This window comes from Mobula birostris, chromosome 26 (assembly GCF_030028105.1).
Source record: "Mobula birostris isolate sMobBir1 chromosome 26, sMobBir1.hap1, whole genome shotgun sequence".
NCBI lineage: Eukaryota > Metazoa > Chordata > Chondrichthyes > Myliobatiformes > Myliobatidae > Mobula > Mobula birostris.
Window position 1 is genome coordinate 46,755,865 of NC_092395.1, and position 123,009 is coordinate 46,878,873.

General features: G+C 42.4%; 1 protein-coding gene across 3 annotated transcripts; it reads right to left on the reverse strand.

Annotated features, from left to right (window-relative positions):
• Positions 1-69,424: 69,424 nt before the first annotated feature.
• On the reverse strand, positions 69,425-110,111 carry sirt6 (sirtuin 6). Of its 3 annotated transcripts, none has more exons than XM_072244611.1 (8): positions 109,967-110,111; positions 103,879-104,006; positions 95,543-95,725; positions 87,409-87,468; positions 81,498-81,593; positions 77,693-77,773; positions 73,035-73,158; positions 69,425-70,402 (listed from the first exon to the last, which is right to left on the reverse strand). In XM_072244611.1, the coding sequence occupies exons 1-8, from the start codon at positions 110,030-110,032 to the stop codon at positions 70,049-70,051; spliced, it is 1,092 nt and encodes a 363-aa protein (XP_072100712.1). In that variant the 5' UTR covers positions 110,033-110,111; the 3' UTR covers positions 69,425-70,048. The 3 variants fall into 3 exon arrangements, with proteins under 3 accessions (XP_072100712.1, XP_072100713.1, XP_072100711.1); XM_072244610.1 differs by lacking the exon at positions 109,967-110,111 and adding an exon at positions 106,070-106,270 and having other exon boundaries at positions 69,426-70,402; XM_072244612.1 differs by lacking the exon at positions 103,879-104,006 and having other exon boundaries at positions 109,967-110,110.
• Positions 110,112-123,009: the final 12,898 nt, after the last annotated feature.

The window sequence follows — 123,009 nt, forward strand, 5'->3', positions numbered from 1 at the left end:
ACAGATGATTCATTGCCTGCTGTGGAAATTTGTCGCTCTGGATTTTGGTAAGATTAGTTTTGAATGAAGACAGTCCCTTTTCCACCAGGGGTGATGACCACTGAATGACTGAAATGAAGAATACAGTAACTGGCAGGACGTCAGTGAGCAGTGCCCACTGAAAGCTGGGCTAAACTTAATGCCATTTGATTATGATCACAGACACCTTCTTGTGAAGAATTATTTCTCATTCATTGTCATGCAGCAACAACTCAAAAGTACCCCCTGGACACTGAGCAGTGGTCTGTCACTGTAGTAATTTGTGGTTTCAAAATCAATAGTAAGATGTTAAATTTATAATCTATGTTGACATTTCCATATCCAGGGGCACTGTGTTGGCATACATGCTTTTCACTTGCCAGCATATTAATGTTAATTCACCAACTGATCTGTTCAAATAATGTGCTGATCTAAAAAATGGAATGCAACAATATCGCTCCTTTAGTCAATGGGATGAACTTTATTTTATAAAATTCCAACTTTGCAATCAAATCTCTCTATGACCTCAGCTCTCCATATTTCAATCTTCTTCCCCAACTCTCTATGCCTGTTGATTCTGGCCTTTTGCGCACAGTGCTTCTCTTTGTTCTACCATTGGCAGCCAGGCCATCAACCCTTGCACCTCCAATCAATGACATCCGTTATTCAAACCCTCTCCCCTCCTCTTTCCTCTTTGAAGAATTCTCTTTAAAACTTTCCCATTGTCCAAGATCCCTCAATCAGTTCTGCACAGCATTTGCTTTCACCTTAGACCTCTGTGATTAATGCTATAGCATGTTAGTACAGTTAAGGCTCAACATTGGGAGAAGATGTAACTGCAAAAATGCTACTGCATTTTAGAATACACTGGGTGATGAGTTGTTGATGGCCACCATGAACAGTAGGCAAATTCTACTGTTCTTTTTCTCTCTCCAGGAGGTTCCATGTCATAATTCAAAACCTTGCTGAACGTTGAGAAAACATACCTCTAAAGCTGACCAGACCATTTGAGAACAGGAATAAGAGTAGACCATTCAGTCCATCAAGCTTCTCTTGCTTTTAAATTTGATCATGGCTGATCTGCGTTCTCATTCATTTATCACACTTTCAGTTCTTTCCTGATCTCAGTGATGATATTTTCCAATTGGCTTCAGCTTCCCCAACTTTCTGGGGAGGGAGTTCTGAATTCTCACAATCTTTAACTGAAGAAATGCATCCTAAGTAACAGACAACCATAGACTCTAGACTCTCTCTATGATAAGGCAATAAAATGAACGAACTGGAGACCAAACTAAAAGTTCTATTTACATTTACAGCAGCTTATTATTGTGAACAGGATATAAATTAGATTGAAACTCTCTCATCCTTAGAGCCTTAGGGTCTGACTTTTGCTGGAGCACCAAAAAATGCCATATCACAATATAGCTGCTCCAACAACCTCTAACTGAACTTATTCCCAACTCTAGGCTTGCCAGTTCACTCTGTACAACCATTATGTGGTCTCCAACTGTGAACTGACAGCCTGTGAAAATTTGTCTTTGATAAACTGATTCAGTTTTCTGTATATGTTTTATGTTTTATTTTCATATAGTTCATTAAGAAAGCTTTTTTTATATACTGTATCTCAAATCTAGCTAATACAGAAACTTTTGCTCATACAAAATACTAATAGAGCCACCCTGGTGGCAATTCTAAATGCCACTGATGCCAAGTTTAAAAATACAACAGTCCACGGGAGTTGTTGTATCAGAGAATGCCAGAGTGGAGAGTTCCAACAAGTAATGTTTTGATTTAACTTCTGACATAAAAAACTGGCAACTAGGCTTCTGTTCTTTTCATTGTAGAATGAATGAATAAAATTTAACATATTGATAGTGAGAAATAGAACACAGACGATAGAGATCGAACACAGAATACAGCATAGGAACAGGCTTCTTGACCCACCATCTCTGTGCCAACCTTGATGTCGATTTGAACTGCAAATCTACCTGCACATGGTCAATGACCCTCTATTCCCTACCTGTACATATACCAGACTAAGGGTCTTTTAAACATTGCCACTATAGATCAAAACACAGGCCACTACTTTACCTGAAAGGGATGGTTAAATGAACTAACTCTCGCAATCCCGTAAAATTCAATCCATCCATTTTCCTTCAGACACTTTGTTTAAAGAATTCTGTGAAAAAGTTCTGCAATATATTCATGATGTATGAAATAAATCGAGCAAATAAAGAAAAGTAATATCTTTCTTTGACATTATTTTAGTTCATCACATGTTTGTTGATGTTTCTTGGGTATCTGTTAATAACTGCAGGCTCATGGTATTGATGTCTGTGCAGCCTCTTTCTTTACAGGCTATAGTGTTTGTGCAGTACTGCAATTTGTCTTAAGCTCTGGTTAACATACCATTTTCCATACTGCCAATTCATGCAAGAGGACACTGGTATGATTTCTATGTTTCCTATTCTCAGGGCTGTTCTACCTGCGGAACCAAAAGAAGAACAAATATCTGGTGGATTAAGTCATGAGCACCAGGTGTTGAATCAAACCTATGAGATCCTTTAGCATCCAAAGAGGTAACCATCCTGGGTTCCAAGTTACATCCCATAATTATCCTCTGAAGTGAACCTCTTTGCATCTCTAATTGACCATCAGGCAAAACCTGAACTCTGGTTACAAACTGCATTGCTGGAAAACTTTTCAATGAGTTCAGACTCTGCCCCTCTCATACAATCTGTTTCCTACATGTCTTATAATTGAATTTAGTATTGTGTACTACAACTACTCCTTGGTTGGTAAAGTGAGGAGTTTAATTGCAAGTGTGTTGAAACCAGAGTTATCCATTTTACAGCAACAAGCTCTCCATGTAATTGGCCCGAGTCTCATTCAAGTCACACTCAATTTTGAGACAAATGAGAAACATGTCGTGACAGCTTGTAAAACAATTGAACTTCTGAGGCAGAACTTACAATAGGATGTTGTTGAAGATCAAGTGAGTACCCAGCCAAAGGCAACCTCCAGGATAAGGTAATTTTAAAACAGCAATCCACAACGATGTTGTGGGGAAGGCCAGAAGTACATCTGATGGCTAATGGTTCCAACTTGCAAGTGGAGCAGTTACGGGAGAACCTCAGGTGCTGAAACGACTGCAATGAGGTCCAATAAGACTTCAACAAATTAATTCATTTAGTTGGGGATAGCAGCCATGTAGACAGAAAACTTACAGATCACTTACATATTGTTAATTCAGATGTATTTAATTGTTTTATGATTTTTTTATGTTCTCTATCTTTAAGTTTGATTCATTTTTAATAATTTTGAATACTTTTCAAAGCCTGACAATATTAACCTGGAGGTTTATTGTTTATCCTATACTAATTAAATGCAATTAGTTTAAAGCAAAGTATCTAATTTCTTCAAGCTACTGTTTTATAAACTTCAGTGCTTTGAGTTAGCGTTAAGGAGTATGCCAGTTTAGACCCATCATTCACTGGCTGACGCTCTTGGTTCCCAATATACACAGACCCAAGCTGTTGATTCACATGATAAAAGTCCCGTCCTGTGTGTGTTGTTTCATTGCAGGAGACTGTGCTGGGTTAAGTGGTGATGTGACTGGGAGGTCAGCGGATCCTGAGGGAGAAAAGTGTTTGAGATGGGCTCCCTTTAACTGACAAAGGAGCAGGTCAAACATGGAGTCATAGAGCACAACAACACAGAAACAGGCTCTTTGGCAAATTTAGGCTGTGCCTTGCCAACTGTTTTTCTGTCTCTTCTCATTTACCTGCACCCAGACCATAGCCTCTGTACCCTTCATGTCCACTTATGTATCCAAACTGTTCAATGTTATAATTCAAATCTGCATCCATCACTTCCGCTGACAGACTCTTCCACACTCGCAGCTCTCCCTGAGTGAAATAGTTTCTCCTTAGAGTCCCCTTAAGTATTTCACCTTTCACCCTTAACCTGTGACCTCTAGTTCGAGTCTCATCCAACCTGAGGAGAAAAAGCCTGCATACACCTACCTTATCTATACCCCTCATAATTTTGCAAAACCTCTATAAAAGCTCCCCTCATTCTCCTGCATCCAGGGGGAAAAGTACTGACCTATTCAGCACGTCCCTGTAACTCAGGTCTTCAAATCCCAGCGACATCCACGTAAATTTTTTCCATACTCTTACAAATTTATTGATATCTTTCCTGTAGGTAGGTGGCCAGAACTGCACACAATACTCTAAATTTGGCCTCACCAACATCTTATACAACTTCAACATAACATGCCAACTCCTGTACTCCAACAGGGTTGTTGTGGTGGGAGATTTTAATTTCCCAAGTATCAGTTGGCATCTCCTGAGAGCGAGGGGTTTAGGTGGGGTGGAGTTTGGTAGGTGGGTTCAGGAAGGTTCCTTGACACAATATGTAGATAAGCCTACAAGAGGAGAGGCTGTATTTGATCTGGTATTGGGAAATGAACCTGGTCAGGTGCCAGATCTTTCAGTGGGACAGCATTTTGGAGATAGCGATTACAATTCTATCTCCTTTACCATATCATTGGAGAGGGATAGGACCAGGCAAGTTAGGAAAGCATTTAATTAGAGGAAGGGGAAATATGAGGCTATCAGGCAGGAACTTGGAAGCATGAAGTGGAAAAAGATGTTCTCAGGGAAAATTACGGAAGAAATGTGGCAAATGTTCAGGGATACTTGCGTAGAGTTCTGCATAGGTACGTTCCAATGAGACAGGGAAAGGATGGTAAGGTACAGGAACCATGGTGTACAAAGGCTGTTGTAAATCTAGTCAAGAAGAAAAGAAGAGCTTATGAAAGGTTCAAAAAACTAGGTAATGATAGAAATCTGGAAGATTATAAGGCTAGCAGGAAGGAGCTTAAGAATGAAATTAGGAGAGCCAGAAGGGCCAAGAGAAGGCCTTGGTGGACAGGATTAAGGAAAACTCCAAGGCATTCTACAAGTATGTGAAGAGCAAGAGGATATGACATGAGAGAATAGGACCAATCAAGTGTGACAGTGGAAAAGTGGACTTATTTGTTTAATGTATTAGAGAAATTTGGCTTTGGTAATAATTTTAATAAGTGGATTCAAATGATCTATAAGAACCCTATCGCTACCATTATTACTAATAATCTTAGGTCTCCCTTTTTTTCACTTTCACGAGGTACTCGACAAGGGTGTCCATTAAGTCCTTTTTTATTTAATCTCACACTGGAGCCTTTGGCTAAAACAATTTGTGAAGCTAAAAACACTCATGGTATTTCTATAAATGGGACCATACATAAGATCCCTCTTTCTGCAGATGATCGTTTGGTTTATATTTCGGATCCTGAAGAATCTATTCCTAATCTTTTGGAATTATTAGATGATTTTGGAAAATTTTCAGGATACAAACATAATTTAAACAGAAGTGAATTGTTCCCTTTAAATGTTCCTGTTTTTATATATAATGATATTCCATTTAGAATTATGAATTCTTTTAAATATTTGGGTATTACCATTACAAAAAAATATAAAGATCTTTATAAAGCTAATGTAGTTCCTTTATTGGACTCTATGAAACAATTATTTTCTAGATGAAATCCTCTTACACTTTCTTTAATAGGTCGTATTCATGCTGTGAAAATGATGATTTTACCTAAATTTTTATATATTTTTCAAAATATACCTATTTTTCTAACTAAAATTTTATTTGATCAAATTGATTCTACTATTTTGTCCTTTATTTGGAACAATAAAAAACCAAGAGTTAATAAGTTTCATTTACAAAAATTCAAAAAAGATGGTGGACTTGCACTACCTAATTTAAGATTGTATTATTGGGCTATTAATATTCGACAACTATGTTTTTGGGTATATTGGCTCGATAAGAGCCAAAAACCAGCTTGGATTGATTGGAAATTAAAAGCTATTAAATAATTTCATTTAACTTCATTATTAGGAGCTCCATTGCCTTTACAGCTTGCTAAAATTCCCAATTTAAATCTCTACCCTGTTACTAAACAGTCCTTACAGATTTGGTTTCAGTTTTGCAACTCATTTCATTTTAAACAATTTAAATTGTTTAGCCCTGTATTTTGAAATTTGCTATTTAAACCTTCAATTACTGATCCCATTTTTCTTTTATGGAGAAATAAGGGGACCTGTTCATTTGCAGATTTATTTAGTGATGGTCGATTGATGACTTTTGAAGAGTTAATTAGCAAATATTCTCTCTTGCAATATTTTCAGGTTAGACGTTTTTTACAAAAAGTATGTTTCTACATTTCCATATATGCAAGAATCTTATTTGTTGGATACAATTTTGAATATGAGTCCTTTAGTGAGAGGTTCCATTGGTAGAATTTATAATTTATTTTTATTACAAAAAGATAACCTCTCACTGAAGATTAAACAAGATTGGGAGGGAGAACTTAATATGACTTTTGTTAATGAAGATTGGTTGCGAGTTCTGAAGATGGTTAATTCTTTTTCGATATGTGCCAATCATTGTTTAATTCAATTTAAAATTGTTCACCGTTATTATTTAACAAAGGAGAGGCTATCTAAAATATTTCCTAATATACACAATTATTGTGATAGGTATAAAAATGAAGTAGCTACTTTGTCACATATGTTCTGGTCATGTCCCTCATTGAGATCTTTTTGGAAATCTTTATTTTCTACAATTTCTAAAGGTTTGAAAATTAATTTACAACCTAATACATTGACTGTTCTACTTGGAATAGTTCCGCATCATATTCAGGGTATTTCATTTTCAAACCAACATGTAATTGCATTCGTTACATTGTTGGCAAGAAGGGCTATTTTATTGAAGTGGAAAGATACCTCTGCTCCTACACTAATTCAATGGTTTTCCCAAGTGATGTTATGTCTTAGTTTGGAAAAAATTAGAAGTAGAACTTTTGATCTCAGATTCGATTTTGAGAGAAGGTGGGGCTCTTTTGCCAAATATTATCATTTAATTTGAATTATTTTATATAGTTTCTTTCCAATTTTATGTTATATAAATGTGATTTGATGGTTGTTTTTTTCCCTCTCTTTTATATATATATATATAGATTATTGTAAGATTTATTGCTCCGGGAGTTGGTTCCTAATGGTTTTTTTTTGTAGTTAGTGGGTTTTTTTTAGTTAATTGAGGTTCTCTTTTTCCCTTCTTTTTCTTATATAATTTTTTTTCATTAGCATATACGTTTTTTCTTCAGCTTTATTAATTATATATATACTAATTTGTTGAACTTTTGTATTTTATAGCTGTAAAAGATTATATATCAATAAAAAAGTTTTAAAAATGAAAATGAAAAGTGTGTATGGAACCAGAGGAGATAACAAAGGTACTTAATGAATACCTTACTTCAGTATTCACTATGGAAAAGGATCTTGGTGATTGTAGTGATGACTTGCAGCAGACTGAAAAGCTTGAGCATGTAAATATTAAGAAAGAGAATGAGCTGGAGCTTTTGGAAAGCATCAAGTTGGATAAGTCACCAGGACCGGACGAGATGTACCCCAGGCTACTGTGGGAGGTGAGGGAGGAGATTGCTGAGACTCTGGCGATGATCTTTGCATCATCAATGGGAATGGGTGAGGTTTTGGAGGATTGGAGGGTTATGGATGTTGTTCCCTTATTCAATAAAGGGAGTAGAGATAGCCCAGGAAATTATAGACCAGTGAGTCTTACTTCAGTGGTTGGTAAGTTGATGGAGAAGATCCTGAGAGGCAGGACTTATGAACATTTGGAGAGGCATAATATGGTCAGGAATAGTCAGCATGGCTTTGTCAAAGGCAGGTCATGCCTTACGAACCTGATTGAATTTTCTGAGGATGTGACTAAACACATTGATGAAGGTGGAGCAGTAGATGTAGTTTATATGGATTTCAGCAAGGCATTTGATAAGGTACCCCATGTAAGGGTTATTGAGAAAGTAAGGAGGCATGGGATCCAAAGGGACATTGCTTTGTGGATCCAGAACTGGCTTGCCCACAGAAGGAAAAGTGTGGTTGTAGATGGGTCATATTCTGCATGGAGGTCGGTGACCAGTGGTGTGCCTCAGCGATCTGTTCTGGGACCCCTACTCTTCATGATTTTTATAAATGACCTGGATGAAGAAGTGGAGGGATGGGTTAGTAAGATTGCTGATGACACAAAGGTTGGGGGTGTTGTGGATAGTGTGGAGAACTGTCAGAGGTAACAGCGGGACATTGATAGGATGCAAAAACTGGGCTGAGAAGTGGCAGAAGGATTTCAACCAAGATAAGTGTGATATGGTTCATTTTGGTAGGTCAAATATGATGGTAGAATATAGTATTAATGGTAAGACTCTTGACAGCGTGGAGAATCAGAGAGATCTTGGGGTCTGAGTCCATAGGACACTCAAAGCTGCTGCGCTGGTTAACTGTGTGGTTAAGAAGGCATACAGTTCATTGGACTTCATCAATCGTGGGATTGAGTTTAGGAGCCGAGAGGTAATGTTGCAGCTATATAGGACCCTGGTCAGACCCCACTTGGAGTACTGTGCTCAGTTCTGGTCACCTCACCACAGGAAGGATGTGGAAACCATAGAAAAGGTGCAGAGGAGATTTACAAGGATGTTGCCTGAATTGGGGAGCATGCCTTATGAGAATAGGTTGAGTTGTGACAAGAATACACATAGATTAAGATGTTAGCTGTCCTGTTTGATCAGCAGTTGGTCTGCCACCTGTCTTCAGGCGAGACAGAGATAAGGAAAACAATGGAGCAGCATTTGGAGATGTGTAATGAAGGGACGGGAGAGAGAGTAACAGAAGGAGAGGGCTGTCAAGAGCGGCTCCCCCTTTGAACCCTGAACTGTTTGAAGTGATGGACAGGCGATACCCCAGCAGGAGGATAAAAAGGGACAGGTTTGCTAAGGCAGGACACACGACACCCGACGTAACAAGACCCTGGAAGCAGTGCGTCTATCACAAGTCGGTGGGAAGTACCGGGCCATAAACGCACAGGGTGGAAAGGTACGATCGGCAGGAACCTGGTGTGTGTCCACCCTTGCCTGGGTGCCAGGTTCAGCGCAGGGAAATGATCGTGTCTGGAAATGGAAGGGTCACGGTCGGTGACCTCAGATGACATCACAAAGGACTCGCCCGAAAGCTGACTGCGAAGGTCTGTGTGTGGAAGCCTTGAATATTCATTCGTTTTTGCTCTCTCTCCTTTCCCCCCCAATGTCCATCACCATGGCAGCGATTACTGCGAACTGAACTGAACTTTGTGTCACTTTGAAACTGGTCATTTACCCCTAGACAACGATAGAGCTTGATTGATCCTGTTATCTTAATTCTGTGTACATGTATGTTTATCATTGCTGAACTGTTGCATTCATTATCCTTTTGATTAGAGTACTGTGTTGCTTGTTTCTTTAATAAAACTTTCTTAGTTCGAGTAATCCAGAGTCCAACTGAGTGATCCATTTCTGCTGGTTTGGCAACCGAGTTACGGGGTACGTAACATAAGTGGGGTTCTCGTCCGCGATTTTGAACGCTAAATTTGGGACGGAGTTAATTGATTGGGTCAAAATTCCCAAAAGAAAGAAAAGACAAACAGCAGAAATGGAGGCTGAGGAATTTATAAAGGCGCCGACCTTGGAGACATTAGAGGATGCCAGGAAATCGGAATTGGTAGCTGTGACCAAACGGTTGAATCTTGCTAAGGGGAAGTCGACAATGAGGAGAGAGGAGATACACAGAGCTATCGTAGAGCACTATGTATCTAAAGGTGTGTTTCCCCAAGGGGAGCTGGAGGTGGTGTCTATTGAAAAACCTGCCGGAGACGTGGTACAGGTGCAGCTTGAAAAACTGAGACTCGAGCACGAGTTCCAGGTACGACAGTTGGAGCGAGAAGAGAAGGAGAGAGAGTTAGAAAGGCAAGAGAAAGAGAAACAGTTAGGAAGGCAGGAGAGAGAGAGAGAGAGACAGCTGGAGCGAGAGGAGAAACAGAGGGAAAGGGAATTTGAGCTGGAGAAGTTAAAGATAAGGGCCGAGCAGGGGCTCGTGCCGAACCAAGGTGGAGGGTTCCGGGCGACCCAGGAAGTTAGGCTGGTTCCCCCATTTGATGATACTGACATGGATCGGTACTTTCTCCATTTCGAAAAAGTGGCTATAAGTCAGGACTGGCCGAGGAATAAGTGGGCTGTTTTGCTTCAGAGTGCACTGAAAGGGAAAGCCCAACAAGCTTACTCAGCTTTGTCCGCGGAAGATGCCCAGAGGTATGAAGTGGTGAAAGAGGCCATCCTCAGGATTTATGAGTTGGTCCCGGAGGCATACCGGCAGAGGTTCCGGAATGCGAGGAAGCAGTGGGACCGCACGTATTTAGAGTTTGCTCGTGAGATGTAGACATATTGTGAGCATTGGTGCGCCTCGAAAGGGGTAGGTGGGGATTATGACAGACTGCTACAGCTGATCCTGATTGAGCAGTTTAAAGGTTGTGTCCCTGAGGGTATGAGACCCTACCTAGATGAGAAAGAGGCAGCCACATTAGCCGCAACTGCTAAGTTAGCGGATGAGTATGCGTTGACGCATAAAATGAAGTTTGCCCCGAGTAAAGGCTACCAGAAGGGTAGTCACGACGGCGGGGAGAGTCCGCCGGAAAAGTCAGAAAGTAAGCTGGGGATAAGGTAGACCGGGAGTAGTCTGGTAGGAAGTCTCCTGGGATCGTCTGCTATAATTGCGGGAAAGTCGGACACTTTGCGTCCAGGTGCTTTGCCCCAAAGAAGGAGACGGGAAAAGGGAAAACAGCAATTTTGACTGGCTGTATCGAGCTGGTAAACGAACCGCTAGGGAAGGACAGGTCTGTCAAAGTTCAGGAAGGGCGCAAGAGGTTTATCTCGGCCGGATTGGTGTCGGTGAAGGAGGGGTTAAAACCAGTTCCAGTGCGGATCTGGAGAGACACGGGAGCATGTCAGTCACTGATACTGAAGAGTGTATTAGAGTTTAGCTCAGAGACCCAGACTGGGGAGGTAGAGGTCAAAGGTGTTGGGGAAGGGACAGAGTCAGTCCCTTTGCACCAGGTACACTTACAAAGCAACCTGGTCTCTGGACTAGTCACGATCGGGGTGAGGTCCGAATTACCGATGAAAGGCGTGGAAGTCTTGCTCGGTAATGACGTCGCCCGGGGAATCATGTTCGAAGCAGTGAGATTGACAGGTCAGCCTGCCAGCATTGAGGCCCCGCCCATGGACTCACAGGTTCATCACGGGACTGCGGTAGTAAATTTAGCTGAGACGTTTCTGCCAGCCTTGTACGAGAAGGGGGTAGAAAGTGAAAAGAAGGAGTGTAGTGAGACAAGAGGTAGTGAGGGAGCTGGGACAGACGTAGCAGTAGCCAGGAAAGAATTTATGCAGACGCAGGAGCGAGACGAGGGGCTGATGGTTTTGGTGGAGGAGGAAGTGCTAAGGAAGAAAGGGAAACCAAGTACCGTACCCGTAGATGAGGAATGGGGGGTGGTGCAAAAGAGTTATGGGGATGAGGTTTTTTAACCTGGCCCACAAGGCACCCCCCGGTGGACATTTTGTGGTGCTGGAGGAAACAGTTGGTGGAATCATGAAAGAAGTTTACCGGCTGCTCAGGGGGGAGGATGTTATTGATTATGACCAACGCGAACTGAGACGGTCACAGGCTTTTGATATGCTAACAAACCTAGTTGGGGTTAGCGTGGAAATCAATGAAGCTAGGGTCCCCCCGATAAGAGAGAAAAACCATTTTGAAAAGATGAGTATGGTATCGACCAGATGGGAGAAGGTTATTGTTTTGGCCAGCTCTGCTGATAAGGTCTCTCCCTTAATCCCCGAACAAAGCGACTCTTGGAGAAGTAATTAAACGACTCGCACCTGTGTGTTTGATTGTCCCGAGGCGATGCAAAGAACTGGGACGTTGGGTGGTGTCAGCCTAGCGAACAACATTCATATAAAATGAGTAATTCAGTGACTAAAGGACTGACGAACACAGAGGTGTGTATTGGCAATGTAATACGGCTGTCTGAAGCCAGCTTGATAATGAACCTTGAAAAAAATGAGTTCGGCCATGCGAAGGTCACTTACCTGGGAATTGTGGTGACACAGGGGCGGCTGGCAACGATGCAAGCTGCAGTGCCGGCTATCGCTGACCTCCCAACCCCGACAGACAAGAGGGCCCTCAGAATGCTCTTGGAGATGGTGGGGTACTGTAGGAAGTTTTGCAATAATTCTGCGGTCACTACCCCTCCCCCTCCTACTAAGCCCTTGCGAGAGAAAACTAAGTCAGAATGGGACGACCTTTGTTATTGTGGTCCGGGACAAAACCAAATGAGAGGTTACATTGATCGCAATTCATCAGTGTTTTTGGCCACTATGAAGTTTGCTAAATTGGAGCCTGGTCTAAGGGATTATTAATAACATATAAAAGGAACAGAAAATGTGATGGCTGACTGTCTGTCAGGTGTTGACAACTTCAAACTCGCTGTATTAGCCAAATAGCTGATAAAGATGTATATTTGTGTGTGTATCAAATAATGTATTCATATTTGTAATTTTTACCCCCCGCCTCGGTCAAAATCCTTAAAGGGGGGAAGTGTGACAAGAATACACATAGATTAAGATGTTAGCTGTCCTGTGTGATCAGCAGTTGGTCTGCCACCATCTTCAGGCGAGACAGAGATAAGGAAAACAATGGAGCAGCATTTGGAGTTGTGTAATGAAGGGACGGGAGAGAGAGTAACAGAAGGAGGGGGCTGTCAAGAGCGGCTCTCCCTTTGAACCCTGAACTGTTTGAAGTGATGGACAGGCGATACTCCAACAGAGGGATAAAGAGGGACAGGTTTGCTAAGGCAGGACACACGACACCCGAGGTAACAAGACCCTGGAAGTACCGGGCCATAAACACACAGGGTGGAAAGGTACGATCGGCGGGAACCTGGTGTGTGTCCGCCCTTGCCTGGGTGCCAGGTTCAGCGCAGGGAAACGATCGTGTCTGGAAACGGAGGGGTCACGGTTGGTGACCTCAGATGACATCACAAAGGACTCGCCCGAAAGCTGACTGCGAAGGTCTGTGTGTGGAAGCCTTGAATATTCATCCGTTTTTGCTCTCTCTCCTTCCCCCCCCCCCCACTGTCCATCGCCACGGCAGCGATTACTGCGAACTGAACTGAACTTTGCGTTACTTTGAATCTGGTCATTTACCCCTAGACAACGACAGAGCTTGATTGATCCTGTTATCTTAATTCTGTGTACATGTATGTTTATCATTGCTGAACTGTTGCATTCATTATCCTTTTGATTAGAGTACTGTGTTGCTTGTTTCTTTAATAAAACTTTCTTAGTTCTAGTAATCCAGAATCCAACTGAGTGATCCATTTCTGCTGGTTTGGCAACCCAGTTGCGGGGTACGTAACAGAATGAACTCGGCCTTTTCTCCTTGGAGCGATGGAGGATGAGAGGTGACCTGATAGAGGTGTACAAATTGATGAGAGGCATTAATTCTGTGGATAGTCAGAGGCTTTTTCCCAGAGCTGAAATGGCTAACACAAGAGGGCACAGGTTTAAGGTGCTCGGAAGTCGGTACAGAGGAGATGTCAGGGGTAAGTTTTTTACACAGAGTGGTCTACAGGTGACGGTGGTGGAGGTGGATATGATAGGGTCTTTTAAGAGACTCTTGGACAGGTACATGGAGCTTAGAAAAATAGAGGGCTATGTGTAACCCTAGTAATTTCTAAGGGAGGATATGGTCGGCACAGCATTGTGGGCTGAAGGGCCTGTATTGTGCTGTAGGTTTTCTATGTTTCTTGCCATGTTTTATGAAGGCAAATGTGCTTACGGCTGCACATTCATATACTGTGAAATTCTGCTTTAGCTTAACCATGGATAGGGATGATGCAAATGCTATCTACATGTATATCATGCACATATTCTGATGGTCTATGCATTAGTCTGCCCAATTCATGAAGGTTCAGAAGGAAAGCTGCTTGGGGATCTAAGTAGTAATTCTACAAGTTACATTTACATAACTGCTGTATAACATTTGTGCTGGGTAGTGTAGTGCACATTGTTCTGCATGGTAGAATTTGTCAGACGCTGCTTTTCAATGACTGCGATACAGATCATGGTGGTGCGATTCCAGTGCAGCCCCTGCACTTTGAGTTCAGATCTTATCAAGGAGCACCGCTGAAAAGCATACATTAATGTCATTTTTCTAACCATTGCTGTAACTGGAATTGACTAAATCTACGGTTGGTTTTGTGCTAAATACCAGTTGCAGAATTTGAGAGTCTCAGAGGTATATAGCCTGGAAACAGGCCCTTCAGCCCATTGCGTCTATGCTATCTGTCTCTAAAAGTAGAATATGAACTCTCCACACAGACAGCATTGGGGTCAGGATTAAACCCGAATCACTGGATTGTGAAGCAGCGGTCTGTGTATCAGTTGAGCCATGGCACTCTTCACTTAGAGTGAGTGACAAATGTAGCAAGATTAGTTGTCACTCAGAGTGCATGACACAGAGTGCGATTTTTTGGACTTTAAATGAAATTCAGTGAGTTTTGCATTAGATTGAAGGAATAATGTAACCGTGTGGAGAATTGGCTGCAACCAAGGGCTAAAGGTAGCTTTGCCATTAAACACGAAGGTAAAACAAACAAAATATCTTCCAAACTTTGCATGCATGACCACCAAAGCAACCAAGCAACTCAAAGCTTGGCTTAAAAGTTTGATTACTGTTTTGATAACCCTAATACTAACTACACCTAGCGCTTTGTTGCACGGTGGAGAAGACATACACCTATTGCGGTGAAGTGACACGCAACCGAAATTCTGCTGCAGGAGGAAGAAGAAGAAAGTTGGGTTTATTATTATTACTGGTGTCCAATATCTGTGCCTCAATGTAGCCTCATTCCTACCTAATGTATGAAGCTCCTCATTCTAATGTTGTCCAAGTAAGTTCTTGATACTGTCTCTTATACCTTGTCACTGCTCATCACCGATGGAGAAATCCTACTCCTTGAGTTGGTTTGCAATGAATTTCTAATTTTGAAAGCCTTCAGTCTGAATGACCTGGCATATGTAATTATTAGGACAATAATTTTTCATCCTTGGCACCTACTTTCAAACCTGCCTCAGGTTTCTTTAACAGATGGATTTCATGTGGAGTAAGTTTGGGAGGCTTTTCATTGGCAGAACAGCGTCTACTGTTGTGTGCTCAGGAAAGAGAGGACCGCCCTTCAACGGCTGCAGTCACAAAGGCCATGTCCTGTGTTCCATTCCCCACATAGATAAAAAAACTTGATCTTCTTCATACAAAATGTATATGTGCTTAAAAGCATGTTTTTTTAAATCTAGTCGAATAATGCTAATGTTACTCTTGTGCCATTTGGGTAGAAGCGTTATCAGCTGTCCATTAAATGGAAGTTATCACAGAAATCCCTTGTATGATTTCTATTTATGCATCAGTATCTGTGCCAGCAAAAGTTAAATCTGCTGGCTGGGGCTTGAGTCACAAGGCCATAACTTATATGAATATTCAGTAGAATTGAACTTGTGTGACCCAAACACCATATAACCATATAAACATATAACAATTACAGCACAGAAATAGGCCATCTCGGCCCTTCTTGTCCGTGCCAAACTCTTACTCCCACCTAGTCCCACCGACCTGCACTCAGCCCATAACCCTCCATTTCTTTCCTGTCCATATAGCTACCCAATTTAACTTTAAATGACAACATCGAACCTGTCTCAACCACTTCTGCTGGAAGCTCGTTCCACACAGCTACCACTCTCTGAGTAAAAAAGTTCCCCCTCATGTTACCCCTAAACTTTTGCCCTTTAACTCTCAACTCATGTCCTCTTGTTTGAATCTCTCCCATTCTCAATGGTAAAAGCCTATCCACATCAACTCTATCTATCCCCCTCATAATTTTAAACAGCTCTGTTAAGTCCCCCCTCAACCTTACCCAGCAAGAGTCACATTACCAAAATAATTCTATAATTGATTTCCACTGTAAAACCAGGTGTGAATCACTGTTTCTGTGATTTGTGGAGTTCTGAGAAGCTTTGCATCATTTTAATAATAAAATTGTAATGAATTGTGTTGAAAAGGACTGGTTTATTGAGTCACAGCACATGCTATCAAGGCTTCAATGCTGCTTACTTGCATTAACTCTGAATTACGTGCAGTAGAAAATCTGATCACTTTCATCTATTGTAATGTTTGACTGTATTTATACAGAAACCAGTAGACTGTTGATTGGATCCATATTAGTGTCTGTTCATTGATTATTAATTATCAGTGCTATAATGGATGTCACCAGCAGTAACATACGAGTTGCATGCATATACTTTGTGAGCTTTGTACTGTAGAGAAAAGATGCTGTATGTCAACCTTTGTGATCATTGCTCCAGTACTGTCAAATAAATATTTATTCAGCTTTTCTCATGAATCACTTCAAGAGTATTTCTATGGTTTTGTTGATCTTTAAAATGCTTCCTACTCAGCATTTACATTTAATATTAACATAAAATATCGAAGCAGAAGTAGGCCATTCAGCTTCTGATACCCATTCCAGCTTTCAGTCAGGTGAAGGGTGCGCTTGTACAACAGTGTCACTTTTCTGCGCTAGTCTCTCCTCAGCACTCTGCTTACACTGACTCTCGTTGTATCCGGGATCCATTCGATCCCATCTCTGTAAGTCAGAGATAAATGGCAGTGAACATCAGCATCCTGGGTATGGGAACTCTGAAGGTGGAAGAACATCATGTGTGTGGATAACGTGGTTGTACCCGGAAATGTTACAGGGTTTTTCAGAGGAAGGTGTTAATGGATATTAACTGGGGACAGAAAGCATCTTATTATAAAAGGATTTATCAAGAGAATCTAAGTAAACTGAGTCTACAATTTAGCATATTAATCCGAGTAACTTTAACAAAAATAGCCAGAAAAAAGGTAGATTATTGAGCTCTTTAAAGAGCACATTTGACAGATTATCCTCAAATAATATTCTGTCACTTAAGTAAAGGCCCTAAATGAATTGTATTGAAAAAGCAACATTTCCAATCTAAGGCATCTCAAAGTATTCATATACAATGAATTAATGCAGCCCCTGTTCTCATTCAGGGAAATAACACAGCAGTATGCATGGACTAAAATTCCACTGAGGAGGCTTCCTCTGGGTGGTCTGGTTTCCTCTCACATCCCAAAGATGTGCAGGTTAGTAGATTAATTCACCTCTTTAGATTGCCCCTAGTGTGGACATGAGTGATAGGCCACAGGGCAGAGCTGTTGGGAACATGAGGTGAAGCGCTTACAAGGAGATGGTGTTAGTACAATGGGCTGGTATCATGTGCCAGCAGAGACTCAGTGGGCTGAATGACTTCCAATGTCAAAAAGAAATAAGGAGTTTTAGAGCAGATATATACTGTTGTGATAGCAACAAGAAATGATCATTTAAAAATTGGTTTACTATTGTGGCATTTATCGAGTTAGAGTGAAAAGCCTTGTTTTGCATGCTATTTATAGAAAATGTTTCATCACATCAGTATATTGAGGTTGTTCAAGGGAGAAGCAATAACACAATGCAGAATAAAGTGTTACTTTTACAGATAAATTGCACTGTGGGCAGATAGTAAGGTGTAAGACCATGATGAGGTAACCTGAGACATTGAGGGTCCACCTTACCTTAAAAAAGGACCATTCAATTGTCTTATCACAGCAGGAACAAAGCTGCCCTTGAGTCCTTGAGTCTAGAGGTACATACCTATAGGCCTTTGTATATTCTGTCTGATGGGAGGGGGAGAATATCTGGGGCAGGTAGGGTCAATGATTATATTGGCTGTTTGACTGAGGTAGTGAGAAGTGTAGACTGAGTCCATGGAAGGGAGGCTGGTTTCTATGATGTGATGAGCTGCGTGCTCAGTCCTCTGTATGAGGCAGCTTAACACTTCATCTGCAGCAGCCTGTCTTTGCTCCATTGCTTGACAATCTTTCACAGTCGCAGTGCAGTTTGACTTCTGGTTTCTTTGAGGATGAAGCCAAGCAAGTACACCTCTGGTATATTCAACACACAAGATAATAAAGTCTTTGCATTTGAATCTTGGCATCCTTTACCACCAATGAAATGATGATGGTATTGTATCCTAAAGTCCCAAGAGCAGCAGTGAAGTCATAGATTAAAGATTGGTATTATTTGTCACATGCACAGTGAAACATCGCAACAGTGAAACCTGTTGTTTGAGACAAGCAACACAGTCTGAGGACATGCTGGGGGCAGTCCACAAATATCACCATGCTTCTGGTGCCAACATAGCTTGTTTACAATTTACTAACCTAATCTGTACATCTTTGGAATGAAGGAGGAAACCAGAGCACCCAGCGGAAACCCACACAGTCACAGTGAAAATACACAAAGCCCTTACAGACAGCAGCGGGAACTGAACACTAATCATTGGAGGCTGTAAAGTGCTGCACTAACCACTATGCTACCATGCCATCCTAGCTCATCTGATGTTTATCCGAAGTCCAGGACACTTGTTCACTCTTCTGTGTTTAAGAATGAACGTGCTTCCCCTCCTGTGAAAGAGGCTACCTCCAACAGTGCACTGTTTGCTCGTGGAGGGACTGAACTCTATATTTTGTTCTTGTGGGAATTGAACTTGGAATTTTCTGTTGCCAAGGAGCACACACAAGGTGCTATCAGAATTTGGAACAGCCTTCCAGATGCTGTGGTTGGATGCTGCAACGATGGGGTCCAAGCCTTCAAGAGTCGAGTGCACAAACACCTATCATCTCTGGGAGGGAAGTCACATGCTTCTTCATAAGCTATCATGAAGGGGACCAGGATGGCAATGCTTGGTTGTTGGTAGGTAGGGTTAATACCTGACTTTCAAGAGCGCTTGTGAGTTATGTTCCAGCTGGACTTAGTCCTTAAGCTGCTGGAGAACAGTGCAGAAAGAACGGGTGCTGTTTTCTCCCGGTAGGGATTAGTGTTTAGTTTCAAGTGCTCCTGCCATGTTTTGTCACCCTGCAACCTTATCCTTCAATCTCTTTGAATTATGGAGGACAGCATGTGCATAAATGTCTCTCTCCAGCAGACTTCATCATGATCATCATGACTCCAGTGTTTCTACTATTTTTAAATGTTTCTTAATTGTACATATGATTTTTTGTGTTCTATCGCTGAGCCGCTGTGAACCTTCTGATTGGCCTATCAGAGTTCTCTTTGAGAACTAGTTGACTTGATCAGCATTTCTGATCTGGCTATTGTTCATGAGTGCACTTAATTAAAAAAAAAACTTTTTAACAAAGAGAGTTTATTTTAACTGATCTGTTTAATTGTGTAAATGTGAGTAGTTTAAATGTGATCAGTGTGATTAATTGGGTGGGTTTGATAGTCTGAGGAGTTTATCCTCCTGGCCCTGGATTTTTCACATTTGACTCCTTTAACTACAAATGGGATGGGATGAGTTGGAGCTGGAAGGGATTACTTACTTCTTGGTTTGATTGATCTTTTGGCTTTTATCTGACCATCTTCTGGAAGTACAGTCATTGTTAATTTGTTAGATAAATTTACATGTGAGCCAGTTTGTGAACCCAATCCCTCATAGAGCAATTAGAAAAAAAAACGATTCATCCACTTTTGTTCTGAGGCTTTGGTCTAGTATTTATCAGGAGTGTTGTGTACGCAGGTCCCTTAGCATTGTCAGTGATCCCTCCCATCCATCCATCCAATCTCTTTGATTCCCAATCATCGGGCCGGAGGTAATGTAGCATTAGTACAAAAGCTGTTAGGATGGGAAACAGTTTCTTCCCCCAGGATGTAAGACTACTGAACTCTCTGCCACCACTCAAGTCTCATCAATATGAAGTGCCAGTGGCATTATATATTCACTCTTGAACTTGTATCATATATGCACGTTATTGTTTGTTAATATATTTGTGGTAATATTATTTTATGTGCTGTGTGCGTGAGTTATACGTCTGCATTGTGCACCTTGGTCCAGAAGAACATTGTTTCGTTTGGTGGTATACATGTGTGTGGTTGACTGACAATAAATTGAACTCGAACTTGTTGGGCCATTAGGACTGGCCTTGCAACAACACCCACATCCCGTCAAAAGAAAAGAAAGGCAACCATGGAACAAGGGATCCATGCAAACACTGGGAGCAGGGGCATATATGTGCATGGTCCCAGGAATCTCAGATATATGTCTCCCTCAACAGCTCATGGACAGATGCAGAGCAGTTTTGCAATGCAAGCCTACTGTAAGGAAAGAGTCAACAAAAGGCAAGGGGTGGGGATGATTCCATGAGCGACAAAGATAAGAAAGGAACAAATTCCAGTGGCGATGAGGAGTACGTTCAGTCATACCTACATGTGCAAATGATTACTACTCTTTTCTTGCTTATTAATTGCTGTTTTAATTGGGATTTTTCTATAGGTGATCGAGAAACCTGTTAACTCTTGCAGGAGCATCACTGAAGTTTTCTAAATGGGTTCATGCACCCAGCTGTAGAATCTAGTGACAACGGGTCTCAGAGCATCTGCAACAGGCCCTCTGTTCAATGAGGCAAGGCAGGAAATGTTATTAGATGCACCTAACCGCGCCAGCCTCTAGGGTTTAGATGGTCTAAAGTATGGATAGCTGGTGTTGCCCTTTTAAAGTTTCAGGAGGGACTCACTAATTGGGTATCATGTTTTGGGCATGAACAATTGAGTAGTTAAAGATTACCTGAACAGAACCTCACTGCCCAATCGTACACCCAACTAGAGACATCGTCTAGCATTTTGTTCTATGCTCAGTTATTGTTCCAGTTTCATACCGTGTCTTGAGTCCGGCCTTGGATGCTCCAGCATTTGGGTCGTAACCATCCTTTGTCAAGGTCTCTCATCAGAGTACGACTGAGCCAAACTTGGATCCCGCAGGATATCAGAGTCCTTTATCCACTGTGACCAGCCACAGTGAGACGAATTCCAGAAAGAGCCTGGAGATAAATGACCTCCAGGTTGCCGTGTGTCAACTTTCATAAGAAGGAAGCCAGTTACTCTGTGGACCCAGTCCATCTTCCAGTCCTGGAAAGATTCAATAGTGACCTGGGTTCTTGCCATGGCTGCCTTACCCAATGCTCCAGCCGTCCCGGTTCCCTTCGGAATGCAGAAGGGTAGCCTTCGTTATCTCACTTCTGACTGGGAGAACCCTGGCCTGGGCCACTGCGCATTGGGAATGGAAGTCAGAAATCTGCTCAGATTCAGGGGAATTCATGACTGCCATGAGGAAAGTCTTCATTAGGACAAGGAGGAGACATGCATTCACTCCATTGGACCATCTAATGAAGATACGACAGGGCAGACAGTCAGCAGCCAACTATGCTTCCGAATTTCAAACCCTGGCCCAAGACAGTGGCTGGAATGGGGAGGCCTTGGCCACTCTGTACCGCCACGAACTCCGAGACGAACTGAACGATGCCCTCACCTTGGGAGAGCCAGCAGGGGACTTAGAGGTTCTGATTAACCAGTCCCAGTCATCTCAATGATCATCTGGCAGAGTGAAAGTGGGACTATATCAACAGCTTGAAAAGGGCTAACCTGAGCCCGGCCTTAATGCTTCGCAGTCCACTCCCTGACCTCGGACCATGACCAGCCCATCTCCTGCTCAGGATCTCGATGAGCCTGTGCAAATCGGCTGCACTAGACAATGAAAGGTCCTGGTATTGGAGTCAAGGATGCTGCTGGGGAGACAGGTCACCTGCGGGCCGAATGCCAAGACTGCAGCCATTGGGAGAAGTGCAAAGACCGTCCTGTGTCGGGTGGACTGTGGTGGTAGCAGCCACCACTCCCTTCCCTATTTTCTGGTAATTTTCTGGATTTCGGAACCGCCCATCAGCTCAACATACCACTGTGAGTGTTGAGCCTGACCATGCCCACACCTGCTTTGGACGGCTGCCCACCAGGTTCCAGCCAGATCTAGTAACGATCCTTGCAGATGAGAATAGAGGATCATGTGGAAGACGTTAGTTTCTAAATAGTTAACTCATACTCATATCTCGGGTAGCCTTGGCTGTCCCAGCATAACCCACCCGTGGACAGGAGGGAGGGGAGAATCATTGCTTAGTCTAGTCATTGGAAGAGGGTTTGTTTGCGATGTGGTGTTCTGACACCCAGACCCTCCTGAGACCAGTGATCAACAAGGGGGCAGCCTGCAGTGCAAGGTTACCTGAGGCCTTCTGGAGACCTAGTCCTGCACTCGAGGATGGTCAAGCTGATCCCAGCCAAGGGACTGTGCGAGTCCTGATACTGTCTAGTCATGACTGCATGGGAACTAGAGAGAGGGATTCTCTAGTTCAGGAGAAGACCAAGTAGGTGCCTGAGCAGTCTGGAGCTCTTGCAGCTAAGCCTAAGGGATACAGCCAGCAGGTCTTGAGGAAAGGAAAGTCTCCTATACGCAGTTTCTAGAAGCCCTTTTGTAGGGTGGGAACACAAGAACCATCTGTAATGCCTCACTACCACCGCCTGAGGATACAGATGGGGACTTGGACTCTGATTTTGCTACAGTTTCTACGAATGAGTTTTCCGAACCTAGGGAGGGGACTCCGAGGTCTGTCAAATCACCCCGCCACTGAAGAAACCTCAGGAGTCATCCTTGAAGGAAGGTCTGGAGGAGATTGCGCAACACTCAAACCAGGCAAAGTCCCTTCTGTCTACAAGGATTTGGAGGAAGTCTTCAGCAAGGGAAAGGCCTCGACTCTTCCACCACATTAACCCTACAACTGTAGGGTTAACTCTGCTTCCCGGTGCTTGTTCTCCCACAGGGTTGATTGCATCTGCTCTCAGGCCCAGAGAGAAGCACCATGGAAGAGTATAAAAAGGAAGCTATTGCTACGGGCCTCATTTGGACCTCCAACTCACCCACCGGCACGGGCTTCTTTTTTGTACAAGAGAAAGGTGGGAGCCTGTGACAATGCATTGATTATTGGGGGCTAAACTGCACAGCAGCCAAGAATCATTACCTACTTCCATTCATGAATACAGTCTTGGAGATTCTCCAAGGGGCAAGAGTATTCACAAAGCTAGACCTGTGCAGTGTGTACAATCTGGTCCACATACAGGAGGGAGATGAATAGAAGACTGCATTCAATTTACCGACAGGTACTACGAGAACCTGGTTATGCCCTTCATTCTGGTGGATGCTCCAGCCGTTTCTTGGGCGTTATAAATGACATGCTCTGGGATACTGTCCATAAGCATGCCTTTACCTACTTGGATGATATCCTAATCTTCTTGAAGTCCATGGAGGAGCATATCGCTCAAGTCAGGGACAATTTAAAGATGTTTCTAGACCATGGACTTTATGTCAAGCTGGAGAAGTCCGAATTTCACCTGATCACTGCATTTTTGGGTTTCTTCATCTCCAACGGCAATCTCAAGATGGATCCTACCAAGACCCAGGCAGTCAAAGGCAGGCCGCAACCACCCAGTGTCAAACAAGTCCAACGATTCCTGCAGTTTGCAAACTTCCACTGGAAGTTCATCAGGAACTTCAGCTCAGTGGCAGCTCCACTGACGGCGCGAACTAAGAAATCAACGGGCCCTTTTGTCTGGACTACTAAAGTGGAGGCTGCTTTCGCAGAGCTTCAACAGTGGTTTACTACAGCTCCCATTTTGGTTTCACCCAACCCAGACCCTCCCTTCATCGTGGAGGTGAATGTCTCAGGCATCAGAATGGGTGCTGTCTTGTCCCAACGACCACCTTCCGACAGTGAGCTGCACCCGTGTGCATCCTTCTCCTGGCAGCCAACCCTGACAGAATTGGGAGCTTCTTGTGGTTAAGTTAGCCTTGGAGGAATGACGTCACTGGCTTGAGGGGGCCAAGAACCCTTCTATCAGTTGGACAGACCACAATAGCCTGATTTATATTCAGAAGGTCCAGAGGCTGAATTCCAGGAAGTCCAGCTGGACTCTGTCCTTTAATTGCTTTAATTTCATCCTGACCTATTGACTAGGATCAAAAACCCAGTAATCCAATACCTTATCCATCAGTTTGATGAACCCGAATGAGAGGAGCAGCCTTCCATTGTTTTGCCCCAAGCCAGGTGGTAGCACCAATTAGTTGGGGAATCGACGCTCTTGCTTGCAAGGCCTAAGCACAAGGGGAAATTCCTGGGAATGGTCCTCTGGGCCAGCTGTTCACCCCAAGTTCTGTCCAGTCTCAGGTACACCAACAGGGACATTCATCGAGAATGACTGCTCACCCAGGGATTGTTAGAGCCCTCGAGTTTATCAAGAGGAGGTATTGGTGGCCCAGAATGACCAAAGAGGTTTGGCAGTAAGTGTAGGCACGGGAAGTGTGCGTCCAGAACAAGAAACCCTGTACCCAACCTCAAGGTCTCCTCCACCCCCTATGTGTTCCAGAAGGACAATGGCACTCATTTCCATGGACCTTGTCACAGGTCATCAGGACCATCATCATGGTAATTGTTGATTGGTTTCCAAAGGCCTGCAAGTTCATTGCCTTGGATAAGCTACCATCTGCAGTGGAGACGGCTAAGATTGTCCTGGACCAGGTCTTCAAGATTCACGGATTCCTGGTGGACATTGTCACAGATCATGGTCCACAATTTGCATCCCATTTCGGGATGGTGTTCTGTAAACTGATCAGTGCAACTGCAAGTCTTTCCTTTGGGTTTCACCTGCAGTCCAATGGCCAGGTGGAGTGGCCAGTCAAGATTTGGAACAAACCCTAAGGTGCCTGGCCTCAGAAAGACCTGATGAGTGGTGTGACCATTTGATGTGGGCCGAGGTGGCCCAGAACACCTTACAGCATTTGGTGCACAAGATGTCACCATTTGAGTGCCAGTTTGGTTATCCTTCGTCACTCTTCCCAGAACAGAGGTTCCTGTTGCCAAAGATCTCGTCCAATGCTCCAAGCAGAATTTGGTTAGAGCAAGGGAGATTTTGCTGGCCTCCACTCAGAGGGAGGAAACCTAGGCTAACCAAAAGAGAAGACAGGGACCCACTTTGCAGCCTGGGCAACAGGTCTAACTGTCCACTCAAGATTTGCCACTCCAGGTGGAGTCTAGAAAATTGGCCCCCAAATTCATTGGACCTTTCAAAATCCTGAGGAAATTAAACCTGGTGGCTTACACCTTGCTGCTCCACAAGGCCCTGAGAATCAATCCCACTATCGATGTTGTCGTTTAAAGTTAAGTTGGATAGATATATGGACAGGAAAGGAATGGAGTGTTATGGGCTGAGTGCAGGTCGGTGGGACTAAGTGAGAGTAAGAGTTCGGCACGGACTAGAGGTGCCGAGATGGCCCGTTTCTATGCTGTAATTGTTATATGGTTATATGTTCTTCACAATACCTTGTTGACTGGGAAGGATTTGGACCTGAGGAAATGTACTGGATGCCCGAAAAAGACATCTTGGATCCAGTTCTCATCCATAATTACCATCGCTATCTCTCTGAACAGCCAGGGCCATCAGCATTCGGCTGTAGAGTATGGAAAAATAGGAAAACAGATTATTAACGGATTTGGTAGCAAAAATAGGAAAACAGATTATTATCTGAATGGTGGCCGATTAGGAAAAGGGGAGGTGCAACGAGACCTGGGTGTCATTATACACCAGTCATTGAAACTGGGCATGCAGGTACAGCAGGCGGTGAAAAAGGCGAATGGTATGCTGGCACTTATAGCGAGAGGATTCGAGTACAGGAGCAGGGAGGTACTACTGCAGTTGTACAAGGCCTTGGTGAGACCACACCTGGAGTATTGTGTGCAGTTTTGGTCCCCTAATCTGAGGAAAGACATCCTTGCCATAGAGGGAGTACAAAGAAGGTTCACCAGATTGATTCACCAGATGGCCTACTCCTGCACCTATTTTCTATGTTTCTATGTTTCTATGGATAGTTGCCACAGGCCCTTTAAGGGTTCAGGACCGTCCTGCTAATAGGCAATCACACTTTGGGCACCAAGAGTTGAGTATTTAAAGATTACTTGAATGGAGCCGCAATGCGCAGTTGTAAGACCAACCAGAGATATCATCTAACAACACACATCAAAGTTGCTGGTGAACGCAGCAGGCCAGGCAGCATCTCTAGGAAGAGGTACAGTCGACGTTTCAGGCCGAGACCCTTCGTCAGGACTAACATCTAGTTATATAGTTATAGAAATATCATCTAGTTTTTGTTTTATGCTCAGTTCTTGGTCCAGTTTCATATCGGGTCTCGATCTTTGCCTAAGATACTCCAGCATTTGGGTCCAAACCATCCTTCGTCAAGGTCTCTTGTCACAGGAAAGGAAAGGAGGGTTGGGACTCCAAAATTTAGCATAGGACTCTTAAGAAGCAAGGAGCAAATCAAAACTGGAAAGTAACCATATGGGCTAGATGATTGTCTGTTGATGCCTGATTGTTATTTTTGTTATCTAACTCATCCCCCACATGCTCACTGATATTCAGTGTCTCTCTCTTTCCAATGATGCGTTCAAGGAAACATACTCATTCTTGACTTCAAGTCCTCCATGCCTTTCTTCTCTTTCTTGTCTGCAATTTCTTCAGCTCAAGGTATCAGCCCTCCTTTCCCTTTTCACTTTTAATTGTTCTACAATGGTGACTCACAAATACTGTCACTCCAAACTCTGGAAATCTGTCCCTACATGCGTCTCTTCTCCTGCCTCCTTCTCCTCTGTTAACTGAGTCACTGCAGGTCAATACACTTAAGTGGGTTGATGCCAATTTATTTTTGACTGTAGACCGATGAAGTGCCTTGGGAAATATCACAATAGCTGTTTAGATGCAAGGTGTTCTGCTGTTGTTTGTATAAACTAATTAATGTTTAATTGGGAAGCTAATGAAACAGCCTGGTTTCCTTGGCTGTGTCAGTCTAGGGAAGACACTCTGGATGCTGTGTAATTTGCTACCCTGTTACAGATTGGTGCCATGAAATAACAGACACTACACTGCACTGGAATTATATTTATGAATCTTAACGAAAGGGTTAGTAAAGAATAACAAAAAGAAAAGGTCCCATTCTAATTAAACAACCAAACATGCACAAGTTGGAGCTCATCTTGAACTCCTCCATCACTCACGCGCTGAGCCCTCGGTCAGCGTGAACACCCGCAGCACCTTCCGAACATCGCTCACAATCCATCTCAAACAGACGGGTCTCCCACTGGATCGTATGCTCTGATCGGTTCTCCCCAGCGTCTTCTCTCTTCATCTCCTCTTGAACAAAAAGCCCAAGCCCAACCTTAGTGCCCCCCACCAGAGAAACCTCCCCTTAATTCAACCATCTTAATTGGACGGCACACATTTCTCCTCATCTCTTATCTTCAACCACAACCCAAACAAACTGGAAATGGAGCAAGCTGGAAACAAGCTGCTCTTACAGAACTGCCAAACTGAAACACATACAGCATCACAGCAAAAATATGAACCAGGGCATTACACTTACAAACACTAAAGTACATCGAAACAAAGTTAGTAAGCCCTAACTTAGTATTTCCAATATCCTTTTCCCTTCTACTGCAGTTTGATTTAATATTGAATGTTATGTGAGCTTATGTGGTAGATTTAAACTTTTTTCTATAATAATCATTTCAAAACTATTAATTTATACGTTTTATTGCCTCTGGACTGCCAGCATTAATGACAGTTTTTGACAATAGACACATTTTTGTAAAGCAACTGTTTCTGGACTTTGTCAGTGTGGTCAATTTTTTAAGTCACTTCATAAATGATGACAGATAGCTCTCCTGCTTTTAGTTATCAGTAATTTGATGTGTGTACATCATTCATGTAGAATCCAGTAGGAATGGACTTCCAATGACTTAGTGTGAACAGACCGAATTCACTTACGTATTAACAATCCAGGCAAAATATCAATGGTCCAAAAATAAAAGCTATTATCCTTTCATGTAAAATTATGTTGCATGATACAGTCCCTCCACTGAAAAAGACAAAAGGACTTTGGTAATTAAACGCAGATATGAAAGGCAGCATTATAATTAATTTTCGCTCACTATACAAGAAAGCTAGAGATAAAAAGATCCATGTGTTCAGTATAACTGGAATTTAGACATTAACTCTCCTGTCATGTTGCGTGAAGCAATGGTTCCTTTTTAGACCCCACTTTCCTGGACTGAAATTGAGAAAACAAACCAATGTAGTAAATCAGTTCTTGAATTTCTCGTTACACAGTAACCTAATTATCTTTCCAATCCACTGTCACTAATGTGTGAGTGAAGAAGGAGAAAACATTTTGAAGAAAGAATTTGCTGCTCATTTTTAAAAGAACTTTATAGCTATTCCTGAACAAAGCCTAGTGAAGGTTTTTTTTCTGGTCTAACTGAGTGAAGAATTCGGTCTCTTACACTGTTAGATTTCACTGTCTTACCCATCACAATCTTTCTAAACAATACCATTAGTTTTGAAAGCAATTTTTCAGTGCTGGCTGCCTAGGAAATCATAGAAGTTTCCCCAAATATACTAGTCTGAGCTTTATTTTCTTTCAGCGTTCACAGTAGATAAAACAAACCCAATCGAAGCAATAAAAAAGCTGTACACGAACGAACAACCAATGATCGAAAGATGAGAAACTGCAATACAGGAAACTACTACTACGACAACAAATAAATAATATTGAGAACATTAGTTGTAAAATCTTTTAAAGTGAGTCCATAGGCTGTGGAATCAGTTGAGTGTTGAGATGAGTGAATGGTAGGGTACTAAAGAATGCAGTAGGTCAAAGGGGTCAGGGAAATCACATCCATAATTTATTGAAACTGGCGTCATGGGTTGAAAGCGCTGTAAAGAAAGCTTTTGGCATGTTGGCCTTCATAAATGAAAATACTGAGTACAGGAGATGGGATGTTATGTTGAAGTTGCATAAGACATTGGTGAGGCCTAATTTGGGGTATTGTGTGCAGTTTTGGTCACCTACCTAGAGGAAAGATGTAATTAAGGTTGAAAGAGTACAGAGAAAATTTACAAGGATGTTGCTGGGTCTGGAGGACCTGAGTTATAGGGAAAGATCAAATTGGTTAGGACTGTATTCTTTAGAATGTAGTAGATTGAGAGGAGATTTCATAGAGGTATACAAAATTATGAGGGGTGTAGATAGGGTAAATGCAAACAGGCTTTTTCTACTGAGGTTGGTGGCACTATAACTAGAGGTCATAGGTTATGGGTGAAAGTCAGAAGTTTAAGGGGAATATGAGATAAAACTTCTTCCTTCAGAGAGTGGTGAAAGTGTGGAATGAGCTGCCTCTGCTAGTGGTGCATGCAAGCTTCATTTCAAAGTTTTAGAGAAGTTTGGATAGGTACAATAATGGCAGGGTACGGAGGGCTGTGGTCCTGGTACAGGTCAATGGATTAGACAGTTTAAGTGGCTTGGTATGGACTAGATGGGCCGAAGGCTCTTTCTGTGCTCTACTTTTCTATGACTCGTTGACTCTGTTCACTCTGGTTCAGGAGCTTGATGGCTGAAGGGTAATAACTGTTTCAGCAAATATAATGCTCCATCAGAGCTATTCATTGTGGCTGGTGAAGGTTGAGCAGAGGTGACTGGAACCTCTCTTGCTGAAGATAGTCATTACCTGGCAATTGTGTGCTGTGAATGTTACTTGCCACTGGCTCAAGCCTGACCTGTATCCTTATCTTGCTGTGTGTTGGCATGGGAGGCTTCCTAATCTGAGAAGTGAAAATATATCTGAACCCCGGGCAATCATTAGCAAACATACTCAGTTCTGGAGGCATTGCTTCGCCGCTACAGTTTAGTTTCAGTTGGTGAGAACATTTACTGCAGAATCTTTATTGTCAAGCCTATGGTTAAGAGTACTGGACATGTGGAGAATGAAAACAGGAGGCAAACCTCTCAGGAAAATTGGAAAGAGCGATCTACCAGTTTCATCATCACTCCCATTATCCTGGAAACCACCTGAAACATCACTTGCACCAACCCCACATCCGTGGAAATTTGCAATAGTTTGTAAGAGATGTTCACCCCTCAAACAACAGCACACAGCAAAATCAACAATCGCTTCAGCAATGCCTGTACTGGGGCAAAATGTCCCAATGTGCTCTAATTCAAGTCAAGTTGTGTTTATTGTCATGTGCACAAATACAGTGAGGTACAGGTACAATGAAATACTTGTCATGTGCACAAATACAGCGAGGTACAGGTACAATGAAATACTTGTCATGTGCACAAGTACAGCGAGGTACAGGTACAATGAAACACTTGTCATGTGCACAAATACAGCGAGGTACAGGTACAATGAAACACTTGTCATGTGCACAAATACAGTGAGGTACAGGTACAATGAAATACTTGTCAGGTGAACAAATACAGCGAGGTACAGGTACAATGAAATACTTGTCATGTGCACAATACAGTGAGGTACAGGTACAGGGAAATACTTGTCATGTGCATATGTACAGTGAGGTACAGGTACAGTGAAATGCCTGTCATGTGCACAAATACAGCGAGGTACAGGTACAATGAAATACTTGTCATGTGCACAAATACAGCGAGGTACAGGTACAATGAAATACTTGTCATGTGCATATGTACAGCGAGGTACAGGTACAGTGAAATGCCTGTCATGTGCACAAGTACAGCGAGGTACAGGTACAATGAAATATTTGTCATATGCACAAATACAGTGAGGTACAGGTACAATGCTGGCCCCGACGCTAGCAAGCATGAACTTCAGATTGCGGCTGCTGCCATTGATCTCGCCGGCTCCAACACCTCAAGACATATTCAAAACCCAGATTCCAGCAACGACCATGGAGACATTCAAAGCGATTGTGCAATCACCAACCGTGACTCCAGGCCGGGTCTTTATGTGCTGCTATTGTGACTCCCATCTCCTCTTCCCCCACGACCACTCTGCAACCCCGTCTCCCTCAGATCCCACCGTCAGCTCCTGGGTCCTCAGAGGCTCCATCTTCCTTTCACCCCAACCCTCCCCTCTCCACTGACACCTCCAGCCTCCCCCCTCCCCCCTCTGATCCCAGCTCTCATCCGAGCCGGGTCTTTACCATCCCCTCCGACCTTCAACTGTCTGAGGCAGAACGCTCTGTCCTCAGTAAGGGTCCCCCTTTGCCCACACTTCAGCGAGTTCTGCATTCACCATGACGCTGAACTCTTCTTCCACCGGCTCCGTCTCCAAGCCTACTTCTTCGGCAAGGACTCTTCCACCCCCACCGATGACCCCTTCTCCCATCTTCAACCATCCTCCTCTTCATGGACACCCCGCTCTGGTCTTCTGCCTGCTCTGGATCTCTTTATTGCTAACTACTAACAGGACATCAACCGTCTCAACTTCACCACACCTTGTTCCCATTCCAACCTCACTCCTTCCGAACGCTCTGCTCTCCACTCCATCCGCACTAATCCTAACCTTACTATAAAACCCGCCGATAAGGGGGGTGCTGTTGTAGTCTGGCGTACTGACCTCTACCTTGCTGAGGCACAGCAACAGCTCGCGGATACCTCCTCTTATTTACCCCTCAATCGTGACCCCACTAAGGAACACCAGGCCATTGTCTCCCACACCATCACCGACTTTATCCGCTCAAGAGATCTCCCATCCACTGCTACCAACCTTATAGTTCACACACCCCGCACTTCCCATTTCTACCTCCTACCCAGGATCCACAAACCTGCCAGTCCTGGTAGACCTATTGTCTCAGCTTGCTCCTGCCCCACCGAGCACATTTCTGCATACCTCAACACTGTTTTATGCCCGCTTGTTCAATCTCTTCCTACCTATGTTCGTGACACTTCTCACACTCTGAAACTTTTTGATGATTTTAAGTTCCCTGGCCCCCACCGCTTTATTTTCACCATGGATGTCCAGTCGCTATATACTTCCATCCCCCATCAGGAAGGTCTCAAAGCTCTCCACTTCTTTTTGGATTCCAGGCCTAACCAGTTCCCCTCTACCACCACTCTGCTCCGTCTAGCAGAATTAGTCCTTACTCTTAATAATTTCTCCTTTGGCTCCTCCCACTTCCTCCAAACTAAAGGTGTAGCCATGGGCACCTGTATGGGTCCCAGCTATGCCTGCCTTTTTGTCGGCTTTGTGGAACAATCTATGTTCCAAACCTAAGCAGTACGCATAAAAGTTGCTGGTGAACGCAGCAGGCCAGGCAGCATCTCTAGGAAGAGGTACAGTCGACGTTTCAGGCCGAGACCCTTCGTCAGGACTAACTGAAGGAAGAGTGAGTAAGGGATTTGAAAGTTGGAGGGGGAGGGGGAGATCCAAAATGATAGGAGAAGACAGGAGGGGGAGGGATGGAGCCAAGAGCTGGACAGGTGATAGACAAAAGGGATACGAGAGGATCATGGGACAGGAGGTCTAGGAAGAAAGACGGGGAGGGGGAACCAGAGGATGGGCAAGGAGCATATTCAGAGGGACAGAGGGAGAAAAAGGAGAGTGAGAGAAAGAATGTGTATATAAAAATAAGTAACAGATGGGGTACGAGGAGGAGGTGGGGCGTTAGCGAAAGTTAGAGAAGTCGATGTTCATGCCATCAGGTTGGAGGCTACCCAGACGGAATATAAGGTGTTGTTCCTCCAACCTGAGTGTGGCTTCATCTTTACAGTAGAGGAGGCCGTGGATAGACATGTCAGAATGGGAATGGGATGTGGAATTAAAATGTGTGGCCACTGGGAGATCCTGCTTTCTCTGGTGGACAGAGCGTAGGTGTTCAGCAAAGTGGTCTCCCAGTCTGCGTCGGGTCTCGCCAATATATAAAAGGCCACACCGGACGCAGTATATCACCCCAGCCGACTCACAGGTGAAATGTTGCCTCACCTGGAAGGACTGTTTGGGGCCCTGAATGGTGGTAAGGGAGGAAGTGTAAAGGCATGTGTAGCACTTGTTCCGCTTACACGGATAAGTGTCAGGAGGGAGATCAGTGGGGAGGGATGGGGGGGGACGAATGGACAAGGGAGTTGTGTAGGGAGCGATCCCTGCGGAATGCAGGGGGGGGGAGGGAAAGATGTGCTTAGTGGTGGGATCCCGTTGGAGGTGGCGGAAGTTACGGAGAATATATGTTGGACCTGGAGGCTGGTGGGGTGGTAGGTAAGGACCAAGGGAACCCTATTCCTAGTGGGGTGGTGGGAGGATGGAGTGAGAGCAGATGTACGTGAAATGGGGGAGATGCGTTTAAGAGCAGAGTTGATAGTGGAGGAAGGAAAGCCCCTTTCTTTAAAAAAGGAAGACATCTCCCTCGTCTTAGAATGAAAAGCCTCATCCTGAGAGCAGATGCGGCGGAGACGGAGGAATTGCGAGAAGGGGATGGCGTTTTTGCAAGAGACAGGGTGAGAAGAGGAATAGTCCAGATAGCTGTGAGAGTCAGTAGGCTTATAGTAGACATCAGTGGATAAGCTGTCTCCAGAGACAGAGAAAGAAAGATCTAGAAAGGGGAGGGAGGTGTCGAAAATGGACCAGGTAAACTTGAGGGCAGGGTGAAAGTTGGAGGCAAAGTTAATAAAGTCAACGAGCTCTGCATGCGTGCAGGAAGCAGCGCCAATGCAGTCGTCGATGTAGCGAAGGAAAAGTGGCGGACAGATACCAGAATAGGCACGGAACATAGATTGTTCCACAAAGCCAACAAAAAGGCAGGCATAGCTGGGACCCATATGGGTGCCCATGGCTACACCTTTAGTTTGGAGGAAGTGGGAGGAGCCAAAGGAGAAATTATTAAGAGTAAGGACTAATTCCGCTAGACGGAGCAGAGTGGTGGTAGAGGGGAACTGATTAGGTCTGGAATCCAAAAAGAAGCGTAGAGCTTTGAGACCTTCCTGATGGGGGATGGAAGTATATAGGGACTGGACATCCATGGTGAAAATAAAGCGGTGGGGGCCAGGGAACTTAAAATCATCGAAAAGTTTAAGAGCGTGAGAAGTGTCACGAACATAGGTAGGAAGGGATTGAACAAGGGGGGATAAAACCGTGTCGAGGTATGCAGAAACGAGTTCAGTGGGGCAGGAACAAACTGAGACAATAAGTCTGCCAGGACAGGCAGGTTTGTGGATCTTGGGTAGGAGGTAGAGACTGGAAGTGCGAGGTGTGGGAACTATAAGGTTGGTAGCAGTGGATGGGAGATCCCCTGAGCGGATAAAGTCGGTGATGGTGTGGGAGACTGTGGCCTGGTGCTCCTTAGTGGGGTCACGATCGAGGGGTAAATAAGAGGAGGTATCTGCGAGTTGTCGCTGTGCCTCGGCAAGGTAGAGGTCAGTACGCCAGATTACAACAGCACCCCCCTTATCGGCGGGTTTAATAATAAGGTGAGGATTAGTGCGGAGGGAGTGGAGAGCAGAGCGTTCGGAAGGAGTGAGTTTGGAATGGGGACAAGGTGCAGTGAAGTCGAGACGGTTGATGTCCCGTCGGCAGTTAGCGATAAAGAGATCCAGAGCAGGCAGAAGACCAGAGCGGGGTGTCCATGAAGAAGAGGAGGGTTGAAGACGGGAGAAGGGGTCATTGGTGGGGGTGGAAGAGTCCTTGCCAAAGAAGTAGGCTCCCGATGTGGCCTTTTATATATTGGCAAGACCCGACGCAGACTGGGAGACCACTTTGCTGAACACCTACGCTCTGTCCGCCAGACAAAGCATGATCTCCCAGTGGCCACACATTTTAATTCCACATCCCATTCGCATTCTGATATGTCTATCCACGGCCTCCTCTACTGTAAAGATGAAGCCACACTCAGGTTGGAGGAACAACACCTTATTTTCTGTCTGGGTAGCCTCCAACCTGATAGCATGAACATCGACTTCTCTAACTTCCGTTAATGCCCCACCACCCCCTCCTACTCCATCTGTTACTTATTTTTATACACACATTCTTTCTCTCACTCTCCTTTTTCTCCCTCTGTCCCTCTGAATATACCCCTTGCCCATCCTCTGGGTCCCCCCCCCCACCTTGTCTTTCTTCCCGGACCTCCTGTCCCATGATCCTCTCGTATCCCTTTTGCCTATCACCTGTCCAGCTCTTGGCTCCATCCCTCCCCCTCCTGTCTTCTCCTATCATTTTGGATCTCCCCCTCCCCCTCCAACTTTCAAATCCCTTACTAGCTCTTCCTTCAGTTAGTCCTGATGAAGGGTCTCGGCCTGAAACGTCGACTGTACCTCTTCCTAGAGATGCTGCCTGGCCTGCTGCGTTCACCAGCAACTTTTATGCGTGTTGCTTGAATTTCCAGCATCTGCAGAATTCCTGTTGTTTATGATCCAAACCTATTCTGGTATCTGTCCCCCACCTTACCTTCACTACATCGACGACTGCATTGGCGCTGCTTCCTGCACGCATGCAGAGCTTGTTGACTTTATTAACTTTGCCTCAAACTTTCACCCTGCCCTCAAGTTTACCTGGTCCATTTCCGACACCTCCCTCCCCTTTCTAGATCGTTCTGTCTCAATCTCTGGAGACAGCTTATCCACTGATGTCTACTATAAGCCTACTGACTCTCACAGTTGTCTGGGCTATTCCTCTTCTCACCCTGTCTCTTGCAAAAATGCCATCCCCTTCTTGCAATTCCTCTGTCTCCGCCGCATCTGCTCTCAGGATGAGGCTTTTCATTCCAGGACGAGGGAGATGTCCTCCTTTTTTAAAGAAAGGGGCTTCCCTTCCTCCACCATCAACTCTGTTCTCAAATGCATCTCCCCCATTTCACGTACATCTGCTCTCACTCCATCCTCCCGCCACCCCACTAGGAATAGGGTTCCCCTGGTCCTCACCTACCACCCCACCAGCCTCCGGGTCCAACATATTATTCTCCATAACTTCTGCCACCTCCAACGGGATCCCACCACTAAGCACATCTTTCCCTCCCCCCCCCCCCGCTTTCAGCAGGGATCACTCCCTACGTGACTCCCTTGTCCATTCGTCCCCCCCATCCCTCCCCACCGATCTCCCTCCTGGCACTTATCCGTGTAAGCGGAACAAGTGCTACACATGCCCTTACACTTCCTCCCTTACCACCATTCAGGGCCCCAAACAGTCCTTCCAGGTGAGGCAACACTTCACCTGTGACTCGGCTGGGGTGATACACTGCGTCTGGTGCTCCCGATGTGGCCTTCTATATATTGGCGAGACCCGACGCAGACTGGGAGATCATTTCGCTGTACACCTACGCTCTGTCCACCAGAGAAAGCAGGATCTTCGAGTGGCCACACATTTTAATTCCACGTCCCATTCTCGTTCTGATATATCTATCCATGGCCTCCTCTACTGTCAAGATGAAGCCACACTCAGGTTGGAGGAACAACACCTTATATTCCGTCTGGGTAGCCTCCAACCTGACGGCATGAACATTGACTTCTCAAACTTCTGCTAATGCCCTGCCTCCGTCTCGTACCCCATCCGTTATTTATTTATATACACACATTCTTTCTCTCTCTCTCCTTTTTCTCCCTCTGTCCCTCTCACTGTACCCCTTGCCCATCCTCTGCGTTTCCCCCCCTCCCCCTTTTCCCTCTCCCTGGGCCTCCTGTCCCATGATCCTCTCGTATCCCTTTTGCCAATCACCTGTCCAGCTCTTGGCTCCATCCCTCCCCCTCCTGTCTTCTCCTATCATTTTGGATCTCCCCCTCTCCCTCCCACTTTCAAATCTTTTACTAGCTCTTCCTTCAGTTAGTCTTGACGAAGGGTCTCGGACCGAAACGTCGACTGTACCTCTTTCTAGAGATGCTGCCTGGCCTGCTGCGTTCACCAGCAACTTTTATGTGTGTTGCTTGAATTTCCAGCATCTGCAGATTTCCTCGTGTTTGCAATGAAATACTTTTCATGTGCACAAGTACAGTGAGGTACAGGTACAATGAAATACTCCTCACGTGCACAAGTACAGTGAGGTACAGGCACAATGAAATACTTGTCACGTGCACAAATACAGCGAAGTACAGGTACAATGAAACACTTGTCAGGTGCATAAATACAGCGAGGTACATGTACAATGAAATCCTTGTCATGTGCACAAATACAGCGAGGTACAGGTACAATGAAATACTTGTCATGTGCACAAATACAGCGAGGTACAGGTACAATGAAATACTTGTCATGTGCACAAATACAGCGAGGTACAGGTACAATGAAACACTTCTCAGGTGCACAAATACAGCGAGGTACAGGTACAATGAAATACTTGTCAGGTGCACAAATACAGCGAGGTACAGGTACAATGAAATACTTGTCAGGTGCACAAATACAGCGAGGTACAGGTACAATGAAATACTTGTCAGGTGCACAAATACAGCGAGGTACAGGTACAATGAAATACTTGTCAAGTGCACAAATACAGTGAGGTACAGGTACAATGAAATACTTGCTTGCAATGACAGCAGAAGCTCATGGTACAAACAAGTAAGAGAGAAAAAGACCAAACCAAAACAAGGTAGTGCAATACAAAAAATGAGACAAGTCTACTGTAGTGTAACAGGTGGTTAGTGGTGTTCTGCTGCTGAGGTAGGGTTAGTGTTGTGTAGGCTGTGGGGAAGTAGCTGCTTCTGACCTGCTGGTGTGGGACTTCAAGCGTTCTTTACCCCTGCCTGATGTTAGCAGCAAGAGGAAGGCAGGACTAGGATGGTGGCAATCCTTGATGTCAGATGCCTACTGAAAATGCTGTCAGTGGTTGGGAGAACTATATCTACTGCACTCTGCACCCTCCTGTGTTCCTGTGTACTGAAGTTGCTGTATCAGGCCTTTATACAGCCAGTCTGGGTACTTTCAAAAATAGGAACACCTTATAGGAAAGAAAGCTGACAAAAGTGGCTTGCTTAAGTGGCAATCAAACCGTGTGACCAAAATTTTAAAATTCCTAAAATCCCAACATGCCGCAAGACAGTATTGTGCAGGGGTTTCTGCAGCATGTCCTTCTGTTGTGTGGTGATGTGGAGTGGAAGATAATTTGTGTGAGTTCTGCTGCTGGGTTTTATATTCAATTTGTGTCAAAGCACAAGGAACTCATTTTTCAACAGTACCCTGTTCGTCAGAAACACACTCAGTCTCAATCCTCAAATGTCAGCTATTGTGTAAAAAAGTCAAAACTGCTCATTGCTAACCTTTTCACTTTGTGCTCCTTAGAAGTTCTATTTTTTAATCTCCCTCTAAAATCTACATTTATCTGGAATGGAATACTGATATACTGAGGGACTGGTAAGGAATAAAACCCAAGCAGAAAGAAAGTTTATTCCTTTATGTCATTCAGGGACGTCATGTAGAGGTTGGAATTGATCTTGACAGTTGTGATTATGCACACACAGAGGAAGCAAGTCTATAAAGCAGCAGCATCAATTCACAAACAGGACGAAGCTTGATCAAAGGCCTTAAATTGATCATGGTCACTTTATAACAGCTGCAAATACAACTAAAGAAGAGTTTGGCTTTTATTTCAAGTTCTTGATAAAAATCAAACTAAGAAATGGACATTCACAATTATCATTTATTTATCTATTGAGATACAGTGCAGAATAGGCCGTTCTGGCCCTGTGGGCCACACTGCACAGCAATATCCCGATTTAATCCTGGCCTAATCATGTCGCAAATTGTAATGATGAATTAACCTACCAACCAGTATGTCTTTGGACTGTGAGAGGAAACCAGAGTACCCAGAGAAACACCACACTGTTATGGGAGAATGTACAAACTCCTTACAGGCAGCTAGCAGGAGATGAACCTGGGTCACCTGTACTGTAAAGCACTGTGCTTTCGTGTCATCCATTTCTGAGCAGATTGATTCAACTGTAATACTAGAACAACACAGTTAATTGGTTGATTTAGATTGTTATAGTGTTCTAATCTGCAATATCTACATTTCTAGAAGAAGAATTTATGCTTTAGGAAAATATCAGCAATACTGGAGGCATAAAGCAAAAATTACCAGAAAAACTAACAATAGGACATCAGCCTTTCCTGGAAGATTGAACCTTCATGTCCTAAACCACCTGGTCAGCTTCTGCTCTAAAGACATCATGTGGGCTGATAGTTCAGGTTGCTAGTGAGGAAGGTGCTTCTTTTTGAAATTGAATTGAATATTGAAACCGGGTGAATGCATGATTGGTTAATATCGTGTGAATAGCAGCAGATTTTTCCTAGTGTATGGGCCGATACTAATCCTTTAGTCAAGAATATTATAACAAGTGATCAGGAATCTTATTGCTAATTGCTTGACTTTCCTGTGTACAAACTGATTGCTGCTTTTTTCTATACAATGTGATTATATTGTACCTTAAACATATTTTATTGACTCTGAAACAGTTAAAGTTATGGAATCTTCTTTCTCCCTTGGTTTACCTTTTCCATCCCTCGCTCATCCTCACCCATAACCAAGAGTCATTAACCTTCCCATCTGTTTCAATCTGCCCATCATCACTCACCTGGTTCCACCTATCAGTGCCAGCTCTGACTGCTGCCTTTCTCCACTGTCTTCCAATCCAGATGAAGGGTCTTGACCCAGAACATTGGCTCTCCATTTCCCTATACAGATGCTGCCCAAACCACCGAGTCCTCCAGCAGTATTTTGCACCAGATTCCAGCATTAACGGTCTCTTCTGTCTCCTCTTCATCATTAGCCAATATTATTAAAATGATGAAATAAAAATAGAAAATATTGGTTATACTCAGCAAGTGAAAGAGTGCAGCACAGAGAGGAAGACAGTTAACAATCAGAATCAGAATCTGGTTTAACATCACTGGATATGTCATGAAATTTGTTGTTTTGCAGCCAGAGTACATTGCAATACAAAATAATAAACAACTATAAATTACAATAAGAAATACATAAATGAAATAAGTGGTGCAAAAAGAGAGCAAAATAAAGAAAAGTTAGTGAGATAGTACACATTGCCTTTTGAGAAATCTGGTGCTGGAGGGGAAGAAGCTGTTCTTGAAATGTTGAGTGAGAGTCTTCAGGTTCTCTTACTGCCTCCTTGATGGTAGCAATGAGAAGGGGGCATGTCCTGGGTGATGGGGTCCTGAACGACGGATGCTGCCTTTTTGAAGATTCACCTTTAGAAGGTGTCCTCGATGCTGGGGAGGCGAGCACCCACGAATGAGCTGACTGAGTTTACAACTTTCTGCAGCTTTTTCCGATCCATACCAGATGGTGATGCAACCAGTTAGAATGCTCTCCAGGGTATATCAGTAGAAACTTGCAAGAGTCAATGAGAATCAATGACCTTTCACCATAGCTAGGAAACGTACAAAAGTGAAGACACTGTAAGTTGCAGAGAAGGCTGAGATGTTTCTGAGAGAGTACTGCTGGGGAGTAGACAGCTGTAGTTAAGAGGTATATAGTTACTAGAGTAAAGCATTGATAAGATCAAAAACCAGCCTTTATGTTACAACGTTTGGATACGGCCCAAGTGTGGAGAGAGAGATACTGAAGTGCATCAACAGTTAATGAGAACTGTTGCAGAATTTAATGAAAAACTAATGCTAGGCCAACAGGGCCATTAACTAAAACTCTCAAACTGAAAGTTAATATGAACACTGCGGCTGGAAGCAATAACTAATACTAAATGAATAATACTCCATGACAGCATCAGTCGAAACAGTAGCCCTCTTTCCTGAACAAGGACAAAGGCAAGCAGGGAGTATAAATGTTGCTGTGCTTTTGGTCAAGACTCAATAAGACTAGAATGAAAAGAAGGGAGTTCAATACCACCATCATGAACAATCCTTAACTGGGTTGCTGAACCTGTAGTGCAGCCTGCAGGCCAGGGGGCATAGGCTCTGCCGCAGAGTCTGTGCTTCTGAGAGACTACTTCCTGGGTGACACGGACCTGTGCACGCTCAAAGTCCCAGATAAGAAATTTGTCCAGGATGTTATCAGCCGGGATCCAAGAATGTTCCTCAGGGCCACACCCCTCCCAATCCATGAGGTACTAGACCTACACCTGGCGAGATGTTAGGAGGTGCCCCACAGTATAGACCAGGGAATTATCCACCAAGGCGGAAGAGGGGGAGGTGAGGTGACTGGAGCCAGGAGGGAGGTAGAAGCTGGCTGGAGCTGGGAAACATGGAACACTGGTGGACCTTCATTGATGATGGTAGGTGCAAACTGTACAAGACCTGGTTGATGGCCTTTTCCACTACGAATGGTCCCATGTGGCATGGGGCCAATTGGCGGTTCTTGACTTTCAGACAAATATCGCTCGATGGCAGCCAGACTCTCCCTACAGCCTTGAGGAGCCTCAACTGTCGGTGGAGCCAATCGGCCTGCCAGGCAGGTTGTTTCTGAGTGTTCACGTGAAAAGCCCTGGCCCATCTCCACGTGCATTTGTAGAGATGGATTAACCATTCAGCAGGAGGAAATCCCACATCAGTCTCTCAGTCAGGGAAGAGTGGGGGCTGGAATCCATTCTGACATTCAAAGGGAGACATAGCTGTAGAGGACAACTGGAGGCTATAGTAGGCAATCTCTGCCCAAACCAGCTGGGAGCTCCAGAACGTGGGCCTGGAAGAGGCAAGGCAGCAAAGGGTTGTCTCCTGATTCACCCTGTCAGTCAGGCCGTTAGACTGGGGGTGGAAGCCAGACAAGAGTCTGACCGTGGCTCCCACAAGGAGAACAGAAAGCCTTCCAAAAGCAGATTGTGAACTGTGGGCGTCGATCAGACACTATATCCTGAGGGAAGCCGTGCAGCCTGAACACGTGTTGAACCACGAGTTGGGGAGAGTCTTGGGGAGAGCAATGAAGTGGGCAGATTGGAGAGTCAATTCACAGTGACCAGAATGGTAGTGTTTCCATTGGATGGGGGAAGACCGGTGATAAAATCCACCAACAGGTGGGACCAGGGTGGTGGGGCACAGGCAGACCCACAGGGTGCTAGTATGACATCTTGTGTGACAGGCAGAGACAAAGGAACATAGATGGCCACCAAAACCATCTCTTGATAGACTCCTGGGTCTGTTGAATTCCCAGATGACCAACTAGGCTGGATGACTGACTCCATACAAACACTTTGGAGTGCACTGCAGCAGGGACAAACAGCCATTTGGGAAGACCCTGCCTGGGCCTGGATCAAGCTATTGGGCAGCCCTTACCTCTGCTTCTATTCCCCAAATCAACGGAGCAGCAATGCTTGAGCGAGAAAGGATGAACGCTTGACTGTTGTTGTCCTCAGACCTGTCAGACTGCTGGGACAGAGCACTGGCCTTGGTATTTTTGCTGCCAGGAAGATGAAATTAATCTGGCTGATGAAGAGAACCTAACGAGCTTGACGGGAATTGAGCCTCTTAGCATTCTGAATGTAGAAGCGGTTCTTGTGATCTGTCCAAAGCAAAAATGGATGTTTATTGCCCCTCCAGTCAGTGTTGCCATTCTTCCAGGGCCTTGTTGACAGCAAGAAGTTCTTGGTTACCGACATCATTGTTAATCTTGGCGGGAGATGTGGTGGGATAGAAAAGATCAAGGGTGCAGCCAGCTATCTGCAGAAGAGCGCTAAGAGGGTATAGCTCCAATGCCGACATCTGATGCATCCAGCTTGACAATGAATGGCCTGGATGTGTCTGGGTGTAGCAGCACTGGGGCAGTGGTGAAGCGTCGCTTTAGTTCCAAGAATGCCTGGTCTGCTTTGTTTGTCCAGTGGAATCCTGCAGAGGTCCTCCTGGTGACTACATTTATGGGGGCTGCTATAGTGCTGAAATTTCAAATGAAGTGGCGATAAAAGTTTGCAAAGCTCATGAAGCGCCACACCTGTTTGACTATAGATGGTTTGAGCCAGTCTGTGACCACCTGAACTTTACCCGGGTCCAGTTAACACCGTAAGGGGTAAGTATAAAGCCAAAAATCACACCTAGTCTTTATGGAACTCACACTTCTTTGGCTTGGCGTACAGGTTATTCTCGAGGTTCCAGCTGAGAATTCGCCAGATATGCTCGACGTATTCCTGGGGAGAAAGGGAATTGATCAGAATGTCACCCAAATACAGAAAAACAAACTGATTCAACGTGTCTCTGAGCACATCATTAACTAGGGCCTGCGAAACAGTAGGGGTGCTGGCCAGTCCAAAGGGCATCACAAGGTACTCATAGTGGCCAGCGGAGGTATTGAAACTTGTCTTCCTATCATCCCCTTCTCTGAGTGAACAAGACTATAGACATTGCACAGATTTATCTTGGACAATATGATTGCTTCCAGGACATGTTCAAACGCAGAGGCAAGCAGCGGAAGAACATAGCGGTTCTTCACTGTGATATTGTTTGGGAGCGAATAATCAATGCAGGAACGCATCCTGCCATCCTTCTTGCTCACAAAAAAGAAGCCCACCTCTGCTACTGAGGTTGATGGATGGATAAACTCCAAGGCCAATACCTCCTTGATATACTTTTCCATGGTTATTGCTTCTGGATGCGTGAGAGAAAAGAACCGGAACGAGGGAGGACTAGTACCAGTTAAGAGGTAAATGGTGCAGTTGTATAGCCAGTGTGGAGGCAGGGTGGTGGCCTTTTCACTGAAGACCTTAAGAAGATTGGCATATTCAGCCAGAATGCTGGACAGGTCCACATCAGTAGTTGACACAGGAGGGGATTCACAGGCTGGAGCTTGAGCAGGACCTAGACAAGTAGACAGGCCTGCTATTCCCCACTCTTGGATTCTTTAAGGGACTAATCAAACCATGGGTTATGTTGGGATAACACAGGGAGACTAAGTACGAGTGGCAGTTCAGACAAATCAACAAGGTAGACTGAGTATTGTTCCCTGTGGGTGTCTTCCTGCACAAATTTGGGGGGGAGGGCAGGGGTTCAATGAAAAGGTGGATCTGGCCAGAATCCAGAGGTCGACCATCTAAGGCCTTGACATCGATCTTTTCTCTCAATTGTTGAGTGGGAGCTCCCTGCCTTTGAGCCAGAGAGATGTTCATGAGGTTGCCAGAGTCGATAAGTGCCTGAAGTTTACGGCTTTGAGACCCCCATGACAAGGAAGCTGGGAGCATCAGTCAATTAGGGGAAGGCAATTGTAGGGAGAACCGACCTGGCAGGACTCTCCTCCTCTTTTACTGGTTGCTTGGGACATGACACCGGGAGAAGTCCTAGATCGCCACAATAGAGGCCGCTCTCGATCCTCCTGAGACAGGCGCATGCATCCCACTTGCACAGGCTCCTCCGTGGACTGGGTGCTGGGTGATGAGGGAGAGGATGAAGGCAGGTGATAATCCAAAGAGCAGGAAGCTTGAGATATTCTTTCCCTGTGCCACTCAGTTACTCGGTTGTCAACCCGAATAGCCAGATTAATCAGGTCATCACGGACAGCGATCTCATGCTGGACACCTGCATTCAGTCAGCGCTGGAAGACAGTGATGAGGGATCTCTTGTTCTATCCTGCCTCCACCGCAAGCATGTAGAATTTAACTGCAGAGCATCTCACCGTCCCTCTACTTTGGCACAGGTCCAGCAGCCAGTGGGTAGCCTCCTGACCCCATACTGAAGACAAAATCTCTCCCTAATGACAACAAAATGTTGAACTGTCTTGTCTGATGGGAAAACTTGCTCCCGTGGAGCGTTGAACGGGCTGCGTGGAGGTTCATCCAGGAGATTTACCACGTAAGCCAGTTTACCCACACCATCATCAAACCAACCAGACTGGGCTTGGAAAGTCAGCTCGCACAAGCTAATGAAATTCCTGCAGCTGACAGGGTCACCATAGTATCTGCCTGGTGGAGGAATATTCAGCTCTGGTCTGAACACAGGTGTTGGTTCTGGTCCGGACACAGGGAGTTTGTTCTGTGAGTTGGGGCATTAGTGACCGAAGCTGTTAGGACAACAGAAAAGGAGGATCTGCAAGTGAGACTGACCTGGCCAAAGGTTGCTGCATTGCATTTGCAAGAGTGCTAATGGCTGTCAGTTGTACGTTCACGGACTGTGGCTGCGAGAGCAGGATTGCTGCCACCTGATTCTGATTGTCTGCGGTGAGCTGCTGAGCTGTTGCTGCCTGGGGTGACACCTGTTCCTCCTGCTGAGACTGGATTGGTCAGACTGAGATTACACTGGACAACAAATATTTTGCTGCCTGAATATGCTTGGATGTATCTTATTTTGGACTGCTGACCAGGAATATCACCATGAAACTTCCCTATCACACACCATTTTTTTGAAATTACCTGTACTTGTTATTTCGATTCATAATTCAAGTCAATTAAAATGTTGCCCACAATTTAAGCTGAAAGGATTTCTGTCTTGACCAGGCATACTTAGGCAGGGTGGATGCTGTATGGCAGGACAGGTTTTAGGAAGGCTATAAAAGCATTGTGTACTCACATGCAACAACAGGAATTCTGCAGATGCTGGACATTCAAGCAACACACATCAAAGTTGCTGGTGAACGCAGCAGGCCAGTCAGCATCTCTAGGAAGAGGTGCAGTCGACGTTTCAGGCCGAGACCAGTTAGTCCTGACGAAGGGTCTCGGCCTGAAACATCGACTGTACCTCTTCCTAGAGATGCTGACTGGCCTGCTGCGTTCACCAGCAACTTTGATGTGTGTTCCATGTACTCGCATTGTGTTTACATGTTTGTCAGTTTGAGATCATGTTGATGTGCATGTTCTATGTATATATTGTGTGCACTCATTATAATAAAGCAATTGTATTTTTAGAAGTAGTTGTGATGGCAAAATGTCTCGCCAATGTTGCAACAGCTGTGATACTGTCTGTTATGCGGTGAGTAGATGTTTAAATCTCAAAGACAGAGCATGACTCTGCTTGTTAAGAAAGCCTATGAGCTCTAAATTGGGTGTAAAATTGGTGACCAAGACAAAGCCTGGGCTCCTCAATTTGTTGCAAAACATGCATTGTCGAGCTTTGAGCTTGGCTCAGAGGTACTCAGAAGTCTATGCTGTTCATTGTCCGACCAGTGTGACTGGCATCTCTGCTAAAAATGAGAAATTCATTGAACACCCCCAATCTCCCTTCAGCCACAAGACCTGTGCAACATAACAATAGCCCTCCAGACAAATGGAGCCTTGAGGAGGGAGACGAAGATACCATAATGCATGAGCCAGGAATGGAAAACAACACTAGATAGAGATTTTGAACCCCTTATGCCAAATGAGCCTCATCTGATAACTCAATCGGAGTTAAATGATCTGGCTTGCGTTTATCAAAGGCAAAAGCAGAATTACCGGGTTCAAGACTACAAGGATGGAATCTGCTGACACCGGGTTGAAACATTTCTATGAAGGATTCCGATATTTTGAGACAGATGTTTCCCAGAATAACTGATGCCAAGATTAAGCAAAGCATTGTTGTTGATCCACAAATCAAGCAGGCCGTCAAAGACAGGCAATTCGAAGAAAATCGCATGAAAGACATTCAAAGATGTTGTTGAAAAATTTCTTGCCAACAGCAGAGCACCAAACTAGGTGCAGTTGGCAGCTGGGACCCCTTTGTGGAAGTCAAATCTGGATAAAGTCACTCAGAGACCATATAAGTACAAACTCTTTATTCAAAGTACCCGGGGCTTACTCAGTTAGTTGCTCATACAGTCTGTGACTGTTCCTGCCCGATCCACCAACTAGCTCACAATTCCTCTTACGAATGGATATATTCATTCAGATACCCCCACACAAGACAGGCTGGAGCCAAAGTTATCTACTACATGACAGTCCAAAAAGACAAATACAGAATAGGCATAATGGCCTCACATACTCAAAACGGTCTGGAGCTGTCCTATACGCATGACTGCACAAGGAGATACGCATCCTAAAACCCTAGCTGACTACCTCCAAAAAAAAATATTGCTCAGCATTGCATAACAAAGTGAGCACATCTGTTGATCATCAGCGGTTTCTTTCAGAAAAATTGGCTGCTTATTGTTTAACGAAGTGTTAATTCTTTTACATACTTTATTACCTTCTCGTTGTGATTTTTATAAATGACCTGGATGAGGAAGTGAAGGGATGGGTTAGTAAATTTGCTGATGACACAAAGGTTGGAGGTGTTGTGGATAGTGTGGCGGGCTGTCAGAGGTTACAGCGGGACATTGATAGAATGCAAAACTGGGCTGAGAAGTGGCAGATGGAGTTCAACCCAGATAAGTGTGAGGTGGTTCATTTTGGTAGGTCAAATATGATGGCAAAATATAGTATTAATGGTAAGACTCTTGGCAATGTGGAGGATCAGATGGATCTTGGGGTCGCAGTCTGTCGGACACTCACAGCTGCTGCATAGGTTGACTGTGTGGTTAAGAAGGCATACGGTGCATTGGCCTTCATCAATCGTGGGATTGAGTTCGAGAGCCGAGAGGTAAAGTTACAATTGTATAGGACCCTGGTCAGACCCCACTTGGAGTACTGTGCTCAGTTCTGGTTACCTCACTGCAGGAAGGATGTGGAAACTATAGAAAGGGTGCAGAGGAGATTTACAAGGATGTTTCCCGGATTGGGGGAATGCCTTATGAGAATAGGTTGAGTGAACTTGGCCTTTTCTCCTTGGAGCGACGGAGGATGAGAGGTGACCTGATAGAGGTATATAAGATGATGAGAGGCATTGATTGTGTGGATAGTCAGAGTCTTTTTCCCAGGGCTGAAATGGCTAGCACAAGAATGCTTGGAAGTAGGTACAGAGGAAATGTCAGGGGTAAGTTTTTTACGCAGAGAGTGGTGAGTGTGCGGAATGGACTGCCGGCAATGGTGGTGGAGGCGGATACAATAGGGTCTTTTAAGATACTCTTAAATAGGTACATGGAGCTTAGAAAAAATAGAGGGTTATGGGTAACCCTAGGTAATTTCTAAAGTAAGTACATGTTCGGCACAGCATTTTGAGCTGAAGGGCCTATATTGTGCTGTAGGTTTTCTATGTTTCTAACAACATGCTTCAAGTATGAAAAACCATGAAGTGCAATGTGTCATTAAAGATTCATCTTCTGCATTCCCACTTAGATTTCTTCCTGTAAGTCTTGGTGTTGTCAGTGATGAGCATGGTGAAAGGTTTCACCAGGACATTGCAGTCATTGAGAACCGTACAAGGGCAACTGGAATCCATCAGTGCTGGCTGATCAGATCCACAGATCAGTTATACAAGTATTTGGACCACCAAGGGCTGATTAAGGATAGTCAGCATAGCTTTGTGCGTGGTAGATCGTGTTTAACAAATCTTGTAAAGTTTTTCGAGGAAGTTACCAAGAAAGTAGATGAAGTAGCTGTGGATGTTGTCTACATGGACTTTAGTAAGGCCTTTGACAAGGTCCCACATGGGAGGTTAGTTCAGAAGGTTCAGACACTAGGTATCCATGGAGAGGTTGTAAACTGGATCCGAAAGTGGCTGTGTGGGAGAAGACAGAGAGTGATAGTGGATGATTACTTCTCAGACTGGAGGCCTGGGACCAGTGGTGTGCCTCAGGGATCTGTGCTGGGATCATTGTTGTTTGTTGTCTATATCAATGATCTTGGTGATAATGTGGTAAATTGGGTCAGCAAGTTGCTGATGACACTAGGATTGGAGGCATTGTGGACAGCGAGGAAGGCTTTCAAAGCTTGCAGAGGGATCTGGACCAACTGGAAAAATTGGCCAGAAAATGGCAGATGGAATTTAATGCAGACAAGTGTGAAGTGTTGCATTTTGGAAGGACAAATCAAGGTAGGACATACATAGTAAATGGTAGGGCACTGAGGAGTGTAGAGAAACAAAAGGATCTGGGCGTTCAGATACATAATTCTCTGAAAGTGGCGTCACAGGTAGACAGGGTTGTAAAGAAGGCTTTTGGCACCCTGGCATTCATAAATCAAAGTATTGAATATAGGAGTTGGGATGTTATGGTGAGGTTGTATAAGACATTGGTGAGGCCAAACTGGGAGTATTGTGTGCAGTTCTGGTCACCTAGCTATTAGAAAGATATCAGTAAGATTGAAAGAGCGCAGAGAAGATTTACTAGGATGTTGCCGGGTCTTCAGGAGTTGAGTCACAGGGAAAGATTGAACAGGTTAGGACTTTATTCCTTGGAGTGTAGAAGAATGAGGGGAGATTTGATAGAAGTTTACAAAATTATGAGGAATATAGACATGGTAAATGCAAGTAGGCTCTTTCCACTTAGATTAGGAGAGATAAATATGAGAGGACATTGCTTTAGAGTGAAAGGGGAAAGGTTTAGGGGGAATTTCTTCACTTGGAGAGTGGTGGGAGTGTGGAACGAGCTGCCATCTGACGTGGTAAATGCAGGTTCAGTCTTAAGTTTTAAGAATAAATTGGATAGGTACATGGATGGGAGAGGTCTAGAGGATTATGGACTGGGTGCAGGTCAATGGGACTAGTGGAATAAAGTTTCGTCACAGACTAGAAGGGCCGAATGGCCTGTTTACTGTGCTGTAGTGTTCTATGGTTCTGTGGTTCTAACACTTTGCTGGAATAAGGTTAGAGAGGTAGGAAGGGACAATTCTGCCCAATCAGTCTGTTCCTCTGACATTCATCACATTGCATACTCAATGTCCAGCACACCACCACATTCCCTCCCTGCGGTCTACACTTACATCACAATCCACAGAGCTTCCAAGGTTGGTCTTGGTAACGACTGCCGGCAGGATGTTCTACTTTTGAAAGATGAGCTCTGAGCAGTCGTTCCTTCCTACAAAATATCTTTAAGGCAGTTGGAAAACCTGAAAGTTTAAAGGGAACGCAGTTCACAAAAGAATTAATCTGTGCATTTTCATTTCAGAGAGTTGTGCCTGCAGCAAAGCATTTGCACTGTCTATTCTGTTCCTTTATCTAGTGATGTCAGACTCGCCACTGCATTTTAGTATCACCCATTTAGAGCAGTTTCAGAGTATCTGTTGCCTCTGAAAAATAAAACTGATTATCAGAATAAGAATTGAAACTATTAAAAGGTAATTTAAAGAAAACAAAAGTTTACATGAGATTTAAATTGACAGAATTCCTGGCAATTTGCCATGTTAGGATACCTGATGCTGGAAGTGTCACGGTCCGGATCAGTTATTCCCTGGTTCCCTTTAAATTTCCTTTGTGTCACGATCAGGATTGTCGACTCCTTGTTTTCCATTAATTCATTGTTTCCCTGTGTTTCTTGGACTCTGTAATTAAAGACACTTGATTGTCAGCTGCGCCAGCAGTATATAGTGTCCGGCTTACAGCTACTCGGCCGTCACCTGATGTCACCTCATGTCACCGAAGCAAGTGTGAGCAAGTCACCTTGTCGGAGCAAGCCAAGTCTCCTCCCCGAAGCGAGTGCCAGTAAGTCGCCTCTCCTTGCCGGAGTGAGCCCGTCAAGTTACCGCGCCTGAGTGAGCCTGCTATGCTACCTCGCTGGAGCGGGCCCATCAAGTTAACCCACTGGAGTGAGTCAAGAGCTACTGTCCATAGTTCTGGGGCAGAGTCGAGAGCTCAGCGCTACTTGGAGCCACTTTGTGCCAAGATAAAGAACTGTCTATCGTTGTGTGGTTCTGTCTCTTCGTGTTCTCGCTTCTGCTGGGTAGGTCCGGCTGTTTGCTGCTACCCTGAGTTGTGAACTGTCTCTTCGTGTCCTCGTCTCTGCTAGGTAGGTCTGGCTGTTTGCCGCTACCCTGAGTTGGGAAATGTCTCTTCGTGTCCTCGTCTCCACTGGGCAGGTCCGGCCGTTTGCCATTACTCAGAGTTGGGGAATTCTGTCTCTTCTGATGTTCAAGTTCCAAGTCCAAATCCCAATCCAAGTCCAAGTCTGGGTCCCGACTCCCAGGCCAAGCCCAGGCCCTGAGTCCCAGTCTAAGTCCAGGGTCACATCCCAACTCCAGCCACGCATATTCCCGCTTCTGCTTCATTCACTCCTCGATGTCTTTTTGTACAATCCTTGCTTCCCTGCTTCCCTAGTAACTATTAATAAACTTTATTTTTGTTAACGCTACAAAACATGTTTGTGTCCTGCGTTTGGGTCCACCCGTGCTCCACACTTGTGACAGGAAGAATAGAATTGAAAGTGATCCCAGATGATTGAGGTTATCTGTGATTATCATGACTGCAGAAGCATATGTTGACAAAGAAATAAAATATAGATTAGTAACCTTGACATGACTTGGGAAGGATGCAGTCTGAGAAAGGAATGACTGACTGTTGATATATTTACCCATTGCCACAATCTTCAGGTGGTTTCAAACAGTTAACAGAAAATGTAGTAGTGTTATCATTTGATCTGTCAAACTTTCATGATATTCACTTTAATGTTCCCAATGTTCAAGACTTTAAATATGGAAATTGCATAGATGAATCCATATCTCCATAGCTTGAGCTGATTGTTATGCACCAAACTCCAGGTTCCCTTTTGGTAGCTATGTTGAAAGAATAATAATCTGCTTTCTGGGGACACCATCAAAGAACTTTGCCTTCTCCAAGTTTAATGAGATATTGAGAGACCTCTCATCCTTCTGTGTGTTTACAGCCCAAGGCTGGCCTCTGCTGCACTGTCACGAGCCCAATATGACAATGCTAGAAAGAGAGAAGGACTTGTGCTTTGAATCCAATACCCAATTTCCACATCAAATAAAGTTGAACCATAAACCACTCCTAATGGATCTAGTTCTTTAATACCAATAAAAAATTCTTGTTTGGAGCAATTAGGTCAATCAAGGACTACCTCCAAAAAGAGAATCAAACTGATTTATTTGACATGCAATATCATTACTTTGGTCAGACTTCCTCTATCCCTATTTTCATGTTCAAAACTGACCCGTATGCTAACCAGGGCAGCCAAATATTGTGGTGAGAAGAATGGGACAGAAAGTGTGCTGGAGTTCTCTTGACTTACCTGGGAATGTGCCGCTCTACTCATTCAGAAAGCTAGATTGTATCCAAGATGAAATAGTCTGCTTAGTGCAGAATCAATAGTACTTTTGAAAGGAAGAATGAATACTTGAAAGGAGACATTTTCAGGGCTATGAAGAAGGTGCATGTAAATGGTGCAAATTGGTTGGCTCTGCAGACTGGCAGCATTGTATAATTTTACGTACTGTTGGTAAGAACTGAGTGGTTATATGTGATTACTAAGGAGCATGTGGGAAAGAAGTAAAGGGCTGGAGGAGGGGAGGTTCTGAGAGGAGAGGACAGAGGCCATGGAAGAAAAGGAAGGGGAAGATGCACCAGGGAGAGGTGATGGACAGGTAAGGAGGTAAGGTTAGAGAGGGAAATGGGAATGGGGAATGGTGAAAGTGGGGGGTGGGGTGGAATTACCATAAGTTTGAGAAATCAATGTTCATGCCATCAGGTTAGAGGTTAGTGGAAATTCCTGGCAGCTAAACATTTTAATTTAGATTCCCATTCCCATTCTGACATGTTGGTTCATGACCTTCTGTTGTGCCACGATGAGGACAGCCTCAGGGTGGAGGATCAACACCTTATATTCTGTCTGGGTAGTCTCCAACCTGATGGCATGAATATCGATTTCTCCTTCCGGTGAATACAATTTTCCCTCCCCCTCCCCTCTTGTTCTATTATCCACTCTGGCCTCTTACCTCTTCTCACCTATCTATCACTTCCTACTATTGCCTCTCCTCCTTCCCTTTCTCTGATGGTCCACTCTCCTCTCCTATCAGATCCCTTCCTCTCCAGCCTTTTACCTTTCCTACCCACCTGGCCTCACCTATCACCCTCTAGCTATTCTCCTTCCCTCCCTGCACCTTTTTATTCAGGTATCTTCCTCCTTCTTTTTCAGTCTTAAAAGAAGCCTGAAATGTCAACTGTTAATTTCCATGGATGCTGCCTATGCTGCTGAGTTCCTCCAACATTTTCTGTATGTTGCTTTGGATTTCCAGCAACTGCAGAATCTCTTGCATTTAATATTTGTCATTGCCCAATCTTCTGCCACTACGGCTGTGACCTCCCCTACCTCCTCTGACTCCAGGCACACGTTTCTGCTTTTGTCCGTGATTAGCTCCCCTCTCAATCTAGTTATCCTCCTGTTCTTCACCTGTGTGTAGAATGCCTTGGGGATTTCCTTAATCCTACTGACCAAGGCCTTCTCATGTTCCCTTCTAGTTCTCCTAAATCCATTCTTAAGCTCCTTCCTGGCTGCCTGTGTCTCCAGGTTTGGCCGGCGGCATTAGTCTAGGGATTACAGTCTCTGGCCCCACCGAAAGTGTGAAATCTGAGGTGGAAAACCTCTTGTTTGTGTGGATGCAGCGTGATGTGTTCCCCTGATACAAGTCAGTACCATGAAATAAGAGACAATACACCATATGCAATGAAATGATTTAGCTTCATAGTTCTTAATTTGACAAGAGGGTTAGTAGGGAAAAACAAAAAGAAAAGGACCCATTTTAATGAGCTTCGCTTCTGTTTTGTCCTCTGTCAATTTCCCCCGGGCCCATTCCAAGTCCACTCCGTCCTGCAGTCTTCAACCTCTCCGTTCTGGCATCTTCTCTCTCCATTTTCCACCGAACTAAAGATCTTGAGCAACTCACTCTCAGGCACACAAGAAAAAACACTCCCTTCATTGGACGGCTCACATTCCAAAGCCCCCGTTATCTCTAGTCACTGCTGCTTCCAAACAACCATTACAGGGCATTACACTTGTAACACTCAAAAGTGACTGATCCTTGCTTTCTAAACCTTAAGTAAGTTTCTTTCTTCCTCTTGACTAGATGTTTCACATCTCTTGTCAAGCATGTACTGTTGAATGTGTCCTGACAGGTTGCATCATGGTTTGGTGTGGCAATTCAAATGTACAGGATCTTAAGAAGTTGCAAAGAACAGTTGACTCTCCCCAATATAGTTTAGCAACACTATAACCACTTTATTCCCTTTACAGTAAACTGAACTTGTTTGAATTCTGATCTTTCTTGTAAAGCCTAGTTAATTTGTGTTTTCCTTGTGAATGCTGTTTATACAAAGCTACATGCCTGTGATGCTGCTGCAAATAATATTTTCACTGAATCTGTGGATATTTCAACTTGTGCATATGTCAATAAACATGACTTTGATTTTGAGAAATGTGAGGTGAATGGATTCTAGGAAATTATTTAAGGAAGGATGGTAAGGGAGATTAATGGAGAAGTGAATGGAATAAAAGGTAGGGCAGCAGATCAGATTTACATTTCTTGGACAGGAGGAACCAAAGTCAGAGTGGAAATGTGATCTCTGTCACCATCCCACACCATGACAGAAGATACGCCTGGCAATCTGCTGGTGAAATTGGATTCAATGGACTTTCAAGAGGATTTAGCAGCTCTGTTGAAGACATTTCTGCTCTCCTCCATCCTGAATGATCAACCCCATATTTTGAGATGGTAATTCTGGTACTGGACATGTAAGACATTAACTTTGCATAAATTCCTTCAAGCCATGTATGGAACTCCAAAGTTTCTGTCTGTTCTTGCACTACCTTTAAAATTGTACCGTTTAGTCCTCAATATCCCTGTTCCTCCTTCTTATCTCACTTCACATTAAATTTCATCTCCTATTTTCAAAGTCTATGCAACCACAGTAGCAGTCTGCACGTTTGGATGAGATCACTCACATAGTACTCCTCTCTAGTTGCTGAACATCTTCTTACTTGACTGAGCATGAAAGCTCCGAAATGCAAGTGCCTGCCAGAACAAATATGTACAGTACTTTGATTTCACATCTTTCAGAGAAAGAAAGAAACAGATCCAATTAAGTGTAAACAAGCAGAACCAGACAAAAGGCAGTTTGGTATTTGGAATTTTCTTATTATCCATTCCATCTTTAGCAATCTAAGGTACAATACAAATCAGAACCAGGTTTATTATCACTGATATATGTTAGTGTCATTTGCTGCTTTGCGGCAGCAGTAGATTGCAAGTCATAAAGTTTACTTCTAAGTTACATACATACATACGAAAATAAATAAAGCAAAAGATAGATAACAAGGTAGTTTTTATAGGTCCGTGGACCATTCTGAAACCGAATGGCGGCAGGAAAGAGGTTGTTCTTAAAACTTTGAGTATGGCTTTTCAAGCTCCTGTACTTCTTCCCTAATGGTAGTAATGAGAACAGGGCATGAACGAGATAATGAAGGATCATAATGGTGGATGATGCGTCTTGAAACTCTCCTCAGTGATGGGGAGGGTTGTGCTGGCTGAGTCTACAGCCCTCTGCAGCCTTTTTTCAATCCTGTTATTTGGAGACTCCATACTAGATAGCGATGCAGCCAGTTAGAGTGTCCTCAACTGTACATCTGTAGAAATTTGCTCGTCTTTGGTGACATTTCAAATCTCAAACTCAAATGCAGTGGTGCAGCTAGCATATTTTCTCATTGATTGCATCGATACGTTGGGCCCAGGATAGATCCTCCAGGCTGCTGCTGCTCAGAAACTTGAAGCCCCTCATCCTTTCTGCTGCTGACCTCTCAATGAGGACTGGTGTGTGTCACCAGACCTCCCCTTTCTAAAGCCCATCATTTATTCCTTGGTCTTGCTGATGTTGTGTATAAGGTTGCTGATGCAACACCACTCAACCACTTAACTTATCTAATTCCTGTTTGCTATCTGAAATTCTGCCGACAGTGGTGTCATTGGTAAATCTGGCACTTTAGCTGTGCCTAGTCGCACAGTCATGTGTGTAGTGAGAGTAGAGCAGTGGGCTAAGTGTGCAAACTTGAGGTTCGCCTGTGGTCTATTCTGGTAAATCGGATCACTTGCCTGTCCTTCTGCTACTTGCATACAGGCAGAGGCCAAAGAGCAAAGCTCCAGAGATTAGGACAACAAAGAAGTGGTCGCAGGAGGCAGGGGAGCGACTACAGGATTGCTTTCAGTCAGTGGACTGGGCCGTGTTCCAGCACTCATCTAGGGATCTGAAAAAATACACCACAATTTTAATGGACTTTATTAAAATAGCTATGGATGAGTGTGTCCCCACTGAGTCATTCAGTCTTCCCCAATCAGAAGCCCTGGATGAACCATGAGATCCAAAATCTGATGAAAGCCAGATCAGAGGCAATCAAGTCTGGTGACCAAGAAAATTACAAGAGGTCCAGGTATGATCTCCAGAAAGCCATCTCATGAGTGAAGTGGAAATTCCAGACCAAACTTGAATCAATGAAGGATGCTCAACAGTTGTGGCAGGGCTTGAATGCTTTCACCTCTTATAAAGTGAAATTAACCAACATGGAAGATAGTAGAGCTTCACTTCCAGATGAGCTCAATGCCTTCTATGCTTGCTTTAACCGTTAACATGGAGGAACCATCACAAATTCCCACATCTCCCAATGATCCTATGATCTCAGTCTCTGAAGTTGATGTGTGAGCTACCTTCAGGAGGGTGAACCCACAAAAAAACATCTGTTTTGGATAGAATACCTGGGCACATACTAAAGACCTGTGCTGATCAACTGGCTGGTATGTTCAGTGAGATCTTTAACCTTTCTCTTTGGCAGTGTGTGTAACCGACCTGCTCCAAGCAGGCATCAATTATATCGGTCCCCAAGAAGAGTGTGGTGACCTGCCTCAATGACTATCACCCAGTAGCACTTACATCCACAGTGATGAAGTGATTTGAGAGGTTGGTGATGAAACAAATCAACTCCTGCCCGAGAAGCAACTTAAATCCATTCCAATTTGCCTACCAGAGCAACAGGTCCACAGCAGATGCCATCTCATTGGTTCTTCACTCAACCATGGAACATCTGGATAGCAAAGGTGCACAGATCAGGATGTTCAGCAGTCCAAAATCTTTGTTGTCCTGTGCAATTGGAGAGCATGATAAAAACTGGTATAAAGGCCCGAAGGGCCTGTACTGTGCTGTACTATTCTATGTTCTATGTTCTATGTTCTATGTTAAAAGTCAATAAATGTTTCAGAATGACACAAAGAGTAAAATGTTAACTTAGGAAAGAGGATGGCCTGCTGAAGACCAAAAACTAACCTCAGTGTTTGGGCAAATGGTTATAGATAAAATTGTTAATCAATACTTTGCCACTACCTTCATAAAATAGATTGGTGTGATGTTTTAAGACAGCATCATCTTGATGGAGTTAGAGGCATCTATTCGTACAAATGTATAACTTCATTATTTTTCCGAGTTACTTTGTGTGATGGGGTCCTGAATTACCTCTATGAACTGTGCTTTTAAAAGAGAGAGAGAGATGTTGTGGAACACAGACACCTTGTTAGAAAGAGAGAAAAAGAAAGAGAGAGAGAGGCGAAGACTGCTTTGAGGTGGTGTTATGGTTTTTCGGCAGCATGTTTACACTTTTGCAAGGACACTAGCAGCTTCCAAGTTCATACAGAGAGAGAAGGGAGGAGCTGCTTGATGGACAGTTGGTATTCAGCACGGTGAGATAAATAGAAGATCAGCTGTTAGACCTACAGACACATGGTTTTGTTGTGCCCACAGAAAAGGTGGGTTTTGGAGGATCGATCAGGCGGATCGATCAGTGGCTCTCCCAGTGTGAAAAGGGTGTGACCGGTGGGGAGTTATTCGTGTGCCCAACCCTCCCCTGGGTTGATAATTCCACCACAGAAAAACAGTCCCCTTTGTTGTGGTCACAGTTGGTGACTTCTAAAAGATGTTGGAGGACAACGGGAAGATCAATGGCGTCAGCTCACCTGAAGACTCAAATCTCTCCCTGTCTCTGTTTTCATCACTACTCAACTACATACCATGAACTGAACTGAATTTCACTCATCATCGTAAGACTATCTATTTACCCCTAGACTTGAAGAAGCTTGGTTTTCATATATTTCCACACTTACTCATATATATAATCATTGCTAACCTGTTGGATATATCTGCATTTATATATCTGTATTGCGTAGTTACTAATAAATATCATTGTTAATAGCAATACTGGACTCCAAAGTGTTTTCCATTTCTGTTGGTTCTTTACCCCATCACGGGGTATGTGACACTTTGCCCCACAAATGATTTTCATTAATACATTATTGATGATATTGAATATGGTTTTTGGGGTTCAATATAATAATACTGGAATAGCAGTGTCTTAAGAATTCCCTCGCCATTAGATTAGATTCCTTTTTAAGCTTACTGCCTGCAAATATGCATTTATTTTTTCTGTCCTCAATTTGAGTGAAGAAGGGAGTTGTCGCTTGAGCAGTCTGTCTGCAACTAGGATCACCTACTTTCAGCCTAGCTCTGTAGTTTCTGAGATGACCATCAAGACCAATATATGGACCTGTCATGAACTTCGGTAAAGCATAAATGATAGTCCAGAGTTTGGCCAATGAGTGCATTCACTTCGTGGGGTTAGGTTGACCTTGGTTCTTAAGCAAGCTTCAAAGTTCAAAATAAATTTTATTATCAAAGTACATATATGCCACCATATACAACCTTGAGATTCATTTTCTTATAGGCATACTAAAAAAAAATCTATATAATGGTAACTATTACAGAATCAATGATCAACCACCAAACTAGAGCTTTCAACTAGAGTGAAAAAGACAACAAACTATGCAAATCCAAAAGAAGAAACAATATCAGAAATAAATAAGCAATAAATGCCAAAAAATATGAGATGAAGTGTCTTTGAAAGTGCATCTATTGATTGTGGGAACATTTCAATGATGGGACGAGTGAAGTTATCCCCTTTGTTCAAGAGCCTGATGGTTGAGGGGTATTGACTACAGCTCAGCATTCAATACAATCATACCTTCAAACCTAATCAAAAAGCTCCTTGGGCTCAATACCTCCTTATACAATTGGATCCTGGATTTCCTCACTTGTAGACCCCAGTCAGTTCAGGTTGGCAACAACATCTCCTCTACGATCTCCATCAGCACAGGTGCACCACAAGGTTCTGTGCTTAGTTTTCTGCTCTACTTGCTTTACACCTGGACTGTGTGGCTAAGAATGCCATATTCAAGTTTGCTGATGACACCATGTTGTAGGCTGAATCAATCGGAGGGAGATTGAAAACTTGGTTGAGTGTTGTCATAACATCTTCTCACTTAGTGGCAGCAAGAACAAGGAACTGATTATAAACCAGAAGGAAACAAGAGGTCTATAAGCCTGGTCTCACTGGAGGATCAGAGGTGGAGAGAGTTAGCAACTTTACATTTCTAGGTGTTATTATATCAGAGAACCTGTCCTGGTCCAGGCAAGCAAGTGCAGTTATGAAGAAAGCACAGCAGTGTCTCTACTTCCAAAGAATTGCAGAGATTTGTTGTGACACCTATAACTTTGACAAACTTCTTTTGATGCGTAGTGGAGAATATATTGACTGGCTGCATCACAGCCTGGTATGGAAACACCAATGCCCTTGAATGAAAAATTCTGCAAAAAATAGTGGATACAGCCCAGTGCATCACAGGAAAAGCCCTCCCCAGCGTTACCACATCAACATGAAATTCTTTCGCAGGAAAGCAACATCCATCATCAGGTATCCAATGCTCTCTTCTCGCTGCTGCCATCAGGATGAAGGCACAACAGCCTTATGTCTTGCACCACCCGGTTTAGGAACAGTTATGGATTTTAGACTTCTGGTCATGAAAATCACCATGAAACTTACTTATCGCACACTATTTTTTTTTTGAAATTGCCTGAATTTATTATTTCAATTTATAATTCAAGTCAATTAAAAGGTTGCCCACAATGTAAGCTGAAGAGATTTCTATCTTGTTCAGGGATGCCTAGGCAGGGCAGTTGTTGCACGGCAGGACAGGTTTTAGAAAGGCTATAAAAGCATCACGCACACACTGTTCTTTGCATAGTGTTTACATGTATATCAGTTTGTGCTCAACTTGAGGCACATGCTCTACGCACACAGCATATTGTGTGTACTCATTATAATAAAGTAATTGTATTTACAGTATTTATGATAGCAAAACATCTCACCAATTTTGCAAAGGCTATGATTCTTAACTCTCAAAGACGGAGCATGACTCCTCTTGTTAAGAAAGCTTATGAGCTCTACTTTGGGTGTAAAATTGGTGACCAAGACGAAGGTTGGGCTCCTCACATCTGTTGTGCAACACGTGCTGTCGATCTTAGAGCTTGGCTTAGAGGCACTCAGAAGTAAATGCTGTTTGCTGTCCGGATTATATGATGAGAACAGAAGGATCATGTGACAGACTGTTATTTCTGTCTGACCAGTGTGAGTGGTTTCTCTGCTAAAAACAAGAAATTCATTAAATACTCCAATCTCCCTTCAGCCATATGACCTGTGTCACATGACGATTGTCTTCCCGTACCAAAGCCACTACAGACATGGAATCTAGAGGAGGGAGACAAAGGTGCCGTGACACATGAGCCAGGAATGGAAAACAATACTGATACTGACTTTGAACCCTTTGTGTCAAGTGAGCCTCATCTGATAACTGAGTCTGAGTTAAATTACCTGGTCAGAGACTTGGGATTGTCAAAGGCAAAAGCTGAATTACTGGGGAAAATTGCATGAAAGGCATTCAATGATGTTGTTCTAGGCAGCTGGTTGACAACATACTTCAAGCATACAAAATCATGAAGTGCACCATGTCACTGAAGATTCATTTTCTGTATTCCCATTTTGACTTCTTCCCTGCAAATCTTGGCACTGTCGGTGATGAGCACGGTGAAAGGTTTCACCGGGACATTGCAGTGATGGAGAAACAGTATCAGGGCAACCGAATCCATCAATGCTGGCTGATTATTGTTGGGCATAAAGCGAGAAGCCTCAGACACTGAATACAAATGAAAATCATCAACAAAATATTCTTAGTTCAGTTCAACTAAAGCGTCAGCACCATTATGCAATTAAACACATTATATTCAATAAAAGTTAATTTATTGTTTCCTCAAGTTCCTATGCAATACAAGTAGTCTGAAATTATATTCACATTCATCTTAAGCAGTCTATCATAAACACAAAAAACTCTGTGGAAGCAACACTTCTGTAGAATTTTGCAGGTCAGTGTTACCTAATTTTTAATTAATTTCATTTCACATAGCCCAAGCTCTAGGCCTTACACCATATTAAGTTCTCCCTGTACGAGTTAAGCATCTCTTACTTGTTTTCCAGGGCTTCTGCAATGTGGATTTGGCAGTCCCACTCCCTTTCTTTGTGGAATGTGAGAGTTCGGTTGCCTTTGGTGCCCCTGCACTAATCAGTTCCTTTGCTCATAGCTTATTTGAGCATTTGTTATGATGTCACCCAGACACTGAGTTTGAGGAGGATTTAAAACTCACAGCTTATATTTACTGTCAACACTAAGCTAACTACATGTGACCACAACTCTAGAATTCCAACACCACACATCAGAGATGAATATCTTCCTGCCCACTCTACAAACACTTAAATATCACTTCTTGGCTAACCAGAGATGAAAACCTTTGTTCAGTATTTGATCATAAGAAAACATTAAGTTGATTCAAGTAATCAGTCACATTCCCTTATGTGTCATTTGAATTCAGTAATAGCAATCACACTTTCTTTACTGACTGCTTGTGCTCACAAACCTTTTTACATCAACCAGCATTTATTTATTTATTTAGAGATGAAGAGTGGAACAGGCCCTTCTGATCCAACAAGCCACGTGGCCCAGCAACATCAATGGACTTGCAGTTGACAGGGCAAGTAGTTCCAAGTTCCTTGGTATACACATCACCGATGATCTCATCTGGACTCTAGACACCAGCTTTGTGACATAAAAGGCACAAGAGCTTATCTTCCACCTCAGGTGACTGAAGACGTTCAGCATGAGCCCCCAGATCCTCAAGATCTTCTACAGGGGCACCATTGACAGCATCCTGACTGGCTGTATCACTGCCTGGTACGGGAACAGCACCAACCTTGATCGCTGGACACTGCAGAGAGTGCATCGCATCTCTGGATGTGAACTTTCTTCCACTGAGGACACTTACAGCAGCAAGTGCATAAAGAAGGCCTGGAGGATCATCAGGGGCATCAGTCATCTCAACCATAAACTGTTTCAGCTGCTTCTGTCTGGAAAATGATACCTCAGCATTAAAGCCAGAACCAACAGGCTACAGAGCAGCTTCTTTCTACAAGCCATTAGACTTATAGATTCAGATGTCTGTACATTACAACGGAGTCATAACGCAAAGATTTTTACTCTCTCGTGTTGTGGGACGGATGTAAGATTTAAATAAATTCAAATTCAATCAATCTATTTAACCCTATCCTAGTCAAAAGACAATTTAAAATGACCAGTTAACCTACTAACCAGTATGTAGTGTATATGGATTTCAGCGAGGCATTTGATAAAGTACCCCATGCAAGGTTTATTGAGAAAGTAAGGAGGCATGGGATCCAAGGGGACATCGCTTTGTGGATCCAGACTGGCTTACCCACAGAAGCCAAAGAGTGGTTGTAGATGGGTCATATTCTGCATGGAGGTCGGTCACCAGTGCAGTGCCTCAGGGATCTGTTCTGGGACCCTTAATCTTCATGATTTTTATAGTCATAGTCATACTTTATTGATCCCGGGAGAAATTGGTTTTCGTTACAGTTGCACCATAAATAATAAGTAGTAATAGAACCATAAATAGTTAAATAGTAATATGTAAATTATGCCAGTAAATAATGAAATAAGTCCAGGACCAGCCTATTGGCTCAGGGTGTCTGACCCTTCAAGGGAGGAGTTGTAAAGTTTGATGGCCACAGGCAGGAATGACTTCCTATGATGCTCTGTGCAGCATCTCAGTGGAATGAGTCTCTGGCTGAATGTACTCCAGTGCCCAATCAGTTGATTATGTCGTGGATGGGAAACATTGACCAAGATGGCATGCAACTTAGACAGCATCCTCTTTTCAGACACCACCGTGAAAGAGTCCAGTTCCATCCCCACAACATCACTGGCCTTATGGATGAGTTTGTTGATTCTGTTGGTGACTGCTACCCTCAGCCTGCTGCCCCAGCACACAACAGCAAACATTGGATGAGGAGGTGGAGAGATGGGTTAGTAAGTTTGCTGATGACACAAAGATTGGAGGTGTTGTGGATAGTGTGGAGGACTGTCAGAGATTACAGTGGGATGTTGATAGGATGCAAAACTGAGCTGAGAAGTGGCAGATGGAGTTCAACCCAGATAAGTGTGAAGTGGTTCATTTTGGTAGATCAAATATGATGGCAGAATATAGTATTAATAGTAAGACTCTTGGTAGTGTGGAGGATCAGAAGGATTTTGGGATCCGAGTCCATAGGACGCTCAACGCAGCTGCGCAGGTTGACTCTGTGGTTAAGAAGACACACAGTGTATTGGCCTTTATCAATCGTGGAATTGAATTTAGGAGCCGAGAGGTAATGTTGCGGCTATATAGGACCCTGGTCAGACCCCACTTGGAGTACTGTGCTCAGTTCTGTTCACCTCACTACAGGAAGGATGTGGAAGCTATAGAAAGGGTGCAGAGGAGATTTACAAGGATGTTGCCTGGATTGGGGAGAATGCCTTATGATAATGGGTTGAGTGAACTCAGCCTTTTCTCCTTGGAGTGATGGAGGATTAGAGGTGACCTGATAGAGGTGTATAAGATGATGAGAGGCATTGATCGTGTGGATAGTCAGAGGCTTTTTCCCAGGGCTGAAATGGTTGCCACAAGAGGGCACAGGTTTAAGGTGCTGGGGAGTAAGTACAGAAGAGATGTCAGCTGTAAGTCTTTTTTACTCAGAGAGTGGTGAGTGCGCGGAATGGGCTGCCGGCAATGGTGGTGGAGGCGGATACAATAGGGTCTTTTAAGAGACTTTTGGATAGGTATATGGATCTTAGAAAAACAGAGGGTTATAGGTAAGCCTAGTAATTTCTAAGGTAGGGACATGTTCAGCACAACTTTGTGGGCCGAAGGGCCTGTATCGTGCTGTAGGTTTTCTATGTTTCTATGTCTCTGGACTGTGGGACAAAACTGGAGCCCTTTTCCATCACAGGTCAATTCCATAGTCTGGTCTTTTGGAACCTACAGGTCAATTACATATTTCTTACATATCTATATTTGTCTTGTTTGATATATTGTTATGGTAATCCATAGTGTAATTGTCATGGACCACAAGATCTGCTGCAATCTTTTATTTGTAGCATCAAGCCTGGTTGCTCAATTGTAGAAAATGGGTTCTGACTTGGTTTAAGAGGTCAGGTATAATTGTTCTGTTATGGGGTATTTTACACCAATTGTCACCTTTCTGAGTACCATAAAGCTATAACCACAGAGTGGGAACAATTTGGCCTCTCTGGGTCTGTGTCCAAACACAGGGGTAATTGTTTGTCCTTTACGTCTTTTTTATGATTGCAAGACACTGCTAGATATTAAGAACATCAAGTACTGCATGTCTACCCTATCAGCAAGTTGCTCAATAGTGGAGGAGCTGGACTTGTTATCACCTGTTTCAGGAAGTGTCAGAGTCGGTGCATAGTCTAACAAATGTCTTTGACGATTTTCTTGTGATTGCAAGACCCTGTCTGACATTGGTAATATAGAATACTGCACGTCTGGTTCACTGTTGAATCTGATTGGGAAGTGGAAGGAGGGGAGCTATTTGGCCTCGGTTGTAGAACACACCAGGTCCTAATGCCACAGTCACCTGTCGCAGCCTCCCCAGGGAGGAGATCCGGACGAGGTGTGGCACGCTGGGTGTCTGTGCTGAACTGGGGGCTAGAATCTCCCATCAGTGCTGCTCTCCAGTGTTCACTCTGTGAAAGGCAAGCTGCACTGTCTGTCTACAGCTGCACTAGCGTGCGATGATTGGATTGCTGTGGCCTTGGTCTTGCCGCAACATTCATGCACTGTCAGTCTTCAGGCCATGACACTCAGGGATTTTGGGCCATATTTTTTTTGTGTGATTGTATGTTTACTGTGATTTGTGCCTTGTGCTGAGTATGACTGTTGGTATGGTGTTTTACACCTTGGCTCTGAAGGAACACTGTACTTATACGTATTCATGAATGAATGACTGACAATTAAACTTGAAATGTCTCCTACCACATTGATGGGTTGTGATCCACGTTGATCCCTTCTCACTTTAGTGAACTTGGCCCTGCCCAACTTAGAACTCTATGTAAGGGTTTTTGCCCTACTGACCCCCCGTTGCCTAGGGTAAATAGCCGTCGACCCCGCCAAACAGTGCAATCACTTTGCTGCAGATAAGGTGTGAACTGCCCAATGAACAGCCACAACACAAATACGAAAACAATATGCCAAGTGCGAGTAAAGAATTATACTTTATAGCAAATCTGTGGTGATGGGTTAGTATAAATAACTACAAAAAACTAGGCACCACATAAGTAACTTATCAGTCTTGTGCACATAATATTTTAATATGTTGGAGCTCACGCCTCCGATTCCATCCACAACGTCCTTCCGAGACTCCAGCCACCATCCGAACCCCCGAGGTCCGGTATCCGCTGTCCATTCCTCACACGTCCGTCCTCTCCGCTTGCCTCCCGAAAAACCCGCGCTCCTCAACTCAGCACACATATGCGAGATAACAGGACATGACTACAATTTCCATATTCTCCCTGTATAACCCAAACATTGCAGTTACAGAGAACCCCTTGCTCAGCCGTTAACGTTACCAGAAGCCATTTTCGTAATAAGCGATCAACAGTTAACAGTCCACCTAGTATACTGAGAGCCCTCCACCTGACTTTTATTTAATCAATCAGACCTCATACAGTCAGGATGCACAATTACTCCCCCCTCCCCATCAACATGGGTTAACCCCTGGGCAATTACATTGTTAAGTTTGTCAATGACATTAACAGTGGTGGGCTCATCACCAACAATGAGACAGCCTACTGACAGGAGGTGGAACAGCTTGAGGCCTTTTACCAAAGCAAATAACCTTTTCCTCAATGTTAACAAGACCAAGGAGATAGTTTTTGACTTCAGGAAAACGCACACCACTGCACACCTCTTCACACTGGAAGCACAGCAGTGGATTTGCATTTGAGAAAAGGTTCCACTCCAGGGATGCATTAGCTTGGAGTTATTTAGCTCCCCAATCTGCACACCACTGAGAGATGGGAAGAAAGTGGAGCACCCAGGGAGAAACACACCTGTTCATAGGCAGGAAGTGTAAACTCTGCACAGACAGGATTGGACCCGGGTCACTAGAGCTGCGAAGCAGCAGCTTTTCTAGCTGCACCACTGTGCCACCAATTGACACTGCAGCAAAAAGCCATGTGATTTCACTTGTGGCTATGCTAACCAAGTTTTTAAATTATAGCACAAAATACTTCAATGCCTCTTATTGTAAACACTGTCCCATTGCTACCAGTTCTAAAATTGCTCTGACATCCTTCGGACCATCTTGTTAAGACAAACAGTATATGTTCAGTCATGAGTTCAACGTTATTATGCTTTACTTGCAGAACTAAACACATTGTGCTCTTCTCAACTGTGACTTAAAACAAAGAATAACTTTACATACTAACAAAATAACTAATCATTCATGGACCAAACCTATTTTCCTAGAACTCACATCTGACAGATCCGACTTGCAACATTTGGACCACTTTTGGCATCTCTGTCCATCCAGAACAACCTCACACACTCTTAGTGGGTGGTTGCAGCTGTATTTCACTGGGCCAGTACTTAGTACTGTTAGATAAACTCAGTATTGGATAATTACTACAAACCATGGAATTCATGGAAATTGGCAAAAAATAATTATCTAAATTTTGGATAATGAGTAGCTTCAGATGAGACTAGAAGACACCACGAAGATAAGGCCTGGCCAGTGAAGGACATCTTCCATGTCACCTGACAAGGACAACAGCAGAAGACGAGTGGGTGTTCAGCATCATCTGCCTGTGCTTGACCATTCTACCTCTTCTCTCGCTGCTGCTAGAGGAAGGTGCAGGAAACTTGGGTCTTAGGCAAGTTTGAAGAGCACAATTTGTGGATTGGCCTCTTTTTTTTAAAAGACTCTGCAATTCATGTTGTGCGTGTTTCTGGTTACTCCTTTTTTTCCCCAGTTGTTATTTTGCGTGATTTTGACCAGGCCACTAGCTCTGTGGCCTGCAGACCGAACGACACAGTGCTAAATTGAACCACATTTCCTAGACTGTTTCAAGGATTTTGCAGTTTGATATTTAATATTCTGTGTGTGATTCACTCATTTCTCGCCACTTGCATGATTTGTTGTTTTTTTGCATGGTGGGTGTTTCATGTTTTCTTTGAAGGGATTCCATTTTTGTTTTGTAGCTGCCTGTGGAAACATGCATCACTGGGCTGCACACAGCATATTTTGATAGTACTGAGCCTCTAATCACCACTGTGCACATAAGGTATCAATTATATACTTTAAACAGCACATAGTATTAAAGAAAATATACACCACAGGAAGCAAAACAATCTGTAACAATGGCATCATGTGATATTTCAGAAACCACTGCCTCAGACTGTACTACTAGCAATGAAAAATTGGAAAATGGAAGCAGCAAATGGTGTTACAGATGGGAGATCATGACAAAATGTTGAAAACATTGAGCTGTCAGAAGAACATCAAGGAAGTGAAGATGATGTTAATTTTCAAAGTTGATAAGCTTTATCAGAAGTTCATTGTAAATTCACATTTGCCTTGCGTGCAGCTATCAGTGGCCATGGCGCTGTTACTTAAAAACAATCTTTCAGCATAATGGGCAATGGTTGTACTACCATCAGGTTTAAGTCAAAGCATCAATAAACATTTCACCAAACTATGAGCACTGTATCCAATAATACCTTAACCTTCTTCAATAAGGGAATGCTTGATTCAAAGAAACAGCTTGCTCCACTCTCAGAACAGAATGTTTCCATTTGTGGTATAACCTTACCAGAAGCACAGACAGTTGGTGATGAGCCTAATGAGGAAGTAGAGGGAGAAAGAACATCCTTTACTCATAGGATGATACAATCAGAAGCATATTGTGATAGGAAATGCTTAAGGCAAAACGTTTTGATGCTTTCATAAGGAATCACACCGAATGACTGAGGTGAGGTAAATGGAGTGGCAGGAGTGTGGAACATGAATTCCAATTACTTGTGTTTTGAATACTCAATAAATCCAGTAGAATTTTTTAAGTGTAAAGATTTTATGTGAAACTTTTCGGGGTTTATGCTAAGCTTTGCTGTGATTTCTAAAGGAAAAAATATCTTTATAGATGACCTTTCATGGCCTTTGGAAGTCTGAAAGCATTTTACAGCCAATGAAGTACATGTAAATCTGAGTCATTTAGGTTTTCTTATCTTACCATATGCTCATAGCAAACTCCTACAAGCAGCAATGTGAAACTGGAGATAATTGGTATCCTTAGTAAGGAAGGCTAAGGGATAAAACACCAGCAAGAACCAAGGGAGACTTTCCCAGCTCTTCTTCAAAATACATTCAGCATAGAGGCTTAGATTAAAATCTAATTTTAAAGGGAACACATCCAGCAACTGCATTGTTTCAATGCTGCAATGAAATGCCAAGTAACTGCCCAAATGACTTTTCAACTTTCTATTTGTCTCTGTCTCTACCACATCCTCTAGTTCATTCCACATACCTTGTGTGGTAAAATCTACCCCTCAGATCTCTTTTAAATTTGTCCTCTCTTGTCTTAAACCTGTGCTGTCTAGTTCTAGATATCCTGGAAAAAAAAGCCTTTATCTATCCTACGCTACTCATAGTTTTATAAACCTACTGTATATATTGTCACCTCCCACCCCAGCCTGCTATGTTCCAGTGAGTTTAAACTTGGATGAAGAAAAAATGGAGGGCTATGTAGGAGGGAAGGGTTGATTGATCTTGGAATTAGTTAAAAGGTCAGCAAAACATCAAAGGACCTGTACCATGCTGTACTATAGAATGTGCCAGGTTCTAACCCATCTTATTCAGTCTTCATCCTGGTGAATCTGACTTGCATTCACTTTTCACATTGCTACCACATTTTCCATGTTCATGGCATGGACCTTGAAACAAATGGTATCTAATTCAGAGGTAATAATGCTGTGATTGGAACAAAATCACTAGCTCTTCTTTCAGTTTGTCCTGACGAAGGGTCTCAGTCCGAAATGTCGACTGTACCTCTTCCTAGAGATGCTGCCTGGCCTGCTGCATTCACCAGCAACTTTGATGTGTGTTGCAAAGATTCCATAGGTGTTGGTTAACATATCCTTATCACAACTTAAAAACAGTGATTACAAATAATTAAACCATAATGCAAACTAATAAGCTTCATTAGGTTGGTTTGGTCATTTAAGTTGCAAACATTAAAGTTTACTTACAATTCAATGCGTTAGCATTGCAATAGTTTTTTGACTAAGCAATCAGTGCTTGTTAAACTTTGCATGCACAATTATCATTGTAATCCAATGTGAGAAACCCTGCGACATTTTGAATTATTTGCTGCTACGTAAATGCAAACACAGCATTATTGTTAATCAATTATCATGGATTAACTGCTGAAACATATAATTACCAATTCAAGTTCCAGCTGTACTCTGCAGGACAACATCATCTTCAAGTTACACTTGATGGGGCGGGGGGGGGGAGGGGAATTACATCTGTAAGACCTCAGTGGACTTCATTGATTTACAGGCAACTACTTGAACACCTGAGGCACTGGAAATTAAAAAGGACACCAATACCCTCTGGGATCTTTATTTCCAGCAATGTTAACCTAACTAAACAAAACCGACAACTGTTAGAAACTAGCCTTGCCAGTATTCTGTGAATGAAGAAAAAAATGTTACAGAATCACAAAACTCCTCCAATCATCAATACATTATAAATTTATGAGACGCATTGCTTGAGACAGAGTAAAGCAAGAATTTTACTTAGAAAGGTATTAAACATGTACATGAAAATTCTAAATCCACCTGTTACATAGAATCATTTGAGCGCTATAGCACAGGCAAGGCCCTTTGGCAAACTCATCCTCTGTACAGTAAAACATAAAGGGAGAAAGATTTGTTCCTGTTGCTTTCAGTTTACATATATTGGATAGGTAGATGTCTCTAAAGTGTGGCTTTCTTCAAAGTTATTATTAAAAAGAATCTTTACAGGACCTTTGTAAAGAAAAACTGCGTCGTAGTGTAAATACATTTACACAAAGACAGACAGTTATTGCAGGCTGGGTTGAGGATCCAGTTTATAAAGAAATTAAAATACTTAAATATATAGTCACAATTGAGTGACAATGTTTCCCAGAAGTAAGTTGTCCCAAACTATTGCAGATAAGGAGACTTCACACCATGACCGGCTCAAGCTTGATGCGCTTAGTCTCAAAAGTATTGGAATCCACATCTTGGCAATCTTGTTTGAAGCAGCCATTGGACTTTGGGGAGATTGATGCCAGAGGTTCCAGGCCACTTGTCCCCTCTTCTTCAGTGTCTCTATTTTGCTGTTTGACCTCAACTTTGGGTTTACTGTCCAGATCTTCTTTCACTGGAAGGTGGTTTCCCATTTCCTGTTTGATTGAATTTGCTGTCTCCACCACTTGGGGTCCTTCCCATTCAGGGATTTCAATACCAAGGTGTTTCATTAATTTGCTGATAACTTCATCAACATAACCAAATATCCGGAGGTCTGAATATCTATCCTGGGGACACATGGAGGAATATATTAAAATAACACAGTTATGGAGCATGGATTGGTGTAGTGGAATATCCAATGTGGTTTCATAAGCACAGGAGTTATAACTATCACCTTACTGTTTACAGGGGTTGGGAGAGCGGGGGGGGGTTACAACTATCACCTTACTGTTTACAGGCGTGGGGGGAGCGGGGGGGGGTTACAACTATCACCTTACTGTTTACAGGCGTGGGGGAGCGGGGGGTTACACTTAAGGAGCAGTGGTCATATTATTATGTTTTAATTCAAACATGGAAGAGTCAGAATAGCTAACGAGTACTAATTGCAGTGGGTTGATAATGTATTTGGTTAACAGTAAGATGAAGCAAAGAAGGAAATTATGACAAGATGTCAGATTAATAGTATGGGCTGTATAGAAAGAAAAGAGGTTATTAAAAAAAGGGCTAAGGCAGGAGCTAATTTAAGAGGAACTCCACTCTTCTTTAGGTATATAAATAATTTCTAGATCATCAATTTTCTTGACATCTGTGAATCTACACAACACACCTCCTAGTGAGTTCACAGATGACAGAAACACTGGGAGTGTTATTGATAGCAAGGGTAGTCTTTGGCTATAGATAATCAGACAGACAAGTAACAATGGAATTTAGTGCTACAATTGTGGGGAGTTGGATTTTTGCAGGACCAATAGGGTTAAATAATCACAATGAATAGTAGGACCTTTAGACGTGCAGAGGAAATATGGTGTGATGTCCAGCACTGGTGGCATTGTGGATCCTGATCAACACCTAACCATCAGAATATAAAATCCCGTCAAAATCTCATTGCTGTTTTTGAGACTCACTTAAAATATTTCAAGCTACTGTATAGGTGCATACATCAATATGCTCTTTATTAACTATAGCTTGGCATCCAATACTATCATCCCCTCTAAACTAATCAATAAGCTTCGAGACCTTGATCTCAATAGCTCCTTATGCAATTGAATTCTCCATTTCCTTACTTGCAGATCCCAATCAGTTTGGACTGGCAGCACCTCTTCCATAATCTCCTTCAGCACAGGTGCACAAGACTGCTCTACACACTTATGATTGTGTGGCTAAGCACAGCTCCAAAGCCTTATTTAAGCTTGCTGACGACACTACTGTCATTGGCCAAATCAGCACATGGGAGGGAGACTGAAAATCTGGCCAAGTGGTGCCACAACAAACTCCTCTTACTCAATGTCAGCAAGACCAAGGAGCTAATTTTTGACTTCAGGAGGAGGAAGCCTGAGGTTCATGAGCCAATCCCCATCGTGGGATCAAATGTGGAGATGGTCAGCAATTTTAAATTCCTCGGTGTTATGATTTCAGAGGATGTGTCCTGTCCCAGCACCTAAGTGCAATTACGAAGGAAGCTTGGTAGTGCCTCTACTTCCCTAGGAGTTTGCAAAGATTTGGCATAACATCTAAAACTTTGACAAACTTCTAAAGGTATGTGGTGGAGAGTATATATACTGACTGCATCACAGCCTGGATTGGTAACACCAATGCCCCTGATGGAAAATCCTACAAAACGTAGTGGACACAGCCCAGTATATCATGGGTAAAAACCCTCCCACCACTGAGCACATCTACAGGGCGTATTATCACAGGAAAGCAACATCCATCATTAGGGACACCCACCGCCCAATGATGCTCTCTTTGCACCATTACACCAGGAACCTCAGGAGTCACATCACCTGGTTCAGGAACAGTTATTAACCCTCAGCCATCAAACTCTTGAACCAGAGGGGATAACTTCACTCACCCCAACACTGAACTGCTCCCATAACCTATGGACTCACTTTCAAGGACTCTTCACCTTGTGTTCTCAGTATTTATTGCTTTTTCATTTATTAATTATAATTTCTCTTTTTTTCTTTTTTATTTACAGTCTGTTATTTTTTTCCACACTGGTTGTCTGTCTTGGTGGTCTCTCATTGATTCTATTATGGTTATTGGATTTATTGAATATGCCTGAAAGAACATGAATCTCAGGGTTGTATATGGTGACATATTTATGCTCTGGTAATAAATTTACTTTGAACTTTTGAACTTGAACATTTAAGGGAGGCTGTTGGGATTAGCCATGCTGATTTGGGTAAGGACTTGGGGTTTCCTCTACAACCTATAGGTGAACAAAAACTAGACTAATAAAAGAAGTTCAAGTTCAAAAAGAACTTAAATTTTTCACTTTATTTGTCCCAGGGCTTGAATTTTTAAATTTTAACTATTTAAAAATACCAATTTGGAATTATTTTCTTAATAATGTCAAGTACAAAGAATTTATATTTTGCTTTCATTAATTTGCATACAACTTTTAAAACAAGTTTGCAGAGTACTGACTGATCCCTGTTATTTGCTGGGTGGGCTCATTAGTGCCTCATTGATATGAAAAGAGCCACAGTGTAAGTGCATGCATCTACATGAAAGGATAAAGATTTTTCTGAAGAAATAATGAAAAGAAATACCATAGTTATTACAGTGATCCAACAAGGCTATCTGTTGAAACTCAAAAGATCTACACAGTGCATGGAATCCAATTAGAGAAATCCAAGCACTAATGAACAATGAACCCTGCAACTGAATCAAAGCTCAGACTTTAGTCATACTTACTAGCTTGGTGGCTTGCAGATTAACAATAACCAGCTTTCCGCCTTTCTTTTTTGTATTAAAGGGCAGATTGCCGCTCGGTTTGATTTGAAGGGAGCTCCCCAACGTAATGGCCACATCAGACTTCCTGTGGGGATGGAGAAAGCTCAGTAAATTTGCTCTTCCAGGCAATTCCTCACAACCAGCACGTAACTAGAATATAAATGCTAGATGCTAAGACTAAAATAATAACTTAAAAATTACTGAAGATAACTGAGTATTCTCCAATCATTCACATTTGGTTTTCTTAATTTTACTGATTTCCTAGTAATTTTTATATCATGTAGACGCACACAGTATACATTCATTATTGCTTTAATAAAGTACCATGGGATGGGGTGAAGAGCAACAAGTAGCATTGACTGAGCTGCTGAAAGAGAGAGGATAGAGAGAAGAAGTGCAAGGAGGACGTGGGCTATGCTACTATAGGAAGGAAGTTAGTGTTGAGGGCAAGAAGACTAAGCAAAAGACGCTGATATGGTAAGCAAACCATAAACACAAGAGATCCTGCAGGTGCTGGGAAACCCAGAGTTACACACAGAAAATGCTGGTTGAACTCAGCAGCTTATTTCTATAAAACTGATTAACAAGTTGACATTTCGGGCCGAGACCCTTCATCAGGACAGGATATTAAAGGGGAAGATACTGGAATAAGGTGGGGAGGGTGAGAAGGGTAAGTTAGAAGGTGATAGGTGAAGCCAGCTGGGTGGAGGAGGGGATGAAGTAAGAAGCTGGGAAGTGATAAATGGAAAAGGCAAAGGGCTGAAGAAAAAATCTGAAAGGAAAGAAGTGTGGACCATGGGAGAAAGGAAAGGAGGAGGGGCATCAGGCAGAGGTGGTAGGCAGGTGAGAAGAGGTAAGAGGCCAGAGTGGGGAAATGAAGAGGAGGGAAGGGGGAGGGGAAATAAAAAATTACCAGAAGTTGCAGAAATTGATGTTCATGCCATCAGGTTGGAGGTAACTTAGACAGAATAAGAGATGTTGCTCCTCCAGCCTGAGAGTAGCCTTGTTGGGGCAGAAGAGGAGACCATGAACCGACATGTCGGAATGGGAATGGGGATAGGAAATGAAATGCTTGGCCATTTGGAAATTCCATTTTTTGTGGATGAAGCTATGGTGCCTGACCAAGTGACTCCCAAATCTATGCCGGATCTCTCCATATAGAGTCCACACTGAATAGAGTAAATGAAGTGCTGCCTCACCTGAAACGACTGTTTCGAGCCCTGAATGGAGGTGAGGAAGGAGGTGAATGAGCAGGCGTAGCACTTCTACTGTTGACAGGGATTAATTCCAGGAGGAAGATTAATGGGGAGGGACAAATGGACAAGGGAATTATGGAAGGAACAATACTGCGGAAAGTGGAGAGTTGTGGGAGGTGGGGTGGGAAGGTAAAGATGTGTTTAGTGGTAGGGTTCTGTGAAGGTAGTAGAAGTTGTGGAGAATGTGTTGGATGTGAAGGCTCATGGAGTGAGGACAAGAGCAACTCTATCTCTGTTAAGACAGAAGATAGATGGGGTGAGGACTGATGTCCGGGAAATGGGGGAGATACGGATGAGGCAACGAGGGCAGCAACAATGCTGGAGGAAGGAAAACCCTATACTTTGAACAAAGAGGACATCTCTGATGTCCTGGAAAGGAAAGCCTCATCTTGGGCAATCTATTTCCATCAATCAAAGGCTATGTGGAGAAAGCAGGAGACTGGGGTTGAGAAGGAAAATAGATCAGCCGTATTCGAATGGCAGAGCAGACTCAATGGGCTAAATGGCCTAATTCTGCTCCTATGTCCTAAGGCATTATCTATTTTATCATTTTACATTAGGAAGAATGTGAGAGGATTCAGAACAGATGTACAACAGCAAAACTCTTAACTCAGCATATTCAGGACTTAAGTTGCCAGACTAGCAGGTGTTATTTTATTAATGATTTTTTAAAAAATATTACACAGTGGAATAATAAATATTCCAGTGAGCCCTAAGCATCATGGGAAACAGAACCAGGGCAGTTTCAAGGGGGTACGGTCAGCAGAATGAGGTAAATTTGAAGATAGCTCCAGAACTGTGGTCCCAGTGAGTAGATGGGCAATATTGCAAACTTTGCCTGGGAACCATGGGTAATCAATGGTGCCTTTTAAACAAATGGTGCCTTTTAAACACATCAGATTGGCCAGCTGCACATACCCATTTGGCCTTATTCCTTGATGCCAAACCATCAGGGTTTCTGAATGGCCAGGTTGTGGATTATTGGACTTTTACTGTATGCAGAAGAATTTTAGATACAAGGTTACATACTGGAGCTGATCTACGTGGCTTTATGATTTACCCAATGTTTGAGATCATAGAAGATTAAGGTAAGGGGTAAACAAATTGTACCTTTAATGACTAATAAACAAGGATTTAAAATGGCATAAAATATGGGCTGGGGAGGAAATTCAAGGAAATTTGTTTTATAAAATGCGTAGTGTAGTTATCAACTGGAACAATGACAGGATGGAAGACAGAATCAATCCGGGCTTTCAAAGTGGAAGTAAACAGGCTCTTGACAGAAAATAATTTACAGAGCCCTGGAGAGGGGAAAGGGCAATGGAAGTGAATGGATTCATTCAAACAGAAGGTCATCCTGTACCACACAGCCTCCTGTGCCATAATGATTCCATCTTAAGTTGTGAGAAAGTGGGATATATTTTGTTTCAGGTGTGACGAGAATACACATAGATTAAGATGTTAGCTGTCCTGTGCTGGCACCAGTGGGATCAGCAGTTGGTCTGCCACCTGTCTTCAGGAGAAAGAGAGATAAGGAAAACAATGGAGCAGCATTGGAGATGTTAATGAAGGGATGGGAGAGTTTAACGGAAGGAGAGCTGTCAAGGTCGGCTCCCCCTTTGAACCCTGAACTGTTTGAAGTGATGGACAGGCGATACCCCAGCAGGGGGATAAAAAGGAACAGGTTCGCCAAGGCAAGACACACACAACACCCCGAGGTAACGACACCCTGGAAGCGGTGCGTCTCCCACAAGTCGGTGGGAAGTTTTGGAAGGCTGATCGCGGGACCAAGCCATAGATGCACAGGGTGGAAAGGCACGATCAGCCGGAACCTGGTGTGTCTCCGCCCTTGCCTGGGTGCCAGGTTCACCGCAGAGAAACGATCGTATCTGGAAACGGAGGGGTCACGGTCGGTGACCTCAGAAGACATCACAAAGGGCTCGCCCGAAAGCTGACTGCGAAGAATATCGAAGGTCTGTGTGGAAGCCGTTTGAATATTCATTCATTTTGCTCTCTCTCTCCTTCACCCCACTGTCCATCTCCCACGGCAGTGATTACTGCGAACTGAACTGAATTCAATTGAACTGAACTTTGCGTCACTTTGAAACTGGTCACTTACCCCTAGACGATGATAGAGATTGATTGATCCTGTTATCCTAATTCTGTGTACATGTGTGTTTATCATTGCTGAACTGTTGCATTTATTACCCTTTTGATTAGAGTACTGTGTTGCTTGTTTCTTTAATAAAACTTTCTTAGTTCTAGTAATCCAGACTCCAACTGAGTGATCCATTTCTGCTGGTTTGGCAACCCAGTTACGGGGTACGTAACACAGGTAAAGGATATTCCCAAGATTCAAGAGGAATAATATAGCTTTGTGTAGAGAATGGGAAAAAGCTGTTCCTGCATGACAGGATTAGAACCATGGATTTTTTGTGTGGTGTTTATTAACTTTAATTCAAGTACCAAAACAGAAACTCGCTAGCTTCTATTTTAACCTTTCTGGAATGGAATTGATTAGGTGGGTTTATGAGAAGGAATTCAATGTCGAGACATGGATTTCTCATATGTTACCTGTGTAAGTTAATGATGTAAATTCAAAACAACACAAAAGAAAACAATGAAATGAGACGCAAGTACATAGCATGAGTGAGGAACTAACTGGTTTCTCAAGACGGACAATAGTATGCAAAGTATCAAAGTAAATGCTAAACTCATTCAAATGCCCTCCAAGGATATATTTGACAGCTCAGGACCACTGCAGGAGGATCATCTGCCCATACTCACTGCAAGTCCTGTTAACTGCAGAATACCATCTCTGGTAGCAGATATCATCAATATCTGGATGGGAGGACTTCAAATCAGCACAGGAAAGCAAAGGTCTATACTGGGACGCATATACAGGATTAAGTCCGTGTCTGATGTCCTACACACAAGTGTTACAAATGGTTGATTCAAATGCCTGCGAATCATTCTGCTCTACCACCTCATACAGAAACCAAGGCTGGGCAATAAATAAGAGTCTTGTCAATGATAACCATATTTTTTTTAAATCAGTAAAGTCTGGGGTGCCATGGTAGAGTAGTGATTAACGCAATGCTATCATAGCTCAGGACACTGGAGTTCGGAGTTCAATTCTGATGCCAGCGTATCTCCAAATAAATAAATATAAATCCATTCAAAACAACTAGTAATTGGAAATGTGGGGAGAGAAAGGTAGGGTTAATGTAGATGAATGTTTTATGGTTAGCATGGACTCATGGGCCAAAGGACCTCTTTCCATTACGACTATGTTTGAAAACCAGGTTCTGAACATTAAAAAAAATAGAAAAGCACACATTCACTGATAGGTTTCAAATGTACCTGCAGGCTTCATCTGCCAAACTGAGGTCCCGTTCAGGTAATGAATCTTCCCAGTCCAAAATGGTATCTCGTAATTTTCCTCTAGATTTAACATTTTAAATTGTCACTTTACGCAGCATTCTGAAAATGTCATCCCACACACAATCTGATCTTTCCAACACTGATAATCAAGAAATGCAAATACATTGTAGTTGTTCTATAATAGAAACTGTCAGTCATGAGTTAAATAATACAATTCTGAAGCCACTGACAAAGCTTATATGACATTTGAATTTTGTACACTCATTTAATGTTGAGACTGTAGATTCAATTGATGCTAAAGTTAAGATTGATGATGATATTGTTGTCTTTTTTAACATTTGGGATGAAACACATTTGAGTTTGCATGTTTAAGTTGTGTTTCAATTTCAAAGTATGTAATTTAATCATTGCTTATTAGTTAATATACTGTGGAATTAATAGTGCTATTACATATGCTTTCTGGTTTCAATCAAAATGTAGGCTTTTTTTGAAAAGCTACAGAAATCAGTAACCATTCTTAGAGTGCTGAAGAACATTATCAATCATATATTCATTGAGGAAAAGTAGTTTGCTTTCAATTTAAGATCAATAAAGACTTCTAAGACAAGGCCAAAATCTATCAATGACCTTTGGGCTTTCCAGTGCCAGTGAAGTGACATGTGTACTATACATGTGTAGTATGATTACAACAGGAGGGGTAGCTTTTATGGAGTAATATGATGAGTGAAGCAGACCAGAGGGCAGATTGAGAATACAGAACTAAATTTGCTTATTCACGTATCTCAGAGAGGATCATACGTTAATTATTGAAATAGTTAACAACCAGGGCACCACAGTTGCACAGTCATTATTGCAATGCTATTACAGACTGGGGTATTGGAGTTCAGAGTTCAATTCCAGCGCTCTCTGTAAGAAAGTTTGTATGTTCTTCCTGAGTGCATGTGGGGGCTTCCTCCAGGTTCTCTGGTTTCCTCCCACGATTCAAAAACATACCAGTTAGTAGGTTAATTGGTCATTGTAAATTGTCCTGTGATTAGGCTAGGGGTTGCTAGGCAGCGTAACTCAGTGGGCCAGAATGTTCTGTTCTGTGCTGTATCTCTAAACAAAATAAACTATGATGATTAAGTCTAGGAACCTGGGCTTATCAGGTGGGATTTACCAGCTTCTGCATTTTATTTTCCAAGATAAGTATAAGACAGGGTGGGATGTCTATTATTAATAGTGCACAACTTTGTACATACCGTATTATAAATGATATACAAGTTAAAATTCTTTGTGTTTTAACTATAAATTGGAGGCTGATTTCTACCGGTTCCAAAGCTAGGTCACTTCAACATTTGGTCCTGGTTATCAGTGGTTATTAAGTATGAGCACCTTTTAGCATTCAGCCTTGATGTCCATCACTTATTGGTGCTTAGCCTAAATCCCATTTCCAACATCACTGGAAGTTCATGTTTGAAACATTGATGCAAAAAAGTAAGAAACTGTGAAGTAGCAGGCAAGTCGGTAACTAATTATTTGTGGCATGTTTGCAACAATGGAGCACATCTACAACTCCCATGAGTTTATGAAGTCAACAATTATTAATCCTTTCGACTTTTATGTACTTCACCATCACTACAGCAAAGTCAAGGTTGCAAGCTTCTGATATAGGCCAGAAACACTAAAAAGTACGGGAATGTATTTTTGATGAATTTAATGCCTGATAACGCTACTAATTCCCCATTTCATTAAACTCTGTTTAATGACGTGAACTGAATTATTTTATACCATTCTGATTCAACTTGTTATTCAGTTTCTCCCAATAGATACGGTGTATACAGATATAAAAAAAAAGAATGCAAGAAATACAGGCAAAATAGACCATCTGGTCTTTAGAGCCTGCTCTGCCATTCATGAACAGAATATCTGATCTTCTATTTCAGTGCTTTATCCCAATAACCCTGAACTCCATTATGTCTGAAGTACTATTGATTTCTGTTCTGTACCACAGTTCTCCACAGTAGAGAACTCCAAAATTTCACAATGCCATTAAACAAGGAGTCCATGGATTCCAGGTTGGGAATTCCTGGACTATATGAAGAAACTCTTCATCTCAAACCCAAACTATTTATCACATTCTGAAACTGTCTCTTGCTCCTAAACCCTTAAAAGACAGCAAAAACATCTTCCTAGCCTCTGGCCAGACAAGATTTTTAAGAATTTTGTATTGTTTAAAAAAATCTCTTATTATTTTTCTAAGCTCGAGAAAATACAGTACCAATCTATGCCATTTATCCTCGTGCATCAAACCAGCCATTCCCTAAACAAGTCAAGTGAATTTTCAGTGCAATGCCTCAATGAGAAATACATCCTTTCTCAGGTAAGAAAACCAAAAAGTACACAATACACTAAGTATGGTCTCCCTGAAATGCTATACCACCGAACAAGACTTCCTGTGTTCAAACCTTCTTGGAATAAAATAATATATCTCCTGCAGCTTAAATACATGCTGCTGTACATTGGCCTTCAGCTGAATGAAACAATTGCAGATGTGCTCCATTGTGTACAAATACTCTAGGTCCTTTTGATCATTAATACTGCCTAATGTTTTCACCATTTAATGAAAACACAACCTTCCTGATATGTGCACTAAGACAGATAAATACACATGCAGATGCTCTATTCCATCTGTAATGTCCTTGCCCATTCAAATAGTTGGTCCATTTAACCTTGAAGCCTCCAAACTCACAATTCTACCTAGGATGTCAATAAATATGGAAATATGACATTTGGTTCCCTCAGCTTAATCACTGGTGCAGATTGAGAAAGCTGGGGTACAGACAGACCACCAGTTTACCATTCATTCAGTTGTGTTAGGGAGACTCTATAGTGACAAGATCAAAGCACATCTGGCAGATCTTAGTTTCTGACTGAACAGAAGTTTAGCAATGAAACAGAAACATACGAAATGAGGCTTGGAAAACAAAGATTTAGAAGAAATTTTAAAAAAATGTAACTGCCAAAATCATTCATGAGCAAGAAGATAGAAATATTGCAGGAGAATGAGAAGTCTTTCAGCCTAAATCAACAAAAATGGTAATCTTTATGGAGGGGCATGGAATATTGTAAAAATATGAGGATATATTACATGAATTGAGCTGAACTAGCTAAGTCTGGTCATGGTGGCTGTACAGAGTCATCATTGTGCTATGAAGTAAAGCAGGGTAATATATATGGTCAAAAAACCTACTCAGTTCTTCAGGTCAACTAACGTAAATGACTCTTATGTGCTTTTTCCACTCAGGGAATATATGGGATAAGCAATAAACATGGATATCATCAACAATGTTATAGCACATAAGCAAATTTGTAAAAGATTGACTGAAGTCAGCACAATGAAGCAGACCATTCAAGTGGGAAAGATTTACACTAAACAGATTTTCTTTTAATAATTTGATTAGAAATCACATAATTAAAAGTTGCCTGGTGCCAGGAATAGAGTTCCCACTCCTGATCATCATCTGACAGCTCCTGCTAGATTAAAGGGTATGGAGTGTCATATGTATGCTCCAGTCTATGTGTTTTCTTTAGTTTAGTGACCAGAGCGTGGATAGCATTTGTATCTTGACAGCAATAATAATTTTCAGGGATATAAATATAATGTAAGGAAGCAATGACATCATTTTCAATCAATGTATAAAATAAGGAGTCAGAATTAAATGAGATAGGAAAGGTAATCATTTATTGTTAATGTTTCACAATAAACTTTGAAGTTAGCTCATGTAACAGGAGAACCCCATACCTGCATGCTCGAAGACCTCTGGCCTTTTCAACATCGCACAATCGGCCAGTTAATTTCAGTCCCATGGTGCCAACTACTGAATCTCGAACATACTGTCTATAATAGAAAAATAGTGTGGGAAAAGTTAATATATAATACTGCAGGCTATCAAATCACCAGGAATTGCTCACTTCATTTCTCTTTTCATCTGGCATTCAACCAGACAATAGAGCCAGTGATAACCCAGTGAACGTAATATGTTAGTCACATTATTTTTCAAAAAGAATAATACCAGAGCTAAATGGGTTGATTGACACAACAGTCATGTACTTGCTTAACCATAAAAGATTAATGGATGTTCAAAAGATTAATAATTTATAGGGAGAGAGAGAGAGAGAGAAAAATTCCATTGAGGAAATCTAAATCAAGGGCGGAGATCTGATCAAAATACTGATCAAAACTACATTAAAAAGCACATCATTCAAAGGTTAATGGAAATATCAAAACTTACGCCTGAATTAAGTTAGTTACATATTTCAAACCTGGAAGTGATAATTGATATATTTTTGTAATGCAAAAATATTAAGGTAATGGAGGCAAGGTACAGATAAATAGATGGAAGTAGTTTAAGGTGAGAGGGGAAAGATTTAAGAGGAACCTGAGTGGCAACTTCTTTTAGAGAATAATGCACATATGAAACAAGCTACCAGAGAAAGTAGTTGAGGCAGGTACAATAACAGCATTTTAAAAAGATTTTGATAAGTCTATGGATAGGGATATAGGTCGAACTTATGCATTTGGGACTAGCTTCTGTTATGTATGACTCTAGCACAGAGTCAGATTCATCACAATGATGAAATAAGTTGATAACCTACGTTCTTTTTCAATTGTAGCCAACAGTTGAAGGGCTTAATTATTTTAATGAATGACCTTACTTTCAGAGCAGATAAAGCAACAGAGGCACACAAAGACAATACTTGGTAGTATTTTGAATTTGTCACTGATAAATTGAAGAAGACAGAAACCACTATAGAATAGGCAGAAGCATGACAAATGAAGATTAATGTTGAGAAATGTGAGGTAATACCTTTTGATAGGAATAGTGAGGAGAGGCAATATAGAATTAAAGATATTGTTCTAAAAGGAGGGCAAGAGAAGAGGACCTGGGGTAGAAAGAATGGGTACAAAAGTTATTGAGAACAGTAGGGCACACTGAGAAAATGGTTAATAAGGTATACAAAGTTCTAGGCTTTATTAAAAGAGGTACAGATTATAAAGGTCACTGAAATCATGCTAACCCTATATATTGCACTACTCTAGTCTAACCCAGAATATTGTTTTAGTTTAGGGAAGATGACAGAAAAAGGTGGACTACGTAGGAGGAAGGGTTAGAGTGATCTTGGAGTAGGTTAAAAGGCTGGTACATCGTGGGCTGAAGCCTGTAGTCTGCTGTAATGTTCTATGATGTAAAAGTACTGAATGGGCTCAGATTCACCCAAATATATCCGGAGACAAGGGACTGAAGTTAAAAGGACAGAGACATAAGACAGGCAGCTAAAGGGAAAGATTGGAGGGCCACAGGAATTATAAAGGGAAACTGGAAATTCTTAAGGATACTTCAAAACAAGGATGAGAGGTTTAAAATCAAGTATTCAATTAACTGAGAGTCAGTGCAGTCAATGAGCACAGTGTGATGTGATAGGACAATGCAATGATACAAATAGATTTTATTACTCTGTTAAACAGATTAGACTAATGGAGGCCAGCAGGCCTCACTAGGAACAGTCAAAGGTAAGAGTTAACAAAGGCAGAGATAAATGTTTCAATAGCACAGGAAAGAAAAGGCGAGCAAAAGTTAAACTCAGCAGTCTCACTGATTTGCTCTAAGACCAGGGACCACGTCTGTGCTGGGCTCTGAGACTAGGTCCAGATCTAGAAACAGTTAAGTGTGCATCTAGCACCACATAATTCAAGAGTACGGAACTGGTGGATACAGTTTTATTTCCTAAAATATTAATCTACTTAGCTTTTTATTTATTTTCTTGAATGGACAAAATAAAACAAGCTTATTGTGAGTGGCCCATAAAATACTCGATCTGGCCTTCCCATGAAAATAGACCATAAGACTATAGGAGCAGAATTAGGTCATTTTGCCCATCAAGTCTGCTCCACCATTCTGATAGAGCCATGGCTGATCCTTTTTTCCCCTCCTCAACCCCACTGCCTGGCCTTTGATGCGGAGTTCAATCAAGAACCTATCAACCCCTGCCTTAAATATACCAATTGACCTGGCCTCCACAGCTACCTGTGGTAACAAATTCCAAATTCACAACCCTCTGGCTAAAGAAATTTCTCCACATTTGTTTAAAATGGACGCTCCTCTATCCTAAGGCTGTGCCCTCTTGTCCTAGACTTCCCCACCATGGGAAACAGCCTTTCCACATCTACTCTGTCCAGGCCTTTCAACATTCGAAAGGTTTCAATGAGATCCCCTCTCATCCTTCTAAATTCCAGTGAGCACAGACCCAGAGCCATCAAACGTTCCTCGTATGATAACCTGGAATCATCCTCGTGAAACTCCTCTGTATCCTCTCTAATGCCAGCATATCTTTTCTAAGATGAGGGGCCCAAAACTGTTCACAATACTCAAGGTGAGGCCCCACTAGTGCAGCATCACATCCCTGGTCTTGTATTCAAGCCCTCTGGAAATGAATGCTAACCTTGCATTTGTCTTCCTCACTGCTGACTCAACCTGCAAGTTAACCTTTTGGGTGTTCTGCACAAGGACTCCCAAGTCCCTTTTCATCTCAGAATTTTGGATTTCCTCTCTGTTTAGAAAACAGTCTGCACATTTATTTCCTCTACTAAAATGCATGGCCATGCATTTTGCATAATGAAGCATTCCATTTCATTGATGTAAATCAGATATAAAGATAGCAAAAGTTTCACTAATTTTAAGCTCATTTTCAATTAGTTTTCATCTGATTCCTGGCAACTTTCAACTTTCAAATCTGTGAAATTTTATTGTTCAGCATAATTTACACAGTAATTATTTCCAAAAACTAGAGATTAACTTTTTCAACTGGATGGAGCTATTTTTGATTTCCTTAGCTGTGTGGTGGGAAGCTACATCAAAGCTCTACCTAGCATACCAACACCAAACATGAAATTTCTCTCTCAGAGCTCAATTTCCCCAAATTCACAAGGGCCACTGAGGTTAGATCATCACCAGTCAGCAATGATTACTCTGTTGTGGCCAGAGAATCATCTGTAATTTACTATTTCCTCTCTCGAGTCAGAGTTTATTATCATGTGCACAAGTAAAAAGTATAGATTCAGTGAAAAACTTGCAGCATCATCACTGGCACACAGGTACAGACAACAAACAGAATATAAATTATACAAGAGAGTGGAGCGAGAGAAAAAAAGGCTGCATAAATAAGTGGTGCATAAAAAAGATAAAATCGGAGACAAATCAAGGATAGTGCAAAAGGTGGTATGTAGCATTCCATTGCTAAGCTAAGGATAGGTTGTGCAGATTTGTTCCAAGAACCTGATGGCTATAGGAAATAGCCATTTCTGAAGCTGGTGGTGTGGGACTTCCAGTACCTCCTGCCTGACCTGGATGGTGGGGGCTCCTGATGACAGATCCCACCTTCATGAGGCAGCACCACATAGATGCCGTCAGTCATCTGGAAAGTTGTATCTACAACTGTCTGTAGCTTTCTGCATTCTTGTGCAATGGAACTGCTGCACCAGGCCACAACGCAACCAGTCAGGATGCTTCCAATAGTTCACCTGTACGCTCCCCTATACCATTCCCTCTCATGGCCACCAAGGACTTAACTTTGGCTTACTACTTTTCATCAACATTTGGTCCCTCAGCAAATCAGCTAAATAAACATTGAATGAGGTTCCATCTGTATGTTGATGATAACCATTCTTCCCTAACACAATTCGACAAGGTAGAGACAGATAGGTTTAAGGAGTTAGTTCAAACACACAGTCCTAAAGTGGTCACTTCATTCAGTGACAACAACTGGGCTCTAATATTTATTCCCATGGAATCCCACTCGTCACAGCCTCTCAATTAGAAAATTATCCGCTTATTTGTTCTTCATTAAGAGCTACCTGTTGCAGAATACACTTGGAAGGAGAGTCCCCGTCTGTGGATGATGTTGCCATGGAATAGCACATAGAAAAGGAAAAGCAGTTAGTGATGACAGATGGTTGGTGGGTCACAGAGTGTTATCTTGCTCCAACAGCCAATTTGTAGGTACTTTGGCTATGAGTAGATTAATATGAAACTAGGCAAGGACAAACTCCCAAGGTGGACAATGAAAAAAAGCTATTAGTGAAACCTCAAACACAAGAAAATCTGCAGACGCTGGCAATCCAAAGCAACACACACAAAATGCTGGAGGAACTCTGCAGGCTAGGCAGCGTCTATAGAAAAGAGTACAGTCGATGCTTTGGGCAGAATCCCTTCAGCAGGATGGGAAAGGAAAGGGCAACGTCAGAATAAGGTAGTGGGGGGAGGGGAGGAAGAAGTACAAAGTGGCAGATGATAGGTGAAACTGGGAGGGAGGGAGGTGAATTAAAGAGCCAGGTAGTAGATAGATGGAAGAGATAAAGGGCTGTAAAGGGGGAATCTGATAGGAGAGGACAGAAGACCATGAAAGAAAGGAAACGGGGAGGAGCACCAGAAAGAGGTGATGGGCAGGTAAGGATATGGTGAGGGAGGGAAACAGGAACAGGGAATGGTGAAGGAGAGGAGATAGGAGGAGCAAATACTGGAAGTTCAAGAAATTGATGCTCATGCCATCAGATTAGAGGCTACCCAGACAATATAATGTGTTGCTCCTCCAAACTGAGTGTGGTCTCATTGTGGCAGTAGAGGGGACTGTCTTGTCAGAATGGGATGGGAAGTAGAATTGAAATGGGTGGCCATTGAGCAATCCCACTTTTTGTGGCGGAAAGAGCAAAGGTGCTGGACGAAGTAGTCTACTAAGATTTGCACAATGCTTTACAGTACCAGCGACCTGGGTTCAATTCCTGCTGCTCCCTGTGAGAAACCTCCATATTCTTTCTGTGACTGCATCGGTTTCCTCCCACAATCCAAAGTCATACTGTTTGGTAGGGTTAATTGGTCATTGTAAATTGTCCCAAAATTAGGCGAAGATTAAATGGGGGGGGAGTGGATGGATTGCTAGGCAGTGCGGCTCAGAGGGCTTACTCTGCGCTGTATCACAACGAATAAACAAATAACATTTTTCCATCTAGTAGGACCAGAGAAAATCACATGGAAGGCATTCAAGGATGTTGTTGAAAATTTTCTTGGCAACTACAAAGGATCGAACTATGCGCAGCTGGTTGACAACATTCTTCAAGCATACAAAATCATGAAGTGACACTAAAAATTCATTTTCTGCATTCCCACTTAGGCTTCTTTCCTGCAAATCTTGGCACTGTCAGTGACAAGCATGGTGAAAGGTTTCACCAGGACATTGTGGTGATGGAGAAACGGTATCAGGGCAATTGGAATCCTTCAATACTGGCCGATTATTGTTCGACACAAGTGAGAAGCCACAGGCGCTGAATACAAATGAAAATCATCAACAAAATATTTTTAGCTTAGTTGAACTATTGCAAAACATCAGCACCATTAAGGAATTAAACGCATTATATCAATAAAAGTTAACTTCTTGTTTCTCCAAATTCCTAAATGATACAAGTAGTCTGAAATTATATTTGTGCTCAGCTTTAAGCGGTCTATCATAACCACAAAGGATTTCTGTGGAAACAACAATACTGCCAAGTGATTTTAGTCTCCTGAAATAAAGACAATGGGAAAACAAACAATTAATTTAATCTCACGATAAGACACTGCACAGAGCTGCAGCTACGGACTACAAAAATGTATAAAACTTACTTGCCGCATTTGGTGCATTCTTCCACAAACATATTACCGTGCAGCTCAGAAAGCTTGTCCCTGTGGACGGAAACACAGTGTAAATGTGCAAATCCATTGGCAATTCTACTTACGCACACAGATGTGTCAGAATTTACTACACAGAAACTGTACAACTAGCGCACACTTTACACTCCACATGAACCACTTTGCATCCTATTTCATTAGTCACCAGTTAACCCTTTCACCCTGATGTACAAGGTTACTCAACTTCACATGGTAGCAAGTATCATATTCTGAACACACTTGATTATCCCAAATTCCTCGTCTCAGTTGTGTGACATTTTTACAGTAACAAGTTTTGGACTTATTGCTGCTCCAGTGGGCAGGCTTTTTCTTTTCTTCACAACTGTCTCCTTTCCCTGCAAAACTTGTATCAGGGACGTTTGTGGAGTTGGAAGTTAGCCAGTGGAAGGGTCAGTAGTGAGATAGAGGCCAGTAGGTGATAGGTAGACTGAGAATGGGGAAGAATGCAGGCAGATGTAACCAAGTAGGGGCGGATTGGGATTGGGAGACTGGGGTAGGTAGAAGGCAGATCAAGCCAGGTTGCAGTGGTGGAGGTGGAAGGTAGAGACGTGCTAAAAGGTGTAAAGTTTTTTTTATAGATTAGCTTTATCTATCACATGTACATCAAAGCGTATAGTGAAACGCATCATTTGTGTCAATGACAAATACAGCCCAAGGATGTGCTGGGGCTAGTCCTCAAATGTCACCGTGGTCCAGCACCAACATAGTATGGCCACAACTTAGTAATGGGAACAAAAATGGTAACTCTGGAGCGGATCAACAAAAGGTGGTGGCTGAAGGATAGCAGGAAGGGTTACCTGGAATAGGAAACTTCAATGTTCATATCATCAGATTGTAGACTACCAAGGCACAATATGAGGTGTGGTTCCTCAGCTTGCCTTGAGTCTCGCAAGAGATGCTAGGTTAGTATGTGAATGGGAAGGAGAGTTGAAATGACATGCAATGGAGAGGCCAGAATGGTCACAGCCTTTATTTTTGCTTCTCTCCGCCTATCAACCACCTGAGTTTGTCTTGTAATTCATCCCCTGCTCCTCCCTTAGCTGGTTCTATTTGAATGTTATCCTTCACCTATCCTCAGTTGACTAAATACCTACTGGCCCCCATCTCACTAGTACAATTCTCTTTATACTAGCCATCATTCCTCTCCACACTCAGTTCTGATGTAGGAAATGACATGTTGACAATTCTTTTCCTTCCATAGATGCTGCTCAAACTGTTGAGTTGCTTTAGCAGATTGTTTGTTGCTCCTGATTTTAGGATTGGCAGTCTCTTCTGTCCACACCATTTTTATGCTTGACATCCTGAAACAGATTTGCTATTCCAGACTCTATCACGGCAACAGATCATCAAGTAGATGGACAGAGGGAATAATTCAAGGATGTTCTCAAAGTTTCCTTTGCAAATTGTAACCTTATTAAGACTGCTGGGAATCCATGGCAACCAGTTGCTCAAAATGAAGGTGCATTCAGGATACACTGAGAACGTCAATTGCATTTGCCAGGAGCACACAGATGCTAGCTTAAATAGTGGAAGGCATGCAGCCTCTGCCAACCTATCAATCATTTGTGACCCTGTTTGTGAGATCCACTCTAGCTTGATTAGCCATTTTAGAGTCCACAGAACTTGGAGTTAACAGAGTCGTTCTTAACTCCAAGGAGCTACCCAAGAAGTGGCAATCTTCTATTTTTTAGTGTTTTGTGGTGCTTATGACTTCCTTCTAGATTTTGTCAAAAAATTGAGCAGAGGAACCTACTGGCTGTCAATGGAGTAGCAGTGTTTTTAAAGTTGCTTCTACTCTACTTAATTACCGTTTCCAACTTGTTCTGAAAACTTACTTTTAAACGCAATATTGTTTTACGATGACGGGTGCCAAGGCTACTTAAAAAGAAGAGGACCCTCCTATAACTTCGGAATCTATTATGGAGACATTTCAGAAGCATAAAAATGAACTTTCGGAGGAGTTCCAGTAGAAATTCCGGCAACTCAGCGCTGAATTTAAACGAATGGATGTAAAATTGGATTCTATTCAAAAAACTTTAAGTGAACACGATAAACGGATAAAAGAGAATGAAGACACTTTGATGATGTTGGATACGAAGACTGATGACCTGGAAAAGATCTGTGATAAACAGTCAAAGGTTAATGAAAAATTAAGACAGAAGATTATCGACTTAAGAGAATAGAAGCAGAAGAAATAATTTACGAATTCTGGGTTTTAAAGAGTTAATCGAAGGCAATCAGCCTTTGGAATCTTTTGCAAATCTTTTGGCTAATTTATTTCTGAATATTTTAAAATCCCAACCTAAAATAGTCCAAGCTCATAGATCGCCAGTACCAAGACCTCCTCCAGGAGAACGACCTTGTTCAGTGTTAATTTGTCTTCATGACTTTCAAACAAAGGAAATTTCAATTTGTGAATCTTGTTGGAAAGGTATGATTGATTATGTAGGCCAGAAGATCAGAATTGTGGAGGATTTTTCACCTGAGGTGTTGAATGAACACTTCCAAGTTTTAAAAAGTTATGTTGGAATTGTATAATAAAGGTTTTAAACCCTCTCTTTGTTACCCTGCTTGTCTTAGAATCATTTTGAAAAATGGCTCTCAGAAATGGTTCTGTTCGACTCAAGAGGTGCAGGATTTTTTAACTTCCGAATCAGTATCAGAAGTTTAACTGTTCAATAATTCCTTACATAAATCTATGTTGTGTCTGCCTGATGGATCCTTTTTTTTTAGAATCAGCAGTCTAACTATTCATTACTTTCTTTTATGAACAATTGTTTTTTTTAAAACTTTGGTATACCTTCGTATCTAATTTTTTTTGTACTTTTATTTCTTTGCTTAGAAAATTAATCAGTAAGTTTTCATTGAGTTAATACTTTCCAAGTTAATATGTTCTGAATTTTCTTAGTTCTTTTTAATATTTTATACTATATTTTTTCATGAGGTTTTTTAAAATGTTTAATTTTGCTCTGTTTTTTGTTTTGTCTTGTTGGAATGCAGTTAGCCTTGAAATTTTTTGGAGCTCAGCCAGTAGTTCGTTTTGGGAGGGTAATGTAGGTAGGTTTAGCTGTTGACTGCGCTTTGATCAACTTTCTCTCTTCGGATGGGGGGTGGGGGGGTGGGTTACTTCTTTTCTATCAGCTGTTTGGTTGTCTTAGCTTCATTTGTTGCTTGGTTACTTTATCTTAAAGCTCATTGTTTGGACTTAATATACATTCCAGCGGTTTTTATTCTAACCTCTCTTTTAAGCAATATTTAAAATGGACCATACTATTAATTTACTTAGTTTTAATGTGAAAGGACTAAACCATCCTGTGAAACGTAATAAGATATTTAATATTAAGAAATTGAATGTCTCAATTATTTTGTTACAAGAAACACATGTTCGTAAATGTGATAATTTACATCTTTTCAGCAGTTGGAAGAGCTTATTTTTTCATTCCTCCTTTCAGGCTAAGGCCAGAGGAGTTTCGATTCTTATAGACAATTCAGTTTCTTTCGTTCAACATAATGTAGTGTCTGATACCAATGGGCACTTTGTTATAGTGTCAGGGAAATTAGATAGTAAATTAATGGTTTTTGCTAATTTGCATGCCCCGAATATAGACGATCTAGGTTTTTTTGAACACTTTTTTTTGCTTTTACCAGATTTAAGTCTGTATTCTTTAGTTTTAGGAGGAGACTTCAACTGTTGGTTAGACTCTGTTTTAGATTGCTTATCTTTTAAACGATTGACTTTTAGTAGATCTGCCTCCTTTAGCCAATCTTTTCTAATGAAATGTGATATCGTTGATGTTTGGTGCTTTTTGCATCCAACAGATAAAGATTACTCATTTTTTTCTCACGTTCATCATACGTATTCCAGGATTGATTTTTTTTTGTTGATAGTCAATTGATTCCACTGGTTTGCTCCTGTGAATATAAAGAAATTGCTGTTTCAGATCATGCCCCTGTGTTTTTATCTTTAAATCTTCCGGCTGTCTCCCAAATAAACAGATTCTGGCGTTTTAATCCAACTCTGTTATCTGATAAGGATTTTAAAAAAATTTTGGGAGAGACAAATTACTCTTTTTTTTTGAAGAGAATATGCTAGAAGAGGCTTCTCGTCTTAATTTTATGGGATGCTTTTAAGGCTTATATTAGAGAACGAATTATTTATTTTACCTCAAGTGTTAAGAAAAAAGCTAATAAGGAGAGAATTGAATTAGCCAGTCAGTTGAAACAATTAGACCAAAAATATGCTTTGGCTCCAAATCTGGTTTCATATAAAAGACGTGGTGAAATTAAAACTAAATACAATCTGCTTTTAACTTATCCAATTGAAACTCAACTTTTAAAAGATAAAAGTCAGTTTTATGTTCATGGAGATAAAACAGGTAAACTATTGGCTAACCAATATAGTTATAGTTAAACCATTATAGTTAAACGCCAAATTAAAGAAATTTGTAAAGCTAATGGTGATAAAACATCTGATCATTTAGAAATAAATGATACTTTGAGAATTCTATTCTAAACTTTATAGTTCTGATCCTCCTAAAGATAATACTATAATAAATAATTTCTTAGATCGATTAAACATTCCTACACTTATTGATGATAATCGAAAATTGCTGGATCAACCCACTTCTTATGAGGAAATTGCTGAGGTTGTTCACTCTTTGCACTCGGGGAAGGCTCTGGGTTCTGATGGAGTTTCTGAAGAGTTTTATAAGGCTTTTCCCTCTTTGCTTATATCTCACTTATACTCAGTCCATTTGGACTTTTTAAAATTAGGTAAGTTGCCACAATCTTTTTATGAAGTCTCTATTTCACTTATTCTTTAAAAGAATAAGGATCCAACTGAATGTTCTTCTTATAGACCAATTTCCTTACTTAATGATGATACTAAAATTTTATCTAAACTTCTGGCTCGCAGGATTGAAAATATTTTGCCATCTATTATTTCTGATGATCAGACTGGATTTATCAAAAATCGATACTCCCACTTTAATATTCGTCGTTCATTGTGTGTTATTTATTCTCCTTCTAAAGAAATATCGGAATGTGTGATATCCTTAGATGCTGAGAAAGCCTTTGATCAGGTTGAATAGAATTATTTATTTAAAACTTCAGAAAAATGTAACTTTGGGCCTGATTTTATTCAGTGGATTAAATTACTTTATTTATCTCCCTCTGCTCAGGTTCTTACTAACTCTCAGAACTCTAAACCATTTAAACTTCAACATGGAACGAGACAAGGTTGTTCTTTGAGTCCTTTGCTTTTTGATTTGGTCTTAGAACCTTTCGCCATTGTTTTCCGGGAATCTAATGACATCACTGGTATTTTAAGGAGGGGTATTACCCACAAAGTTTCGCTTTATGCTGATGACCTTTTGCTCTACATTTCTAATGTGGAGTCTTCTTTACCTTCCGTACTTTCTTTACTCTCCTGCTTTAGTCAGTTTTCAGGATATAAACTTAACTTTCATAAGAGTGAACTTTTTCCTTTGAATAATTTGGTATTACTAACCTTCCTTTTAAAATTGTAAGAAATCAATTTACTTATTTGGGCGTAACAATTACTAGGAATTATAAATTCCTTTTTAAAGAAATTTTTTTTACACTTCTGAATTATGTTGAGAAGGCACTATCAAATTGGTCACCCCTCTCTTTATCGTTGATTGGCCGAATTAATTCTATTAAAATGAATATTTTGCCTAAATTTTTATATTTATTTCAGGCCGTACCTGTTTTTATTCCTAAATCCTTTTTGATTCTCTGGATTCTATTATATCTTCTTATATATGGAAAAATAAAATTTCTCGATTAAATAAAGTTCATCTTCAAAAAGCTAAGAAGAATGGAGGTTTAGCCTTACCCAATTTCAGGTTTTATTACTGGGCAGTCAATATATGGAAACTTATGTTTTGGTTATATTATATTAATTGAGACAACTGTCCGGTCTGTGTTTCTTTAGAAGCTAATTTTGTGAATAAATTTTCTATCATTTCTCTTCTCAGATCCTCAATTCCTTTATCTTTAAGTAATCTAACTGATAATTTTGTAGTTAAACATACTTTGAGGATTTGGGTACAATTTAGAAAATATTTTTGTTTATTGAGTTTTTCACTTTCAAGTCCCATTTTTTCTATTTTTTTAAACCTTCTATGACTGATGTAGTTTTCAAAGAGGGAATAGATTGGGTATTAAATGTTTTCAGGATTTGTTTGTTGGAGATAGTCTCTCTTCATTTGAACAACTGTCAGCTAAGTATAGCCTACCCAAAACCCACTTTTTTCGATATTTACAAATTAGAGACTTTTTGTGTTCTCAAGTACATACAATTCCTAAAAGTCCAGATAAGAATTTACTTGATAGAATTTTTAATTTGAAAACCTTCCAGAATGGATCTATATCTAATATTTATGGTATGTTGTTGGGAATGAGAAATATTCCTTTAGACAAAATTAAAAATCTCTGGGAACAAGATTTACAGATTCCAGTTTCTGAGGATACTTAGAATGAGCAATTTGTTAATTTTGTTGTCAGTTCAATTAACAACTCACAGTAACTTATTATGGCTAGCTTTTCAGATGTAACAGTTAGCAACGACTGCTGCTGGATCCAACTGTTTAATTCTTAGACTGTTTGTTATTTCTTTGCAATCTAACAATCTGTCTGTATTTTAAGTAGTCCTTATATGTACATAACAGTTTAATATGCCCCTATACAAAGTATAATTCTGGAAAGTTCTTGCAGTTTTATTTTGCAATACTTAAGTGCTTTATCATTGGTTAACTTGATACTGCAGTACTGAATATTAGCTTTCTAATTGGTTAATTCTTGTCTGTAGATTTCAGTTGAATTTTCCTTTTCTCTAAGGAAATAAAATAGCTAAACATGAAGCCAAGCATAGCAATCTTGACCTTCTTAGTTTTTTTAACCTTAACTTCCTCTATCACTGTCTATTAAAATTTCCTCTGTCAACTGTTAATAAAACAATAGTGAAGCAACAAGTTTTGTGCCTCGTTCTTGGACTTCAAAAAGAACCTTGGGTTTAAACATCAGGATCCATCATTGTCAGTAATGCATAAATTGGCAAATCAATCTTAAAGCAAGTAAATAAAATAACTGACATGCAAGGAATATATAACATGCTGCTATGACTAGATGGGTAGCTGATAAATCTGTAAAGGATTATGCAGTGGGAAAGTTTTGTGAACCTCTATTCTGGAGGAATAGAATTGAAAAGTAGACAAATTAAGTAAATACATAAATCATTATGTTGACCACATCTAAGAGCATCATACCACTCATTTCACAAATCAAGATTAAGAAATAATACCCATATTGCAGAAATGAAAAACAATGAATAGAAAACAGTTATATTTACACTGAGTAGACATTTCAGGCTAATAAAGAGAAGTCAAACCTATTTAGTGCAAGTCTTTTAAGACTTTGGGATTTGATATGATAGACTTAAGAAATATGCCTCCTGTTGGAGGTGTTCAAAACCAAGTTAATGAGTTCAAGCAGCCACTAATAAATCAAGGCTGATTTCTCTTAATGAGATTTTTTAAGTCCAGTTAGCATCTGAAGTAGCTCACAAGGAGCTAGACAAGTAGACAAGGGAGTAGATATAGAAAGGATATGGTGGTGTAATAAAATCAAGGAGTGAGAGATGATCCACACAGACCATATGCCAAATGGTCTGCTTCTGTGTTACAATTTCTATATCCTAATAAAAACTAGACAGTTACGAGCAGGTTATTAGTAAGTGACACCTGGCAGCTTTTTTTGTGGTTAGTGCCGCTGAATTTTTAAACAATGATAGTACTTGGAAATTCATAATAGGCCGTAGTAATTTTATTCAATGCTAAAAGTAGATGGACTCTTGTTGAAGACAGTCAATGCCTGGCAAGTAAAATTTACACCACTTGTCTGCATATGCCCAAATGCATCTGTATTTAAATCCATATACACAATATTGATCACTGTCAATAGGAAAACCCATATAAGATTTTAAACTACTTAAAGATGTATAAATATATGAGATGTATAAAAGACAATAAAAGCATAGAAATCCTACCTGGGAAATCCTGACCGTACATGAAGCCCGTCTACATTCTGGCTGATCACGTACTTGATAATGCCGACCCTCTGAAGAGCCACAAGTGCCATATGAGTCTTTGAAGGCCTGGCTTCCTCAAAAGTGGTGTCGAATTTGGGCTCCAGGCCCTGCTCCTCCATCGTCCAGACACCACGAGGTCCCCTGTCAACAGCACCATGTAACAGTTTACAAGTGAAGCTTGCAAAGCTGCATATTGTAGCCCCTTGTGAGTTTCACAATGGAAGTAACGCACATTCAAAACATAATGCAGTGGATTGCAGAGAAGTCGTCATATTTCACAAGGAGTGGAGATATTGTAATGACAGATGTAGAGATGGCAGAGGAACTGAATGCATATTTTGCATCAGTCTTCAGTGGAAGACATCTGCAGTATACCGGACATTCAAGAGTTATCAGGGAAGTGAGTGAAAATTACAACTGAGAAGGTGCACAGGAAGCTTAATGGTCTGAGGGTGGATAAATCCCCTGACCCTGATGGAATGCAATGTCAGGTTGTGAGAGATTGCGGAGGCATTAACAATGACCTTTCAAGAATCGATAGATCCTGGCATTGTACTGAATGACTGGAAAATTGCAAATGTTACTCTGCTATTTAAGAAGGGTGGGAGGCAACAGAAAGGAAACTATAGACCTGTTAGCCTGACATCAGTGGTTGATAAGTTGTTAGAATTGATTGTTAGGGATGAGATTATGGAGTACCTGGAGGCACATGACAAGATAGGCCAAAGCCAGCATGGTTTCCTGAAAGTTTTTTGAGGAAATTACACAGTGTAGACAAAGGAGATGCAGATGTGGCGTACTTGGATTTTCAGAAGGCCTTTGACAAGGTGCCGCACACGAGGCTGCTTAGAAAGATAAGAGCCCAAAGAGTTACAGGGAGGTTACTGGCATGACTGGTGCATTGGGTGATCGGCAGAAAACCAAGAGTGGGAATAAAGGATCCTATTCTGGCCGGCTGCTGGTTACCAGTGGAGTTCCACAAGGGTTGGTGTTGGGACCACTGCTTTTTATGATATACATCAATGATGTGGACTCTGGGATTAATGGATTTATGGCTAAACTTGCCGATGACACAAAAATAGATGGAGGAGCGGGTAGTGTTGAGGAAACAGAGAACTTGCAGAGAGACTTAGATTGTTTAGGGGAATGGGCAAAGAAGTGGCAAGTGAAATACAATGTTGGAAACTGTATGGTCATACACTTTGGTGGAAGAAATAAATGGGTACACTATTATTTAGATGGGGAGAGAATTCAAAATGCAGAGATGCAAAGGGACTCGGAAGTCCTTGTGCAAGATACCCTAAAGGTTAACCTCCAGGTTGAGTCGGTGGTGAAGAAGGCGAATGCAATGTTGGCATTCATTTCTAGAAGTATAGAATATAAGAGCAGGGATGTGATGTTGAGACTCTATAAGGTACTCATGACTCATGAGACCACACTTGGAGTATTGTGTGCAGTCTTGGGCTCCTTATTTTAGAAAGGATATACTGTCATTGGAGAGGGTTCAGAGAAGATTCACGAGAATGATTCCAGGAATGAAAGGGGTACTTAATGAGGAACATTTGGCAGCTCTTGGGCTGTATTCCCTGGAGTTCAGGAGAATGAGGGGGGATCTCATAGAAACATTCCAAATGTTAAAAGACCTGAACAGATTAGATATGGCAAAGTTATTTTCCATAGTAGGGGAGTCCAGGACAAGAGGACTTCAGGATTGAAGGATGTCCATTTAGAACAGAGATGTGGAGAAATTACTTTAGTCAGAGGGTGGTAAATCTGTGGAATTTGTTGCCACGAGCGGCTGTGGAGGCCAAGTCATTGGGTGCATTTAAGGCAGAGATAGATAGGTTCTTGATTAGCCAAGGCATCAAAGAGTATGGGGAGAAGGCAGGGGACTGGGGATGACTGGAAAAATTGGATCAGCCCATGACAAAAAGGCGGAGCAGACTCAATGGGCTGAATGGCCTACTTCTGCTTCTATATCTTATGGTCTTATGACCCATGGTCAATCTTGTTAGAAATGCGACCTGACATTAATTAGACAGTGACATACAACAGCAAAGTACTTTCATTATGATCAGTGTACCCTGCACAGTTATGGTAAGCATAAGGTGGGAACATACTGCTAGAATGAGTCTAACTGGGATGGAGTGGTAACTGCATACGGAATACATAAATTTATAATAGTATTACAAATGCATTAAAATGCAAATAAAGAGCACATTTCCAGAAAGTAGAAATGCTAAATTTTGGCTGGCTTGCACTTAGGAGAATAGCACTGGGTTCTGATTCCCATATTACAGTCACTAAAGATGCAGAAATGATTCACATGCTATAAACCAAACTGAAAGTATATATATTTGCATAGAATTAAGCTGAACAGACTGTAGCTCCCCTCTAGATATGGGTGATCTAGTGATCTTTGAAAGTTAAATAGATTTGTTGGGAACATGCCAATTTATGAAGGAGACCCAAAAACAAAATATAAAATAGTAACCGACACAAAACTCAGTCAGATACAACTTCCTCTTTACTGGCAAGAACAGATGAGGAGAAATGGTATACATATATTTAATAGCAATTACATAGCACAAAGGGATAAAAATAGTATTTATCCACAAAGTGGGTTGATGTTAAGAGTATATTCACAGTCCATTGTTTCATAAGTGTTATCCAATGCAAGTTCTAAAAACTGAGACCTTATTCAGCCAATGACTGATCATTTACACATCATAATTTATCGTTTTGAATTAGATTCATATCCTCTTGTAGGAGAAGCTAAAAATAGGGTCACAACTTTAAAAAAAAGGAGAAAAAAGGAGCCGCAAGATCAAATACATGAAGTGAACTTAATTCTTTTAGAAATTGTCAGAACTTTTTTCATTAAAGGAGGTGAAAGCAGAATTTTTAAGATGCATAGTTAGAAAAGATTATTGCCAAGGGAGGGCCTATTTTGCACAAATGGAAGAAAACAGCTCTCAGGAAGAGTCCTAACAACAGGAATTCTGCAGATGCTGGAAATTCAAGCAACACACATCAAAGTTGCTGGTGAACGCAGCAGGCCAGGCAGCATCTCTAGGAAGAGGTACAGTCGATGTTTCAGGCCGAGACCCTTCGTCAGGACTAACTGAAGGAAGAGCGAGTAAGGGATTTGAAAGTTGGAGGGGGAGGGGGAGATCCAAAATGATAGGAGAAGACAGGAGGGCGAGGGATGGAGCCAAGAGCTGGACAGGTGATAGGCAAAAGGGATACGAGAGGATCATGGGACAGGAGGCCCGGGAAGAAAGACAAGGCGGGGGGGGGACCCAGAGGATGGGCGAGGGGTATATTCAGAGGGACAGAGGGAGAAAAAGGAGAGTGAGAGAAAGAATGTGTGTATAAAAATAAGTAACAGATGGGGTACGACGGGGAGGTGGGGCATTAGCGGAAGTTAGAGAAGTTGATGTTCATGCCATCAGGTTGGAGGCTACCCAGACAGAAAATAAGGTGTTGTTCCTCCAACCTGAGTGTGGCTTCATCTTTACAGTAGAGGAGGCCGTGGATAGACATGTCAGAATGGGAATGGGATGTGGAATTAAAATGTGTGGCCACTGGGAGATCCTGCTTTCTCTGGCGGACAGAGCGTAGGTGTTCAGCAAAGCAGTCTCCCAGTCTGTGTCGGGTCTCGCCAATATATAAAAGGCCACATCGGGAGCACCGGACGCAGTATATCACCCCAGCTGACTCACAGGTGAAGTGTCGCCTCACCTGGAAGGACTGTTTGGGGCCCTGAATGGAGGTAAGGGAGGAAGTGTAAGGGCATGTGTAGCACTTGTTCCGCTTACACGGATAAGTGCCAGGAGGGAGATCAGTGGGGAGGGCTGGGGGGGACGAATGGACAAGGGAGTCACGTAGGGAGCGATCCCTGCGGAAAGCGGGGGGGGGGGGGGGAGGGAAAGATGTGCTTAGTGGTGGGATCCCGTTGGAGGTGGCGGAAGTTACGGAGAATAATATTTTACTCCCGGAGGCTGGTGGGGTGGTAGGTGAGGACCAGGGGAACCCTATTCCTAGTGGGGTGGCGGGAGGATGGAGTGAGAGCAGATATACGTGAAATGAGGGAGATGCATTTAAGAGCAGAGTTGATAGTGGAGGAAGGGAAGCCCCTTTCTTTAAAAAAGGAGGACATTTCCCTCGTCCTAGAATGAAAAGCCTCATCCTGAGAGCAGATGCAGCAGAGACAGAGGAATTGCGAGAAGGGGATGGCGTTTTTGCAAGAGACAGGGTGAGAAGAGGAATAGTCCAGATAGCTGTGAGAGTCAGTAAGCTTATAGTAGACAACAGGAATTCTGCAGATGCTGGAAATTCAAGCAACACACATCAAAGTTGCTGGTGAACACAGCAGGCCAGGCAGCATCTGTAGGAAGAGGTGCAGTCGACGTTTCAGGCCGAGACCCTTCGTCAGGACATCAGTGGATAAGCTGTCTCCAGAGACAGAGACAGAAAGATCTAGAAAGGGGAGGGAGGTGTCGAAAATGGACCAGGTAAACTTGAGGGCAGGGTGAAAGTTGGAGGCAAAGTTAATAAAGTCAACGAGCTCTGCATGCGTTCAGGAAGCAGCGCCAATGCAGTCGTCGATGTAGCGAAGGAGAAGTGGGGGACAGATACCAGAATAGGCACGGAACATAGATTGTTCCACAAAGCCAACAAAAAGGCAGGCATAGCTAGAACCCATACGGGTGTCCATAGCTACACCTTTAGTTTTTGAAGGAAAAGTCCTGTTCGTCTGTGGTAATGGCAGAGGGACAGGAGCTTGCCACTGATAGCAACTGGGTGTTAGTTGAAATAAACAAAAGGCACTGTGTAGGAAAACACATTCAAGCATTAGGGCATCTTGTGCAGCCCACATAATCACAAAATTAAAGCTGGGCATAGCCGCAGATTTTCAACATCTTGAGAGCATTAAGTATAAGATACCACCTACTGGTTTAAATTCAACAAAGCAAAACACTATTTGCTTTCATTCTGAAATATTTCAAGTTGCTCCATTACCTCATGATAATTTAGTGAACCAACAACTTATTTGCTGCTTTACCCTGCTGCTAAAAGGTAAGTTTCAAATCACTCAAGGTAAACACAGATCTACTGCAACCTAGGCCCTTAAGTTTTGTGACTAAGCATTTGTCTGCTTGGAAGTGGGTAGCAGACTGCACAAACTACCATGGAGTAATCCACTGCACCACCTACAGACATGTGGAGAGCACTGCTGACATCAAATAAATATGTTTTCCTGTCTGCTGAACAATCTGAAAATAACACTCTTCAACACATCAACTTGCAATTAAATAGCCCTTTAAACATAGTAAAACATTCCACAGCAGCAAGTAAACGTACTCTCAGAACTAGGCAATTAGGTGTTACCAAAATTTAAACCAGATTAAGGGGATATTACAATAAACTTGAATAAGTAATCAGATTTTAAATGAACATTCTTGAAGAGAAGATCTTCATGGAGGAAATTTCAGGGACTCAGAGGCTACCATAGATAGCCATGAACATCAGGAGTGTGCATGAGACTAAAGATGAAACATGATTTAAAAGTTTGCATATATGCAATGAAAATTGCAGCAGCATCACGAGCACATAGCATCATATACTTAACATTCACTAGAAAAACACAGAAATTATACTGAAAATTATACTGAAAGAGATCACAAACGTAAAGACAGGAAGGTTGTGAAAAGATGAGAATTGTACTACTGAAATACTAGCCAAGATGAAAACAGTGTGGGTCAAAAAAGGTAGTGGTGTTAAACAGGACATGGGTCAAATTAGGACATAGGCTGATGGAGTTTGGATGAACTCAATACATGGAAACATATCCCAAATCTGAAAACACAGCATAAGAGATGAAGGCTGAGGAAACAGCAGGCTGAAAAAGACTATTTTATGGGAGATTTAATTGTCCATACTAACACGAATGGTCTAAGGAATAAAGGTGATGACGAACTGAGGATACAGATGTTAATTTGGAGTTTGACACACTTACTGAAATGTGGCTCAAAATGGGCTGATGTGACTGCTGAACATTCTTGATGTAGGGCTTTCATGATAGACATAAAACACAGTCCTATCAGCTGTGACACAGTTACATCTGGGAGGAGTGATATATGAGAAAGATCAATAAATGAGGCAACCTTGGTTGAATTGTACAACAAAAAAGAGTAATCACATTAATGGGAACACACTATTCCTCCTCAACGTTTAGTGAGAGGTAGTCAATTATTAAGTAAATATCCAAGATATGACAAAATAATAAATGAATGATAGCTGGGAATCTCAACAATTCTAAAAGATATAGGACAGTAGCAGAATAATGAGTTTAGAAGAAATTGAATTCTTCGAATGCATTAAGAAATTTTTTAAGTATAACAAACCCAACAAGAGAACAACAGCTTTAGGGAAGGAACACTGCTAAGTGGAAAAGGTAGCAAAAAGAGTAGTGATTATGAGTTGTATTTAGTATGGCTCTGGAAAAGGACTAAAGGTGGACCTGAGTAGTTCTAAATAGGAACAAGGTTAATTTTACTGGACTAAAAGACTATTTAATACATATAGAAATGGCTCCTTGAAGCCAAATCTGTCTGAGCTACTTAAGGTTTAAATAGCGAAGGTTCAGAACAAGGAAGTATCTTAGAACGGGAAGGAGACCCCAATTCGAAACTCATGGATGACAATAAAAATACAAGGCAGAACAAAGTGAAAAGGTGTGCTGAAAGCTCAACAAAGCAGAATCTGGCTGTAAAGGTGCACTGGTGAAATTAGATAACAATTTAGACAGGCAAAATTTGAGACCCCTCAAGATAAGAGGATTAGAAGGTGAATTATATTCAGAAGTAAGGGATTGATTATGGATGCTGAACATGTGTAAAGTTCTCAATGAATATTTTGCATCTGTTTTCACCAGAGGTAGATTTAGATAAGCACTTCAGTTGAAGGGGAAGAATGGGAAGCAATTGAAATAATGAACAAAGAGTGAGATAATGCAGCATTCTTACAAGTGAATAAACTACAATGTCAAAATTTGCTTGTCTACAAATCCCTGAAGGCAAATACACCAATGGAAAACTGGATTCTATTTGCTAGGACATGGAAATAAGAACAGGGATGTTGCATTGGAACATGTTAAGCCATAGCTTGAGTCCTGTGTAGAGTTCTGGTCATCACACAACAAAAATAATAGTGCTATAGTGTGGAGAAGATTTATAAGGATCTTGTAACAGCTATGAGGGAAAATGTCTAAGCTTTGGAACAAATTACTACGAGTTATAATACAGTAAACAAATGGTGCAAAAGAGGATTAGTGAGGTAGTGAGGAGAGGAACTGACAAGAAAAATATGCCTCTCATTGATTGTGTGGGAGTGGGGATGGGATCTGGAACTCACTACCAAAAAGAATGGAGGAGATAGAAAACCTCACCTCATTATAAAAATCACTTGAATGCATATTTAGTGAGCTGTAATTTTCTAGTCTTTAGACCTGGAATTGGGAAATGGAATTAACTTAGTTGATCAATAGTTGGCATTGATACAAAGGGCCGAATGGCTTCCCTTTATGCATAAATTTTATGATTCTGCAGGGGGATTCCAAACACTTGGGAAAAGCCGTGGCCTAATGACTCGATGTTCATAATTCCCGATGACAATCCCCCTAATCAGATGTATGAAAGTGACAGAATTATACTCTACCAGTTATGAGTTGTTTAAATATTAAGACTACCCATTTGTCACCAAGGACGAACTCACAAGATGTTTACTGTTTTTAATACCACATATTAAATGAAAGTTGAAGAGACCAAATAATTAAGATTGTTGTGGTATTATTACAGAACACCTTTAGTACAGTAAACCATCCTCTGGCACTCGGGAAAATTTATGAAAATCATATTACAGAAACAGTGATAAAGGAATACTGAGAAGGATAATTAGAAACCTGATGAAAACACTTAGCCTATGGAGGAGCTAACGAAATTAAGAAAGTTGGAAGATGTAGATGAGGGAATTGACAGCATGAAAATCAACCGTGTCAAAATGAAAGGAAATTTACAATAGGGCAAAAGACTAGAGAGCTTGGCGAGAGCAGTGAAGACAGCTGAAGACTGAAAAAGCAAGGCAAGGAAGGGACTGAAATCCTAACACAAACAGTATCCATGCCATATAATAACCCTCACTGAACATTTTAGACAGATTCATTAAGGTGCAACGTGCAGACCTAGGGCACTTGCTTCAAATACAGCTCCATGTTGGCAAAGCCAAAATACCTAAAGTCAGGAATTCCCGAGGATGTGCTGATCCCAGCTCCAGTATGCACCACCAAATAAGAGGCGTTCCGTACTAGATCAGCCAACTCCAACGCCTTCCTATCGAGTTCCTCAGGGGAATCAAAACTCTGTAACATTAAGAACACAATTTGGTTTCAATCTAAAGTTTCACTTGTGGCTTTAAAGAACTGCAATTTCTTCAACGTCAGATCCTTATAAAGTTAAAACAAATGCTAAGATGTCAGCTAGGATCACTTGGGAGCAATGGTAACCAATAGCAAATGATGGAAGATCAATCACCCTCCAGGATTTAACCCATCATTACAGCATAACGTGAACTGCAGGTTCAAAGGTGCAAATCAAAAGCTGCAGATGCTAGAAACGTGAAATAAAAACAAAAAATGCTGGAAACACTCAGCAGCCTCTGTGGAAGAAGAAACAGATTTAATGTTTCAGGCTGAAGACAGTTCATCAGAACTGGAAAAGTAAGAAACCAAGATAGCTTAAGGTTACAGAGGGCAATATGGGATGAATACAATGGGAATCTCTCTGATAAGATGAAGTCAGAACTGCATAGTTTATAAGCTGCTGAAGGCAGCATCAGGATTGTTAGAGAGAAGGAAGAAACACTAAGATGCGTGTTAAAGCTATAAAATGTAGATCTGTGAGAAATGCCCAGTATTTGAACCAGAAATTGCCAGTGTTGCTCTAAGCCACCCCCCCCCACCATCTGTAATTGCTGTTCCGTTCTGTGTCTTGAGGTGCATCAGGTGGCAACCTTGCTGTTTTTTACAAAGCCGAGTTGCTAGCTCGACGCTCAACCCAGTATGGATGGAAAGCGTGCAAGGAGCCGCCTGAATTCAAACCCAAAACCACTACACCACCAGGTTCTGTCTGAAATAATAATGCAATTTTCCTCCCTCTAGTAGTGCAGTCTGGCATGCTGACCATCTCTCTCCCTCTTTCTGTCTCTATTAACCCTATCAACCGATTGCTTCATCATGGCAACCATGACTTCGCCCTTTCAGAGATGTTTCCTTTATACTATCCATCACTTCTACCCTCTCTGAAAATTAAATAAACTATTTTAGCTTCTTTTACTGTTCTGACAAAGGGTATCTGAGCTGATATGTCAACTGTTTCTCTTTCTGCCTGTTGCCTGACCTACGGAATGCTTTCACCATTTTCTATTTAAAGTTTTGGAGTGCTTTCTTCATTGGTAATCTAATGAGTTTGTAGGTCCTCCTCATGAATGTGTGAGTTTCCTCCGGGTGCTCCGATTTCTTCCCACAGTCCAAAGACGTACTGGTTAGTAGGTTAATTGGTCATTGTAAGTTGTCCCGTGATAACATTGGGTTAAATCGGTGTGTTGCTGGCAGTGTGGCTTGAAGGGTCAGAAGGGTCTATTTTACACTGTGTCTCTATATAATCAATAATATATCTCTATATAAATCAATAATAAATCCAAGCCGATTTTGAAGGAATCTTGGAGGAATTCTAACACATTATAATTCCTGAAATAGGCATCATGAAACTCATTCCTTTTATACATTTAAGCTTTTACAAGGAGAAAGTTAGGGAACACCCTCAATTGCTGTGTACACACTAATAAAGGGGGAACTTCAGAAATAACCCATCGATTGAAAAGCATTTAAGGTTATCCGAAGCAGTGAAGATGCTACAAAAAGCTTTTCCCCTCCAAAGTTTTCTAACAATGAACACAACTTCATCAATTTCAGATAATGAAGGTGAAAGAATATTCATTGTTCAAAGGAGGCAGTAATTGTTTGTAGGATGGCTGTGGACTGATTCTCCTGCAGTTAAATGGGTTTATTCTTCTTTCAGAAGATCCCATGAATGCTATCGGCACCCCGGATGCATTTCAGATAAATAGTTTAAAGGGTAATACAAAGCAAACAATACTAATCCGATAATGTCACTTAATAAGACCTAAAAAAGGAGACTGAGAAGGATATTCCATTGGTAGCAAAAAATGCTTAAAGCATGGAAAAGAGAACAAATGCAAACAAGAACGTAAACACGAGGAATTCTGCAGATGCTGGAAATTCAAGCAACATACATGTAGTAGACATATATTATAGTAGATGCTATAGCAGACATTAGCTTATCTACTGATGTCTACTATAAGCCTACTGACTCTCACAGCTATCTGGACTATTCCTCTTCTCACCCTGTCTCTTGCAAAAATGCCATCCGCTTCTCGCAATTCCTCCGTCTCCGCCGCACCTGCTCTCGGGATGAGGCTTTTCATTCCAGGATGAGGGAGATGTCCTTTTTTAAAGAAAGGGGCTTCCCTTCCTCAACCATCAACTCTGCTCTCAAACGCATCTCCCCCATTTCACGCACATCTGCTGTCACTCCATCCTCCCGCCACCCCACTAGGAATAGGGTTCCCCTGGTCCTCACCTACCACCCCACCAGCCTCCGGGTCCAACACATTATTCTCCGTAACTTCCGCCACCTCCAACGGGATCCCACCACTAAGCACATCTCCCCCCCCCCCCCCCACTTTCCACAGGGATCACTCCCTACGCCACTCCCTTGTCCATTCGTCCCCCCCATCCCTCCCCACTGATCTCCCTCCTGGCACTTATCCTTGTAAGCGGAACAAGTGCTACACATGCCCTTACACTTCCTCCCTTACTAGCATTCAGGGCCCCAGACAGTCCTTCCAGATGAGGCGACACTTCACCTGTGAGTCGGCTGGGGTGATATACTGCGTCCGGTGCTCCCGATGTGGCCTTTTATATATTGGCGAGACCCGACGCAGACTGGGAGATTGCTTTGCTGAACACCTACGCTCTGTCTGCCAGAGAAAGCAGGATCTCCCAGTGGCGACACATTTTAATTCCACGTCCCATTCCCATTCTGATATGTCTATCCACGGCCTCCTCTACTGTAAAGATGAAGCCACACTCAGGTTGGAGGAACAACGCCTTATATTCCGTCTGGGTAGCCTCCAACCTGATGGCATGAACATTGACTTCTCTAACTTCCGCTAATGCCCCACCTCCCCCTTACCCCCCCTGTTATTTATTTATATACACACATTCTTTCTCTCTCTCTCTCCTTTTTCTCCCTCTGTCCCTCTGTCTATACCCCTTGCCCATCCTCTGGGTCCCCGCCCCCCACCGCTTTCCTTCTCCCTGGGCCTCCTGTCCCATGATCCCCTCATATCCCTTTTGCCAATCACCTGTCCAGCTCTTGGCTCCATCCCTCCTCCTCCTGCCTTCTCCTATCATTTTGGATCTCCCCCTCTCCCTCCCTCTTTCAAATCTCTTACTAGCTCTTCCTTCAGTTAGTCCTGACGAAGGGTCTCGGCCCGAAATGTCAACTGTACCTCTTCCAAGAGATGCTGCCTGGCCTGCTGCGTTCACCAGCAACTTAAATGCAAACAAGAGCTGAGCCATATAGATCTTTGACCTTGATCAACAATTTATGATGATGGCTGGTCTGCAATCTCCACTCCACAATTTTACTTAGTTTTGGTATGGTTCAAAAGGACTGGAAAATTGCAAATATCACTCGATGCCTCAAGAAGGGAGAGAGACAGAAGAAAGAAAATTATAGGCCAGTTAGTCTGACCTCAGTGATTGGGAAGATGTAGGAGTCAATTGTTAAGGATGTGGTTTCGGGTACTTGGAGTGTACCATGCTACAGGTACGGGTACCATGCCATAGTCAGCATAGTTTCCTGAAGGGAAAATCTTGCCTGACAAATCTGTTGGAATTCTTTGAAGAAATAACAAGCAGGAGAGACAAAGGAGAATCAGTGGATGTTGTATACTTCGATTTTCACAAGGCCTTTGACAAGGTATCACATGAGGCTGCTTTACAAAAACCCACAGTATTACAGGAGAAATACCAGCAAGGTAGAGCACTGGTTAATTGGCAGGAGGCAAAAAGTGGGATTAAGGGGAGCCTTTTCCGGTTGGCTGCGGGTGACTATGGCATTCCACAGGGGTCTGTGTTGGGACCACTTCTTTTTACATATGACAATGATTTTGATGACCGAATCGATGGCTTTGTGGCCAAATTTGCAGATGATATGAAGATAGGTGGAGGGGCAGGTACTGTTGAGGAAACAGAGAGGCTACAGAAGGACTTAGCCAGATTAGGAGAATGGGCAAAGTGTCAGATGGAGTACAGTGTCAGAAGGTGTCTGGTCATGTATTTTGGTAGAATAAATTAAAATGTAGACTATATTCTAAATGGAGAGAAAATTCCAAAAATCTGAGATGCAGAGACTTGGGAATCCTTGTGTAGGATTCTCTAAATGTTAATTTGCAGGTTGAGTCAGTGAGAAGGTGAGTTGGTTGTGAGGAAAGCAAATGCAATGTTAGCATTCATTTCAAGAGGACTTGAAACCTACCGAATACTGAAAGGCCCGACAGAGTGGATGTGGAGTGTTTCCTGTGGTGGGAGTGGGTCAAAGACCAGAAGACAAAGCCTCAGAATAGAGGCCCGTCCATTTAGAATGAAGATGAGGATGAACTTCTTTAGCCAGAGCGGTAAATCTGTGGAATTTGTTGTCACACGTGGTTGTGAAGGCCAAGTCACTGGGTATATTTAAGGAAGAGGTTGATAGATTCTTGATTATTTGGGCATGAAAGACAGGAGATTGGGATTGTGAGGGAAATGGATCAGCCAAGATGAAATGGCAGAGTAGACTCAATGGGCCAAATGGCCTAATCCTGCTCCTACATCTTATGGTCTGATAAGTTGATTCACAATTCATAGTGAAGAAATTTCCCCTCCTCATTGTGACCTATTATACCAAGGCCATTCTCTTTAATCAGGGGAAAGTATCTGATCAACTACCCTTTACGAACCTCCTTTATTATTATCAAGGAACACAAGCCCTTACACCCCAACATATAAATAAAAATGAAATTGAATTCAAAGCAGAAACTGGTAGAAAAACTCAGTAGAGGACAGCATCTGTGAAAAAGAGTAGCAATCATTGTTTTGGTTCTGTGAGCCTAAACGCTGCAAACCCATGATGCTGATTATTTTGTTTTCCACAGATGCTGCCTGACATTTAATGCAGACAAGTCTAAGGTAATGCACTTTGGGAGGACAAACTAGGGCAGGACTGTAACAGCAAATGGCATGGGACTGAGGAGTGTGGTAGAATCGAGGGACTTGGGAATACAGATCCATAATTCCTTGGAAGTGGCGTCACAGGTACATAGGGTCATAGAGAGAGCTTCTAGCATATAAGTCAAAGTATCGAGCATAGGAGTTGGGATGTTACGTTGAAGTTGCTTAAAATGTTAGTGAGGTCTAATTTGGAGTATTGTGTACACTTGTGGACACGTATGTACAGGAAGATAAGATTGAAGGTTTTTTTTCCACTGAGGTTGTGTAAGACTAGAACTAGATGTCACAGGTTAAGGTTGAAATGTTTAAGGGGAATGCAAGGGGGAACTTTTTCTCAGGGTGGTGAGAGCTGCCAGTGGAAGTGGTGGATGTGCGTTTCATTTCAACATTTAAGAGAAGTTTGGATAAATACATACATGGGAGGGGTATGAAGTGCTATATTCCAGGTGCAGGTCAATGGGCCTCAGCAGAATAGTTTAGCACAGACTAGATGGGGCAAAGAACCTGTTTCTGTGCTGTACTTTTCTATGGTAGTTTTTTCCCCGATATTTTCAGCTTTGATTCTCTAACCTCTCCTCATATGGCATCCTTAGCTCAGGAATTGATCAAAGCAAATGCAAACCTTCTTAGGTAAGGGAACAAATGTTTCACATCATATCTCCTCGACAACCCACATGAATAGCTCTCTTTCTCCAACTTGTTCAGTAAAGGCTAACGTGTCATTTGTTTCTGATCCCTGGACCTGCATGTTAACGCTGTCACCGGGCTCTAAGGTATCCCTCACTTTCTGACCTCTCAACGCCGCATCTTATCTGGGAGAATAATGGACTCCACAGACAACTGGGATCCAAACAATGCACCTCTCTGGCCCGGGGCCTGTGTCACGGCCGGGACCAGCCTCATCCGACCCAATGCTACTCGACCCCGATGTGGGAAAGGCAGGACAGCGGCGCTACCTCCCTTACCTCGGGCAAGCCGCACTTGCCCTTATGCTCGTAATGCGATAGCCCCGCCGCGTAGTTGACGGACATGGTCCGACCGAAGGGCAGCGAGCAGCGACTCCGCACACAAACACAACGCGCAGACGGCGAACGAGCGACGTGACGCTACGCACGTCAGCCGGCTGACGTCACGTCAGGGCGCTCGGCTGGGCAATGGAGTCACGTGACATCGGCCGTCACGTGGACACGCACATACGCCCACTGACGCAAGGCGTCTATCTGCTGACGTAACGTGGCCTGTCGCGCATGGCTGCTGGTGACCTTGGGGATGCTGCGGTGCCACTCACGGCCTGGGCGGGGAGGATGCGTGAGGCAGTATTTTACCCCGGCGGGACGGGGATGGGGACAGAGCGCTGCCTGTGGTCGGCCGACAGGAACCGATGGTAAAACCATCACGGCGACAAGCAGAAGATTGGCCGGACCGGAACTTCAAAGGAAAGGACACGACTAGAAACGGGCAGCGGACAGGAAAAGCCAGGCCTCAGTCTGCATTGGGACAAATATGTCACGGCTCAGAAACGTGGAATATATATGTCACGTTTAAAGGCTGAGCATTAGGACAGACTGAGACATTTGGAGGGGCGGGTGGTTGAAGAGGCTACCCCTCTTTGTCTTAGACCACAGTGGGGAGGAGGCCATTGGGCAGCTCTCATTACGGCCTTAAGAAAATAGTTTAAGAAGTTACAAACAAGAGTAAATCTGCAGATGTTGGAAATTGGTGAACGCAGCAGGTCAGGCAGCATCTCTAGGAAGAGGTACAGTCGACGTTTCAGGCCGAGACCCTTCGTTCACCAGCAACTTTGATGTGTGTTGCTTGAATTTCCAGCATCTGCAGAATTCCTGTTGTTTGAGATGTTGAAAATTCTTTTTTTTAAGAAGTTCCCTTTTGTTAAAGAAAGTATTTAGATAGTCCCCAACAAAATCTCAGGATTTTTAACCATTATACCATGTTATTAACAACAATGGAGACACACAAATTTGCATATGTGGAAAAACTAGGATACAGAAGCAAGCATCTTTATTGAAATTGAGTCCAGCCTGAGCATAACCTAAACATGAATATTACTGGAAGTGTTCAGGTCAATCTCTGAGAAGACAATTGCCATTATTTACTGGACTCTAGCAATCTATTTGTAGTATCAATGTCGGATCTCACTCTGCTCAAAACTATATCGGATTGACACTGCTGACCTTTTAAAAACTCTAAACAAGGTAACTGGCAAGATACAATAAAACTTATTCAGAAACTGGCAAGTACTAACTAGGGAGTAACTGTGTCAGTCTTTAAGAACATCACTGGTAGATTGTGTTATCTGAGTACTGGCTGCGTAAGGACCAAGTAAGGCCACGTCTGGCCTTGTCAGTGCAGAGCCGGAAACCTCAAGTGTACTTCTACATGACTCTACTGGCAAACATTGCTCCCATATTTATTCATGGTAATGTTTCCACCCTTTGTAAAATCGAGTGATTTGTGGAAAATAAATAATCCTTTCCTAATAATATTTTACCCTCCCCCCCCCCCCCCCCACCTTCCCAATCTGAAGCCATGCTAGCTCTTTTGGATCTACCCAATCAATCAATTTCAGCAACACAATTTCAACTCTGGTGTTTTTGGAAAGCTGAATCAAATGCCCAAGAAATCATAAGCAATCAGTTAGTAAAAGATCAATTTGATCTTCCATGCTCATTATGGATACCTCTGTAAAATGTGCTAGATCATGGTTGATGATGAAGTACAAATAAAAGAAAAAATGCTCCAGTATTTGACTCTGGTTACTGGGAATGGATAGTAGAACAGATGGCTAATAATCTAATACAAAATCATTGAGACTGTAGCTACACAATTGCTGATACTATGATTCTGTGATCCCCTTGTCCATTCATCCCTCCCCATTAATTTTGCACCTAGCACTTCTTCCTGCAAGCGTTAGAAATATTACACTTGCCCAATCACCTCCCTCACCTCTATTCATGGCCCCAAACAGCCCTTCCAGGTGAGGCAGTACTTCACCCACGAATCCGTTGGGATCGTCTGCTGTACCTAGTGCTCCCTGTGTAGCCTCCTCAACACTGGTGAGACCCAGCATAAATAGGGGATTGCTTTGTGAAGCGTCACTGCTCCATCTGCAAAGTGTGGAATTTTCCGGTGACCAACCGTTTTAACCCGTATCCCCATTCCTGTTCTGACATGTCAGTCCATGGCCTCCTCATTTGTGTGGAGGACAAACACTTCATATTCTGTCTAGGTAACCTCCAAGCGGGTGGCATGAGCATAGATTTCTCCTGCTGGCAGTACTTTTTTCCTCCCCTTCCCCTATTCCTCAGTTCCCCACTCTGGCCTCTTACCTCTTCTCCTGCCTAGCACCTCCTCCTGATGCCCTATCACCTTTCCACCTATCACCTTCTAGCTTGTCCCCTTTCCCCTGCCCCCCCCATCTTTTTATTCTGGCATCTTCCCCCCCCCCCACTTCCGGTCCTGTTGAAGGGTCTCAGCATGAAACATTGACTGCTTATCCATTTCTGCAGAGGCTGCCTGACCTGCTGAGTTCCTCCAGCATTTTGTGTATGTTGCTGTGGATTTCCAGCATCTGCAGAATCTCTTGTGTTTAGTTTATGATAGGCTGATACATTTATCTGCCTTGCACATGCAAATGTTAAATTGTAGTTGTTCTACGAGTCCAACAGCCACATGAAAAACTTCACTAACCAGGCCATGAGATAAAACAAGCCAATGTGAATGAGATCTACTGAAATTGGTGGTATCAAGGTGTGAAAACCTTCATTTTGAGGGTGCAATATACAAACCCCATTTCCAGAAAAGTTGGGATATTTTCCAAAATGCAATAAAAACAAAAATCTGTGATATGTTAATTCATGTGAACCTTTATTTAACTGACAAAAGTACAAAGAAAAGATTTTTGATAGTTTTACTGACCAACTTAATTGTATTTTGTAAACATACACAAATTTAGAATTTGATGGCTGAAACACAACAAAAGTTGGGATAGAGTTAAAGTAAGATTGAAAAGTGCACAGAATATTCAAGTATCAGTTCAAAAGGAACATTTCTCATCGCAAGATTGCAGAGAACTTTGGTCTTTCAACATCTACTGTACATAATATTGTGAAAAGATTCAGAGAATTCAGAGACATCTCAGTGCGTAAAGGGCAAGGTCGGAAACCACTGCTGAATGGGTGTGATCTTCAAGCCCTCAGGTGGCACTGCCTAAGAAACCGTCATGCTACTGTGACAATTATAGCCACCTGGGCTCGGGAGTACTTTGGAAAACCATTGTCACTCAACACAGTCCGTCACTGCATCCAGAAATGCAACTTGAAACTGTATTACACAAGGAGGAAGCCATACATCAACTCTATGCAGAAACGCCGGCGAGTTCTCTGGGCCCGAGCTCATCTCAGATGGACCGAAAGACTGTGGGACCATGTGCTGTGGTCAGATGAGTCCACATTTCAGCTAGTTTTCGGAAAAAACAGGCCTCGAGTTCTCCGTGCCAAAGATGAAAACGACCATCCAGATTGTTATCAGCGAAAGGTGCAAAAGCCAGCATCTGTGATGGTATGGGGGTGCATCAGTGCCCACGGCATGGGTGAGTTGCATGTATGTGAAGGTACCATTGACTCTGAGGTGTATATTAGGATTTTAGAGAGACATATGTTGCCATCAAGGCGACGTCTCTTCCCGGGACGTCCATGCTTATTTCAGCAGGACAATGCCAGACCACATTCTGCACGGGCTACAACAGCGTGGCTTTGTAGACACAGAGTGCATGTGCTTGACTGGCCTGCTGCCAGTCCAGATCTATCTCCTATTGAAAATGTATTGCGCGTTATGAAGAGGAGAATCAGACAACGGAGACCACGGACTGCTGAGCAGCTAAAGTCTTATATCAAGCAAGAATGGGCAAAATTTCCAATTGCAAATCTACTACAATTAGTAGCCTCAGTTCCAAAACGATTAAAAAGTGTTATTAAAAGGAAAGGTGATGTAACACAATGGTAAACATGCCTCTGTCCCAACTTTTGTTGAGTGTGTTGCAGCCATCAAATTCTAAATTTGTGTATGTTTACAAAATACAATTAAGTTGGTCAGTAATCCTATCGAAAATCTTTTCTTTGTACTTTTGTCAGTTAAATAAAGGTTCATGTGAATTAACATATAACAGATTTTTGTTTTTATTGCATTTTGGAAAAAATCCCAACTTTTCTGGAAATGGTGTTTGTAGATACACAGTCTCTACCAGCCTTGTTTATTAATGAATTCGGGGCCAGGAAATACAAGCTACAGAGGGAGATAGGCCCAAGGCAACAATAAACAAAAGGAGAAATTGAGCTATTATCATCTGACGTGGACATTTATTGCCAGAGGGGAGCTTTGTGCAATGATTGCAGGGTGGTAGAGGGCCTTTATTTTGTAGCTTTATTGAATGTGTTAATAATGTCTTGAAGCTTGCCTTTGAAAGTACAGATACATTATTGTCTTGTGGCTACTGTAGCTCGACTGAAGTGATGGTGACGTTTGTCTGGAGTAGGCGCAATTCGCCCGTCGCTCAGTTCCACTTTAATGTGAAGCTTGTTGGGAGTGTGGTACAACCACTGCTGTGAGATTTAGAGAAGGTGCAGAGGAGATTTACAAGATGCTGCCTGGATTAGAGAGCATGCCTTTTGAGTCCAAAGCCTTATCCTTTTGAGTGAAAGAGGAGGAGAGGAGACTTGGTAAGGATGACGAGGGACATAGATAGAGTGGACAGCTGGTACCTTTTCCCAGGTTGGAAATGGCTAATATGAGAGGGCATAATTTTATGTGATTGAAGGAAAGTACAGGGGGGATGTTGGAGGTCGGGTTTTTACTAGTGTGGTGGGTGCATGGAACGTGCTGCCGATGGTGCTGATAGAGAGAGGTATATTAGGGACATTTAGGTAGACACATGAATGAAAGAAAAATGGAGGGCTATGTGGGAGGAAAATGTTAGACTAATCTTGGATTGAGCTGAGAGGTCAGCACAACATCGTGGGCTGAAAGGCCTGCACTGAGCTGCTCAGTTCTATGTTATTTGTTCAGGAATAAATTGAGAGCAGTTTTGGAGCAATAACATATCTGAGCTGGACTTCGATCTGTACTGTGATTGGGTTTTTGGTGAAACTCGGTTCAAATCATGGCTCACATGCCATTATGCAGCAGGTATAGGATTGGCATTTCTGAGAACTGCCAAACTTGAGGAGGATTCTCCACAGCCTTTTTTGGGTTGACAGACATAGCAGTTGATGCGACTCCCTGGATTGTTCCTGGAGATGTGGCAAATGCAGGATTCTGGAGCAGGGAACAAATGGGTGGAGAAACTCAGCTGGTCGAGCAGCATCTGTGGAGGGAAGTGCATAGTCGACTTTTCAGGTTAAAACCTAACATCTGAACTCACCAGTTTTTTTTTCATAGCACAAGTGTGATGCAGGTTTCTGTCTTTACATCTTTTTAGGCAGAATGTTCCAGAAGTATTGAACATGGAAGGCATTTTTCTAAAGTTCAAAATACATCTATTATCAAAATACGTATACTATATACAACCTCGAGATTTGTCTCCTTCTAGGCAGCCACAAAACAAAGAAACCCAATAGAACCCATGAGAAAAGAAGACCGTCGAGCAGCCAATGTGCAAAAATAACCAAATCATGCAAACAATAAAAGTAAGCAAATAAACCCTGTTATAATAATAGCAGTATCTTCTAATAATTTTATCTCATATTTGCTCCTGATGTGTATGCGAAAGATATTTTTTGTTCTCCAACTTAACAAGTGGTGTGAGAAGATTGATGAGCTGCTGAAGTGTACTCTTGCTTAAAGATGCAATAAAGTATTGGTAAGTCAGTTACGTTTTCAAAAAAAACCTTAGGTTCTGCTTCCAGACATGAGCAAGGTTTCAATTAAATTTTCCACTCTCCTTTGGATACCATTTGCTTTTGATTTCTTGACATATAGGACATTGGCTAAAGCCTTGCAAAGGTCTACGGAGACTACATTAAGTGGTTGCTTCTCTACCTTCTCAAAAACTTCCGTTAATGTTATCTCCCCTAACTACTCTATGTGGATTACCCTGTGATATTCTGAATGAAAATTTATACTGTTACTCAGAACTGATTGCAGTATTGGCCGTCTTCAGTTAACAAATGGGTTCCTTGTACACAGACTTCCATAAGTCAATTTTGTTCAGAAAATAGATAAAAAAATCACTGAAAATGGTAACTATGCCTCCATATTGCAATGAATGGCATCAAAAAAACTTAAGATTCTTATGAAAGAACCTTTACTAAAAGCAGAAAGAGAGGAAAATATATCTGTTGCTCATAGGAATGTGTGGTAACTTCTACTTATAAAAAGGCACACTCGACAACTTCATGCCCAAAGAAATAACTTTATCTCGAACGTCAAAACAGCTATGTATATACAGAGGCTTTCACAACCCATACGACATGGCAGGAACACTATATACAAAGCACACTGGAAGTAAAAAGAATGGAAGTAAACCCCCCCCCCCCCCATTATCCTAATTAGTATTAACTTACTTTCAATAATGCTCACATTACAACACTTCTCCCCCTTTAAAATCCAACATTCCCCAAATGTAAAAAAAACTAGGAAATAAAACTAGTGTTATTAACTTGCGTACCCCTGAAAACTTATACTAGTATCTCAGCAACAGTTTACCAATACAAAACATCTGGAAAACATGACAGATTCAATATTCAATCTAACAACAACAAAAAAAAACTGTCCCGTCAAAGATTCAGTCTGTCAGGAGGTTTACAAGTGTGCTGTGATCTGTGCACTACCCCCGGTGACCCCACATGCACCGCTGGTGATGGTGTTTTGGGTGGGTCTGGTGTTGGGTCTCCTTCAGGGGACCCCGACCCCTCTGCCAGTGTCTCGCCCTCTGGCAAAGTCCCTGGTGGACATGCTTCCACCATAGTCTGTCTCGCAAATGGAAACTCCATGGAACTGTCTGCCTCTGAGCCGGTATCATGACGCAGGCGCACATGGTCCTGATGTCTGCGGAAAACACGCCCATCAGTCAGCTTAACAACATAGGAGACGGGACCACTCTGCTTAAGAATAACCCCAGGCAGCCATTGCTGATTGTTTCTCCCATAGACATTGTCATCCGGTTTTAACTGTTTGTCTCGCGCCTGTTGATCATGTCCCTCCTTCTGCTTTTCCTGCTTTCTCTCCACTTTTGCCTTCATGTCCGGGCGCAGCAGGTCCAATCTTGACTTAGGTCTATGCCCCATCAGCATCTCTGCTGGAGTGCGTGCAGTTGTAGTCTGTGGCGTGAGGCGGTATTTAAACAGGAAATGTGAAAGCTGAGTGCTAAGAGAGTCCCTTGTCATCCGCTTCAGGCCTTCCTTCACTGTCTGAACAGCCCACTCAGCCAAGCCATTGGAGGCTGGGTGGAAAGGGGCCGTCCGAATGTGATGAATGCCATTCTGCTGCATGAACTCACTGAACAGCTCACTGGTGAACATCAGGCCATTAGCAGTGACCAGAGTGTCAGGCAACCCGTGGACTGCAAACACTTGCCTGAGTTTGTCTGTGGTTGAGGGGACTGTGATGTTACTCATGATGTGAACTTCGATCCATTTAGAATGCGCATCTACCCTCACAAGAAACATCTGCCCCATAAAAGGGCCAACAAAGTCCAAATGTAGCCTAGACCAGGAGTGCCACTCCCATGGATGCAAAGGAGCTGGTGGTGGCATATTCTGATTAGTCTGACATTGCATGCATGATTTTACCTTGCTCTCCAGATCCTGATCTATTCTTGGCCACCAAACGTAGGATCTTGCAAGGCTTTTCATTTGAGTCACTCCTGGGTGAGCCTCGTGAATTTCCTCCACAATCTGTGAATGATGACCCTCCCCCTCCCACCCCACCCACCCAGAAAATGCAGCCATCCTGCAGACCGAGTTCTGTCTTGCGTTTGGCATAAGGCCTCAGTTCTTCTCCTTCCGCGACTCTGGGCCAACCTTGTAAAGGAAAAGTCTTGGCTTGGGACAGGACTGGATCCCTCTCTGTCCACTGCCTGATCTCGGTCGCCTTTACAGGTGTCTCTGACAGCCTCTCCAATGAAAACACAGTCTCTGGAGGCACATATGTAGTAACAGGTGTCTCAGGTAAAGGTAGTCAACTCAGTGCATCGGCGTTTGCATTATCCCCACCTGCTCTGTACACTATAGTATACTGGTAGGCTGACAATGTAAGAGCCCAACGCCGTATCTTGGCTGAGGCTAGCGGTGGGATGCATCTAGTCTCATTGAACAGGCTCATCAGTGGTTTATGGTCCGTATAAATTGTAAATACGCGTCCATAAAGGTACTAATGAAAGCGTTTGACTGCAAAAACAATGGCCAGACCTTCTTTGTCTAGCTGTGAATAACCCTTCTCAGCAGCTGTCAGGGTTCGTGAAGCAAAACCAATAGGCTTCTCTGAATGGTCCTCCATTACATGTGAGAGAACTGCCCCAACTCCATAGGGCGAGGCATTGCATACAAGGGTGATGTCCTTGTCTGGGTCATAGTGAACAAGCAGCTTCGCTGAGTGGAGGAGTTCTTTCACTTCCTTGAAAGCTTTCTCCTGCTCTTCACACCACTGCCACTTAGTGTCATTGTGAAGCAGCTTATAGAGTGGGGTCAAAACCCTTGAGATGTCAGGAAGAAACTTGCCATAATAATTCACCATGCCCAAAAATGATCTGAGTTCCGTGATGGTCTTGGGGCTCGGGGCCTCCTTAATAGCTCTCACTTTGTCCTCCACAGGGCAAAACCCCGCAGCTGTGATCTTGTGTCCCAGGTAAGTCACACTCGATGCCAGGAACACACATTTTCCGCATTTCAACCGCAGCCCTACGCCTGAGAGCCTCTTCAGCACCCTTTCTAAATTAGCCAGATGCTCCACCTCCATGGCCCCCGTGATCAAAATATCATCAAGGTACACTGCTACTTGCAGAATCCCCTGTAGCAAAGTGTCCATTGTCCTTTGAAAAATGGCAGGGCTGGACGCCACTCCAAACACCAGGCAATTGTACTTGAATAATCCCTTGTGGGTATTAATTGTGATGTACTCCTTTGAATCCTCGTCGAGTAGCAGCTGTTCGTAGGCATGGCTCATGTCCAGCTTTGTGAACAGCTTACCCCCGACAGGGTCGCAAACAGATCATCCACCCGTGGCAATGGGTACTCCTCCAGCCTAGATACCTGATTCACTGTAGGCTTATAATCCCCACATATCCTCACCGTTTTGTCTGCCTTCAAAACTGGAACATTGGGAGCCGCCCACCTTGAAAACTGGATGGGGTCAATAATGCCCAGCCTCTGCAAATGTCCCAGCTCCTCCTCGACTTTGCCTTTCATGGTGTAGGGCACCAACCTAGGCTTAAAAAAACGTGGTGTACCTCAGGGTTGACATGGAGTTTCACTGTCATGCGCTTCAGTGTTCCTAGCTCGTCCCTGAAAACGTCACTGTACCGCTGTACAATGTCCTCCGCCGTGTGTGCATACAATTTCATGCCAGTTTAGCCAGATTTTGCGAAGCCAATCGCGACCCAAAAGATTGGGCCCCCTGCCCTTAGCTATCACTAGTCTGGCTTCAGCCTTCTGACCCCCGGCTGAAATGTCCACATATAACACCCCTAAATGAGGTATGGGCTGCCCCGTATAGGTCCTGAGTTTGAACATTGACGGTCTGATGGGAGGCAGGTTGGGCCCCCATGTCCTCCTGTAGGTCTCCTCACTAATGACCGATGCAGTAGCCCCTGAATCAATCTCAAACTTAATGTCATTTCCCCTGACAGTGACTGTGGCATAATTTGGTTCAGGTGGTTCCTCATCTGTTTCCACTGCAAACATGTTGTAGGCACACGCTGCCTCTTCTAGATGGTGTGTGGCTGCCTGAGCCTGTTGAGCTTTCCCCTGCCCAGGCTTAATCTTACCCTTTGAACTTCTGCATTTTTTAGCTAAATGTCCCTTTTTGCTACAAACATGGCAGGCAGTGTCTTTGAATTTGTAATCATTTGCATAGTGCGACCCTCCACACCGGAAACATTCCACCTGGTTTGCCTGTTTACCAGTCTCCCTCCTGATGTGGTGCACTGCCGCCAACTGTGACCCCCCCATGTCCTTTCCGGATACCCTTGACATTACTAGCAGCCATCTCCATGCCTTGGACAATCTCTAAGGCTTTCTTGAAAGTCAACAGTGGGGTTTCCCCTAACAGGCAGCGTTTTATGCCGTCATTATTAATGTCGCATACCAATCTATCAGGGAGCATGTCATCCAACACCGCTCCGAAATCACAATGCTCCGACAGCTGCTGAAGCTCGGCCACAAAATTGACCACAGACTGACCTGGCTTCCTGAAACGGCTGTGAAACTTACACTGTTGGACTATCACAGAACGTTTCGGATTGTATTGGTTCCCCATGAGCTTGACCAGCTCGTCATATGGAATTTCCCCCGGTTTCCACGGTGTGGCTAAATTCCTTATTAACTTGTAAGTCTTTGCCCCACACACACCCAGGAGAATAGAACGCTTCTTAGCCTCCTCAGTAATTCCATTAGCACAGAAAAAGTGTCCAAGCCTTTCCTCATACTCCGGCCAGTCCTCCATCACGTCCACAAATTCACCAATAGTCCCAAACGTAGCCATCTGAACGTGAGGCCCCTTATCACTGCTGCTGCTCCAGTTCGAAACGTGCCGACACGTCCACAAAACCAGTTCACCTCGTCCCCAAAAATATGTGGTAACTTCTACTTTGAAAAAGGCACACTCGACAACTTCATGCCCAAAGAAACAACTTTATCTCGAATGTCAAAACCGTTATGTATATACAGAGGGTTTCGCAACCCGTACGGCATGGCAGGAACATTATATACAAAGCACACCAGAAGTAAAAAGAATGGAAGTAAACCCCCCCCCCCATTATCTTAATTAGTATTAGCTTATTTTTAATAATGCTCACATTACAAGAGAATGAATATATGTATGTCAGACTTCTGATTTTAATGACATTATGGAAGCCTGTTTGTTTCATTCATAACCTGGGGATGGCCTGAAATTTGTTCATGACTAAACTTAAACAAACTGGCCTATCCGTTCTCACACTTGCTTCCTCCCTCTTTAAACAACTTCTTGCACCTTTCCCTGGGGTGTTACCAGTAATTTCCAGGCACAACTCGGGAGCAAATAGCAAACAGAGTCGATATATTGCATATTAGGAGAAGTGACTGAAATCTTGGATGAAGAGTTAGTTTCATGAAATATTTTAAGGAAAGATTATGGGGTGGTTATGATGGAATGAATGAAAAGGACTGTGTCTGAAACGGAATAATGCAAGAGTTTTCAATGTAGCTCTGAAGGAGATTGTAGAAATAAGGAGGGGCAAGTACCATGAAAGTTTCTGAAATAGGATAGCAAATTAATTCAGAAAATGGGTTAAACTTTTCTATGGCTATTCTTGTGCTTTTGGTATGTAGAACCTGCTGCCTTTTAAATGCATCCATCTCTTGGTCACCATTATTTCCAATGTGTGAAGCAAAGCAGTGTAACTCTAGGTATACTGCTGTTGAGCTCATCCTGTCTCAGGTGCAGCTTCAGCTCATTGGTCAAATAGCCATATTTAGAATGCAATCTGTTGCTGTTGATTGGCCCTTCACTTGTCCTTCAATACGGGCTATCAGGTTACATGAAACGACATGAGGTAATGTGCCCACAGTTGCAGTTCCACAGATACAGCAGTGAGACCATACTTGCCTCGTGGAGAAAGTCATTAAAAAGGCAGCTGTTATCAAGGTACATAAAGGAGATACTGCATGTTAGAGTACAGGTAAGTTTGAGTATCAGTGAGAACAATTGAGGTGTTAGCGAACTTGCTGAAAAAGGTATTAGTACACATCATTTGCTTTAAGCAAATTATTATTCTTTGAATTGGGATTTTTTAAATGCACTGTCTTGTTCTCGAATTTCATAGAATGTATGGGTGATAGTAGATTATTGCTGTGAGTTGATACTGGAACTAAACAGTATTGATTCTCAGCGGCAGCTCAGAGACAGCACTCTGTCAGATGGTTGTGACATTGGTTAATGTACAGAATGATGAGTAGTGAGTAAATACTAGTTGGAATCTAGATGAGGGTTCAATGGTTTACATCTGGAATAAGAAACAATAGGAACAATAACCTTTTTCTCTGATTCATGAGTCTCTGAAAGAACAAAGTATTTTGTAGAGTACAGTACAGTTACAAGAGTTACAGGATCACTTAACTATTTAAATGATCAACACTGGTATTCAATACAATGGTCTAGTGAGGTACTGGTACCCTGATTAACCATGATCCACCTTGCCACGTCAGGTTGAGCCATACTGTCAGGACTAGTAGAGGAATCAGAATCAGGTTTAATATCATTGGCACATATGTGGAATTTGTTGTTCTGTGACAGTAGTACATTGCAATGCATAATTACAAACTGTAAATTTATATTTATAATGTTAAAGTAAATAAGTGGTGCAAAAAGAGAAAAAGGAGTGGTAAGGTAGTGTTCATGGGTTTAATGTCAGAAATCTGATGGATCTGATGTCAGAGGGGAAGAAACTAATTTTGAATAATTGAATGTGTGCCTTCAGGCTCCTGTACCTCCGTCTTGATGGTAGCAATCAGTAGAAGGCACATTCTAGGTGGTGGGGTCATTACTGATGGATGCTGCCTTTTTAAGGCATCACTTCTTGAAGATGTCCTGGATGCTGGAGAAGCTGGTGCCCAAGATGGAGCTGATTGAGCTTACAACTTTCTGCAGCTTACTTCGATCCTGTGCAGTGCCTCCCCCTGTACCAGAAGATGCTGCAGCCAGATAGAATGCTCTCCATGAACATCTATAGAAATTTGCGAGTATCTTTGGTGACATACCGAATTTTCTCAAATTCCTAATAAAATATAGTCCCTTCCTT

Coding starts and splice junctions, on each gene's coding strand:
- sirt6 (XM_072244610.1), bottom strand. CDS start 106,150: ATGAAAAGCCTCATCCCGAGAGCAGGTGCGGCGGAGACGGAGGAATTG. Junction 87,469..95,542: donor GTACGGTCAGGATTTCCCAG/GTAGGATTTCTA, acceptor TTCCGTCCACAG/GGACAAGCTTTCTGAGCTGC. Junction 73,159..77,692: donor TTGGCAGATGAAGCCTGCAG/GTACATTTGAAA, acceptor CCATCCCCACAG/GAAGTCTGATGTGGCCATTA.